A 144,179-nucleotide genomic window follows, 5' to 3' on the forward strand; every position below is an offset into this window, starting at 1 on the left:
AGACTGATGCCTGACATGGACTCTTGTTATGGCAAAAGCTGAAAACCGAAATCAATGGAAATCATTTGTTGGGGCACTATGCGCCCAGTGATCGTTGCTCAAAGAATTCATCATCACCATTCCTTACCTTATCTTTCACTTTTCAAGCAGTTATAGAGGGTGGTTAAGTTTCAAGGGCCGGTGTTGATTTAGAATAAAATACAATTTTTTAGAAAATTATGGTAATTTCTCTTTATTATGATAAGATTGGTATAGTTCAATTACGTATGGAACAAAATACCGGCCAAATGACCGCCGCGGCCTCGGCGGCACACCTCCATCCGATGGTCCAAATATTCGATGACGCTGAGGCATAATTGAGGTTCGATGCCGTTAATATGCCGAATTATCTCGTCCTTTAGCTCTTGAATTGTTGCTGGCTTATCGACGTACACTTTTCTTTTGAAATAACCCCAAAGAAAGAAGTCCAACGGTGTCAAATCACATGATCTTGGCGGCCAATTGACATCGCCGCGACGTGAGATTATTCGGCCATCGAAGTTTTCGCGCAAAAGGGCCATTGTTTCGTTAGCTGTGTGACAAGTGGCACCGTCGTGTTGAAACCACATATTGTCCACATTCATATCTTCCAATTCAGGCCATAAAAAGTTCGTTATCATCTCACAATAGCGAACACTATTCACAGTAACTGCCTGACATGCCTCATTTTGGAAAAAATACGGCCCAATGATGCCGCCGGCCCATAAACCGCACCAAACAGTCACTCTTTGTGGGTGCATTGGTTTTTCGGCAATCACACTTGGATTATCATTAGCCCAAATGGGACAATTCTGCTTATTGACGAATCCACTGAGGCGAAAATGTGCCTCAACAGTGAAGATGGTTTTCTTCGAAAATTGGTCATTCACTGTTGCCATTTCCTGCCACCATTCTGACCATTGACGACGCTTGAAATGGTCAAGAGGCTTTAGTTCTTGAGTCAATTGCACCTTATAAGCGTGGAATGCATAATCTTCATCAAGGACTAGCGTGAGAGGTGCCATTGTTGGGCACGACGACGAGTTGAGGTGGCCGGCTCTTCAATCACACTATCGCGAACAGCAGCAATATTTTTTGCAGTACGCGCTGTACGAGCATGCACTGGTATTTTCACATCTCCTACAGACCCGGTTTTCTCAAACTTTTGCACAATTTTTCCGATTGTTCGCATATTTGGACGATTAAATTGGCCGAAAAAATCACCAAGTGCGCGGTATGCATTTTGATTTGAACGCCTGTTTTCATAATAAGCCTGAATAACTTTAACGCGTTGCTTGATTGTACATCTTTCCATGGTTCAAATTGAGTTAGTCTGAAATTAAAAAATGTCACACGAAATGCAGAAAAAGCTTGACGTTTAGGTGTGATTTGAATTCAACATCGGCCCTTAAAATTTAACCACCCTTTATTTACTTTATATCTTTCTTTACCAGCCCCATAATACTGCACTTTTCCCTCTCTGTTAACCTACAACGATGCCCTCCCTGCTCTTGGGCTTGAAGTTATACTCGTAATGCTGGTATTTTCGTAGTTTTGAATTACTGTACGAACTGACGACCATGTCTTGGCTGTGGCTTTTCCTATTTGTCGCAAGTTTCAGTCTCCTTTCTAAAATTTTATGATGTTTTTCCTCTCGCCAATTTCAATTTCCTTTCTTTGTGCTTCCACATTCTATTGCTTGCAATTCTATTGAACTAAACCAAAAATTCGTCCACACAACGCAAAAAGCGAGTCCGCTAATGATGAGCGTCGTACACTTTTCACACTCGGCCCGCTTATTACCGAAAATAAGTACCGTCAGTGACGACGCATTGCGGTAATACTTTTTCGTCGCCAGCGTGACCACTACGATGGTAAGCAGCGAAGATGATGAAATTGAATTATGAAGAATTATGACACCTCTTCCTCAAAAAGCTCCCGGAATATAATAAAAAAATTCGAAATATCAACAAAAGTTCTATTATCACCTTAAACTGTAATGCACTTTTGGCAGGGTTTCCTTCAGCTCTCGGAACATTTCTGGAACTCTATTCTCAGTATAGCCATCAGAGCCGTCTTCGATATTTCCATTACTTCCTCTCGACTGTTAAAACGCGTTCCTCGTCGAAGTTTTCCGACACGATCACACGGAAAAATATCGCAGAGAGCCATATTAAGTGAAATCAATGGCCGTTGGATGGTATTCGTTTTATTCTTGATCAAAAATTCACGTTTTATGATGGGACTGTGCGACGGTGCGTTATAATCTATGAGTTGTTTTTCCATAAATCTCTTCTTTTTTGGTGAATTTTTTCACGTACACGTTTTATAGCGCCCAAGTAATAATCCAAATTGACTGTGTGACCTTCTGGCCAAAAAAAAAACAAATTGGTGGTGTACAATAACGTTGCAATCCATTAAAACCAGCAGAACTGTCTTTTTTGACTGAAAACGGTGCGGTGTTTTTCTTGGTTCATTCGAAGCTCTCCACTCACTCAAGAGATCTGATGTTCGGATTTCGTGTTGCACTCATAAACCTACGTCTCGTCTCCAATGACGCGTCTGATGAATGTTGAGTCAGATTTAGCCTTGATAATCATATCTTTAGCGATATCAAAGCGGTCCCTTTTTTGCCTGAAATTGAGGTACTTTGACACCAACTTTACAGCAACATGGTGAAGACTCAAATCAGCTGTCTGTTAGTTGTCTAAATGACAGTCCAGAGTATTGTTAACAAGCGCGCGGCGGCATTTTGCCGAGAGTAAACCCGAAAAAAGAAAATCGGTAATGGATTTCAAACGTAATTGATTTGTGATTGCATTATATTTGGCTGGAAAATCACAACCAGCGATTGTTCGTGAGCTCGAGCATTTTAAGGCAAATAAAGTTTGTGTTTATCGTACCATTACTCGTGATACTGGTAGCATCGCGAAATGTTATGGAGGTGGTCATCAAAAGTTAGCAACGTCACGTGAAATGGTTCAAAAAGTGAAGAAGCAATTTAAGCGAAATCCCCGACTAAGGGCGAATCAAATGGAACGAAAGAACTGAAAATAGCTGACCGTAACATCCGCCGCATACTGAAAAATGATCTCAAAGTCAAGTCTTACAAGATCTAAACGCCATATGATCCCACACCAAAGCAGGAACAAATCAGACTTGAGAGATCGAAGGAGTTGCTTCGCTTGGCCAATTTTCGAACATTGTGTTTTCTAAAGAGAAAATTTTTTAAATTGAGCAATTCGTAAACTTCCAAAACGATAGGGTTTATTTAACCGCTCATACGAAAATCTGAGTTATAGATTGGCCACCAGGAGGCAGCATCCGCAATAGTTAATGTTGTTGTTGTAGCAGCATAAACATTCCTCATATTTACATACGGGGATTGCTGCTGGAGGACAGTCCTTGGCCGGATATAAATCCGGGTCGTTTCGGTAACCTAGAACCGACTGTGGTGGAAACGCGCAATAGTTAATGGTTTGGGCCGCTGTAACTGCAGATGGGTGCTCCTCAATCGTTTTCATCGAGCCTGGCGTCAAGGTAAATGCGAAATATTATCGGGAAAGTATTCTGGAGGTAGCTTTGAAGCCGTGGACAGCCAAACATGCCGTGGCAGACCATGAACATTTTAACAGTACTCGGCACCGTCTTACAAAGCTCGAGTGAACCTCGAACCGAATGGCTAAAAACAACGTTCCGAACTTCATAACGTCCCCACAATGGCTCTCAAATTCACCAGACGCGAATCCGATTTACTATTCTCTTTGGACCAGTTTGAAGAGCAAGGTCCGAACTAAAAGATTCACCAGTCTCGAGCCGCTGAAAAAATCCTTGACCGCGAGTGGGCCAAAATATTGGGCAAGTCACATTCGGGCAGCTTGCGATTCGTTTCTGAACCATAGTCAAGCCAAAAGGTGGTCATATCGAGCAAAAGTAAATTAATTCCTAATTTTGTATTATTTTCACACATTTTTACTTTGAATTGAATAGAAGTAATTTTCTAAACTAAATTTATGGCCTTTTTATTTGGTTACACTTCGAGTGCCGAACCCTGTATAAGAAAAAAAATTCATTCCAACAATATTTCTGTTTCGTATTCTCAAGCTATTAAAAAACAGCCAGTATAATCGACTATATCGAGTCTATTCTATATGTTCCCTTTGTTAGGTCCAGGACTTTTCAGCCCCATAACAAAACAAAAACAATATTTTTTTTCATTTAATTTTCGCATAAGTTTTACTTTTTATTATTCACTTAAAAATGTTAATTCTTTTATATATATTTACAAGGTAAACTAATAGTTTTTCTTCACTTTTTCGTACAATTTTTCACTTTCAACGTAGTTTTTGTTTTTGTTTTTGTTTTTATTTTTCTTTTTTTTTCAATAACGCAACAAATTAAAGCAAATACAAATAATAAATTAGCTTAGGTGAAGTTGGTTTTAAGTTCTCATTTCGTTTCAATAGCTTTTTATACATACAAACATACTCACAGGTGAGTAAATATTACTACTACTTTATTTTACATACTTTTCTTATGCACATTTTTTGTTATCAGGTTATCATTTACTTTTGTTTTTGTTTTTGTTTTTATTTTGTATGCGATTTTTTTTTTAATTTACGCTTAAAACGCTTATTAATTTTCATTTTCATTTTAAGAGTTACATATTTGCATACAAATGTAGTTGTTGTTGTTCTTATTGTTTTTAAGCATGTTCATGTATTAAAAAATAGAAAAAAATATTCATTTATATGTACTATATATTGTATATCGTATATATGTATAACATATGTTAAATATGTGTGTATGTATGTATTATATGCTGGCTAAATGTGGTTGTATGTATATATATACACATACATATACATATGTACGCACATAACATGTATGCGTGCATATGCGTGTGTTTGTCTGTGAATGGGTGTGGTTTTTGTTGTTATAAATCTGTTAATATGGGCTGGCTTTAGGTATTGTTTGGGTGTGTGCGCTTCAAAATGTTCGCTACTTTTGAATTCGCGCTACTTTCGTTTTTTTGTTTTTTTGTTTTGTTTCTAATTTTATACGAAGTTACATATAGTTCGAGCGCTATGGACCTTTGCACAGTTCAAATAATCTGAAATATTTATAACTTTTATCAGTGGCTACAGATGCTTTTATTTCGGTATTTGCATTTAGTAAATTTTAATTGTTTCTGATTTCTATTTCTTGCTAATGTCTCAGTTTTCTGTTTTTACGGATTTTCACTCCCCATTTCTCTTCTTCGCTCTTCGTAAATGCTACTACTTAACTAATTAACTAAAAGTACTTTATGCACTTTCGCTAACATCACACCAATTTTCAAATGCTTGCCGCTTCCAGTTGCATTTGCATGCAATCTTTTCGACACTTTCCATTGGTTTACATACACATACAAATCTTTAAAGGTCTACACATATATATAATTATTATTGAACATTCATATACATATACGTATCTAACGACTTCCATATCTAGTTGCTACTTCTAGTGGTATGGTTTCAAGTGTTCAACATAGTTCTGTGGTATAAGTCCGGTTTTACCGTTAAGCGTGCCCTGCAGCCAGCCTGGCTCATGCGAATAGCGTACTGCAAGTTAGTGAGAGAGAGAGAGAGAGAAGGATATTTGTAACTCATTTTGATTAAAGAAGATATTTTCATGCTATATTTACCATTGGTGATGATCTGGTTTGGCTCAAACGACAGCTCACCCTCGCTTTCGCCCATACAAGCGTACAGTGTGCGCACACGGCTGTAAGAAATACGAAAAAAGCATTTTAAAAATATGTATTTCGTAAGATGACGTTTTTGAGAATCAATTAAAGAAAATAAATTTAAGTAAGGTTAGGTTGAGCAACTAAAGAAGGTACCGGAGGTCGTGTATTTAAACCGCGGCTAGACAAAGATACTCTCAAGGGGGGAGTCTGGTTATAAGGTGAAAAAAATCAATTTTTTTTTTTTTCGTTTTAAGCGATTCCTAATATATTTCAGAATATTCACACAAAGTTACAGAGCCTAATTCTCAATATTTCCGTAAACACAAAGCCAAAGGTAGGCGAGCGTTAGGTAGTTACGTTGTGACCGGACAGCTATAGTACAAACTTTATCTTCTTTTCTCGACTTTTCATTTTTATGATTTCTTTGAATTGGCGTACATGAATGAAAAAAAACTAATGAACCTTTTGAAATGAATCATAACTTGTTCCCTTCAGTATTGAATTCTCTTCTATTTGAACTAACAAAATAGATAAAAAAAACTTTTTCAAGATTTTTATACCAAGTTGAAGTGAATTTTTTTTTTATAGAAAGGCATTTTTTTCTTTAAAACCTTCAAAAAGTTGAAATTTTGGAATTTCTCTCAGTTTTCTTAGTTCATCTAGAATAAAAAATCATGATAATTAGAAATCCATTTGAATTTTTTGCTTTAGATAATAATTACGAGCTGTATCTTGTACGCCAGTTGGAAACTCCAGCGTTGCAGCGCTCTACTAATTTCTATGTTAAACATTTTTTTTAACTTATTTTAACCAGTACAAAAATTTTTTATACTTTTTAAATGTTCATTAAAAGATAGAAAGAACTTTGCAGTCCTAAATTAATTTTTTCCTTAAAAAAAAAACAATCGCAAAGAGGTGCAATTTTTAGACCTCATAAACCAGGCTCCCCCCTTAAGCCATGTAAAAACGGATGCCAAACTGTCGGGCATAAATATGAGCATATGACAGAAAAAAAAATAATGAAAAAAAATATAATAAAAAAAATATAATAAAAAAAAAGATAACAAAAAAAAAATAATAAAAATATAAATAATAAAAAATAATAAATAATAATAAAAAAATAAATAAATAAAGAAAAACAAATAATACATAAAAATAATCAAAAAAAATATATTAATAATAATAAAAAAAAAACAAATAATAATAAAAAAAAAAACAAATAATAATAAAAAAACACAAGTAATAATAATTTAAAAGGCGGCTTCACGCTGTCTGTAAAACCCAACTTAATGGGAAAAACCAAATCCACGTTATTAATTCATTTGTCGTCCCGGTGGTATCGTATAGCTTCGGAATTGTAAAATGGTCATCTACTGAAATAGAAAATCTACAACGAATAATACGTACAATTATGACTAAATACAAGTCACGTCATCCTAAAAGCTCTGTCGTTCGAATGATGCTACCTAGAAAAGCGGGCGGCAGAGGACAGATTGATGTTGGAGCACTGCATGACAAACTTATCTTGAACATAAGAGCATACTTCCAACATAAGTGCTCCCAATCCGATCTGCACAAGGCTGCAAGTGCTGCGGATGATAATTACACCCCGCTTCGGATGAATCAATCCTACGAAACCAGGAACGCAACCACAATAGATGAAAAAATCCAAAGATGGTCTGAAATGGCTGTCCACGGCGTATATCGAAAAGACTTGCTGAGCCCACATGTCGACCAAAAATTGTCGCACTTATGGCTTACCAACAGGTCGATATTTGCCGAAACGGAGGGTACCATTTTCGCCGTACAAGATGGTGTGATTCCAACGAGAAATTACATTAAATACGTAATGCGAGATCCAAATGCCGCTGCAGATAGATGTCGAAGATGCAATAGTCGAAGTGAGACATTAGACCACGTGTTAGCGGTATGCACCACACTGGCAAACTCTATGTACCCGAAGCGACATAATGACATCGCGAAAATAATCCATCTAAAACTGACGCAGATGTACAACTTCAATCCAAGCAAAAACCGTACTTCAGATACACCCCAGAACCTGTTCAAGAAGACTCCAACTACCTTCTATATTATGACCGAACAATTTTAACAAATGCCACAAGAGACCACAATAGGCCAGATATTTTCCTTATTGATAAATCTCAAGCGACTGGTTATATTGTTGATATTGCTGTTCCTCTAAACAGAAACATGCAAAAAACATATGCAGAAAAAATATCCAAATATTCTGACTTAGGCATTGATGTCAAACGCCAGTGGAAGCTAAGGAAGGTGCACATACTACCAATTATCATCTCAGCCCACGGACTAGTGCATGAAAACTTAGCAGACAACATAGGTGGCCACACTGCATTATAAATTTACTGCATTACAAATAGCAGTAATCAGTAAAATTTTACTGATAATGAAGTTTAATTTGCATTACCAGTAAACTTTTACTGATTACTGAAAAAAATTTGCAGTAAAAATATTTTTTTACTGATTACTGAAAAAAATTGCAGTAAAAATATTTTTTTACTGATTACTGAAAAAAATTGCAGTAAAATTACTGATAATATAATTTGATTTGCATTATCAGTATAATATTTACTGTTTATGAGAAGTCAAAATGTAATACACTTTCATCACGAAATTCAATCATTTATGTACTCAATAATTCTTTCTTTTTTTTTTGGTTTCTCTTATTTTCCTAAATAACAAAATAATAACCCCATAACTGTAACTGTCGTACAATCCAAACAAAAGATTTGGATGAAGATGCAAAGAAAAAAACAGGCCAATAAATATTTATTGCACCTACACATATCATTGAAAGAGTGGTCAAGTATGGAAAAGTAGCCTGTGCCAAAACTCGTATTCTACCTCAACCACCTCAAAAAACATTGTTTGACTTCGGGGATGAAAGTAATGGTAAACTTTTTACACTTGGTTTTCAATTAAATATTTGTTTTATGCATAATATATTTACTTAAATAGATATTAGCATACAATATGGTTCCACTGACTCGGAAAATTATCTTCAAGAAACGCTCTTATACCTGGCCGAACGAGAAGAAACAACAAGTTGCCTAAATAAATATCAGGCTATTAAAAACGTATTTTTAAAATATAATACCCCATTACCGTTATCTGCACCTGTAGAACGGTTGTTTTCATTCGCTGGAATTGTAAATCGGTCCAGAAGGCAAAAACTGCAATTTTTTTCAGTAATCAGTAAAAAAATATTTTTACTGCAATTTTTTTTCAGTAATCAGTAAAAAAATATTTTTACTGCAATTTTTTTCAGTAATCAGTAAAAAAATATTTTTACTGCAAATTTTTTTCAGTAATCAGTAAAAGTTTACTGGTAATGCAAATTAAATTGCAATATCAGTAAAATATTATATTTACTGCATTTTTACTGTTACTGCAAAGTGCCCACCTATGGCAGACAACATGAAAACTCTTCAACTCCCAGAATATTTAATTTTCGAGATGCAGAAAGCAGCTTTACTCAATTCTTGCCATATAGTCCGAAACTTTTTACAGTAAACGTTTTTCTTGTTTGTAAAATTGTTAACTATTTTATATAATATGTATAGACATTAATTTAATTGTAATCTTTGTACCTGTTATAAATTATTGGCTTGCAGCAAAGCTGTCGCCAATTAATGTAAATCACTCCTTTATTGGGATTCAAAAAAATAAAAAAAAAATAAAAAAAAATAAAAATAATAAAAAAAATAAAAATAAAAATAATAAAAAAAAAAAATAAAAAAAGGAAAAAAATAAACAATAAAAAATAAAAAGATATAAAAAAAGTAATAATAATAAAAAAGAATAAACAATAAAAAAAAAATAAATTAAGAAAAACAAATAATACATAAAAACAATCAAAAAAATATATTAATAATAATAAAAAAAACAAATAATAAAAAAAAAATAATAATAATAAAAAAAAAACAAATAATAATAAAAAAAACAAATAAAAAAAAATAAATAATAATAAAATTATATTAAAAAAGAATAAATAAATAAAAAATAAAAAACAAATAATAAAAAAAAGTAATAATAATAAAAAAATAAAAAAACACGCGTCGTAGAACGTCACCGGAACAACACGGATTTATTTCGGCCAAGGACTGTCACTTCAGCAGCTTTCCCCGTATTTGTATGGGGAATGTTTATGCTGCTACAACAACAACAGCGAACCACTTCCAAATCTAAGTGGGATTTTGAAAGTCTAACCCAACAATTATAACAACAGTTGACCCCAGAAGCATTCCAAAAAATGTTGGCAAGGGATCAAAGAAATCGATCACGATCAAACCGCGGTTTCCGCAGTGGTCACATTTGATAGTCTTTGGAATGGGATTTTGTTTGAATGCGGCAACGATCAAAGAATCAGCTGAGCAATCCTGCCGGTGCGTATTATCAATTTGATGTAGCTTTCGGAACAAAAATGATGCACAAAACCGATCAATATGGAATTGTCTGAACCAAGATTACTATGGCGCAATTTCGCTCGGGCAAATAAATTTCTTAAATTCCTTACCAGTTTAGGTTTCTACCGCTTCAATCGAGATTTTAAAGTATTTCATATCTAACTTGTTCTACAAGCCCTCTTCTGAGGCTTAGAGGCTTGGTTCAACACACCTGAAGGCAGGTTAAGATTGTGGCAAATAATGGAGAAAAATGCATTTCTTAGTTAAAACCGAAAATAAAATACTTTAAATAATCGAAAGATCTAACATTAGCCACCTCTATCCAAAAAGGACACAAAAAATCGTAGGCAGTCTCACAAGTGAGCCGGAGAGCTTTGAATGACAAATAGATCCCTTAGTAATGTTGCTTTTTCGCTGCAAATTTCTTAAACCTTAAAATATTTAATTGATTGCATGACGGTGACTTACACAACTCCAGTAGCCCAATCAGTATACATTCAAATCAATTCAGACGACGGTAACAAGTCAAGTTAAAAAAAAATCTAAATAATTGGTTCAGTAATTAAAAAAAGATCACTAAGTAATCCGAAGAAAGTAGTTTCAAAGGCGGAATGCAGTCTGCTCAATAATTTTTTTTTTTTTAGCACAAAAAGTTTCAATTCACTTACGCTGTGCCCGCATTTAGTTCGCGTTGTATCTCCTTGTTGCGATGCACCTTAGCCGGCACATACTCGCCATCCTTCGGCGAACTGCCGCCACCGCCAATCATAGAGGGTGCTGCCGTTGCCGTCACCACATCGTCGCAGGTGGAGCCCAATAGCGTCGACAGTGAAGAGGCTTGCGAGGAATGTGGCACATAGTCCAGTGAATTACCACCGCCTAACAAACGGTTACCACTATTGCTGACACCACCACCACCGCCTCCACAGCCGATGCCATTCGCCGACGATAAAGAATCACAGACACTCTCATTGGAACTAGAGGTGGATGCCGCTGCTGCCACAGGTGAATAGTGTTTCGCCTGCGCGTACATGTGACTGCGGGTAAGCTGCGATTGACCGCCACCGCCACCACTGCCGCCTCCCGCCAGTGCCGTCGAGCCATACAACGCTTCGGTGCGCATTGATATCGTTGGTGGGGAGACATTGTTCATATTCAGTCGGGTAGTGCTGCCCGCTGAGGCGGTGGAGTAAATACCACCGCTTCCGCCGATACCCGTAGACGCTGGTGTGGCTGTGGCCATTAGGTAATCTTGACGCAGTTGTGTTGCATTCGCGGGCGTGGCATGATGTGCTGTTAGACCGGAGCCGTTCGTACCACCACCAAGTATGCCATATACGGCATCAGCAGCGCTGCTGTTTACGGCGCCAGTGCCACCACCACTACCACCGCCGCCACTACCCCCACGTAGACTACGCACGCTGATGTCACTCTGTGACATGGAATGTAAATTTTTTACGCTGCCCATATTGACGCTCATGCCAAGACTTTTCGAGCCGCTGCCGCCACCGCCATTGGTGGTGTGGCCGCTTACAAGGCCGCCGTTTGTGCGGTTTGCTGGATTGCCACCACCTCCGCCGCCACCAACACCACCACCACCACCGCCGCCGACACCACTGCCATGCGAATAGATTAGACCATTTGGAATGTTTTGCAAGCTCGACGACATCGGTGGATCTGTGAAGTTGGACTTAGTCACAAGTCGATAGACTTGCTGTTGGGGTGAATACATTGACGTGCGTCCGCCGTTGCCCACACCACCACCCGCTGATGGCGATTTACCGGCTTGACTAGCACGTGGCACGCGCGTCGGCGGACTAGTGGGATTGGGTGCGCTTAACATTGGCGCGCTCGGGTCGCTCTTGAAGATGCGATCGTAGTTTTCAATTAAAATATTTATAACAATGTTGTTGAACTTGATGTCCAATATGGCAGCTACCGTCTCCTCCTGGGGGCGCAACAGTGTCGGGCCGAACACCACGCCCAAATTGAAGACCGACATTTTATTCTTTTCAAATTTGCGTGACACTCTGCAAAGAAAAGAGACATTAGGGTACACATAAAAAATAAGACTACACGAAGGCACGGCTGACTTACTCTGTCAAATGTCGAATGACAAGATCGAGCATCTCGAAGTTCGACTGTGGCAGCTTGTGTACCAATTTATGCACCTCGTGTACACGCTGATTCAAACTTTCTTGTTCTGCATGAAAATAGAGAGAGTGGCATTAAAATTTACTTATAAAAAACCAGACTACGAAACTACTAAAAAAACCAGACTGCACTTACTTGCCGCCTCGATGAAGCCGCTGTGATAGCGATATGTCATCAGGGGTTCATTTAGATTGCGCAAATACGTTTTCAATGCACTCGCTATGGTATTGCTCTCCATGAGATCACGATATTGTTCATCGTTAAAAACACACTCTGCCTTCTTGTGATCCATACCCAGTGACAGGAGTTTGGAAATTTTCGTGCCAACACCGCTCTTACGGTAGATACCCTCATCCTCAAGACCGCGCTTCTCCAGGATATCGATGCATCTGCGCACGAAAGCGAAGCCCATGTCATCCAACTGATATTCCTCGCCAGCCTTCACTTTGCCGGGAGCAAAGTAGGTCTACAAGTATTCGAAAGAGAAGTTCAATTAGATAAGAATTTTTCATAAAACTATTAAATAATATTTCGAGCACTCACCGATTCGGTGCCATCCATTGCTTTTACCCACGTCTGCCGATCGTCCTCGCTGAGCGCTTGAAATGTATACACAATGCCTGGTTTCTCTTTGAATGTCAAATCGAAGCAGAAACGTTTCTCGAATTCGGAATTGCGTGGATGACAAGAGTATAGCGTCAGTTTCTCCTCTTCACGCCCCTCAGGACGCGTTGAGCTGTGATTCATCTGATTGAATTGCAACATAGTGAACTCCTTCTTTTGCTTCTTGTAAGTGCAATAGTATTTTGTCCATGTTGCCTTGAAAGGCTCTAGAAGAGATATTTTCAAAAGGGAGCCTATTTTAAGTATTAATCAGGGGGGTCACACACATCGACAAAAACGAAGAAAATATAATAAAATTTATAAAATATGAAAGTGAAAATAAATTTGTATAAATGTGAAATAAATGTGAGAGAAATAATTTTAATATAAAAAAAAAAATATTAAAACAAAAAAGACTAAAAAATATACCTGAATGTGGAATTTTTTAAAGTTAAGTGAGGGTGCAAGTCGTGAAGGTGTAGGGAAAAACGGATACAGTATAGATACTTGAAGGAAGTGAATAAGCGGGTACAGACTCAAGATTAACTAACACTCTACAAGGATCTCATCATGCCCGTTGTTGTTGTTGTTGTAGCAGCATAAACATTCCCCATACATATATGGGGAATGCTGCTGAAGTGACGGTCCCGTCCTAACGTATGGCGCAGAAGCTTAGACGATGAAAACATTCGATGAGGCGTCACTTGAAGTGATCGAGAGAAAGATTCTGCGGGAAATGTTGGACCTTTGCACGTTGGCGACGGGGAATATCGCAGGCGATGGAACAATGAGCTGTATCAGCTTTACGGCGACATAAATATATCGCAACGAAAAAAGATCTAGCTGCTTCGTTGGTTGATTGATGTCGTCTGAATGGAAATAAACGTTACGACTCTGAAAGTACTCGATGCGGTACCCACTGGTGGCAGCAGAGGAAGAGTAAGGTCTCCTCTGCATTGGGAAGATCAGATGGAGAAGGACTTGGCTTCACTTGGTCTGTTCAACTGACGGCGGTTAGTACGAGAAATAAACAACTGGCGCGCTTTGTTAAACTCGGCCAAAATCGCGTAAGCAGTTATCGCGCCAATTAAGAAAAAGAAGAAGATACGCAAGATTAACGGAAGTTTAGTCAGAATACCATTTAGAACCATTTGCATAAGATTGGCCTCAATAAGAAGCTAATATGGGTAGCACCCGATTTGACGTGAAATAACCATTTGAAACGAATTGAATTTTGCGTTTCCTTACTAAAGCGAGACGGTTAGTAACTGGGCATGAAAAAGGGTCTCATACGAGAGCAACAGCCGAAAAGAATCGTAATCAAATCGCAGTGAAGGGGATCAAACGGTCGCCAAGCCTGATTTTTGGCCAAGAAGGTTTTTGCTGTGTGTGGGCTCATCCACAAAGATCTGCACACATTGAGCTAAGCATTCAAATCGGACCTCTACTGTCAACAATAGATTGAAACGGACGATCGATCAGAAATGACCAGGATTAGCGCAAAACAAGATGTGCTCAGCCGCATACATCTTTAGCGATGCGGTTTATCACATCTGATATATCTAGACTGTGTCTAGACCTGGCAACAAGGGATTATTTCCAAGCTAGTCCCTAATGAAGCTTCTGCAAATGAGCTGCACCAAAACGGTCGAGGGCTCTCTTACTGTTTCGACAATAGGTTTCTTTTAAGTTTAAATTGGGGAAAATGAAAGAATTCCTGAACTCTGCAATTACAACCTCTTTAATTCCTGAACTCTTTTTATGCTTGATTCGAGAAAACTAGTCTAGTCTAGTATTGCTAAAAATAAGATTATTCATCCAACACCGACCTACAAGAAATAAATATGTAATGGAGTAAGTAGGATGGGTGAGGGAAAGGTGAACATTGAATATTGAACATCAAACATTGAAACTCACTTTTTTCCATCAAAAACAAATAGCCACGTTTTGTGAATTTCTCCTCTGGTTTCTGTAATAAAAAAATGGAAAATTAGTATATGTAAATTCTAGTTGTTGTATAATAATAATTTTTGTGCAAAACAAAGGAGAAGCGACGAAATAATTTCAACTAAAATTTTACTAAATAAGATTTAAGATATTCTCCCGTTTCGAAACATTTTTGATTTTTATCTACATTTATGAAAAACAAGAGCTAAGTAAAGGGTGTTTTTTTTTAGAGGTTAGGTTTTCAAGTTGGCACTACTTTTTTCGTAGATGGTCTTTTTGACAGCTGTCACTTGATTTATGCTCAGTTTGGTTTGCCATTTCATAATGAATAGACTTACATCTGAACTACGTTTGCAAATCGTTCAAATTTATTACGAAAATAATGGTTCGGTTCGCGCGACGCATCACAAGAAAATTTTGTTCAGCGATGAAGCTCACTTTTGGTTGAATGGGTATGTCAATAAGCAAAATTGTCGCATTTGGAGTGAACATAATCCACAAGCCATTGCTGAGACGCCGTTACATCCTCAAAAAGTCACTGTTTGGTGTGCTCTATGGGCAGAGGGAATCATTGGTCCATATTTCTTTAAAAATGAAGCCGGCCATAATGTTACAGTCAATGGAGAGCGCTATAGAGCCATGATTAATGACTTTTTCGTGCCTGAATTGGACGATATTGATGTGGACGAGTTTTGGTTCCAACAAGACGGCGCTACATGCCATACAGCCAACGCAACAATCGATTTATTGAAGGAAACTTTTGGTGAGCGCATTATCTCGCGCCGTGGACCTGTGGCGTGGCCTCCAAGATCGTGCGATATAACACCGCTGGACTATTTCTTGTGGGGCTATGTGAAGTCGCTTGTCTACGCAGATAAGCCCGAGACGATTGACGTCTTGGAAGAGAATATTCGGCGCGTTATTGCTGACATACGGCCCCAATTGCTGCAAAAAGTGGTCGAAAATTGGGCCTCTCGGCTGGAATTTATTCGAGCCAGCCGCGGCGTCCACTTGCCCGAAATCATTTTTAAAACATAATGGCAAACCCTTATCTTTATAATAAAGCTGAATTCTTGGCCATAACATTAAATTATATACGTTTTATTTCATCTTGAAAACCTAACCTCTAAAAAAAACACCCTTTATTAAAAATATTCTCTACAGGATTCCAGTAGAAAAGAACTCAAAATTGAAACTTTATTGTTATTCTAGCAAGATAACTCCTAACCCAGCTAATAATCTTCTTGCAGGTATATCCGAACTGTCTCTTGTGGTAAAGCTATAAGAACATACCGAGCTCTATTAGTGCCCTCAGAACAGCATTTCTATGATGAGTTAGAAGGGCAATATGATGCTTTCGTGCAGTTTCCAGTACCAACAAGTTGATGATGCTACGATGTTGCACTAATATCACTGCACCTGCTATAAAAACGAGAAGTCTTCTAATGTAACCCGAACCCCATCTTTTCAACAGTTTTTGTTCGTTTGCTACCGCATGGCTCACTTTAACGGACATCTCCTTGGAGATGGTTCAGCACCGAAATGCACCTGTTTGAGATGCGTAAGACGAGGAATGCGGGCCGCTGGACAAAACGAGCAAATTAAAGGCATTTAGAAACTCGCGCCCCCCATAAATGTCATAACTTTAGTTCAGTCACCACCACTCGACCGTACTGTATACAATGTTCGACCATAAGCAACTGAGTACAAATTTGGCAGACTGGCATCAATTACAATTCAGATTTGCTCAAAAAGGATTATCAAGTCGAACCCACAGCTCAAACATTCCGAAGAAAGTAGCTAGAAGAGCCAAGACCGAAAACGGCAAGATGAATTCATCCAAATGAGAAGGCCTTCCTCACTGTTTTCTTCGATTGCAATAACGTAGTGTATTGTGTGTTTATGCCCGAAGACCATGCTAGCAATAATATTATATAATTTCGAAGTTATACGCCGGTTGCGTGAAGTAATACCAACCGACCGCGACGAAGGAGTCCATTTTCTGATCCTACCCTTCGGTTACATCTCTGACAACACTTTATGAAGCTCTGCATGGGCAAGGCTCTGTAATGGTTTTATAACAACTGCACGGTAGGAAGTTTCTGATGCGCGATATGCACGAGCTCTCTCAACACTCAAAAATGCGAATGGCGTTCTCTTAGACTGAACTAAAGTTGGCACGGGAAACTACCAGACTAGAATCTGAAACACAAAAATTTTGCTAGGAATTTTGAAAAAAGCCAGGTAATCACATTCAGCAAGTCAACTGCAGCAGGTATCCAATTTAGCTGACACCAAAAGCATTCTGAACGAAACCAATTATTGGAACTCAGGCTAAAGGAGGAAACGTAACTAAATGCTATTTTAACCTGCCATACTATCATTTCCAAGATATTTAGGCCTATGTTTTTGGTACGGCCCGGAATTTCAGCAGCCTTCATTAAAAATATATGGGATATATTTTAAGCTATTGCAACAACGATCCGGTGTCGAAACCCGTGTAACATTAAATTATAAAAAAAAAGTTGCTTCTAGTAGTGTTCCCCCCAAAAAGGTGGTAATGCTCGTACAGACAAAAACAAACCTCCTATAGGGCATTTCTGCCATGGTAATGCTTGTTAAAAGAAAACAGCTGCCCTTTGGGGTAGGTATGAACTAAAGTTTATTTTACGATGAGCTAAAGTACCTAAGTCTAGTGGCATGCCACGCAGAACAGTGATAAAGAAGATGTCTTCCTACTCCTCATTCTTGCAGCTTCTGCAATAGTCGAAATGAGGTATATTCAATATTTGAGCATGTCGACCTAGGAGACAGTGGCCTGTGATCTAAGCAACTAACATAGAAACGTTTTTTCTTGACGGATTAAGTAGCCCCTTTGAGCGCCTGACGCCCCGACTGGTAATGCCCTTTCTCGCTAATGTGTCTGTCTAACAATTTCCTGGTATATCACTATACCCTGGCACCCCATTGAAATGGATGCAAAAATATTCCGCCATCTCGTTAAGAAGCGCCCGGCATTTGCGAGCAATGACGGAATTAATGACAACCCCTCCAAGAGATTTAATCGCCGCTTGGTTATCGGAGTAAATATAGATTTCTCTGAAGGTAGTCACATTGTTGCCTAGCCAGACAGGTACTTCCATTAATTCGTTACGGCAAACCGAGCAGCAGTGTTACCTGCATTCTGTTTATCAACCATGTTTAGGGGAGATAAGAAGAAATGAGTATTCAGAGCATCAGGGGGTGTGGTTCTTAGAGAGCCACTGATACGTATAAGCCCCATACTTTGAACTCTCTGAAACCTGTTTCCAAGTGTGTATGTATCAGTTTAGAAAAAAATTTCCACAAATACATAGAGAAGTTTCGACATTTTTTTTTTTTAAATTTTCATAAAAATTTCAGTTTTCATAATCAGAATTTCCTCACACTTTTGTCCTTCATCCATTCTTTTTTCCTCTGCAAGGACAAAATTAATTTTTTTCGTCCAAGTGAGCACTCTCTTCAGACAACCATTTAACCTAACCTAACTTAGTCAGAAAAATTATGGGTATGCAGTTTTATAGTCCAATCAATTTTAGTATAACAAAGTGCAAGTTTAAAGTGGCTTTAATTTCGCTTTGAATTTTGACAATTTTTTTTTGCGCAGAAGTGTTGTGCATTTTCTCCATGCCATTAAGCCATTAAGCCCTCAAGAAAATTTCTTGTGTTAAATTTTCTTAAGAAAGCTCACAAACAAGGACTCAAAAAACAAACTTTTTTTTTCTGCAACCTTTTTTCTTTTAAAGTTAATTAAACTAGTCAACAAAGAAACTCTGATTTGATAAGGAATAAATGCATGATCCCTTATTTAGACAAGAAACTTTGGAAGCTACGAAGTAATGGCAGGTTTTTTGAGAGATTTCTAGCGATTAGTGTACTGAGCTTGAATAAAGAGCTTATAATTTTTTCCGTCATCGCTTCAACTTTTATAATAACAATAATTAGCATATCAGTCCTCACCGTTCTCTTTTCCATATATTTTGTCTTCAATTCGGTGACTTTTTCTCGAGTGCCTTCAAAATTCTCGCGTGTCTGTGAAAGGAAAATTAAATTAAATATAATATATGTATATATTTTTCTTTTTTTCAAATAAGAAGCGATTTAAATTATTTGAAGATTTTCTCTCACCTTTTGCACCTTGTGCCGCAAATCTTGCAGATAATCACGATTATCCTCGGCCTGTTCGTGCGCCGTATGATAGAATACCAACCAGCCGGAGATGAAGCCAAGCAGGATTTCCACAAATTCAAATTTGATGCGCTCCTGCACTTCCTGTATGCGTAGCACGTAACTCAAGGACTCCTGTACATATTCACGTTCGTGCATACCCAGACTGGCATCCGCCTGTAAAAACAAAAACAAGAAAAACAAAATGTAAACAATGAATGCGAATTCCAATGAAATTGTGACAATTTTTCGAAGAAGAAATGCAATTAATTGTGGAATATGTTTTCTTCAATTCTGCAGGTGCTAAAATTGTATAATTGTAGCGAAAGTTTCGCGCAAGTTTGGTTGAACTTGGCAAGAATGCAAAGAAAGGAATCATAAAAGCCAAAGCAAAAGAAATGCATTATTCGCGGTATCGCCTCCTCGCCAATGCAGTTAATTAACTTTTATATTTTTTGTGTGCACTTTTAGCAAAATTTTGGATTTTGCATGAAAGGATATCGCCAGCATGGACCTACCTCCCGCCCCCAGCAACTACCGCCATAACAAGAAAGGAAATATTACTTTCTTCTTCAATTAAATTTTTGTTGTAAGAGAGAGATAGAATTATGATGCTTGACAGCCTAGCAAAGATATTATCTGCGCAAATTTTAATTGGAAAATTTTGTGAAAATATTAAAAAGTTGCTTAGAAATTAAAATATAAAATAAATTAGCAGATAAATCCATCGATTTAGTTAGGCGCGATCCAAGCAATGTATTATTAGAACTCACCGAGGGTACTAAAATGTGGCTGCTAAATAACGAAACTGACGATAAATAATAATTATCTTAGCTTGATTTCACACCTAATACCATGAATGAGTCGCTTTGAGTGAAAAAGCCGCTTTCGCTTCAGCAGTTTTAATGAACTCTAATACACCTGCATGCCACGTAGAAGCCATGCATTGAACCGAGATGTATGGAGCGCAATAGTAAAGGTAGCATTGGCTCCCCCCGAGCTGTGGATATAATTATCAGATGATCTTGCTGTAATAAATACAGATTTCACCTTTGGAAACAGATAAAAGTCGCACGGCGCAAGATCCGCCGGGTAAGGCAGATGATCCGATTTAACACTGGCATGTTGCACTTGGTTGAAAACGGCTCGGTAGATAGGCAGACAATGCGGATTGAGTCGACGCATTATCTCTACCATTATACTTAAAATTTTTCTCTATTGAGGCGTCTCGACTCTGTATAATTTTTGGTTTTTTTGTTATAGGGAATTCACCTTTTTTAAGGGAAAATCACCTTTGTAAGGGATAAAAAAAAAAATGGTTTTTGCCGGACGTCGGAGTTGCTTTTTTGCATTTTTCGTTATATCTTCGAATCGAATCTTAAAGTATAATGCACAGTGAAACCTCTCTTGGGCGGGCAGTCACCCTCAGTCTACCTTTGGTTCGTTGAAGCGAGGTTTCCACTCAAAATAGAGAGTAACTTCTTCCGATACATAAGATTTGATATAGAGAAGAATGTTAGCTCAAAGAAGGTGTACGGCTAATAGAGGTGACCGTTAGAAGAGGTTACACTGGATCGATGTTTTCGTCTTAAGGAAGCAATTTTTTACTGCTTTTCAAATATTCAAATACAGGGTGGCTAGATGAATTTTGCTACATTAAGAAACTCAAATAACTTTTTTTTTTAGTGTATGGAATTCATTTATTTTTTTTTTCAAGTTGAAGGTCATTAAATTTGATTAAATGTAGCTTAACTAGTTTTAAAAATAATTGAATTTAAATGCTCGTTGACACAAGTGCGGCATCTTAATAAAAAGTTGTTCATTGCTGCTTTGAGAGTTGCGACAGGAATAGCCGCAATTGTTGCCCGAATGAATTGCTTTAGTTCATCCAAATTTGTTGGCTTTGTTTTATAAACTTCTTGTTTACATAAACCCCACAAGAAAAAGTCAGGTGCAGTAAGCTCAGGCGACCTGGGGGGCCAAAGAAATTCGGAGTTTCTTGAAATCAGTTTATTGGGAAATTTTCGTCGCAACTCTGTCATAACAGTCTGGGCTATGTGAGACGTTGCCCCACCTTGTTGAAACCACACAGAGTTGAAAGGAATTCTCTTTCGGCGTAGTTCTGGAGAGAAAAATTCTTTCAGCATTTTCAAATAACGGTCTCCAGTAACCGTAACGGTGTGACCATTTTCTTCAAAAAAATAAGGCCCGACAATACAGCGTGAAGAAACCGCACACCACACTGTCACGCGAAGAGGATGCAATTCCGTCTCGTGGAGTATCTGTGGGTTAGAAGTACTCCATATTCGACAATTTTGTTTGTTCACATTGCCGTTTAAATCGAAATGGGCCTCATCAGACATGAAAAGGCAGTTTAACATGTTTTGGTCTTCTTCCACCATTTGCAGGCTCTTCTGGCAAAATTCCAAGCGAATCGGCAAGTCTGCTGCATTCAGTTTGTTAACCATTTGAATTTTGTAGGGAAATAAGTCTAAATCTTTGCGCATTATTGTTTGCAAAGACTGTCGGCTGACACCAAGTTGAGCAGATAAGCTTCTTGTTGAAACCCTTGGATTGCTTTATATAGCTGCAGCTACAGCAGCGATCGTTTCCTCCGTCCGAACTGGTGGGTTTCGATGATAAGGCCTTCTTGCGACTGTTCCTTGCTCAGCAAAATTATTCACCAGTCTCATTATGGTCCATCTGCTCGGAGGATCGCCGCCAAACATCCGCCTGTACTCTCTCTGTACCAAAACTACGGACTCCAGTGCGTGATAGCGGCGGACTATCCAAATTCTTGTTTGCGTGTCCCAGTTATCCATTTTAATAAATTTTAAAGATCAATCTGCAAATTAAAACAAAAATGGAACAGATAACTTAAAAAGAAAAAAAGTTATTCAATTTTTTTTTGGTAGCGGCTTTCATCAGCCACCCTGTATGTATATTATCAAAAAACTGTTTCCAAAAACAGTAAAGAAAAAAATTAAAAATTTTCCCCAAAAATGAAATTATAATTTAGCTAAAACATTAAAAAAAATAAAAGAATCGAAGATACCATACTTCAGTTTAAAAACTCTATACGAAAATTTTCAACATTAATAAATATCAAAATTATTAAAAAAAATTTCAAAATTGTTTCAGTCGACTTCTTATTGTATCAATATTGAGAAGAATTGCCGACAATGTCTAAAAATACGTGGATCACTTGACAACGAATCACTCTATAGAAAATTGTATGCACATTGGCTTTCAAAATCTTGCAATTGGAAGACCCTGTATCAATTTTTTTAGAGAGCTATTCAAACGCGTTGGCGAAAAACTAATTTGACACCAACCGCGAGGTAATGAAGTTGCATAAAAAACTCTTGTAATTTCATTTAAATATGCGCATTCTTTTATTTTTGCTTTGAATACTTTTCAATCACTTCGAAACTCCAAATAGATCTCCCTTTACTTCAATTGATAGTCTCAAATCTATTAAAAGCACCATTTAGAAATAAACAAAAATTTCGCGCCTATTCCTCGGTACAAACGTGAGCATTTGGAAATCGCGCATTTACTTCCTTTAAAGATAATTTGACATGCCTGCTAGTACGTACATTAAATATTGGATACGAACAACAACTAAAAAGCTGGTCCTACCACACTTTCCTCATACCGAAACTGACGACGCGCATACTCAAGATTACATTTGAGGAGGCATAGAACACGCACAACTACACACTAGCGTGTAACAGTGAGTCAGTAGTGAATGATTAAAACCAGATAAATAAAAAAATGATAACTACACAAAAATAAAAAAAAATTTACAAAAAAAAAACAATTATATATATAAAATAATACAAAATAAAAATTAACGAAAAAAAACTAAATAAATAAAAAAAGATAAATAAAAAACTACAACTACAAAAACAAATATTACAAAAAAAAAAAATTATAATATAAAAAATTAAAAATAAATATAAAATATAAAAAAACAAAAAATTTTAAATTAAAACAAACTTAAAAAGCGCAATTTAAAAACAAAAAAATCATTTCAATTATGCAAAACAATAAAGAAATAAAAAAAAACTTTAAAAATAAAAATTAATAAAAAAATTTGAATTTAATTAAATAAAAATATATATGAAAATATTAATAACAAAGAAATATTAAATGCAAAAAATAAAAAAATGCAACATACAAATTAATAAAAAGAAGTTAATTGAAATTTAAAAAAATTAAATAAATAGAATAGAAAAAAAACTTCTTAATTTCTCACTTAATAGCAGATATATACGTGCATTAGGGCGGATCAGTTTGTACGGAACTTTAAAAATAAAAATTAAAAAAATTTTAAAAATAAAAATAAATAAAATAAAAGACAAGAACTGACGACGCACATACTCAAGAATACACAAATACACACTAGTGTGTAAAAGTATAACTGAATTAGTAGTGTCTGATTAAAAAAACAAATAAATAAATATACGGAAAAAAATTTAAAAATGAAAAACAAACTAAAAACAACTTTAAAAATAAAAATTAAAAAAAGTAATAAACAAAATTTTAAAAATAAAAATGAAAATAGAAATAAAAATTTTAAATAAATACAAAAATTAAAAAAAAATTACATTTTAAATAAATAAAAAAATTTCAAAGAAAATATATAATTAATAAAATAAAATAATAATATAAATAAAAAAATTAATAACACGAATTGTAAGAAAAAAAGCTTCTCACTTAATACTAGACATATATGTACATTAGAGCTAGTTAATTTGTATGGGATGATTTTGAAAAAAATTAAATTAAAAAAATTAAAAAACTAAAAATTTTAAATTAGTAAAAAAATTAAAAAACAAAAATTTCAAATAAATAATAAAAATATGAAAAAACAAGATTCAAAATGTCCCACTTAATAGCAGATATATATCTACATTAGGGCGGGTAAATTTGTATGCAACGACTTTTTTCAACATCGCTCCTAGCGTATTTGGGTTCTACAAACAAAAAATTTTTTAATTTAAATTTAAGGTACATAAAACCAAATAAATTTGTTTTTTTTTATCAAGAAAAACAATTAAAAAAACTTTTTGTAATAATAAAAAAGAATTATATGCAAAAAAATTTGAAATTTCTCACTTATTAACAGATACATATTCACATTAGGTGCAATTGGGCGGGTCAATTTGTACGGGTGGACTTTGAAGTTCCTAGTATATTCGGCTTCCTCACACAGTTCTAAGAAAAAATAATATTTCAGCATTAAAAATATAGTGTATGTACATTAGGGCGGGCCAATTGTTGTTCCACCATAGGAACGATGCATTTTTGGATTCTACATGAAGTTCCAAAAAAAGAAGAAGCTTTAAAATCAGTTTCGAGTGTAGAAATTTTAAAAGAAGCTATTTTTAATCAATACGAAAATAGGGAGGGAGTTATGGCTTTGCAGATAGAAAGTAGAAAAACAGACTTCCGTGTTGAGTAAAAATAATGTAAAACCAATATAATTGTAAATTTGTTAATTGCAAAAAAATTTGTGATTAGAAAAAATGTTGAAAATAAATTTTTGAAATTTTGTAAAATTTAATCGTTGTCGTCTTGTTTTTTGCAAGTTTTAGGTGGATTTACATATAAAAAATTACATGCAGTCACTTTAATTACTAAAATTTTAAGAAATTCCATTCATGTAATTTGCTTTGTAGCCATCAAGCATCTCAAAAATAAATTCTTCATACCAAAAAATGTATAAGTACAAATTTGTATTAAAAAAATTAACATTCATAATACTTAAGGAAATATAAAATATTCATATTAACTTTATTATAATTAACGATAGTCTCTTTTAAAGTTTGTGGGGCACGAATTTGACTTTAGAGTTATGATCTCTTGGACGTTTGTTCTTAGAATTTCATGTAGAATCCGACAATGCTAAGAACGGTGTGCTAGAAAAATTGATCCGTTCTAATGAACATGTTATGTTTTTAATTATGAAATACATTTTTTTATCGATTAACACTTTAATGCATTGAACGGCGCTTGTTGGCGCTTGTTGCCACGTGGCAACTAACAACAGCCAATCAGATGAGTGTGAAATTCGCAGTTGCATAGGATCATAAAAGTTGGCTAAATTTTTTAGATATGAATCCGCCATGCCTCGCCTTTATTCTTCTCACACACAGATGTATCAATAAACGTTGCAAATGCCAAATAGGAAGCGCGTAAGCAAGTCAAAGCGCCGGAAGAAGGCACTCAAAAAGGCGCAGCACTTATCCAGCGCGCATAAAAATTGATCTTTTGACCTTTGGCATTGGCATTGACGGCGGCGCCAACACTGTTGCCGTCGTCACTAAACGAGCAACCGCACCCCCATTCTAACTTTATAGCTGGACATACATACATACACACACAAGTCGGTAATTAATTTCATTTTCCTTGTTTAGTTGCTGAGGACGAAATTTCCGAAAGTACCGCAGGCAGTGTGGGGTGAAGTGGAAACTATGACGACACAAAATGACTTTAATTGCAGTGCAACATATGAGACAATGGCGCGTGTTGCCGTAGGGATAATTGTTATCGTTATTACGCGCTGCTGTTGTTGTTGCCGGGACAGCAGTGGTTATTACACAGGAGTGAAGTGGACACACGACAACAACTGTTGCTGCCACTGCTGCTGCTCTGGTGCGTTAACGTATGGAGTTGATGGCAACACTGACCAACGACTGCTAACTTTTGGACCTCAGTGAGCTTTTCATTGCAACAGCTGTACTTCAATTAGCCACTTTTGACATTGAATGTGAAATACTGCCATGCAAGAAAATCTTCTTTTGAGCTGATGATCTTCTAATGAGTAGACGCACCAGTTCAGTTTAACTTCCATCTTCCATGCAAGCTATCGTTTCCTTCTTGGAATGTAATGCCAGTTGCTTCAGTATAGTGCATTCCAGGTAATGTGAAATGACCAGCTCCTTTTCCGAAGAGTCGGAGCTTAACGATAACAATCGCTGGTTCCTTCCTTGGATCACTCATTTTACTAACATTTGTAAAACTAATAACCACGGACCTGAGCTTCGTTGGTTGCGGTATTCTAGAACCTAAGAACGCGGAAGCAAAATTCAACAGAAGTTTCTAGCATGTCGCGATGGCTGTCATGTCATCTCCTATAAAAGCGAGCAGCCTGAATGTACGTGCCAAACCCGTCGCCTTGGTGGCATAGATCCAATATGGTTGTGACTCCGAAATGCGAAAATCAAAAACACACCACGGAACGGATGCATACCTAAATTATCGTTTCCTGCTGAAAAATAGTACTAACAAGCACAGAAAAGACCAAACTGACTCACATGGCTTGGTCCATCTTGGTGAATGCTCCGAGTACGAGTAGAGCGACATAGGCACCCAAGTTGGCTGCACATATGGCAAGACAAATAATAACGTCATTTCAAGCGGTGAAGTAAAAACGGATTCCCGAAACAGTCTCTTTTATAGATCATGGAAAAGAGAAGCCAAGTAAAAATATTAGCATAGCTTGGGAATCTGCCAAATCCTTTTTTTTAAAAGGTTAGAGGGGTAGCTAACACCTTCTAAGAATTCTTACCTTGCATTCCAGAACCTTAGAAGGAGTTGTCCCAGAGCGCTCAGTTGCGCTAAAACGACATATTACTCGGGATACACAAAAGCTCTTTCGAACAATCATTTGGCCATCAAGATTCTGCAGTGCGAAGGTGCCCAGAAAGCTCATCAGGCATCTGAAAATCCATCTTAGATGAGATCGAATGGGCCGCCAGAGGGGCTCTAAACGGCACTGAGGAATGCAATCATGACTAAACAACATTCCGCGCAAAGTTTTTAAAGCTTTCAGTAAGGAGAAGCATCTAAATGTAGTAGATCCAAAGATCATGGGATGCCGAAATCGTTTATAAAAATTGGTAAACAAGCTAACTCCATCATCTTGGAACTCGTTGACTCTCGACACTTTGCGTGAAGTCAATATTAGATTTTTCGAAAATAGAGTGACTTCATTTTTTACCTTTCTCAAACACTTTCACCAGCGACACTCGGTACCAAAAGTGATCGACATTGTTTGACAAACCTAGGCAGTCCCTCAAATAAATAGCTGCTGACTAATCTGTCAGTTCTTCTTAGAAGAGGTTGACCAGAAGATATACGAAGTTCAGAATATTTGCACAGGAACAGTCATCATATGGGGTTCCGAATCTGTCTGTTCTATATCAAATTGCTCAGGGCTGAAAGTATTCGTGTACATTCATTTTGAGAATCTCAGTGAGTTCCGTGTCAACCGTTCGTCGAGTGCTAAGCAAAATGAAGGCGATACCGTACAGGTGATAAATTAGGTTTCTTGTTATTGATATCTGTTACAGCCTTGTGGATATTGAATTCCTCAAGTTTTACTTCAACATCGGAATGAAAGAACTCAATGCATCGAAGGCTCTTAATAGATCAAAGCTGCGCTACTGAAGAATGCATTTCCAGTTAGTCGTTATCACCTTAAAGACTCTGGTCGCATCTTGACTACCTACATTCAAGGCTGGTTTTGAAGGTGACTGATCTATCTTATTATCTATATTTATTTTGTTGTAACGTGGTCATCGGCTTAAAAATATGGTCTGGAAGTCCTTAAGAGTCAATAAAGAAATCAGTGTGAGTTGCCAAAAGATCACGAAGATGAGGCCACTTTGCATTTCCGGTCCCTTTATGAAGATTCTAAATGTTTATCTAGGGAAAGTGAACGTCGAAATTGAACCAAATTCGATCTCAGCGATCTTAACGCGGGTGAGTCAGTCAAGATGTTAAACTTTTTGATAGCAGAAACACATTTTTGATATGGGTGTGGCCACCAATTCGAAGAAGTGTGGTAGCTCCACTGGTGATAGCCACGATAACGGAATCTGATCAAGAACTTAATTTTGGTGGCACGCAGAGACATAAGCCTTTAGGCTTCGCTACAATCAATACTTGGAAGATGACCCGTTTTTCAGGGCGGTTGTGGTTTACTCAAATAACAAAGACAATAAGGCAGATATGGCAATCAGAGAACTTAAATATTCCAACACCTACGCTCAGTCCAACCTAGCTCTATCTTAAGTTTAATAAGGGACCTGGGTCTGGATGAGGTACTGTGATGAGTAGAGGGCACAAAAGACGATGAGTTCGAAGTGCAAACCTCCAATAAATCTAATCGAATCTATTTCAACTTTGTTTTTTTCCTGCTTATTCCTGCTTAGTGGAGCTCGACCCAGAGCGTGGATGCACAAAAACAGTAATATTTGAAAAATCATCCTCTTATTTTCAAAATTTTAATAGTAATATAAAATTATTGAAAAAAATTGAATAATGCGAAGTGGTCATAAACATTTCAGAGTTTCATACCAAAAAAAAAGGACTAAAATCGCTTGAGTCTCTTTTAATTTCATGTAGTTTGAAAATCAATTTTATGATTTCTTAACGCATTTTGTTTTATGGACACGCCTCTTTTTTAATTTTATGCAATTTATGTCAAAAAACACCTTCTAAGAGAGAACCCTGTCACGAGCTCATCGAAAAAATATAACAAAATCACATTCAAGTTGCTTCTCAGCATCTCGCCCGCCATCGAGCAAAACACAGTCATAAACAGCACTTTTTGTGCCGAATCGTCATGGGAGATGAGAAATGGTGCCTATACATCAATATTAAGCAAAAAATCAAGCCGGAGTCAAGCCGGATATTCATTCAAAGAAGGTCATGATATGTGTATGGTGGGGCTGGGAAATGCTCGAAAAGAATGTCACGGTAACAAGGAGCACTACATCGCCCAGCTACATCGCGTGAATGAGGCCATTCGACTGAAAAGACCTGATCGACATGGTCAAACCATACTCCTTCACGACAACGCCAGGCCCCATGTTGCACAAGTCCTCAAAGCCGCACTCCAAGAGCTCGAATGGGCGGTCCTTCGGCATCCGCTGTATTCTCCGGACTTTGCACCGACCAAATACCATCTTTTCCGCTCCCTGTCAAACCATATGAAGGGCGTTACCTTCGATAACAAAGAGGTCTTTAAAAACTGGCTCAACAACTTCTTTGTCACCAGACCAGACGATTTTTAGCGGAACGAGATTAACAAATTGGAGGTGGGAAGAGGTTATAAACAGCAACGGCGAAAATATTATATAATTGATTAGGTATATAAAGGTATATCGGCTCCAGTTGACCGCTGATGCGGAATTATGAAGCAGCCACGGCAGTCGATGCTACATTTAGCGGAACGGCCCCGATTTATGTATATCCGTCCAAGGACTGTCACTCAAGCAGCATTATCCGTGTATGTAAGGAGAATGTTTATGCTGCTATAAAAACAATAACAAATTATTATGGTATAAAACGAGTTAATAACATTTGGCCACTTTTCGATGAATGAAAATCTTGACACTTTGAAACTAGTTCGCATTTGCACCAGTTATGGACTAGAAGTCTATTATGCTAATTCAGCAAAATACTAGACATTTTTTCTTTCAATTATTTGTAAGGATTTTGTGCACAATATCACTTGCATGCCTTATGCATGGATGAAAATATTTGCTTGGCATTAGACATTTTATTCAATGAATGGGTGCCAAAAAGTTCAATTCCTATTCCACACAATCCGTAATACTATAAAACACACCTACACTTGCACAGTCCATTGAACAAATAAACAAGGCTTAAAGTGCATATAAACAAATGCGCTGAGAATCCTTTAAACATCCATTCAATGGGGAAAAAAGAAAACAAAACGTCTGCCAACAATGACTTACCAAGTGGCAATTGCAAGTGGCGACCACAAAATGCACACATGTTTACACACGTATGCATGGAAGTGTGTGTGTATTTAACCGCAGCAGAAAATCAGCTACAACAGATATCGTAGATAAGCAGCAGCGGTGGAAGCAGCAACAACAGCAAAATGGCAAAGTGAAAGGCGAGCATAAGGGCCAACAAACACACACGCCGAACACACGAAGGGACAACTGAACTGGCGGAAAAATTGTGGCACTTTTTCTTTTTTCCTTATTTTCCTCTTTTTTTCTTTGAAAAAAAAGTACTTATTATAGTAGAAGTTGTTTATACTTATTGGCATGCGAAAGAGTTAAGGGCACGTGATGAGATTCTTTGGATAAAGGAAACTGCTGCTTTATAGGAGTTGGGTTGTGTAGAAAATTAAAATACATTTTTTTTAAGAAATAGGAAGGCACATAACTAGACACCAGCAGGGCAGCGGGATATGCAGGAAATGCGTAGATGTGCTTGGTTTGTGTAAAAGGTCCTTGAAAAAATTGAGGCAGCTGGGTGCAAGGAACTACAAAAGAAGCGAATATCTGAAGGGGCATGTCAAGTGAAGTAGGAGGCTTATAGGGAAGAAACTTTGTTGTGCATATTGGCTAAATAGATAGAAATCTTCGCGGTTTTCCCGTTAAAATAAAATTTAAGTAGCATTTTATTTCATTCAAATTGCTTTTCCTCATTTTTTTCTTCTTCGTCACAATATCGTATACGCACTTTTCACACTCACTTCACTACACTTCGCTTATTACGTTGGTTTGATAAGTGTTTTTTGCTTGCGTTGCAGATGGTTTCCTCAGCGAGAACATACGCATACACTTTTCAACGCCTAAAAGCGCACTACACTTTGTGCAATCTGTTAGATTTTATATATTTTCCAAAATCTAGAGATTTAAATTAGAATATTTTGGAATTTGTATCAAATTATTTTACTAAATATCTAATAAATTGAAAAGCTAACTAATTTTCGTCGTCAACACGTCACGCTGCTTCGCGTACACACTGATTTTTCATCCCGTAGCGCATGGATGGATACGAACGAGAGAAGGTGCTCGTATCTGCTGAAGTATCGCGAAAATACGAGCGTATCCATATGTATGAATTTATAGTGTGTATGTGTGTGCAAGCGTGTGTAAATACAGCAAAGCGTTACACAATGAATGAATACATACGCATATGTATCAAAAATAAATATACAACATACACACATACATACGTACATCCGTACAATATATGTACATATATGATACAGTACCACTGAACACTTACCTCAACCGCCGGAGAGGCCGGAGAGAGTATGACGTGGAGAGACATCAATGCTAATACATATATGAAAAGCTCAAAGCGTATGACGAGAAGTGCGCAAAAACAGGAATAACAATCGCGCCGAAAGTGGAAAATTTTACATTTGTTTTACAAATGTCACCACTTTGTAAAAGTATTTCCATACACTGCCATTTTGCATACAATAGCAATAACAACAGCAACCAAACAACCACCGACCAGCACAACTCATTCGCTGGTGGCGGATGGCGGAAAGTCCGAAACTCGTCACGAATGGCCTAATCGTAATGTCCGCACGCAAATAGCAACAACATTAATATAAACAATTGAAACAAAACATTCATATGTGAACATAACAACAACAATAGTAACAATAGTAAATATAATGAGGATAAGAATAAAGGGATGAACGGAGAATAAATGCAAGGCGGCAAGCAACAAAATTAGGAAGCTCCAATGAAGACAAAAATCTGATGTGCTTTTTTGAGAGTGTGCAAAGACTTTAGTAGTAAAGGGAGAGCAACGTTGCGAACGTGTCGCTCGGAAGCATACTTTTCGGCGTGAAGCACTGGCATTAAAGCTTAGCGAGTAGTTTAAACGAAAAATCAGCAAAGTCTCGAAAAAGCTAATTAATGTGAAGTTTGCAAAAAGTTGGAGAAGTAAAGAATGCGAAAATGAAATGAAAAATTAAAATGGGAAAAAAACAAAATGAAATAAAAATAAAATTAAATAAAGATGAAATTAAATACAAAATACAAAAATAGAAATAAAAAAAACCTTGTGGAAAGTAATAAAGTAATAAATTAAAAAATTTAAATAAAATGAATTTAAAAATAAGTAAATTTAAAAATAAGTAAATTTAATAATAAATAAATTTAAAAATAAGTAAATTTAAAATTAAATAAATTTAAAAATAAGTAAATTTAATATTAAATAAATTTAAAAATAAATAAATTTAAAAATGAAAAAATGTACAATAGTAAAAATTTAAAAATAATAATAAATAAATCGACAAATAAATAAAACAAGTAAATAAAAGAAATAATTTACGTTGCTGTTTTTATGTTTTTTCCCCCTTTTTTTGAAGTCTAACTAAATTATTAGAGACCACTATAACAGTTTAAATCATAATAAAATAACATAAGATAAAATATGACCCAAAAATTAAATAAAATATAAAATAAACAAATTAAGGAAAAAATAAAAATAAATTTAAAAAATTAAAATAAAGTATTATGGAAAACAGTACATAAGAGCAAGTAAAATAAGAGAAGATGTTATAAAATATTCCAAATAAAACTAAATTATTCAAATATAAAATGAAATAAAATGAAACAAAAAACTTAAATTGAATTAAACAAACCAAAAATTAAATAAATGAGAAGATGCTATAAAATATTCCAAATAAAACTACATTAAGCAAAGAAATATTTAAATGCACAAAATGAAATAAAACAAAATAATCTAAGCAAAAAAACTGAAATAAAACAGAAAGTTACAAAAAGGATGTGATTCAACAAAAATGTACATAAAAAGAAAGAAACTGAAGAAAAATTAAATAAAATTAAATTAAATTGAGCTGTTACAGTATCGGCACCATTCACATTTTCAGCGGCCTGGCTTGCATTTTCGCCTTTTTCAAAATAAAAAACAAACTGTAAAATGTACCGAATTTTCTCTTTTTGACTTACATTGTTAACACTCTGTAACTAAATGGAACAAGCAAAAAACAGCAAAATGAATTTTTGTAGTGTGAAATGTCACCTTGACAACGAGCATAATAAACTTTAAATTGTTTGTTTGATACTTTACGAGATATCGATCACTACAGCCATCTACCGAGAAAATAATGGATCTACCGAGAAAATAATGGATTTATTTTTCCCCAAGCTAATATTTTCATTATTCTGAAATTACGTTTTCTTAACTTCTTGAAAAATAAGTAAATAAAGCCACACCATCTTCCAACACAGAAGCTCTCAAGTGCAGAAAGTCACTCAAGTTCTAAAAAACAAGAGACGTTTCGGATTAAAGCTCCTTAGCAAAAATTGTAAAAACAAAATCCATTGCAATAAAAAACAAAGTCTATTAAGTGCAAAAGCTTAGACATTAAGCTTAAAAGTCTCTTTAATAATAATTTCATATCTAAAGTTGCACCTGGTTACACCTTGCAACATATTTTTTTAAAGCTCCCAAGCACAGAAAGCCGTTAAGTTCTAAAGTATAACGGACGTTTGACGTTAAAGCTTCATTGGAAGCTTTTTAAAAAGTTGCTTTTCCAGTAAGTGCAAGAGTGAGCGAGACATTACGCTTACAAAGCTCTTCATTTGTGATTTGATTCTCAAGTAAATGCAAGAGCTGAGACATTAAGCTTGACATTAACTTGCTATAAAAATGTTAGTCATTGCATTTTAAAAATAATGCCACTAGATCTGGTTTTATAGCCATTCGATTTTAAATGTTTCAGTAACTGGAATGAAAAAAGCTTTCGCAAAATTAATTAAGTACTTGAGGCCACTTCAGTCCATAACTTGATGACACTTGAACTTTTTCACATAACCATAAACAACAGCATCAGCAGTTGTGCTGTAATAAATGATTTTCCACTAGTGCACGAGTACACACACACACCAACACTTATGCATATTTTGTACCTATGTTTGTTTGTTGTTAGATTTGCGCTCAGAAGTCAAGCACTGCATTTGTCAACTAATTGACAGCCTGAGTGCTTTCTACGCCCACTTGTAACAGACACCCACACGAGTGGCCGACCGGGCTGTGTTGTTTGATTGTTGCTGTGGTTAGAAACACCGGATGGAGGCTAACACAGACAATGCAAACAAAACGAAAGGATAATTTTATTTGCGGTTTGTACGGATAACAAAGATCCTTGTACCAGCGAAGAGCATTGGTTTGTATGTTTTATATTTAAATACATTTGCTTGCAAGCACACACACACATATATATACATATACATATAGTACAGAGAGTATTCTTGAGGTATTATTGCAGTTGCAGGGCGCACGTGTGCAATTTTGTGTCGGTCTGGTCTATATTTTGCCCACGAAACGCCACCTCCCACCCACCTACACATATATACATACATATGTGACTCCGACTATTGCATTTACGATAGCAATCAACCTATTTATGACCTCTTTAAAATCTACTCCCGACCACTACTGACTACATGGCCTGCCCTATACAATTCCCATTATCCCCAGCCGATACTGAATGCCATGAACTACAAATCCATTTCGGGTTAATAAATGTAATTGTGAATAGTGAATGAACAAAAATAGAAATTGGAACTGAATTGAGTGGCAGACAGCAGATACCGGTAATAGCATAGAATCGATAAAGGATATGTGCAATATGTAGATGCATAAGTGGAGGTAAAATGGCAGGAAACGGCAGCCAGCTATATTTTTAGACTGACTGGCGCTATGAGGTCGCACGATTGGCGGTTATTGACAGTTCTGGGCAACAAACCAATAAGTAATTTCCACAAAAGCTTTGTAGGCATTATTACTAAGAACAGATATGAATAAATCATCTATCAGTTGGATACATACGAGGCTCGTTTGAAAAGTCCGTGCAAAGTCAGAGAGATGACACTACTGGCGCGTTTCGAGGTTATGATTAGTTTATAGCATCTCTTGAAAGAACACACACCAAGCTTCAGCCAGATCGGTATATTTCTTTGTGTTTGGCATTTCTTTGAATAGAGGAAGTCGAGCGATTATCCTTTTCCATCACGACAACTCACCAGCTCACACTTCAGCAGAAGTGGTCGCAAAATTAATGAAAATTGATTTCTAATTTCACATCCCGTTTCAAAACTTGTTTGAATTGGTTTGCCTTGATGAGCGTCCACTGTATTTGCATTCATACAATGTGGTCCAAAATCAATCACTCTATCGGAAATTGGAGAGAACGTAGGTTCGAATCTCGGCGTAAGACCAAAATAAAGAAAAAGTTTTTTCTAATAGCGGTCGCCCCTCGGCAAGCAATGGCAAACCTCCGAGTGTATTTCTGCCATGAAAAAGCTGCTCATAAAAAAATATTCTGCCGTTCGGAGTCGGCTTGAAACTGTAGGTCCCTCCATTTGTAGAACAACATCAAGATGCACACCACAAATAGGAGGAGGAGCTCGCCAGACACCCAAAAAGGGTGTTTTATCTAGTAAAAAACAAAAAAATAATGAATTCAGTTCACAATAACAGCAGCTCGACATACCATCTTGACACCTCTGCGCGTGTTTTCGATTTTAACAGTTTAAAAAATGGGTTTGAATTTGAATTCAATGGTATGAAAACTTTAGAAATGTTCGGCAACTGTTTCGGTAACGATAACCTAAAGAAAACAGCCATCTACGAGTGGCAAAAGCACTTCCGAAGAGATCGTGAGTTCATCGAGGATGACGAACGTAGTGGCAAGCCATCGACATAGGAAAACTAATGAAAACATCAAAGAAGTGCAAGAAAAGTTGATCGATAACCGCAAATTAACCATCAGAGAGCTGGAATAGGACTTGAACATTGCTTATGGATTCGTTCAGAACATGGTAGTTAATGATTTGGGTTTGCGCCGCGTTACTGCAAAATTGGTCCCATCAGTTGGTTGAACCTAGATTTCATACAAGAAATAGGCCGCGCTTATATCGCCACATACGTGATTTTCAAGGCTAAATTCGACCCAATATTCATCAAACGCATCATTACTGGAGACGAGATTAAACATGGGTTTATAAGTACGATACGAATTTCAGACATCAGGAATGGAGAGCTCCGAATGAGCCAAGAAAAAACCACGTCGTTTTCAGTCAAAAAAACAAAGTGTTGCTCTAGATTTTTATGGATTACAATGGAATTGTACACCACGAATTTTTTCCAGAAGGTCAGACAGTTAATTTGGATTATCACTTGTGCTTTTTGAGACGTTTACGTGAAGTAGTTCGTTGAAAAACAAAATTATTTGTGGGAAAGTATCTCAGGAATTTTGTACCATTATAACGCAGCCTCGCTGTAATTTTGTCTGACAGATATTATATTAGTATGGGCGACCTTTAGACATCTTTATATAAGCATTTGTGAGATTGCGCAACCAAGTTTGTTGCTTAAGAATTTGGATGCCTAAATCTTATCCTGTGAGAGCGGGGCAGCTAAGCTCATCCTCTATACAGCTGACGTAAAAAGGACTCGAAGTAATTCCAAGCTTCACGACATGTATACCTCGCGGATACCCCCGTGAGGATATCTCTGTGAGGCCACCGACGAAGTTTGAGAGCTGAGGTTTTGCCATCCTCAGAATATACCTCAAAAGCCTTCGATCGACATGTGTCCAGAAGGATTTCGGGACCTTACAAGTTTGTGTACTTGCCCAGCGCTCGCTGAATTGACGCGAAGCCCACCCTTCGAGGAGTAGATCGCGGGTTGTCAAGAGGATCCTGATCCTCTCCTTTCGTTGAGAAACTACCTCACAGGTCCCTTGCCTGGCCAACTCGTCTGCTTCGGAGTTTCACGCAATGTCGTCAAGGAATTCGGATGCAATCGAAAGTGAAACCAGACATTCCCTGACCAGTTTCGAATGCACCGTAATTGCGCCCAATGCCCTCTTTACAGTTATTATGCAAGTGAGTAGCCAATGAATTGCTTCCGGTAACCTGAATTTGGGTCTGATGGAAAGCTCTTTGCAGAATACTTTTCCTTCAATCCTTCCGTCCGACTTCGAGCCATCTGACTTGCCGACAGTTCCGCTTGGACTAAGTGAGGGTACACACTGATCCGTTGTCAGGAGGATGAACCCAAAGTTTCTAAGGATACTTGAGGTCCGTAAGTGAGGTCGAGTCTAAAGCTCGAACCTGAGTGTCTTCATTGACCGTGAGATTTTGACCAAAAACGAAATGGATACGATCCAACAGCCATCGAATTAAACTCATATGGCTCCCTGTGAATATTTTCTGTTTGATCAAGTCAAAAAAACACTGCGGGGAACCACTTCGGCGTTTTAACAGCCGAAAAGAAGTAATGGAAAAATCGAAGACGACTCTGATGGGTTGTACCCAAAATAGAGTTCCAGATATGTTTCGAGAGTTAAATCAAACGCTGCCATAAGTGGGTTGCAGTTGATGGGGAGTACTTGGAAGGCGCTAATATCACTTGTGAGAAATAAATTTGTATTTTGAATTGTCTAAATATATTCTGAGAACTTTTTGATTCTGGTGATTATTAATTTATTTTTTATTTTTATTTTTTTTAATTGAATTTTTTTCTCTGTATTGAATTTTTTTCCATTGAATAGTTTTTTTTTTTTTGAATTTTTGTTTTTTTTTTTTTGCTTTTGTATTGAATAGTTTTTTCTTTCTTTTATTGATTTATTTATTTATTTAGAAAAAAATGTAACTCACGCTACAATAAAAGCCATATAATTTAAACTTTCAAACTTTGTAACACAATTTTACAATAAGAAATGCCCAAAGGTTTAACCAAAATTTCAAACTTCTTGATGATAATTTCGAAAACAGTTTACAGTATCCAGTTTTGTAGCCCATTACATTTTGATACAATATTATGCCAGACTAATAATACTCTATGATTCGCCAGTACGGTGGATGGCGTGCGATAAAGTGACTTGCGTTAAAAGACTGGAAAGCGTGCGAGGGATTATTGCAGGAATATGCACAACTCCAACAGCGGCAATAGAAAGAATTCTAAAGTGGCATCCAATCAAACTTGTAGTAAAAATCAGCCAAAAGATCTGCTCTAAGACGGAAGATCTCAGGAGAATTCTCACAGACGGTTTCTAGTCACAGCAAAATTTTGGATTCAAATGAAAGGTTAGACTACGTAATTCCACAAGTTAAATTTGGCAAAAAGCCTGGCCTCATTATAGAGCAAAATGGATGGCAGAAAGGTCTAGAATCCATATAGCATTCATCCTACAATTTCTTTACAGATGGGTTAAAAAGGCAGGAGGAGTAGGAGCGGCTGCCATTTGTTTGCAATTTGATCTCCAAAAGGCTTTCAGACTCCCTAATTACTGTAGTATATTTCAAGCTGAAATCTATACCGCCACAAAAGCAGCTGAATTGACTCTGAAATTAACTCCCCCTCAAACATTTTCATTGATAGTCAAGTGGCTATAAAAGCAATTATCGCTCCTTGCGCTAACTCGGAATGTGTTCAGCAATGCAGATCCAAAATGATTGCGGAATGGGCAGGTCAGTATTTGCTGGACACCAGAATAGGAGCAAATGAGAGAGCCAATGAGCTTGCTAAGGCACTTACTCACTCTCCTTTCTGAAAACGGAACTAAATGAGGAGACCAGCTCTGGAAACGGGAGTCTATGTGGAAACACTCAACCTCGTGCAAAACTGCTCAAATTATGCTAAGGCCTTGGAATACGAAAACTGCAAACTTTATTTTATCACTGTCTAGGAAAGACTGTAAAATATTGATTGGAGTACTGACGGGATACTGTCCCACCCCACATCACGACAGCCAAAAATGGAATTAGTCCAGAGCGATGCGTGCGACACGAGTGGAATACCTAATTTGCCACTGTTCTGCTCGACAAATGTGCCTCGGCGAACATATTTTTCATCCTTGAAGAATATTGCTGACGAAAGGCTGAAAGGCTTGTTAAAACTCGAGAAGACGTGCATTAAGATTTACATAAAATAATACTCGTATCATCTGCTCTTTGTAGAACTCGATAAATTTGCCTAGGATTAACATATTTTTCATCCTTGAAGAGGAAGACTGAACGGCTTGTTGTTAATTACAACTAAGCTAACCATGGCAATTTAAAGTAGCTCAAAATTTGCGTTGATTTGTAAGAATTTTTTTTTTTGTTAGCGGTGTTATGCATTTTCTTCCATCTATCGAATGCTCGACATTTTTTATACGGCAAAAAAATCAAAAATCAACGCGATTTTTGAGCAACTTCAAACCCACAAATTTTTAAAACAAGATTAATTTTCTAAAAAAATACTACAATTCTGATTAAAATGTTTGAAATTCTGATGAGAATTACTTGATTTTTTTTTTTTAATTTTTTTACATTTTTTCTACTTCCACACTTTATTAAACCAAACTTAATTTTCTAAAAAAAAATTTCGGAAATTTTCTAAAATTCTGATCAAAATTTAATTTTCTAAAAAAAATTTTCGAAAATGTTCTAAAATTCTGATTAAATTTTTTAAAATTGTAATGAGAATTAGATGATTTTTTTTATTAATTTTGTACAAATTTGCTGATTTTGTTTTTTAATTTTGTACAAATTTGCCGATTCTTTTCTACTTCCACACTTTATTAAACCAAATTTTATTTTTCAAAAAAAAAAAACTGTTCCAAAATTTTCTAAAATTCTAATTAAAATTTATTTTCTAAAAAAACAAATTCGAAAATTTTCTACAATTCTGATTAAAAGGCTTGAAATTCTGATGAGAATTTGTTGATTTTTTTAAATTTTGTATAAATTTGCTGACATTCTTCTTATTTTGTTTGAAACTTCAGAGGCTAAATTATTATTACCCTGCCTGCCGAGAGTGGAAAGAGCTGCTCTGCGATTAGTACTAAGAGACGGACAAAGCAGTAGCGAAAAATGATTTATTTTTTATTTTTTAAGTTTGCAAGTTTGCACGTCTGATGCGGCTCTAATGTTATTTCCAGCCGAACAAATTACCAAGTGACAATTTTCCACAAGGAATTCCCACAAGGGCCAAGACTTTTGCATTATTTCAGAAAATCTTATTTCGATGCAAATTTCAAAAAAAAAAATTGAACAATTTTCACCTGTGGGCAAAATTTACTTCATAGTTCGGGCCATTAATCTACAGCATCAATAAAAGCTATATGGATAATTTAGCAAAAACACCGAAGGCGCGATTGGCAATGAAACCAATTCCGCCCAAAAATGAACACTACATGCATATGCACCAACACACTCACAAAACGCTAGCAAATCTGCTCAACTTAGATTTCTTATGTATACCTTACCTCACATACATACATATATACAATACATATACAGTTGCACTGCCAATGCAGTCGACAGCCGAGCTGACAGCCTGCAAGACAATGATAGACATCGTCGGCGAATACAATTAAAGCCAAAGTGATTTGCGTTTTAAGCCTTGACAAAGAACGCCAGCACAAACTGGAAATGGGTAGTTGAAAGTTTGTCGCAGGATTTTAAGCGAATGATTGCAATGAAAAAGCAGAAAATCCAACGGCAGCGCATGTCGAACGAAGGAGTGAAGGAATGAATATAGAAAAAAGCTGAGAGTGAAAATCAGAAATGAATTGCAAGGTGTACTGGCACGGGGAGAAACGAGTGGAGTTGGAGATGGTGGTGCTGTAAGCGAATCAACCCCCATTAATGGGAGTACCTGAGTCATCAACGCAATAGCCGCGGGGCAAACACACACAAGTGCATATATGGGTGTGTATAGGGTGGTGCAAATGCAAGCTTCTTTATTTATCATACATCTGTTTGATACTTAATGATTTCTCTCACTAGAAATCTTTACTACCGGACGAAACAAACACAAGTATTCAAATACATACAAGTTTCCTCATACATCGAAGTTTTTTGTTGTGTGACACCGACTGCTTTCTTGCCCTCGAAGTCCTCATCAGCAGTGAGTATCATGTCATCGTTTGAACAATTTTGATATATATGGCATTTCTAGTAATGATGTTGAAGTTGAACGGAAGAACTGGTGGGGGTGTATTCTGCGAGGAGCTCCCCCATCAAGTTCAAATTTAGGCTTCCGTACCACTGCAGTGTTTTCCAAGCGGAGGTAGCCGCAATTAAAGAAGCAGTGGATTGGTCGCTCTACTCCGTCAGCCAAGCGGCAATTATGGTTTTGGGCTCGTTGTTTGTGTGTTCGAAATTGGTCGGGAAATGCCTCACTTCTCTCTCGACTGCATTCAAATATTTCGATATTAGGTTCATCTGTGTTTACGGTCATAGCGGCATAGAGGGAAACTGCTGGGCGGATGAGCTGGTTAGATCGGGAACGATTTCATTGCGAAATGTAAATATTTGACATAAAAGCCTGTGGTCTACTACTGGAAAAATGAAGCTGGCTACAAGCATGATGAATGCAGATGTGGGTGAATAGAACTGGTCCATTTTATGGACATCGTTCTGGGCCCTCCCGAAGTAATGCAGAAAGTAGTAGTTCCGGGAAGGGAATCTCCCCAGAAGAGGAGAAAGGATTGTTTTAGTGCCCACACCATACGACACAGTAGACGACGGTCACTATAAGTGCGAAAGCATTGCGAACCCTACTTCACCCACAAAACAAAAACCCACTGGAAATATGGGTCTCGCGCCAACTCAATAAGCGCTGAATTAGAGCGCAAACGTGTAAAGTCGCGAGATCCTTCTGGACACGGTAGATCGGGGCGCTCGACGCAACTGCTAAGACTAACAAAGTCGCAGCTCTCGAATTTCGTTGTTATCTTTACCGGACATTGTCTGTTAGGTGTCCATGCGGTGAGACTTGGGATTGCTTCAAGTCTTTTCTGCAGAAGCTGTCTGGAGTATTAGGTGGAATCATCTCTGCATCTTCTTCTGAGCTACCCTACTCTCATCGGGCAAATATTTAGACATCTGTACTCTAACTTTTTCGCTACAGCTGCGAATCTTGCGGGTTTAAATATCACACACCTGGTGAAATTCATCAGCAGCTTGCAGCGGTTAATATGAACGTAATTAGCCACTGTTGGTCGCCATCCTCTAATCCAACGCCCCTCTCTTCCTTTTTCCACCTTCTCGACCTGGTTCTTTTCCTTCTGCTTCATTCATGATTAACAACTTTTTGTGACTTGGGCTTATTTTTATACTTGATACAGCTAAAATCGTCAATTCAGTCATTGCAGACGTCATTGTGAGGCACACCCATTCTACTGGCTAGGAACAAATCTTTTAGAAAAAAATGCAAACAGCTGTCTTGGCGATGACGTCTGTTCCCTCAGAGCAGTGATTTACCTTGCTTGACCGTTTTTGTTTGGTGTAATATCCTGAAAGACCGATGTTATGCGGACACTACAGTAACGATCAAGGTGGTCGACCCACAAGATTAATATTCTACATGCCATTAGTGTACCGGCGACAAAAGTTTACTCCTTCGTGTAAAATCTTTATAGAACGGAAAATTTAATTTTAATTTTTTTTTTGTTTTGTATTTTGAAATAGCCTTTTGTTTGAACCACCCTTTCGATTGGATGCTGTTATTTACAAGCATGATTTTCATTCATTAGTAAATAAGAAAACAAGGATAGCATACTTTTAGGGGTGTGTGACTGAAGATCCACTGAAAAGCGAGTTTTTGATGGCAGCGCCAAAGAGAAGGAGAACGAAGAAGGGGAAGTTGAATATTGAAGTACATTTTTGCATTTTTCAATTGCTGCTGTGTAAATTTTTTAACATTCTTCTTACACTTTTCTGTTTTCCTTTTTCATTTGCAACATTCACACCTCTGGTTGCGGCAAAAAGGGGGTAATCGGTGAGCCCCACCACCCTTTTTTCGAATTAGGAATAGAAATGACAGTGACTTGGAGGCAAAAGTGATGCAATACTCAAACCAAGTTTCTAGGTTGGAACTCCAATTCGACGAAAGTAGAAGACTGAATACAAAAACCAACAACAAATACAAAAATATGCATGCAAATAAAGAGATAGAAGTAAGAACAGGGGTTGGCGGCAGCACGGCAAGCAGGATAAGCCAGAGGATACATTGAACATTAAAGCAGTTGGCACCGGTAAAATGGGGCCCACAACAATGAAACGAAAAACAAAAAATAAAAGCAATAACAAAAACTCGGCATGTATGAAGCAAATGCACAACAACAATGAAAATGAAAATGCCGGGTAAACAAAACCTTGAAGCAACAGCGGGCGTTCGTGACCGATAAGGAAGCCAGCGCGAAAATCAAGGCAAGAAGCAACAAAAAACACAAAAAACATAAAAAATTAAAAAAAAAATAAAAATAACGTAGAAGCAAACAAGCAAAGTAAAACAAAATGAAAATGTAAGGCAAAAACTTTACCGAGCTCACGAAAAAGGCTCACGTGCTACGGTGGATAGACAAACAACAAAAAAAGCAACTACAATACAAAATAGTTTAACAAAAATGGACAAACCAAACCACAAACACACGAATGACAAATATGCAAGGATAACCGAGACTCAAAGACAAACAAGAAACCTGACTAAGAGCCAAGGATGGAAGGGGGTTAGCTTAAGATGTAAGCAAAATGGATGTAGCAAAATGGAGTTGGAAGTGCAAAAGAAAATCACCATATCCACAAATATATGGACATAGAGTATATAAACACAGTGCAGAATAAAATCGATATGCCAAATGAGGAAAATACTCAGAGTGGAAGCAGCAGCTGCCGGCAAGTGTTGCACTCGCGCATATTAAATGATAAGAACGTACAGGTTAAGAAATGGGAAAATAACTGAAAATGTAGAAGGCGTATGCTACACGTCGTGCCGTCAGAGGGGTGTTATCGTCAGAAAGTCAAAGGGTATTTTTTTCTGCGGGTATGGGCAAGTGATTGGCGCGTGCGTTGCAAGCCAATTTTGTTATTAAACAAATAAATAGCGAATAATGCGGTAATCAGTAGGCAATGAATGGTTCAGAAATATAAATAGTTCAATTTTGAGAACTCCATGAACGGATGATCTAGCAGATAATGGAATTAGTTCAAAAAGTTATGTGTCAAGGGTTTAGGATAGGCAGACGAATCTTGCGCGGCTCTTTTACTTAAAGACCTTCCTTAGAATATATTTCCAAGCTTGCCGTGCCATTTGACCATCTTTCCAGGTGTTGTGAAAATTAATGTATTGTTACGGTCACTCAAACGGCCATACCAGTTCTGAACAGTCATTCACTAAGACCTTGCCACAAGTGGTTCGACTTCGACATAGCTCGACGTAGGCTTTTGATTCGGGACAGTCGAACATTTCCGCAAAAGGGGCCAGAATATGAAGGAAGAGACTATACAGCGCCTCATATACTAGGAACTAGTTGGATTGAAAGCTGGGTGGCACGTGAAAAATTCAAACCCACCGGAATTTATTTATCGAATACTTTCACAACCGGAGTGTTTGTATCCATTCGGTGACATGACCCAGCAAACAAAGCCGCTGGATCTTTATTCGCTGCGCTATGTCTATGCCGCCGTAAAGCTCATACAGCTCATTGTACCATCGCCTGCGATACTCACCCTAGCCAACGTGAAAAGTTCCAAAAAGCTACCGCAGAATCTTTCTCTCAAATATTCAAAGGGACGCCTTATCGGAGATAATCATCGCTGAGTGTTTTATGCGCCTTCAGGAATGTGATTTTATATTTTTTAATATAAATGGTGACGCAAAATTAATAACCCCATCATGGGAAGATTCATAATATTTTTGCAAATGAACGCTTAAAGGTCGAAATAAAGATTTTCATCACTCAAACCCCCTTTTTTTTTAGTAATAAAGTTATTTAAAAGCAAAATAGGATGATTAATTTTTAGTCACCTTTTAGAACTCGTTAACATGAAGAGATTACAGAGCAAACCGGAGCATCCGGATAGGTGGACTATGCACTCGCACTTACACTTGCCATTACCACGTTCACGACCCTCCTACCCTCGAGAAAAGAGTGGGAACAGGACATTATAAGACAGGGCGAGTACATAAGACAGGACAGGAGAGTCCTTCCATGTATACACACATGGTTCAAAGCTCGAGGTTAAGGTGGGCGGAGGTGTATATTCTGAATATCTGAGAATGTCATTCAGCTTTCGATTCAACGACTTTTGCAGTCTTTTTAGGCTGAACTGATGGCAATAATAAAAACAGTGACACTGGTACACTAGAGATGATATTTACAATTTCACTGATAGCCAGGCGGCGATAAAATCCCTCATAAAGCGGTGACAATCTTCAAAGTAGCCATGAGATGCCGCACATCTCTTAATGAGGTGCCTAAGTCGTTTCACCTAAAGGTAACATGAGTTCCTGGCCATTGAGACATTGAGAGTACCTGTAGAGCCGATGAACTAGCGAAACTCGGCACAAAATTTACGGATAAATACACAGACAATGTCAGGCCATATCCTTACAGACAGCTACTTATTTTTGAGGAAAATGGTAAGAGCAACGAATAAAAGATGGCTTAATGAAGCTACATGCAGCAGAATCGCCAGACAATTGTGACCGGCTCTCAATGCTAAACTCACAAAATCTCTGCTAAGCCCATATAAGCAAAGTCTCTACACACTAATCTCAGTTAAGCTGCACTAAGAGCCCTAACTAACCCATGTTGCTCTTCGAAATTAATCGGTAAATGTAAGACAAACCGGAATAGGGTAGTAGAACATTGTGGTATTACAAGGAAACTCTGAGTTGGTATTCTTCAAAATAGTTAAGTGCTTTGTGAAAGAACCAAGTAGAAAATTAGCGATCTTTCTCCTAAAACTTAGTAGGAAGAAAGTACTGGTGGGTGTAATTACAACGCACAACGCCTGTAGTCAGCATATGGCGACCATGAGAATCATTGACGATTCAATATGACTATTCCATCTTGAGAATGAGGGCACTGCAGAGCATTTCTTCTGCAGCTGTGCGGCGTTTTCTAAAATCAGACTTCGGCTGTTGGGGTGCGATGTACTGAGTATGGATAGAGTTCATACTCCTGCTCTACGGGACCTCTTAAGATTCATCAATGTTCTCATATAATCCATATTCTATCTATCCTGTCTCTCTATTCCTTCCACTGTAGTCTATTCGAGTGTAGTGCAGTAGTCTTCCTGACTGAGTGCTTGGGCTTTTCCAACCCCCCCACAAATCTAAACTAATCTAATCTCAGTATAACAGGCAGACACGTCCAGAGGATAGGTATGTAAATACATAACTTCTGCAGAAGTTGACTAGATGAGCAAGAGTAAGAGACGATCCCGCACCTTGTGTGCCATTGTCCTGTTCTATCCACACATAGGTTTACCATTTTAGGTAAACAATTCTTTAATAAATAGAAAGATCTTAGATCTGTGGAAATCAGGGATCTTCTAAAATTTTGAAATGTACACTCTGGTGAGAGGAGAGATAAGGAAAAGTTCTCCACGCGGCATCACAGTGAGCTATGAGCCTGATTGTGTCCAACAGTGGACAACCGCTTCAACCAAGCCTAACCGAAACGGCCAAAACTGCGTTGAGCTCTTTTGCGCCTTTTGGTAATAAATGCGATTCCAGATTATCGAGGCGTACTACAACTTTGAACTCAAAAGATAATTATAAACGTTTTCCTAGTGCATTAAAAGATTCTTAAAGTCTCGCGCATAGCGTCGCAGAAATCAGAAGCTAGAATAGGCCTTGGAATAACGAAGTGGCGCGAAGTGTGATTGTAAATCGCTTAACCTAAGGGTTGGAAGATTAAGATCATCGTATTACTTGAATGGTTAATAAAAACATTAAATACCAATTAACGTGAATGTTGTGCTCTGTGAGAAGGTAATTAGACTAACCATCTTGCAATTTATAGTAAAAAAAAGCTATCAACTTAGAGTAATACTTAAAACTTATGTTCGACCATTAGTGCCTCCTCAGTGTCTAAAAGAGTTAATAATTTCGCCGATCGAGTTCAATGTGCCGTGTTCGAGTAGACATTCGAGTTGAAGAACGTCAGCATTTTTGCGGCAAATGACGCCAAACAGTCATTCGATTTTAATTGCCAGTTCAATGTTTTTGTATTTAATTTCGTATGCACTTTTTTCATTTGTTTTGAATGTTTTAGAATGCACTTTTGTTATATTGTAGCATATTGCGTTCGTATTTTAATTTATGCTGACAGGTTGTTGATTTCTTTTTACACATACACATACATATGCACATAAAACATACATACAACCGCTTCGAATTGATTGTTACTTGAAATGTTAGACGATGTATGTCAAAACAATTGAGGACTATAAAAATAAAATTGCAAAATTACAGCAAAAAAAAAAACAAACATGACAATTAAACATTAATATAACAAAGTGCAGTCTGCAAATTAGAAAATGAATGGGTTTCGTTTTGTTACGTAACTGAAGAAGTTGAAGAGCGCAACTTTAAATTAACCAATAAAATTTTTGAAGAGTTAAATATCAGGCTAATAGGTTGGTGCGTGACCACCATTCGGAATTCAGAAAGAACGTAGGTTCGAATCTCCGTAAAACACTAAAATGAAGAAACAGTTTTTCTAATAGCGGTCGGCCCTCGGCAGGCAATGGTAAGCCTCCGAGTATATTTCTGCCAAGAAAAAGCTCCTCACAAAAAACCATTTGCCGTTCATCCTGAAACACACCACAAATAGGAGGGGGATCACGGCCAAATACCTAATAAAGGGTGTAAGCGCCAATTATATTATATATCCAAATACACATATAAATATATATATATATATGTATATACCTGTATATATATATATATATTTTGTATATATATACATATATTAGGCCGGATCGATTTGTGGGGAGGCAAAAAAATCGCCCATTGCTCTGTGAAAATCATATTCTAGGGATCAAAATAAGAAACTTTGCCGAAGGAACCATATTTCTAAAACGAATTCTGATGTCCCCCAATTTGGGTCGAACTTTTGGGTAGAAGCTAATTTTGAAAAATCTGAGAATACGATTTTCACAGAGCAATGAGCGATTTTTAAATCGACCCGCCCTAATATATATATATTATATAAAGGATAATAAATTTAGAGGTACCGAATTTTGAATTGAAATAGAACAACGAAAATTCAAATTGACTGAGCAATCTTTACTATTTTTGTGTGAACCATTCATGACATTTATTTTTTAAAGAGAATCCCTTTCAAATGTTGGTCGCAACTGCGTCGTAATTCGGCGCTCCGTAAACACCTATTTTGAATGAATCGTTGGAAGACTTCGGTCGGTATCTCGTGAATAACTTTAGTAATGTAGGCTTCCATTGCCTGTGTCAAATCCGGTTTATCCACAAAGCATTTAGACTTAACAAACCCTAAAAGTCCAACGGTGTGATATCACACGATCTTGGTGGTCAATCCGGTCGACCGAGACGAGAGATAAATTGCTCACCGAAACGCCGACCTAGTAAATCCATTGTTTCACGGGCTGTATAGCAAGTAGCGCCGTCTTGTTGGAACAAAGTTGTGTGGAGATCACGAGCTTCAATTTCCGGCATCAAAAAGTCGTTTATTATGGCGCGATAGCGTTCGCCATTCACTGTTACATTGGCGCCAGCCTTGTTTTTGAAGAAAAATGGATCGATGATTCCTCCAGTCCATAGGCCGGACAAAACGGTTGTTTTCAATGGATGCAATGGCTTTTCTTGAAAAGCTTTGGATTGCTCTTCAGCCCAAATACGACAATTTTGCTTATTGTCATAGCCATTAAGCAAAAAATGGGTATCATCGCTGAACAAAATCAAAGTCCTCAAATGCGGACATTCGGCATTCAATAGCCCAACCATTGAAATTCTGACGCTTTGGAAGATCAACCGGCAATATTCTCTTCTATGGTCTAATCGGTCGAGTATCATTCAATAATGTAGAATTAATCTCAATTTTGCCGAGGATTTGCCGAATAGTGCGTTGGATAGGACGGTTATGGACTTTAATTGCACTCTAAGTTGACCTGAGCGCGTGATGAACACTTTTCACAGAGCGCACGATTTGTAAACCTTGTTGAGGCGTAAGTCTTTTCATGGTGAAATGTCACTCACAAAGTGCCCAGAATAATGTTACACTTTTTCATCCTTCACGGAAATAATTCTTATAATATAAAGAGAAAATATAAATTAGCTAATAGACTAGAGGCTTGTGCCATTCTACTGAGCAAAAATCATCGGATCGTACTTCCGTTTGTACTTGTCTAGCTATTAGTATAGATTGGATTAGGTATATCTGGCCCATCCGAATAGATCTCACATAGACCACAAGGGACCGTAGGGTTGCCATTGTTGTTGGAAACGTGTTAAACATAGTTGGTGACACTTATTTAGGCGGGTTTTAGTTTTAATAAGCAGTTCAAACTTTTATCAGCAATATACTTGAGATATGACAAATATACCGATACCAGGCAGTTGTAACGAGTTCTGCTTAGTGCAGCGCAGTGGCAAAGGAGGTGGTGTTCTAACGTAGGTACACCTTTCTGTCATAGTTACATGCGTCTGTCTGCATAAGTTACATGCATCGGTCTAGACCAATCCAATTTTAACTGTGTGATATGGAGTGAGGCAATGTTCCGTCAGTACTCTAACCAATATTCTACATTCCTTCCTTAGGAGTGATAAAATAAAGTTGGTTGATTTCATATTGCAAGTTCGCAGCATTATTTTGGCAATCCTGTGGGCGGTTCAGACTTCCCATGTAGACTGTGCTTTGAAAGCTAGTTCGTAGTCTAGTTCCGTCTTCAATATTAGTCAAATAATTCTGGTATGTTTTAGGTGCACATCGATATCAGCAGACGAGAATCAGTAGATAAAGGAAGTTCTAAACATCGTTACGACGCCGGGGAAGCCAGGGCTAAGGCAACATGCATGGACGAAGCAGATCGAAAGCGACATTAAACATGCAAATTTAAACGTCAAAACGAGCCAAGATCCAAAATTAGACGATTACGAATTAGGAGCGCTGACCCCAAGTACAACTGGACAAAAACAAGGAAGAAGAAGAAATGGATCACAGAAACTGGTCTGAAAAATAACTGCTAAAAAATAACTCTAACGACAAAAACTCTTCACAGAGCAAACTACTCTTGAGAGAAAAACTGCTGTTCCGCCATGAGACATTCTTCTTCATGACGACTAGAGAAGAAAGTTTGGAACCTCATAAAACCTACTTTAGAAACGGAAAAATCTTTGTGGGCACGACATACAAGTAGGGTTCTATATAAGTCGAACTTTATAAGCGAATATACAGCTCATCCTAAGCCACAAATTTGCATATTTCAAGACCATTTCAGGCTGGCACTATTTGGAAGGATGAGTTTGCCTAATTTTATTTACGGTCATGCCCATCATTCACATCATCATCACAGCATCATCACAGCATCACAGTTCGGAGAACGTCACACGGTCTTCAGCTTTTCTTTTGGCAGTTTTTCTATGGGCATCATAGTTCTTATGTCCTTTTCTTTGCCATCTGTCCATCTCTTCCTCAGCCGAACTCTTCTTCTGATGCCTTGTGGATTAGTTTCGAAGGCGGCCACACCGCCACTCGGTCTTCAACTTTTCTTTTGACGTCAGAATTGCCAATAGTTTTTACATCGTCTTCTATGCCACCTCTCCATCTTTTCCTCGGCCGACCTCTTCTTCTGTCGACTTGTGGATTTGTTTGGAAGATCTTTTGGTCATCGTATCCTAATAACTTTGGTTTTGTAAATGAGTAATTGAAAATTAGTACAGCGCAGTACTCTCGGTCAAAGATGAAGATATTGGGGGTGGACGATTCTAACAAAAATAATAAACATTTTTATGGAGTTTTAAAAGTGTTTATTGAGCTCTTAACTCAGCACTTGATATGATTTTCGTTTGAAGAAGCAAATGAATTATTTAGTGTGCTTTTATCTCAGCCGCTGCCAGCAAAGAGAACGCTTTGGAATCTCTTTGATTTTTTGTAAGTACAAACATATGCCGTTATAAATCTTTCAACATCCTTTAGGCATCATTTTCTATTTTCTTTGCAGCATTGGCAGACGAAAGCCTTAAGTCGCAAGCTGCAAGTCTCAAGTGCGCGTAAAGATGCAATTTATCTACTGAGCTCGCTTTTCGCTGACAGTGCAGCAAATGGGGTGTGTAAGGGCAGCAAAGAAGGGACAAAAAGAGCAAGAAAAGTACAACTCAAGAGGATAAAGAGTACAGTACAGGAAGTGGGAAAAACTAAAATTAAAGTGCCGCAAGTGACTTATGGTGTGGGTGCGGAGGTGCAGAGCTGGCGGCGTGGGACCTGAGTGTTTTTATCTTTTCGCACTTTGAGCGCATTACAAGTGGTTTCAGTCAAATTTAATTCTTTTTATTACATTTTCCGCATCTTCCACTTTTTTACTCCATCACTTGACTGATTAACTTTTATAATTAAATGAATGAGTTGATATTTTGAAAATTTTCCACAACCACAATTCAACGTTTTGTGGCCTAATAACCGCATTTCCCCGTAAAAAACAACACAAATGATATCATCGCACACAGACAACTGGGAAATGCGGGCTTCAGGTGACGTAGAAGGAGATGCGAAAAGTCATTAGAGGAGACAGCGCAGCGGAGCTATCAAACAGCAATAGCCACTAATCACGCAACAATAACAACAACAAGCGGGCGTGAAGAATGTTAAAATGTAAAAGACACACAAATACATAACTGCGGATATGCATATGTGCATACACACGCATACATGGCTACTTATCTGCATGTGCATTCGCTCCAAACAAGCATCACAGCAATTCCACTTAACTATTTGTGTGTTGCAAGCGCAAATAACTCTGGTCGCTAAGCATCTTTTGCTGTTTTTATTTTTATTTTATTTTGAATTCTTATCTTTATTTTTATATTTTTTTTAACTTTTTTTATTTCGTTTTCGTTACTTTTAACAACCTGCAACATCATCATTGCTTGCGGCAAGTGTTCGAGTGCTATTGGGATTCACTTACTGGGAACTGGGTGCAATGGGAGCAACTACCACTGCAACAGCATTTATGCATTTTCATGTGAAACTCATTTCTTCACAAATTTGTGTGTAAGAAAACTAACAAAACAATGTCGGCTAATAGCAGGAATTTCCTTAACAAACAACAAGAAATAGATAAGCGAGAAATGTGGCAAGTAGGCTAACAAAGTTGCCACTGCATTTCAGGGGCATTCTATGTCCAAACCGTTGAGGAAAAATTTCAAAGCACTAAATTTACGAGAAGTTCATGAATCGGTATGATCTAATGGAAAACAACTTTTTTTTTATAATTTCATTTGACACCATTAGAAGCTTTGTATGTTGTCCTATTAAAGATCGATGTTACAACGGCAATCCCGAAAGAACTCAAAAGGTTAAACAGGTACCCAAACCATCGAAAAAGTGCTAAAAAATTAGACCATATAGCCAACCATGGCAGCTAAGAGCAGTGCAGTAAAATTCACAAATAATCGAAAGGATAATTCCTTCTATTTGGGCTACTGTATCCTTACAATCCCATAAATTTCTGATCTGGGGCCTTTATATAGTAGCTATGCTTCAAAGAGCAACAGCTAATGCCGTTTCTTGGTTAACACCAACACACAAAATCCTTCTCTCCCTCTTACCCCATACCAAAACTATGAAGCGCAGCAAGAGTGGTCTTCATACTCAAAGCAGGTAAGACGAGCCACTAAACTGCGATAGATTTTTGACTGTTTAGCCACTCATCGTTTCAGCTTAAGATGATGGAGAGACATATACGCAGGTCATCTTCTTCTTGATTGGCGCGATAACCGCTTACGAGATTTTGACCGAGTTTAACAAAGCGCGTCAGTCATTTCATTCTCGTGATAACTGCCGAAACTTGGACACACCAAGTGAGCCCTAGTCTTTCTCGACCTGATCTCTCCAATGCAGAAGAGGCCTTCCTCCTGAGGTGTGAGTTGGTGCGTTGACGTTATGGACTTCCTCGATTGAAATGAATGATAAACACAAAGAAATGGACCGATCTGGCTAAACCAAAGATAGCCTTGATATGCACCATTAGTTCCATCTCTCTGACTTTGCGCGGACTTTTCAGACGATTCTTGTATTTTGAATGCACAAAATACATTCCCATTCAAACTGCTAAGAGGAGTAACGAATTCCCATCCTACCTGTCTCTCTCTATTCGTTAAATCCCAGCTCTTGGCCTTAAGTACAATGGGCAACATTGCTAGAGTACTTGGAAAAAAGTTTGGACCATCCATAATTCCATTCCATCCCAACCTATCCTTACTTTTCCTAAAAGGGTAAAAATCAATGTAGTTTAAATACCAAGGGGTACTTTTTATAGCATTTTAAAAGATGCCCAACCGATGGCCCACCCTTTACACCACTCATAACTCATTAAAAACTAAAAATTGTTTTCGAAAAGCGTCTACTTCATTGAACTTAATGAATTCTAAATTAAAAAAGTTTGCGTATTTAAATTTTAATGAAACTAAGGGAATATTCGAACTCAACCATTTCGACATGGACCTCCCCATTTGTGTTTCCGCTGTGGCTGGCACTGCTGCTGGCGTGCCATTTTTACTGAGATACTGGCACTTACCCATTTCTTACACAGCCACGCTTCCGCTACTGCCACAGCGTATTTTTCTCATTCTAATTTTGAGCAAAATAAGCAAAATGGCAAGTAGCTGCCAAGTGGCGAATAAAGGCAGCGAAACCAACGCCCAATTTCAGCAACTGTTTCTTGTAAGCTCAAGTGTTGCTCTCTGCTTATGTGGCGATACGAGCAATATTGGGCGGCTGTAGCGTTTGCGAGGAGTATTAACCTCTTTAGCGTCAAAACAATAGGCAGCAAGTAGAGCAGAGTACAACAACAGCACAACAAATGTTGCTACTGAATGTCGTTGTGGTTGTTGTTGTTGTACCAGCGCCACTTGTAAACAAATAAATATTAGCAGTAAGAAACTAAACCAAAAAAAAATTGAAACGGAAAATATTGCAATGCAAAATAACATACAGTATGAGCGAAAAATATGTGTACAATAGATAATTGTGAATGTTACGAATTCCACGAATATGACGAAAAATGTATAACTACAAGCGAGTGTGCACATATTTACAAGTGCTCTATGCTTGTTCTGCCATATCAACGCCACGCCAGGAATGCCAGAACCAAGAGCAGTAAAAAACTAATTTCGTTGGACAGACACACAGACAGACTGACAGAATGACCAGCAACTAAGCAAGCGGGCAAAAGACCAAACGGTGAAATGTGCATACATGCGTACATTTATATGTATGCACACATGCACTAGAGTGTGGGCCACATTTGAGGCGCGCATAGGCCCGCTCATCGCACATTTGGGGCGGTATGCCGCATGCTGCATGCCACATTACGCCAAACAACAGTTCATTGTAATTTAAATGTAATCAGAAATCAATTGAACTAACGCAAATACAACAACAATAACCAGAATAGAACAGAACTGCTTTATTTGTTAACATAACAACAACTTATGACATTAACAACAGCAGCTACGGCCCACAACTGATAGGCGGTGGATGCAGCGAATCAAGTGATTTGGTTTTTTGTTGTATTTTGTATTTTGTATTTGTATTTTGTATTTGTATTTTTTTAATTTGTATTTTTTTTTTTGTTCAGGTTGTTATGCATATCCAACGGGTAGTTAGTGGCTTCATAGCTGCACTGTGAGAAATTAATGTTGCTGATACAGTTGCTGAGAAACACATACAGGCAGAAAAAGAAGAGTCCCAGCAACTTGAAAATCAATAGCAACTTCCATTTCCACATTAGGGGTGTCTCCGAATTGTCGATGCGCAGTGTCCCATGTGGACAAAATTTGGTGCACAATTTTTAATGGACTGTTTTCATTTACACCTTTTAAAACACAATCTAAGCTAGAACTTAATAAAAAGCACACAATAAATAAACAACAACAACACACACACACACACAAATTTAAAACTTTAAAAATTATAAAATTATTTTTTTTTTTTATTAAAAAGTTGAAGTGTTTTTTCTTTATTTTTATAATTTTTTTTATTAAAATAGTTGAAAGGGTGTCATAACGAACAAATAAAAATACAATACAAGCAAAAAAACATTTTATGAGTTGTGTAATAAATCGAAAGGGTTGCCTTAAATAAATGATTAAAATAATTAAATAAAAATAAAAATATTTTTATAAAACTAAATAAAAATAGTATAAATATTTTTATAAAACAAAAAAACAAAAATATTTAACAATTTAAAAACAAAAAACGCAAAAAAAGAAAATAAAAATTGTTTTATTAAAAAAAAAAGAGAATTGCATGCAAAAAAAAAAAATAATTAAAATTACGAAAAAAGACAAAGAAGTCGGAAGTAATACAAAAAAAAATTTTTTTTTAACAAATTTAAGGAGTTTTTTATCTTTAAAAAACAAAAATTGAAGGATTCCGCGTGGAAAAGTTATCTCAAAAAAATTATTCAATGAACTATTTTTGTATTCTTCATATAATAATGGATAAAAAAAATAAAATAATATTTAAATATTAAAAACCACTGAGTTTAAAAATAACAACACAAACAGGGGAATGGAAAATCAAATACTTAAAAATATTAGGTGCGCAACTAAGTTCCCGCTGTTTGTCAATGCATAGATGCCGCCAGCAGTGTGTGCTACGAGTATTCGATTCTAACATAACCTAAACGTCATAAACCAAGCTTAGACCTATGGTAAACAAACTGCTTCGACACATTATTGATTTTATTTTGGTGTCATATACTTTTGGTTTTGTGAAAATGTCTGATTTTGTGCCAAATAATCGCCATTTGCGGAAAGTGTTGATTTTCCTCTTTCATTCGAAAAAAAACAAAAAACGGCGGCTGAAGCGAATCGAGAGCTACAAAAAGTTTATAGAGATGCTGTTTTAAGTGAAACAACGTGCCGAGATTGGTTCCGTCGCTTCAAGGACGGTGATTTTAATGTTGATGGCCGTCCGCGTCAAGGAAGGCCAAAAACCTTCGAAGACGCTGAGGATCCATGTCAAACGCGAGAAGAGCTTGCTTTAGCATTAGGAGTTACCCGCCAATCCATTTGCAAGCGATTGCATGCTTTGGGAATGATTCAGAAACAGGGAACTGGGGTTCCTTATGAGTTAAAACCAAGGGATGTTGAACGTCGTTTTTTCGCCTGCGAACAACTGCTCCAGCGGCAAAAAGGAGGGATTTTCTTCATCGCATCGTGACGGGTGATGAAAAAGGGATTCATTACAGCAATCTAAAGAAAAGGAAGTCATGGGGACTGCCTAGTTATGCTTCTAAGTTCAACCAAGCGAAACCATCAGTGGGGATCGCTATCGACTTCAATTGATGCGATTGAGCCGAGCACTGCACGAGAAGCGGCCGCAATACGCGGAGAGGCATGAAAAGGTGATTCTACAGCTTGACAACGCTCGGCCACACGTTGCCAAACCCGTTAAAACCTACCCGGAAACACTAAAATAGGAAATCCTACCCCATCCGCCATATTCTCCAGATATTGCGCCGTGCGATTATCACCTGTTGCGATTGATGGCACATGGTCTAGCTGACCAGCAGTTCCATTCATATGAAGACATCAAAAATGGCTTGATCCGTGGATAGCCTCAAAAGATGCACAGTTTTACCGCGAGGGTATACGTGATCTACCAGAAAGATGGGAAAAAGTAGTTGTCAGCGATGGGCAATACTTTCAATGATTCACTTGTAACCATTGCTTCAGAATAAAATTGTATTTTCATAAAAAAAACAGCGAGAACTTATTGTATTTAATAAAAAACGTAATAAAACGAGCAAAACGTAATAAAAGAAGCAAAAGAAATTGAAGGAGTTTTTTGTTTTTGTACAGCAAAAAACCAAACCCAAAAATAACTGAGGGTTTTTTTTTAATTAAGGAATTTCATTTTATTTTATTTCATTAAAAATTTATTTATTAAAAAAATAAAGGGAATAGAAAGATGATGAAATACCTACAAACAAAAAACAACAGATTTATATCAAAAACACAATCAAAAAACTAATTGAAGAATTTTTTTTGTTTTTGTACAGCAAACAAAAAATCCAAAAAAATCAACATTTTTTTTTTTTTTTTTTTTTTAAATTAACGAATAGCAAGCAAACAAATCTCTTTAATTATTTATATATATATACCTATATTATATATAATTGGCGCGTACACCCTTTTTGGGTATTTGGCCGAGCTCCTCCTCCTATTTGTGGTGGGCGTCTTGATGTTGTTTCACAAATGGAGGGACCTACAGTTTTAAACCGACTCCGAACGGCAGATATTTTTATGAGAAGCTTTTTCATGGCAGAAATACACTCGGAGGCTTGCCATTGCCTGCCAAGGGGCGACCGCTATTAGAAAAATGTTTTTATTAAATTTGGTGTTTTCACCGAGATTCGAACCGACGTGCTCTCTGTGAATTCCGAATGGTAGTCACGCACCAACCCATTCGGCTACGGCGGCCGCTTATTTACTTTCATTAAAAATTCATGTATTATATTAAAAAAATATTTCTATAACAAAAATAAAACAATTAAAGCTATAAAGCAAAGGAATTTTCTTCCATCTACCATTCTTACTTTAGAGGTGTCCCACAATTACATGATGAACAGTATTCCGCGTAGCAAAATTAGCAGAAAAAAATTATTGTATAAAATTACAAAATTATGAAATGGGCCTTTTTGCATTCTTTATATAATATTTAAAAAAAATGAACATTTAAATATAAAAAAACCCGAAAGAGCTGCATAACAAAAACAAAATTAAAACATGTACATCTACAAATAAAAAAAATTACAAGTTGCATAGTAAATTCAAAAAAATTAAAAGATCAAATAAAAAAAAAATTAGAAACATAAACTAAAAAAATGTATTAAATACTAAAAAAATGTATTAAATACAAGCAAATGTATTAAACAAATCGAAGGAGTTGCATAACAAAAAAATTACTTTAAATACCTGAAAAAAACAAAACTTGCATAATAAAATTAAAAATATAAAATAAGATGAAATAAAAAAATTAAAGCATATAACAAACAAAAAATTAATAAAAAAAAATTAATTAATAAAAAAGTTAAATAAAAATAAAATGAAAATTTAAACCAAAATACGAAGGAGTTACATGACAAATAAATAAAAAAATACAAAATTTTAAAAATAATCGAAAGAGTTGCATAACATAAAAATAAAAAATAAATTATTTTCTGTGACAACTTTCAAATTTTTTATACTAAAGATGAAAGCAATACAAAATTACCTTTATTTACGAACAATCAGTCTGATTTAATGGCTTGAGAACCGAGGCTTGCGAATAACTACAAAAATTCTACTAAAAGGATTAGGTGCTCAAAATATACCAACTGTGTGATGGTTTGAAGGCAACAAAAGAGCTGACGGGCTCGCGCCGTGAGACTATTAATAACGAATTGTCAAGTCAGCCTAAAAAGCCGTATCAAAAATAGCATTGTCAATTAAAGGCAAACAGCACTCTAAGCAAAACATTCTTGAGAATTAGAGTGGATTTGCTTGATTTCGAAGGCTCCATATAAGACGTATCTTTTGTCTGAAACGCGCTGTAGGCAAGCGAAAGTAGAATTTCATAAAACGGTTATGCCTGTTTTGCAAAGTTTAACCAAATCTACTGGAACTCTGATACAATTCCTAAAAAATTTAAGAGCTTTATTTTGCTATCTTCGCAAAAAATGTTAAGACCTTTATTTAGCTATCTTCACAAAATGAAAAATTTAGCATTCCAACACTTAAGAGAATTTTTTCCAGTGCGTGGTTTTTCTTCAAAGCACCGAATAATGTTTGCAGCTTGTTGCTTAATGTAAGCAACAACAATCCACACTGCTGGCATTTACTACTGCTACTAGTAACTTACTACTATGCAACTCTAATAGCAGCAACCATTAAAAAAGACAAAACAAAACCAACACAAGTATTTTAGTAAAACAAATTTTCCAATCAATCAAATGCCAGCCAAGTACGCCAAAGAGTAGTGCAATCGATTTATTTTGGGGCGTGTTGCAGCATAACAAATAACAAAAAAACACACATAAAAACACATTCCAGCAGCTAATAGCAATAAAATTTAAGCTGTTGAAAGCAGTTCGCTGAGGAGTAAAAAAGCTGCATATATCGAAATGGACAACGTTGGGAACTCCAGGTGGTAGTATTGCACTTGCCACGGCGATTGGTTTCGGACATTAACGAAACAAATGCGGGCAACAACATAGCAAACGAATACAATTGTACAGCAGTGGTCACTAAAATGCGGACAGGTAGTCGGGATGCATTTCTCGCACAACAGCTGTGTTCAGCAATTAGAATCATAATAGCAGCTGAGAACTACTTACTCTAAGAGAATCAGTTCAGAATATAACTAATACTGAAATTACCATGAGTCTCATAGGTCGAATACCTCATTCCGTACGCTGGTTCGAAAGCGTGATTAAACGCAAAAACTTCACTTTGGAGTACAAAAATACCCAAAAATCATATGGATTTTGCAAAAGAAGATCAAAACTGGACCAAATTTTGTTTTTCAAGAAGTCAGTTGGTCGGAAGAGACAAAATTTGATATTTTGAAGACTTTTTGTAGCGATGGGATTTCGTACATAAGAAGAACAGTCCGTGAGTGCATCCGGGAGAAGCCTGTTCGAAGATGGTTATATCAGAATTAATAGGGTCGTTTGAAAAGTCCATGCAAAGTCAGAGAGATGGCGCTAGCATCGAATTTATGATTAATTAGCAAAGTCTCATGGACGAACACACACCAAGTTTCAGCCATATCTGTCTACTTTTTATGCTTGGTATTCCTTTGAAACGAGGAAGTCAAATCATTTTGAAACAAGTCATTTTGCATCGCGACAACGCAAAAGTTCACATCGTAAAACAACTGGGAATAGGGTTCCAACTCGTTTCACATCCCACCTATTATCCAGACTTGGTTCCTTCGGATCTCCTGTACTACTATTTGTTCCCCAATTTGAAGAAATGGCTAGCGGAAAAAGATTTGATTCAAACGAGGAGGTGATTGCAAAAACGAATGGAAATTTTTCAGACTTGGACAAATTCTATTATTCGGAAAGGATCAAAAAACAAGAACAGCGTTGGATGAAGTATAAGTCTGAAAGGAGACTATGTCCACATATAAAAAAGATCAACCCCCAACAATTATGTATTTTTTGTTTTCGTGCACGTATTTTCAAACGACTCTCGTAACTAAGGGTGCTTTTCATACCACAATCTAGGAAGTCTGACTCCAGATAGAACAGAAAATGCACTAAAGCGCCAAGAAAAACTTAAGAAGATATAAAATTTTATATAATAGTCCTTGTTGTTACGAGTATTGTTGTTGTAGCAGCAATATTCCCATATATGTAACAGGAATGCTGCTGGAGTGACAGTCTTTTGCGGGATATAAATCCGAATAATAAATTTCGGGATAATAAATTGCGGTAACATAGTACCGACTGCCTAGAGAACGAGTCCTTTGGGATTATTAATTACGATTCTGCTGCTATCTATTCTATCCCTATTCTATTCTTGTTCTATCCCTAATTAAGGATATTTCCAACTTCTTACTGAAAGACTTTGACATTTCATGAAGACCTAAGTAATGAAGAAGAGACCCAAAACTTGAGCTGAATTCGATCAGAAACTCAAACTTTATTTAATAAATTCAACGCAATAGCTTAGACATAACAAAATATCTTTAGACATAAAATTTCGGTGAGTAAGTGTTTGTAACCCTACTTCTTCTAAATGCCAAGGCTGATTTTTATGTTTTTTTTTTACTGTTTTTGTTTTAGCTAATATTTAGCCAATATATGTTGGCTCCATAAGGTTACATAAGAAAAATATTTAAAAGAAAAGTGGGCACTCCACTGCAACGGTCTTTGATATTTCATGCCCAAAGCAGGTCTCGAACTCGGATCAACCCAGGGGCAGTCATACAGAAAATATTAATGAAAATTTTTGGAATGTCTTGTTTTAAATCAAATTATTGAAAACCTATTGTTAAAATGCATCCCAAACTTTCCGCTCAAAAATAGTAAAAACCGTAATTTTTAAGGTGTCCCAATTTTTATGCACACAACTGTATATATACGTGGGGGCAAGCAAGCGAGCAATGATGAAAAATCTCAAGTGTACAAGTGTTGTAGATTAAAGCTAAAGGCGGCATGGTACGGAAGAGAGTTACGGCCTAAAGCATAATTCAAGTGGAAGTTAACAAATCGATGCAATAAAGTCAGCCAACAGCCGAAGAAGGGAGTTGCAGCAATGCATTTGTGTACGTATGTATGGACAACAATTTGTATGTAAAAATAAACGCAGCAGGGCACTTATGTAGTTCAAGATGAAGAGTGAAGGCGCACGTGCTGTGGAAAACTCTGAAAATGTTAAGGAATTTTGTAATATAGTAAAAACATATTTTAGTCTGGCAATTTCAAGCTCACTTAGCCTTTGCAAACACATATTGATATTATATTTTCATGCAATTTTCATATTGCAACAGCCGACAAATGCAATTCAATTATCCATGCAAACATTCATTCTTAACAAAATTTTCACAAACAATTTTCAGCTTCAGTAAATTTGCATTCTAACTGAGATTCAAATATTGGCGCAGGTAGGCTTCTCGAAGCTCTATTCAAAATGAATATAATGGGTGAGTGGCTGCCCTCAGCTGAAACCACGTAAACACACTATTTCCTCTTTTTTATTCCATTCATTTTTCCAAAGGCTTTCGCTGCAAAGTCCAGCCATATGTCTGCTTTGCATGCAAAATCAACAGGATTAAACCGAAGGAGAAGGCAAAGTAAACTTTAGACAGCAAAGTTTTGGTATAAAGAAAGTAATAGACTGTAAACTTTTACAGGTGAGAAGCAAAAAAAAATAAAAAGAAATAATATAAATATTTAAAACGACAAGTAGCGACGAAGGACAGTGGATGGGTGATATGTAAACTGAAAGTAAAAATATCTTTAAGAGAAATAATTTATAAAATTAAAATATTTCAGAAGTCAGAACCAAGCAAAAAACCTTAGTCAATACACAATCGTTGAAAAATACTTAGAGCGATACCCAGTACTCTCTATTTGAGACTTCTTTAAATAAAATCACTTAAGGGGTTACATGGGTTTCGTGGGTTCAAAAAGTCGATTTCTTTTTGGCTTATTAATTTCTACAACATCTTAAGAATATTATCCTAAATTTTGAAGTCGATCCGAATAAAAGTTTCGGAGACACAGCCTTCGGAATGTGTGCGCTCCAAGCCACTTTTATTGTTACTCAAAACTTTAAACGCGTTTTTCTCGGAACCGTGTTTTCAAAGTCGGTTCTCAAATGTTCTCGAAAACTACTCAACCGATCTTAATGAAATTTTACACAGGTGTTCGAGATACAACTTACTCGTGCTTGAACGCAAAATTATTTTTTCTTTTTTCAATTACAACTATTTAAAAAAAAAAACAAAATGTCAAGCAAATTTGACCGAAATTTTCATTTTTTTGGAAAAATGTCTGCCAAAATTCCAATTTTTCTTTTTTTTTCTTTCCTTCGTTCAAGCACGAGTTTATGGTCTTAACTAAAGCACTTATTTTTGTTTTTTCATTTTTAATGATCCCGTCAGGAGTTATGCTGACAACGCGGACGCACCTTTTTTTCGAGGGTTCATGGTAAATGACGTCACAATGGAGGAGTTTTAAGTTGTTTTTTTTTTTTCAAAATTTCAGAAATTATTCTTTAAATATGTATCTATAAGAGAGAAAAAAGTTTGAATTAAATAAATAATTTTTTATATAGAAAAATAAATATTGAAAATAGGCGTTTTTTTACCCGACGAAACCCATGTAAACCCTTAAATGTTTTGTATATAAGATTTTATTTTATATATTTAAAATGTTTTCAATCAATCAATCAATCTTTTTGTCTAAAAAAAGGGATAAAAATCGATTTTTTTTTTTTTTTGCATGTTATTGTAGTAAAACATTTCAAAAATACCGTGTTAAAATTTTAAGTCAATCCGAGCAAAACTTTTTAAGTTATAGAGCATAAAGCCGAGCCGCCTCAAACATCTGCCGAGACGCAGCAGTTGCGCGCGTAGTCCGTTACAAACTTTAAACGCGGTTTTCTCGAACCTTTTTTTTTAAAGTGCGTAGTCATTGGCATTTGAAAACTACTCAACCGATCCTTTTAAAATTTTGCACACATATTTTACATATAAAAAACCTCCCCCCAAAGTTTTTTTTCGCCCTTTTTTTTATATTATTTATATTACACCTACAAAATGGCGGCATTTTTTCGTCAAAAATCACTTTTTACTTCAAACGACTACCAAATGGCTGAAAATGAAAATAAATCGTCAAAATAAACGTTGGGGGGAAGTTTAACTCATACTTTAACTAAATTATTCGATTTTTTTGATTTCAGATGATTCTACGCTGAGATATGCTGACTACTGCAAAATGTATTTTTGAAAAGACGTCTACGTAAATGTGCTCTCATTCGCTCATTTTGCAATATTTTTACATGAAAATTTTATCATCAGTTTATATTCTTGAAATGTTACTTTATAATATGCAACAACTTTTAATAAACTGACTTGAACCGTTTCGCTACAATAAATTCATGAAAAAAGTGTTTTTTTTTAGCGTTTATCCCTTGTGGTTGGACTCCGATAACCAGTTTCGCGAAGCGAGAGTTCATGAAGGTGATGGACGATTCTCGGTAAAAATCATTGAACGACCGGACGTTTAGCAGTAAAGTCTAGTGGTTCCGGTGTGTGCGTCCAGATCTCTTCAGTAAGTTGATGGAGATGTCTTCTGACCTGTCTAGGAGATGGCTCAGCTCCTAACTTATGCCTAATGAGGTGGTTCTTACGCATGGAATCTTTTAAATGCTTAATTAGGATATTTTTCAAAGACGAAGAACCAAGGCGATTCTATACAAGGTGAAGTGGTTTCATTAGGTGATTAATGCCTGATTGTCCAAGTAGAAATATTTGTATTTTCTTTCCCTCTTATTTTTGATGAAACTTTGTCTTGCACAGTTTCGCCTTGCGAGGAACCCTAAATTGGTCACATTGCTCTGCGTGACAGCTAATTTAGCAGTCCTCGGTTGTTTTGAGAATACTTTGGCTTAGTACTTCATCTTGAATAGGCTCACATATGTCCGCAAATGATTCAACTTTATTTTACAAAATACCGTTCAATTCGCGATGATAATCCAAAAGCTTTTGTTGAAACATCTCCAAATTACGAAATTACATAGTTTAACCTGTATTACTTTAGATTACAGCACGACAGGTCACACCTTGTTAAGCCAAATTAAAGTCCTTTGTAATAAATATACGGATATATTCTTAAAAGATTGACACACTCAAAGAACAGTGACTGCCTACTGGATCATACAGTTACCCGTGCGAGAGCGTTTTCGTCTTCTGTATAGCCAATTTTCGCTGAGTCCAATACATTTTTAGTTAGACGAGATATTTTTTGCCCTTGGTGCTAATCGACATCAATACATATAAAATTGAAGCCAAACCCTCCACCAATTGGCCTTTCCAATACAGAAGGACTTTCCTTTTAATCTATCACGACCAGCAGGCACTGCATTGAATACTAATCAGGCTGGGCTGGGTAACTTCGTTACGTACGACTTGAACTAGAAAGCGGAAAAGATGTTTATGTCACTGCAAAGCTCATTGACCGGCGCTTATGCGTAAAGGTTCATATATTTTTCTTTCGATCACTCCAAGAGCCACCTTTACTGCAAACGGGGCCTTACTACTCAATTACCTATTTAGCGGCTAAGGTCTTGCTAATGACCTAGGACCTCTACATTCGAGCTTGTACGACTAGAAAGTCATTGAAGGTATATTTGTATGCATTAAATGTGCTTATTTTAGAAGCCCTTAGTTGAAAAATATGGAAGTGCCTTAATGAGCGCTCCTGCCATAAGATCAAAAATTCCTCCCGATGGTCTACTCCCGTATCAATGTACAACTTAGCAATGTATGTAAAGGAAATGTTTAAACGGTTAGGAAGCCGCTTTCTTCGTCTAACCCTTTAGAGATAAGAAAATGAAGTACCCGTGTAACTGGGAGGTTTGCTGGCACGAAACTATGGGGATACGCTAGGTGAAATCCTTATTGGGAGGGAACAACCGAAAGAGGTTTAAAAGACTTATAACCCTCTCCAAGGATAAATGGAGAATATAATCTCACAGACCACTACAGACTGCGTCGTCATCTACACGTGATTAGAATATGGTTCACTGACTCTTGTCGTTACTGCGACCAACACCAGGAGACTCCAATCCATATTTTCCATGAATGTAACGCTATAGCACAGAGAGCTTCAGATATCTCGGCTAATTGCAGCCAGTAGAAAGGCACATACGCTCAATCCAGCTACATCATGAGTTTAATAAGGGAAGTGGGTCTGGATGAGACGGCACGGCATGAGGTCGAAGTGCGAACCTCGTAGAAAAATCTAATCTAACTAGAATAATCAGAGGATCCAGGTGCGATGACGTAAAGACCAAAAGAAAGAAGTTGATACAGATGTAAAGCATGGGACTCTCCCGTTAAAATTGTAGAAGTTATAGAAGAGAATGGTCAAAGCTTTGGCGATTTTTTCTGTTCTGAGAGGAAAAGAACAATGTAATGGTCGGAAGGTTTGAATTTTCTACCATTTTCTTATCTTATGCCTCAAGTAACTTCAATCGCATCCAAGGTCGCTAGTGTGGTTCGTATATTCTGGAGTCGATTGCAAGAAACCGTTAGAGAAAAAGCACTACTTTATAATTTTGAACTATTCGTGTGCGTTGTGAAGAAGTCCCATTTTTCTGTCGTTAAGGTTATCAAACTAAAACTTTTTCAAAGAAATTATCATTCGACTTTTGAGTCGAAATGGCAGGAATAGCTGAGCTACGGATGGGACGAACATACTCTACTCACATTAGAGTTTACTACATATGAATGGAGCTGTATCCAAAGGTAATTCTTCGAATCGTTGTTCTCTACAATCAGTGTAATTCTCGCCAAAGCTCTGGGAGGAAGTGATTAAGTTTCAAGAAAACTTAGGCACATGAAAGCTTGCCACCACAGTAACATCATTTAGTCTATGTGGTACCGAGGTCTAGCTTTGGTAAAAAGTACAATGTTAAAAAAAATTGTAGTATGCGAAGAGCAGGACGTTCAGATAAAACCATTGCACTTTCTACCCATCCAGTACACTAAATCCTATTCTGAGCCCGATACCTTTTCCTTCTCTTTCTATATCTAGGCGCCCCTCTTTGGGATATAACTCTAGCGTAATAAAAGATTTAGATGCGCGATCGATGCAAAATAGGATTCTGCTCAGTGTCTCAATCTATGATCACCTCTTAAGAGGATCTAACAATTATAAGAGCAGACACGATAATTGAGACAATACAGCAGCACTGCTTTGTGGGGACTAAGAACTTGACTGGGCAACTAAAAATGATTTTTGCCTTAATTTTTGTAAAACGAGGGCAGCAGATTGTCTGCATAAATGTCGACAAAAGCTCCGAGGAATAGCAAAAATACAAAAATTCGAGTTATCCACAATAGAACCTACTATACGCAGCTGTCGTTGAGTAAGATCAAAAAAACGATTCAGCATCCATAGGGCGTTAAATACTGAAGAGCTTTCTGGTGTAAAAACTACGCGACTAATCGGGCAATGCAATAGGATGCATCTGTATTGTGGCTTATCTACAATTATTTGATGATATTTAAGGGCCAGACAATGACATGAAATACAATGAGAGACGGAAAGCTTCAAGCTGGCTCCAAGTGGGAAATTATGAAGTCATATCAGAAGCATTTTCGGTTGGTAATTTGAAATTCCGCTTTATTTGATTTCTTTTTTTTTATTTTTTATTTTAGGTCTCGAGGTGGTACCTTTTTAGACCTCTTATTTCAAGCAAAACCAGTTTCTGCGTAAAAGCTTTATGCCCTTCATTATACCAAAATTGTCCCACTGTTGCTCAGTGTCAAGTCCGCAATAAAAGTATTAACAGCAGGCCACCTTTCAGTTGCAGCAACATTGTAACTATCAGGCAACTATGCAGCCAGCCAGTGAGCCAGTCGGTGAGACGTATGCAGCCCCTAAAATTATGCAACTACCTGTAGTTTTTTGCAGCTGTTGCTAGGCGCATAGCCGAGTAAAGCTCTAAGTTGAGCGTGTGGACGGTGTAAGAATGGGTGAGAGGTTCTAACGACAGAAGACTAGTCTAATATTTGCAATTTAACGGTTTTAGACAGTGTTGCTACACATTTACGCAACGTAAAATGTAATAGCTGTTGCCGGCAACAGATACACAACGACAACTGCAAAATCAAAAATACCCTGCAAGAAAAACTTGGACTAATGAGGTAACATTTTCTAAAACACAGCTAGAACTAATCATACTATTTACTTAAGTAAATGTAAGCCAGTGCACTAGTGGCATCTTCATTAGGTTTCATTGGGTTTTAATTCAGGGTCCTTCTCATTTTTAAGAAAAATATATTTTAAATAAGATTTTTTTTATAGTCATGTAAAGAATTCCTTATTTCTGAATTTTATGTGAAGACCAGGCCAAAGCGTAGTGTGTACAAATAAATTTCCTTATGCGGAAAGAGTTCTCCGTAGAAAAAACGGGGACTTGCAGGAAGGTCTATGGCATAGATTTTTGTAATGAGGAAGAAGGAACGCCACTCTGAAGTAATGCAAAAGCAGTTCCAGAGTTGGGAATTTTTTAGTCCCCAGACATACCATTGCTGCAACGCAGCTTCGATGATGCATTAGGCATTTTAAATTCCCTCACCCGCAAAAAAATTCTTATGTAAAAGTTTATGGAACGAGTGCAAGTTTTTGGCAAGCGGTGACTACTATACAGCTTTCAAGCTTGTGTTAACTGATTTGAATCCAGAATACCCTAACCCTCATTAATGAAAGCTCTCTATCCATATTTTGAATTTCTTCGAGAACTATAAGCCTGCCATCATTGCAGGTGCGGTAAGAGCGTGAGTCAATAAGTCAGTGGAAAAACTGACTTGTAAGACTTGGTATCGTGAATTAGTGAAGAACGAAGATAAATAAGTACCTCTTGGTAGTATACAAATAGTCACCCTATACTGGAAAATAGGCCACAGCTGACATTTACTTATAACCTCAAAGATAGGAAGAATCCTATCCATCCCGGAGCCAAGTGATATTTCGGACACCACAAGCAAAGAAACATCAGAGCCCTCTCATGACGAACAAGGAGCTCACTTAAGGTTAGGTTTTTGTTGTTTTGCAAACATGAACATTTCTCATACATGTGCGAGGAATACTGCTGGAGTTAAAATTCTTGGCCGGATATACATAAGTCCGGCTCACTCTGGCAACGTAGAACCGACCGTCGTGAGAACACGTACGGTTATGTGATGATGGTTACCCCTATCCAAGAGGCTGTAGAGGGGAGTCACTTAGTCCTGAAGGACCATTGTGACACAACTTGATTGGACTTAAGTCCTCCCCTGTAATTTCCAATGAAGTGAAACCACATCGTCTCACGAACGATGAAATGTTGTGAGAAGCCACGGATTCTAAGGCTACAAAAGTCTTCCAAGGAAATAAAAGTTTAGACAGCGATCCACTCTCTGCTTCTGGCTCGCTCTTGCAGTAGTTACTTAAGTCATTAAAGTGAACTCCATGCGCTTCCCGTGTGCTGTCATTATTAGGCGTTGAGCGTTCATGATTCCCGACTACTGTACTATTGGCTACCCTCCGTTGATTAGAGACCTAGTTCTGTTTTCATCAGTTTTAAGTCAAACCTGTCTAGCTACCTCACAGCTGGACTCCGTGACCCTTCTACAGTTAGCCCCAGCACGTTTCCACGACAGTCGGTTCTACGTTACCGAAATGACCCGGATTTATATCCGGCCAAGGACTGTCACTCCAGCAGCACTCACCGTATGTAAGTATGGGGAATGTTTATGCTGCTACAAGAACAAGAAGCCCCAGCGCGATCTTGGACCTCATTTTACAAGTCTCTGATTATGATTTTCCGTAGGCGCACAATGAACGAAAGGCGTCCACGAGCCAATCGAAAAACACCATTGGTATGCATAACTGATTTAACTTTAGAAGCAACGGTAGGAAGAGGGAAAGAACCGCTAGCCCTGTCTAGTGAGCCGTTTATCATCATCGTTTTATCAAAGAACCATTCAAGGTTGTCCTTACCTCCGGTCTTTTTTTCTTTTTTCACTAAGTCGGAGAAACCGGGAATTATATCTAATTTATTTAAACCAACACTATGTAGATCAGAAAAATCGAGGATTTGATACGGCTGTGGAACTATTGACCGCCACTTAAAATTTACCAGCCCATGACATCAAAACGGGGTTTCTCCGTTCCCACTGTTTCTCCCACGAAAGCCGTTTCTACATTACCGAACGATCCGACTTCAGCAGCATTCCCGAAAAATATCAGACCAAAAAGGCATAATATGTAACCATTGGATTTTCCTACTTAGTCACTTCACATATACAACTACATGTACATACATACACGTACATGCAAATTAGAATACAATCTCATATAAACGAAGCTGGTGAGTGGCTGCAGCAAAGCGATTTGGTGTTGCAACACCCAACGGGGGGCATTTGTGGGTGTTTGAGGCTGGCAGAATAGTTGTTAGTCGGTATGCTGAGTGGATAATAGTGTAAAATTCACCGGGTAGTTACACACACAGTTGCATATATTTGCCTTCGTGTGGCATTTACAGCAAATATGTGCAGAGTGTATTTATTTTGGTATACACATTTGGTTGGCTCGCCCCATAGGGTAGTCGATGACGTTGCAATGTGTACACTGACACGGTGTATGTGCTTTTGACTGTGTGCGCTTTCCAGTAGTGGGTTGAGTGGGTTGTGCAATGCTTACTATGCGTCGCATATGTACATACAGACAATAGTTTCAGCAGCAGGGCAGTAATGCAATTCTTTGTTGGCACAGGTCATGGAACTCTGGCGGTAGCAAAAACTATTTACTATTTTCTGTCTGCCACAAATATACGAATATACGAGTATTTGTGTGCTTGTATGCGTTTTTATGCATGTATAGCAAATATTGTACATACATCCATATTTGTTGAAATTGAAAAATGGAAAAAGTTCAAGTGAGTAGCAATGGAAAGTCCGTGCGGCGGAAAATCGGAAATCTACTGCGAGGATACGGTCGCGGGTGATTTGATGGAAGCAGCCGGCGGCTAACATGCCGAATGAATTTTCTATTTATTGCATTTTCCGTTTCAACTCTTTCATAGAAATTGCTTTTCCGAACATTTTTGGCACTGAAAACAACTTTTGCCGGGAGTTAGAAACTATAATTATTAAATTGAAATTATGAAAAAAGGATAGAACTAAAAAGGTAAGAATAAATAAAATCGAACAGAAGGAAGAATATTTAATTGAAATTACGAAATAAATCAAAGGTAGTGAAAAAAGTAAAATAAAATAATATAAAATAGGATAAAATTGAAATAAATTGAACTGACAAATAAAATAAAAAATTATAATAAAAACTAATAAGCCCCAATTTCAAATAAATAGAAAAATGTTAATAAAAAATAAAAGAAAATATTTTAAATTAAAACATTAAACTGCAATTAAAAAAATAAAACAAAAAATACAGGAAAAATTTAATACTAATAGAGAATTAAAAAAAAAAATAAATAATAATAATAAAAAAAATTATGATAATAAAAAAATATTAAAACAAATTAAAAGAATTAAAAAATATAAAAATAATAATAATAATAAAAAATATTAAAACAAATTAAAAGAATTAAAAAATAAAAAAATATATTAATAATAATAAATAAATAAACACATACAAAATACAAGAATATATTTGAAAAAAAAAATAAACAAAAATTAACAAAAAACAATTAATCAATTTAGATAAAATAAAACACTAAACAAAAATTTAAATAGAGCAAGATAGCTTAAATTAGAAAATAAAGAACAAAACTAAGTTGGAATAAGAAAAAAATTATAAAAAACATTATACATTAAGAACCAAAGAATACAAAAAACAAAACAAGGCAATAATTAAAAAAAATTAATAATAAAAAAGAAAGGAAAATAATTTAAAACAAAAAGTTTAATAATAAAAAATAAAAGAAAAAAATTAATAAATAAAATAAAATATTAATAATCATAAAAAAAAGTAAGTAAAATAAAGGCAGATAACTCAAATACAAAATAGAAGAAAAAATTAAGTTGAAATAAAGTAAATTAACTTTGATTCAATAAAATAAAAAATAAAAAATAAATAAAAATAAAGGATGATAACGCAAAATAAAAAATAGGAGAAAAAATGGAGTTCAAATAAAGTAAATTAACTTAGATAAAATAAAAAAATAAAATAAAATAAAATAAAAAATAAAGAAAAATAACTTCAAATACAACATAAAAATAAAGGATGACAACTCAAAATAATAAAGTTAATTAACAAAATAAAATAAAAAGTAAAGAAAAGTAATTCAAATACAACATGAAAAAATTAAGTTAAAAAAATGAATTAATTTAGATAAAATAATATAAGGCATTTACAATGAAAACCAAAAGCATAAAATAACCATTTAATCACAAAAAAAAATATATAAAAACATAAAAATATAATAAAATAAAATTAAAATAAGGTATAACAAAATTTAAGTAAATCAAAATAAAGAAGATAGCATAAATAAAATACAATGAAAAGCAAAAAAGGAAGATAACTTAAAATAAAAAAATAAAAACTTAACGAAAAAATAGTAAAAATGGAGTAAATTTATTCCTATAAAATAAAATAAAAGAAACTAAAAAATTAAAATAAAAACTAAGAATCAACTAAGAAATAAAAACTAAGCAAATAGAATTTATTAACTAAATTTATATAATTAAATAAATTAATTTAGTTAAAATAAAAAGCACAAAAATTATGGGGAAAAATAAATACATAAAAAACTAAAAATATATAAAATATAAAATAAAATTAAAATATATAAAATATAATAAACAAAAATTTACAAAAGAAAATAAAATAAAACAATAAAAATGAGGTTGGTAAGGAAAATAAATTTTAGGTTAATAAAATAAGAAGTAAAAAAATGTGAATAAGATTTTTTTATGCGGATGAGGAGGCTCCCTGAGGATGGATGTCTAATGCAACATCAAAGCTGATGTCCCAACATTGCTATGCCCGGATAATATAAAAAACTACCCCTCGTTGAGCTGAAACTCATTTGATCTTTTTTTCAAGCAGAGCTTCCGATTCCCAATTTTAATTTGAAAATTAAAAAAAAAACTTAAATACAAAATAAAAAAGTTAAATGAAATTAAATAAATAGTCACAACTTTGCAGTTTGTCGCGCGAGTCAGAATTGCATTTATTATGTAATTAAGTGTAAGATGACTTAAGTAGCCCTTAAAATCCCCAAAGTTTTCTCGGTTCACTCATATTTTCTCGCAGTACACCCACAAAACTATTTAATTTCGAAAATGGGAAAAGCATTCACAGCATATCCGGTCTGCATACAACAAAAGTTTGCACAATTTCACAAATTTATCTAAAACTGCAATTTTTATTATACTCCGCCACTCCCTTTCACACGCTCCACCCAACTCTGCACTAACTTTCCGGCTAACCTTAAACGCCTTAAACATATTTCCGCATTTACACTCACCTCCTGTATCGTGTTCTCTGGCTTTTTCGTCGACATATTCAGGAAACGTTCTTGTGTCTGGCAAAATTTTTCCGTTTTCTTGTCGAACTTTTTCTTATTCTCTTTAACGCCGCCAATATGTTTCTTTCGAAACTCCTCCAGCGGCATGATGATGTGTTGATCCGCCAGCGTCAGCTGTGAAATTGTGCAGAAATGCCATTAGTTAGAGACATTTAGTAAATGCAAACATGCGCACATATTTTTGCAAGCATAGTTTGGTAAAAAGTTTCAATAAATACGCCACATCTTTGGCTGCGCCAATAAATACAAATTTTATGGTTTGTCGCTTGGCTGGAGGCTTATGAAACTATTCCATATACATAAATGTTTTGTTGGCGTTTACTCACCATTTTTTCTCGCTCATCTTCAATAGTTCCAATTATGGCGGCGAAATGTTTCAGACTTTCGCAAATGACATTCTCGTCATCTGTTTGCGCTGTGCCAATGCATTCGAAATTGAAATCGTCCAGCAAGTGGGCCAATTGTTTCATGCGGGTTGACAACACTGTAAATAAAGGGAAAGAGAGAGAGAGAGAATAATAGAAGACTTATAATTTAAGTTATAGATATTAAAATATAATGTTTTTATAAATTTAAAGTGGGTTGTGCGGTCGTCTATGTCGTGCTTTTCCATTTGGAAGACAACAAGTTGGTTAGGATGGCGTGCTAGAAATCGCCGTTGAATGTAAAGGCTGCTTCTCGTTCATTTTCGCAAAAAAAAAACAAAAAACTAATGGTCCAATGATATCGCCCGATTCAAATGTGCACCCAACGGTTTCGTCAAGACGGCGAGTGGATTGCGTGGTCATCGAAGGCCACAATTCTGTTTTTTATCATAACCGCCGAGGTGGAAAAGGGCTTCATTAGAAAATTTCTTTACATTAATATAACTCTTATCATAGTTCCTAGCTTTCTTCCAGCGAAAATACGAAATGTTTGATGGACCACCCTGTATTATGCGGAAAATTAAAAAAAAGTTACTGGCTATCCTGAACGATAAATACTATATTAGCCGTCTTCGATTTGTCACGCGTTAAGAGTGAAGCAACTGGTATAAATCAACATACGTTGGCAGCACTTGTAAAAGACCTGTCAAATGACATTTGTTTGGAAGCCATTAATTAGTATTAGTTATGAAACTTGCCTTATATCAAAAAAGACAATTGGCAATATTGAATACAAGCCGTCTTCGGTTCGCAATGCATTAGCGAGAGGCAAATAGATGAATCCAATGGCAGCCCTGGTCAAGACTTGCCAAAAATTGCATTTATTTGGAAGTATTTAAGCGATTTGATTGCATTTTTTTGTTTGTGTTTAGTCAACATCTAACATTCAACAACCACATTAGGAAGAACGAGTACCCAAAGCGTACTGTCCGAGCAGGAACAACACTGTGTCCCCTCTCTTTTCCCCGTCGACTTCTCTACCAAAAGTTGCGAGCTGCCACAACAAAAGTTAACACATCTGAACACAGTCTAATGATGCTTGCTAATATCAGAAATAGTGTTGGCATCATTGAAAAAAACGAGTTATATTCTGTCAAAAAAGTACCGGGAATTCTTAAAAAAAATGCAAAATAATTGTTTAATCATCAAAATTTATTTTGTCGCCTTCAAAAAAAGCCCAATCGAAGCAATATAAAGGGTGGCGCAAAATTAATCGGGTGGCGCAAAATTAACCATTCAACTTTTTTCTAAAAAAAAAAATTATTTTGAATGACGGAAATCTTTATTTTGACCCTTACGTGCTCCATTGCTTGTCTGTTTGTATGCTGCAGCTTTCTAGCTCACAAGTGTCAAATATGATTGCCGTAGGACGATATTTGCAAATATTATAAATCTTTCCACAATTGATTAATTTTGCGCCACCTGTTACATATGCCAACGATTAGTCCAGTCACCAAACGCGTATGAAGAGATCTTCTTCAGCTCCTTCAGCGAATTCTCCTGAATGGTCTCTATCGATTCAAAGCGACGTCCACGGAGTGGCAATTTCAGTTTTGCGAAAAGGAAAAAGTCACAGGGGCCTAAATCCGGCGAATACGGTGGTTGTTTGTATTTGTCGAGTTTTTGGTAAAAAAACTGTTCACAATATGAGCCTTGTGAGACGGTGCGTTATCATCCATGAGTTAAATGTTAAGCTATAGCTCGGACTATCATGGAATGAATCTAGCGTCATTCTTATCTGGCCACCCTATAGCAACCAGATGCGAAGAATATGCGAAGAAAGCTTTTCGACTCTAACTGCCAGTAATAAAAAGCGTCAGCGGAGAGACATGCACAGTAGAATCTACTTACGAAGTTATATATGTATGAATGTAACCACAAACTTCTTCTTATAAACATAGGCACATATACACAACCATGCATATGCATATACATATGTATGTACAAAGCCACGTATCACACAATCCGCCGTGTCATGAACGGCTTAGTGGCGGCGTGGCGACGCAGCGGGCCAGGTGAGATTGTGATGTTGACCTAATTAGGAACATTGCTGGTTGAAGCTGCTCTTGATTGTGTTTTGCTTTTCTTTTCGTTTTTTTTTTCATAACCTTTTTTTCTTTTTATTAGTTTTATCTTTCCTCTGCTTTATGCCGTGATTCTGTTCTTGTGAAATCGCCAATAAAACGCTTAAACAAAAACCTTTCTTGATTTCTAGATGCTGTGTTACGCCGAGTGTTGTTGGTAGGCGCTGATCTTTTCTGCTGATCTCGTATCGCGTATGTGTACACAGAAGCCTACTTCGGAAATAGTAGAGAGCAGCTGCTGGTGAGTAAGATGCGCAAGAAACATCTAAAAGCATACATCTGTAAACAAAAAAAAACGAATGAAATTGAAGAAAGAAAAAAAACAAAGCTCAGAGTCACGCCATTGCTTTGACCCCTGGGTAAAATTGTAGCTAATTAAATGAACGGTGCTCACTCTTGACTCACTTTGCTGGCAGCTGCTGCTTCTGCGCTTTTCAATTTGCCCAAAAGACTTCTTCTTAATCGCCACACACACACGACGCACACATACTCACATGCATGAAACTTTCTTTTGATTGCTTTTTTTTTTTTTGATTCGTTTTCTGCGTCCACGCAATTACGTCTGACACTTCTAAAGCGATTATGTCCGCGCAGAATAATAAGCTTTTAAGTGAAAGTTTCACTTCATTTGGCAGTATCGAATTTATCACAATGAAAGTCTTATATTTCTACTCGTAATAGCAGCCATAAAAGCTTTGTTCCGCCCCGCTAATGGAAAGATAAGCGTCCACAATCCGTCCAACGCATATGCAAAAATTGATGAGTGTCAATAAAATTCTTTAAGAATTCAAATGCAAATCAATGTGAACTTACAAAGTATTTATAGTAAAATATGTAGATATGTATTTGAGCAGTTGTGTAAGTAGTTACTACGTAGGTGTGCGTGTCGTTCCGCACAGTTGTGGCCATATATCTGACTGTTCGATCTCTTAATTTGATTTGCTTTGTTGTAAATTTGTACGTGTTTTTTCTTCAATCTATGCATACCAGCTTCTCACTTACAATTCTCCGCCGCAAATGTATTCAAGGTCACTTTTTACAACCACTACAGCAATTAAATAGACAAAAAGCCACAATATCAACACGAACAATACAAACAAATAAATTACTTCCTCAAGTCAGATGGCGTCGTGCCCAGCTAATGTACCTCACCCTCGCTTTCATTGACGTCTATCTATACGAGGGTGGTATGCTAAGTAGTCGAGCTCAAGGCTTAGTATTTTTCTGTATTCCAAACAGCTATACCTTCTTCTTCTTCTACGCGATAACCGCTTACGGCCGCTAGGCCGAGTTTAGCAAAGCGCGCCAGGCTTATGAGATCAACTTTAAAAAAAAAGCTCATTGCTCCAATAAGACTTTGAAACAAAAATAAGTGTTGGAAGGGTTGATTTCGTTAATGTGAGTGGAAAAAATGTTTTTGTAAAATTTGAATTTATGTAAGTTACAGAAATCTTTTTTTATTTGTGACAGATGGCTCTCGGAAAGAGCCACGAGGACAGCTGGAAGGCGGTAAAGAGATACATAGAGGACGTGCTACGAAAAAAATGATAGACCTCGACACAGTGCAACAAAGCGAAACTTCACAAACAGAGATACAATAAGATGAGGCTAGAGCATAAAAGCTGGCTACAAATACAGTGGACCCAGACGTATTTGAATAGAGTTGATCTTTTAAGGATGTCGTTCTGGGACCTCTTGAAGTAATGCAGAAAATAGTCGCGGGAAGCGAGTCCCCCCAGAAGGAGAGGAGGGTTTGTTTTAATGGCCACACCACTCAACGCAGTCGACGACGCACATAGGTAGATTTGAGCTATTTAGGCGGCCATAATTGGATTTCAGAAAGTTGTCACAACTACAAAAAAAAGCACTCCCACAACTTGAAAATAGACCGAGGAACAATAATGCAACCTCCTACGGTCAATCCCATACTTTGCATTAGCTGTCAGTTAATCAAAACATAGCTATTTCTGAAACGCACGTTATCGTTTTTGTTTAACCGCTGTAAAATCGTATGTTTTAACGTGAATATTTACGGATTTAAGTTACCGAGCTTAGTATTCGCGATGGATTCTGATATTTCAGGTGAATATTATCATTTGTTAATGGTGTTTGTGATTTTAATAGTTATAAATGGATAAGTGGTGCCTATTTCATTTAGGGTATAATTTATTTTTGTTTTTTTGTGTTTTTTGGTTTTGAAAACCCGGTTTGGTATATTTCCAAGTCCGTCCAAGTGAAAGTTAGTGTTGAACATGATACCTGGTGCAATTAGCTCGCCACGTGCATAAAAGTGAGCTGCAGATACGTGCAGATAGAGGGTCATATAAAGGGTTTTATACACGCTTGTCTTAAGTCAATATAAAAATTATTACATTTGTTTTGATTTCTAAGCCAATTTTGCTTATCTTAGGTATTGCCAGCTCATCAGGCACTAGACAAGTAACTCGTCAATATCTCTACAATCAAATGCAAGGGCAGAATTTGACATCTTTGGAGGAAAAATTAGATTTCTTAGAAGATAACCTGCTGTCTTGTCATGCATATACAGCTGAATATGTGCAAACATTTAAGAAAAGCTTTTCTTATTTTAAAGCACAGATTAAGGAAAAGTGGACTAAAGCCAGAAGAAAGGAGGACGCTTTTCTAAAAGCTAACCAGGCTTGGTTAAATGGAACAATCGAAATTCCAAATAAGTCACATTTTCGCCCTGGCCGTCCATTGAAATCATTCGAAAAGTGTAGTGAGCGAAGTAAACGTAGGAAAACGGAAGAAGTCCGTTCCATGGTAGAAGATACAGTTATTATACATGCTGCGCAATCCACTCTAATAGCAAAAGGGCAGAGGGACGCCTCGCGAATTCTGAAAGAAATCGCAGAATCACCATCACGCGCAGCAAAATACAAAAGTGCATACAAAGAATCAACAAGCCCGGGGAGAGGTAATATATTGACACCGCATGCAGCCTTAGCTATGTTTGTAGAAGCAGACTTAACAAGAGAGCAATATGAAATAATTCGTAATACAAACTTTTATCTTTATCCCTGTTACGATCGCTTATTAGAAGCTAGAAAAGAATGTTACCAAACGCAAATACGGGTAACTAGTTCTTACGCAGAAACTGACTTGCAAAGCCTCATCGATAAGACAATTATGCGCTTATCAATGTATTTAGAGGAGGTGCTCCTCACTCTAAGCGAGGACGAAAGAAATTCTCTTACAATAATATGCAAGTGGGGATGCGATGGTTCCCAGCAAGCTAAATATAAACAAAAAATTGAGGATACTTCTGCTTCGGATGCCAACATTTTTCTTAGCTCTTTTGTGCCACTACAAATCACCTGCGGAAACGAAAACAGAAAAATTGTTTGGCAAAACCCTTCTCCGTCATCTCCTAGATTCTGTAGACCGATAAGATTTAGGTTTATCAAAGAAAGTATAGACGTCACGAAAGAAGAAATAAATTTTGTTGAATCCTCAGTAAACAACTTAGTTGCTTCTGAAATAGAGCTGCAAGGAAATAAATTTGTTTTCCGGCATATTTTTAAGATGACGATGATTGATGGTAAGGTTTGCAATGCTGCCACCGATACCAGGTCAACTAGCCAATGTTATTTGTGTAAAGCAACATCGAAAGACTTTAACAATCTAGACAAAAAGAATGAAGTTAGCCTAGATTCCCTTGACTTTGGACTATCCGTTCCGCACGCTAGAATAAGATTATTCGAAAGTATTTTGCATTTGGCTTACAAATTGCCAGTGAAAAAGTATAGAGCAAAGAGAACAGCTTAGGAAGAACTGTTGGAAAAAACCACAAAAGAAACCATTCAAAAAAGATTTCGGGATGAGTTAGGCTTACTTATAGACATGCCCAAAGCAAATTATGGTAACACCAATGATGGCAATACAAGCCGGCGATTTTTCGAAAACCCAAAATTGGCTGCAGATATCACAGGTGTTGATTATAATTTCATTTACAGGCTTAAAATAATACTGGAAGCCATATCTAGTGGCTATGAAATTGATCCTGCTAAATATGATGAATATGCATTGGATACCGCTAAATTATATATAAAGCTTTACGCGTGGCATCCGATGACACCCACAATGCACAAGATACTAGTCCATGGCGCTGCTATAATTGAAAACTCATTATTACCAATAGGACAACTGTCAGAGGAGGCTCAAGAGGCGCGCAACAAGCACTTCCGGATGTATCGAGAAAATTATGCACGGAAGTTTTCTCGTGAAGAGTGCAATCGCGACATATACCACCGATTGTTGTTAAGCTCGGACCCCTTTTTGAGCAGTATTTCAGTTCATCGCAGAAGAAAGAAAAAAACATCAAAGTCTTTTAGCCCAGACACAATTAAGCTGCTCGTACCCTTTAAATATGTGGACAAAGATGTGACAGAACACCTTAATTCAGAAGGCGAAAACTAATAAATTAATCAATTTCTGTATATACATATCTATTGTGCTTTTGGTGTATTTTTAACAAATATATCTGTAAATATTTTTCTATTATATATAAAACATTTTTTTTTAAATCGATTAAGGTAACTTTTATGCAAATACTAGAGAAATATGGGCCCTATTTTTACTTTGGGAAAGGTCAAGATTTGTTGTATAAAGTCAATGTGTAGCCCACAATAAGATACAAACAAGTGATGACAGTTCTTGTCATACTACAAGAAAAGGAGCTTTACTGCTAAGGTATTTTTCAGTGTTACACAGTGTAATATATATACTTTTTTAATTTAACCGATTAGTAAAAAAAAATAATATATTATAAATTTCTAATATAGTTATTCAACAGTTTTAAGACGATATATGCAGTTAAATATTTTTGGCCGCCTAAATCTTCAAAATCTACCTATGTGCGACGATCGCTGTAGGTGCGAAAGCATTTGAGCCCTACCTCATCCACTAAAAAATTAAAAATAAAAATGAAAAAAATACAATATATATAAAAAATATATAATATATATAAAAAATATATATATAAAAAATAATAGGACTATGAATAAGTTCGTGCGGTTTTACAACAGATGGCGTAACTTGATTATTATTCCATCGATCCACATTTCCAAACATTCATTGGAGAGCTACTGTCGTAAGGCACAAACGTCAGTATAAGTTTTTTATTTGAAGCGTAAACAACAATATTTTTACCACACTTGAAAATGTCGAATTTCGTGCCAAATAATGTGTTTTTGCGGGGAATTCTTCTTCATTATTTTAATATGAAGAAAAAAGCAGCCGAAAGTCATCGTATCTTGGTGGAAGTTTATGGTGAGCATGCTCTAGCTGAGCGAACGTGCCAGAAGTGGTTTGCACGCTTTAAAAGTGGTGATTTTGGCTTGGAAGACGAAGAACGCGAGGGTGCGCCGCCAAAGTTCATGGATACCGAATTGGAGGAATTGCTCGATCAAGATCCGGCTCAAACGCAAGAAGAGGTTGCAAAAACTTTGGGAGTTGATCAATCAACCATTTCCAAACGTTTAAAAGCCATGGGAATGATCCGAAAGGTAGGCCATTGGGTGCCGTATGAATTGAAGCCAAGACGTTGAACGCCGTTTTATGGCATGCGAACAACTGCTTCAACGGCACAAAAGAAAGGGTTTTTTGCATCGAATTGTGACTGGCGATGAAAAGTGGGTCCATTACGACAATCCAAAACGTCGGGCAACGTATGGATACCCTGGCCATGCTTCAACATCGACGTCGGCGCAGAATATTCATGGCCTGAAGGTTAAGCTGTGTATCTGGTGGGACCAGCTGGGTGTTGTGTATTATGAGCTACTGAAACCGAATGAAACGATTACGGGGGATGTCTACCGACGACAATTGATGCGTTTGAGCCGAGCACTGCGAGAAAAACGGCCGCAATACGCCGATAGACACGACAAAGTTATTTTGCAACATGACAATGCTCGGCCACATGTTGCACAAGTGGTCAAAACATACTTAGAAACGCTCAAATGGGATGTCCTACCCCACCCGCCGTATAGTCCAGACCTTGCGCCATCCGATTACTATCTCTTCCGATCGATGCAACATGGCCTGGCTGACCAGCACTTCCGTAATTACGATGAAGTCAAAAAATGGATCGATTCGTGGATTGCGGCAAAACCGACAGAATTTTTCACATAGGGAATCCGTGAATTGCCAGAAAGATGGGAAAAAGTAGTAGTAAGCGATGGACAATACTTTGAATATTAAATTTGTAACCATTTTACGTCAATAAAGTTTCCAATTTCGAAAAAAACCGCACGAACTTATTCATAGTCCTATTACATAAAACAAAATATAAAAAAAATTAATAAAACAATAAAAAAAAAAAATTAAAAAATTAAAAAAGAAATGAAAAAAATCAAAAAAGTAAAAATAAAATAAAAAAATAAATAGAAATAAAATAAAAATAAAAAAACTTCGGTTAAATGTTGGGTTTTGGTGTTTTAAGAGGCTTGTAGTAGAATCTAATGTCAACTACTTGTGTGCTACATTTTAAAGCGTAAAGCTCTCTGTAGTGAGTATTTTTCCTCTTTTCCCACAAAAGAGACAAAAAGACCCATCAATTGAGGAGCTAAAGGGTTAAGGGGCTCAACCAGTGTGAAACTTTGGAAAATTGAAAAAAAATTTTTTCATATTTTTCAGCAATCAAGCAGCAACTTTTTGAAGAAGAAGAAGGTGAATTATATGGGAATGGAATAGCAGATTAGGATTAGATATGATATTTATCGTTTTATAAATGTGAGATCAGTATTTTTTTCTTTAAAAACGTTTTTCTCAAAATAGCGTTTTCTTAATTTGCTGCCACTGTAACTTAAAAACTAATTTTACGATCGACTTGAATCTTGTTTCCTCATTTTAAGTATTCATTTTTACATTGAATGACCCTCCGATATTTCAATCTAATAAAAATTGTAAATTTGCGATGTGAAATACTATCACATTTTCAAGCTAAATTTTTATACTTTTTTCAAAACTGCGGGATTTTTTTGGATTTCGTTTTTTCACCACAATCCTGCGTTAATCAACGCGTGATACCATCATCTTTAATGACTTTTTTGTTTTTTTTTATTTGAGGCACTCTGAAGACCGTAACAAAGGCAGCAGTGGGGAAACTTTTTTTTTTGGACCTTCGAGAGATGCCCTATTATTAGAAGAAAAGTCCAGATTTTCCTTTGAAAAAATTTGTACTTGAAGTTTAATTATATATTAATATACTTACAAAGTTTTAAAACAATCAATGTAAAACTTTTTTAAAAATAAATTTTCAAAAACCACCTGTTTTTTTGTCAGTCACACTGGTTGAGCCCCTTAAAACTTCATGCAGAGAACTGCTGAGCACGTCATGTCTCTAAAAGGAGTGCCAGGTGTTTACGATTATGATTATAAGGATCACTTGGTACTCTATGCCGGTTTACCAAACGAAAGAGCAAAGACTGAAAACTTTGACCCTTTGCTTAATACGAGTATAAGCAGCATGGAGAGTGGTGGGTTTTACGGTCGAATTGGGATCCTCTAACCATTCTTCAGCGATTCCGTAATCGAGTACTGGGATATCTTGCCACTAAAATTATACTTTAATAACCCCTAAACTAAAGCTCATAATTATTGAAAGTGACCGCTTTGAACTTTTATATCAATTCTTGATGAAATATTCAAATTTTGCTTTGCTAACAGATCCAAAACTAGAATATATGAATCAGCATTCCAGTAAAACCAGAGCTTTTACAATTTATTTCAGCAGAAGGTTTTACAAACGAACTCTGTGTTCCCATATATCCGCGTAGAAGCGGAAATTGGGCCAGAATGCATATTTTTATTTTGTCAGACATCACACACGCTGATGGCATTGGATTCCCTTAAAAGGATATCAAAGCTTGCGAACGACTACCCAACTCTTCTGAAGGCCTTCAAGGCAACGAAAGGTAGCTGCAGAGCTTTTTGCAGAACATCCAAAAGTTATACTGCAAACCTGTTAAAAAGATGGCAGAAATCTGAAAAGATAATCAGAAAGGTTCATGGCTCCTAATCGGATGATCTCTGAGCGACTTCTGAAGTTAATCGGGAGAATCTATGCCCTCTTACTGATTACCTGACATGGGACTTAAGATTAAAATGGCATCTTCATAAGTTTGAATTTGCCGACGAAATCGGCTGCAGGTTTTGGATATAATATGTATATATATATATATATATATATACAACGAGGTGTAGTGTACTGCTGAACAGTAAACTTCTATTCTTCTCAAGGACAACAACTAGTTTTGGTATGCAAGTTGAATTTAAACGTTTTAGAGACGATCTCTCACAAGTTAAATGTGCCAGGTGTTTATGACTTCAAGTATTTGGCGCTATTCCACAATTCACATACTTTACAGAGGCAGTACTAAAACCGCACTGAGGCTCCACAAGCCGGTCATATGGTGGATTATCACAGAATTTACAGACTTCAGAGGTAAGACCAAGCGCCAAACTCCTACTTTATCGACAAGCGCTCAATAAGTGAGCTTCTGCATAAGATCGTGGAGCCTTAAACACCTTCCTTCATTGCTTTAAGGACCTTCATGATGTCGTTGTCCCAATGGGCTCATATTTCTTCCTTCTTCAAACCCCGAATTGGTTGGGCGACAGGAGATGAAGTTTCTAGATTGAAATCTTCGCACCAAAACGGGGGACTATTTCACGGGACACAATTTTCGAGAGCTATTGAAATAGTACATATAGGCCCTCTAGACTACTTTCAAGGAACCAGAACTCTATTCGAAAAAACAAAACAAATAATAATTTCTTATGCAAATATCACAAACTCATCGGTCTACCCCAGCAACACGGATACACTCTCCCTTACTCTCGCCAGTTGGAACCTTCGCCAATCCACGATTTTGTGTAAAACATAGAAAGGGCAGCTGCTGATGATACGAGTATTTTCACTATTAGTTTTCATGTTTATTCATCTCTCATCACTGAAGCATTCATTTGCGTTGAATGAAATGAAATGAGATACAAAGTGTGGCCGGCCGACTGACACACTACGAGCACAGAAAATGAGTGATCCGTACTAGAACATAGAAACAACGTTTCCAGGGATCAACTAAAAGGGCAAGCTGTGGGTTTAGTATCTCGACGTCAATGTCTTAATGAGAAAACAAAGAGTATTTGCATACACGGGCGATCATACAAACAAGCACCAGCACACAGCTGGCTTTACCTGATCGCTCAACGGCAACTGACTGTTAGATTTACTGAGCTGTCTATGAGTTAGTCGTTCAAGCTGTTTAATTACAAATCAACTGTGGAGTTTATTTTGAGATGAGTGAAAAAAAAATATACACATACAGATACACTTATATAAGTATTTCCCCCTGCATGGATTGGCGTTGTTCATAGCGTAAATATTAAATAATTTGCACGTGCATTTTGATTCATTCGTAATGAGTTGGCAGTTCGTGCTTTTTAAAAAAATTTTATCTGTTGCATCTTTCACGAATTACCGTTGAAGTACATACAATAATTCACATACAGTTTATTCTGTTTAAACAAAAACTTCTAAATTCTTCTTCCGGATTTTAGTGCATCATTGTAAAAATACAGTAAAGCCTCGAAATAACGAACTTTGATCAAATAAAAAACTTAACATAGCAAAATTTTTGCTAAGCCCCTGAAAAAGTCTCGTTGTTGCGAAAAATTCAACATGAAAACCTCCGGAAAATGTTGATAGTTAGAGTCGCATTAGCAAAAGCCTCTACACTACGACGTGTAGTGTGTCGATTGCACATTGTCAGTCTCGCTAACTGAGTTACACAGTGAGGTACAAGCCATTTTGTCTATGCGACAAAACTGCAATCAAACTGCTTCAAAGATTTTTCGAGGCGAAGCATTCTACACTGCAACATATACCAGGTCGTTCAAAAGGATTTGCGATTCGATAAGGAAAACACAATTTTATGGTTTGAAATACACTTTATTATTCAATATAGTCTCGCTGAACAATACACTTGTGCCAACGAGATTCTCATTTATGAACTCCATCCCTGGAGTGGGAATCTGGAAGGGCTGCAAAATAGACTTCCACAGCTGGTATCATCATTGACCGAATCCTTTGATGAAATGAAACAGATGGAAGCCGCCAGGGGCCAAATCTGGTGAGTTCAATGGATGCTATAACAATTCGAACTTTCATTCGTAAATTTTAGCCATTGACAAAATCCGCCACAGTGCATTGTTCTGATGAAAAAGAATGTTTTTTCTCTTACAAACTTACCGAAGAGCCAGGTGAACCACTCTTTAGCCTCTTTTTGAGATTTAGGATCCTGGTGATAGATCCAAGTCTTATCCATAGTGATAAATCGATGCATAACATCCACTTTATTTTTTCAAAAACGCTCTAAATATCGCAATTGAAAACTTTTAATGAAGTGTTCGTTATTGGAAAAAATCAAACTCGTGTATGTTTAATTTTTTTATTGTTTGATCTGGAAATAAAAACTCCAAAAAAACTATACTTGTAACGAATCTTTTTTGATATTTGATATTTTATAAATATAACGAGCATTTGTCCAACCTCTTCAACTACGTTGTACGCAGGTTTTACTGTACTTATTATATGCGAAACAAGACTTTTAACAATTGGCGGGCATTTTAGCTCAGAGTAAACCATAAAAAAATTTTATTAGTTGTGAGAAATCTTTCATGAAAATGAATAACGCAGCTTCCCAAAAAAAAAAACACAAAATCGGCTTCGTGGTATGACTATGGTTACCGCATGTTTTTAGGGCTGCTGATTCCGAATTCGAGGTCGGTTTACTTCCAGAACTTCACGGTTTGATCATAACCTCAAAACCACTCCAAATCAACTAAAACCCGGTTAATTCCAAACGACTTTAAACCTAAAACCTGGTAACCAATTTTATGACTATATAATTTGTTGCAAGAAAGCTTTGCAAAAAAAAAACTGTTGAATTATTCAGCTGATCGCGGTCAAGAAATCCTGAATGGTGTATCAAAATAATATAGATCTCAGAAGTTCCAGAAGAAGATTTACAGAAATTATATACGACATGCGGCTATAGAATAACAAAACTGTTGCTGCTATTGAAGTGCACATGTGCCAAAAGCTTTCTTTATAATGCAAACAATTCGGTATAGCCATACCTTGGTTCGCATTGGAGTGGTTATTTTATATCGCCAGAGAAATGTGATAACGCCCAGAATAAAATGGACCAAAAAAGAGATATTTGAAATATTTCTGCCCTCTACTTATGACAATATCTTTTGTGCCTTAGCTCCTTCAATAAACCTAGAATGTAATATAGCTGGGTTGGGTGATGCGTATGTGCCTTTCTACTCAAGTGTGATAGATCACCAGGTTTAGCCATCAGCTATGGTGAAACATGCAATTGAGTGAGTAATTTCGGCTGCCACGCTAACGGGAATACCCGCAGCAGAATTCACAATCGTATTCAAACACTCGTCCAATCTGTTGTTGTTCAGTCGGCAAAGAAGCAGCTTAAGCGGAGGCTATGTTGAGTTTTTTCGTTCTTTCAAATCCGCGTAGAGCCGATTAACGATCTGATCTTGACCCAACCTCTGAAATCTTTGCACTATGTTTCTACAGGCCATATCAGGCCGAGATGTTCGCTTCTGGCATTGCATTCAAAAATCAAATATAGTGATGTTTCTGGGAAAAAGTGACTGACGGTTGAAGATGACTGTAAGCATTCCCAGTGTCACTAGGAGGGATATCTTTTACTCCTACCTTGGGGTAGCCACATATACGAAAAATAATATTTTTGAATTTTTTTTACAGTAATCGACTTCATTTCAAAAATTTAGTGATACATTTACTCATTACAAAATGTTCAAATGTCCGCCTTCAAAAAATGTTAAAAAAAATTCTTTTGTTGGAAGGTATAGCCCATTTCTGTTCGAGCTTCTCTCACAAATAATACTTTGGGGAGACCATCCTAATTTTTTTCTGTTTCATATAAAATTCATCAAACAAAGACAATCCTCGAATTTAACAAGGCCACTTACTTCAAATAATTCTACGGCTTGCACTCAAATTTTCAAGGAAAGTCTCATAATTTATTATACAAAAAAGCATAAATTCCAGAAAAAACAGATGAAACCAAACAAAAAAAAAACAATAAAATCTTCGCACTTCATTCAAATCAATTGATTGGCTCTGAATTTACAGCGGCCACCAACTTTCAAAACATATTTGTGGTTCCGCGAAAAACGCTTTTAAAGTTTTCTGCGTTTTGGTTTGTCCATTGCGGGTTCGAGTGTCCGGTTGCATCTCCTTTGACTACCCCCACCCAATCGACTTCATAGTTCAGCAGAAACTAAAGGAAGGACCTCTCTGTTCATTCCCTGAATGACGCAATGCGGTCAATTTTCAAGTTTAACCAAATGATTTTAAACTGCCACACTTCATAGTTTGTAGTTTTGGTTAGATTTTCTATTATGTGATTTTAAATTAACTAGTACCGAATCAGTTACTAGTGGATTTCTTTGGATGGTATATTTGAAGGTATTTTCCTACCATCTACCCCCACATTTGCCACTCACGCCACGTGCCTTCCTAACTGCATATGTACGTGTTTATTAAAAAACAATTTGGCATGCGTGCGAGCTCATCCTCTTCCACTATCCACGTCGGAATCATCTGTTTGTTCGCCTGTCAATGGCTACCGCATTGGTGTCCGTTCGCGAAACTCCATTTACGGTGAAATTAATTTGGCAAATTTGTTTCCTTCAACGAGCAAACGAAATTTATTTGTACGCAAATGGACAGACAACCGCTGTAACTACCGCGCTGATGTTGCCATATTTCATTTTTCTTTTTCCAACGTTGGCAATATAATTGAGCGGCATTTATCATGTTGTAAGCAAAATGAAAATAAACAAATATGTGTACAAGCAGCGTAATGCAACAGCAGCTGCAACAACAACACAACAATAGCTGCAACAAAAACATTTGTCGAAAAGTAATTGAGGGCGTCCCGAAAATGCGCGACATGCATCCGCGAAGCCGTTGCTTGCAGCATCAAATGGACGGACGGAAGAACAGCCGAACAGGCACTCGGGCGGATAAGTCTACGAACATTAAGCATTTTATGTATTTTTAGATTGTTTTATTTTGGCTTTGACATTCCATATGAGCGCAAGCTGAAGGTACGCCAGCCGTGAGCGTAGTCAATTTTGTTGTCTTTGTTGTTGCTTAATGCAATTTTACTGTAACATTTTTTGCGGAACAGTTTATTTGTTTATTATGACTTTCCGTTTGTTTTGTTTAGCTCGTTGTTGTATTTGTGTTTTTTTCTTCTTTTTGTGTTATGCTGCATGACGCCATCATTGACACGAAATGATAAACCGTTTGATTATATATGGCGGCGGTACGATCATTTGTCAGTTGTCGAGCGAGAAGATGCGGAAAGCACACATTCGTACATTCGTGGTGTTCATGGTGAAATTTACGGCGAAACGGCATAATAAAAACAATAAAGCCCGTAAAAACACACAGCAACTGCACGATTACGCCTGGCAATTAGGTTGAACATTCATTTAGACGGCGAAAAAAAACCATAAATGGGTAAAAGTATTGCGTAAAGCGAAGAACGAAAAGAGAAACGTAATAAATAAAAATCAACAATTAAATAATGCGAATTAATGTCAAATAAAATGGAATGAAATATGCAGGAAAAATTAAAATAAATTTAAAAAATTAAATAATGTGGAATTGAATAAAAAAGAAGATTAAAAAAAAACCGAAACAAAATTTTAACTAAAATAAAATAAACGAACCAAAAAATAATATAAAATAAATTAAATGGAATATAATAAATTAAATGAAGTAAAATTAAATAAAGCCAAATAAAATAATGTAAGGGAATAAGAAGTAAGCCAAGAATGAAACAAAATAAACTAAAATAAAATATCAATAAAATCAATCAAAGTAAAATAAAATTATTGTTTTTGCTATATAATAATAATACTTAAAATAAAACGAAATTAAAAGACAAGGAAATAAAAACAGAGTAAAATAAAAAGTTTAAGTAAAATGTTAAATAAATACAAAAAACAAACATAAAATGGAAAAAGAAAATACGAAATAAAATAAAAGAAATGAGAATATAATAAAATAAATGAGAATATAATAAAATAAAATAGAATAAAAGAATTGATATAAAATAAAATTTAATATTTAAAATAACTGAAATAAAAACTTTTATTTAATTAGTAAAAATAAAAAATCAGAAAAGAAGATATAAAAAGAGGTTGTCTGCAAAGTCGTTTAACTGACGATAGTTTAACGTGACAACGTCATAAAAAAATACTAAAGGAATGGTTACATTTTTCAAAACAAAATTTTAATTTTATTTGTTTGATAGATATTTTGTATGGATATAGAGAAGGAGGTAAATGGAATTGCAATGGAATAGGTCAAGTTACACAAAAGTGAAAAATGACGAAACATTCATGTTCATGAAAGATATGTTCAATTTCGATTGTGCATCAGACGTTAATAAGTCAACAACACTAAGAGGCACTATCATCGATTGGACTTTTTCAAGACACATTACACTCGAAACACTTCCTTTCATTTCTTACTTTTTCTATCATCATCCTATTCTATCCTATAAATTAATAATAAAAACATTAAAACAATAGGTATTATTAACAACTAGTCGTCACTAATTATAAATTCGCTAAGGATGATGATGATACAATTGGTTTTATTTTAAATTCTTCAAGTAAATCAAATTAATAATCCTCATAGAGGAATGGTTCATTACCATACACACAGGAAGAAGGCATATGCAAATACAAATATGTCAATTTATATATGTACATATGCGCATATACATACATATATATGCTCACTCAAGTAAGAGAGAGCCAGATGTCGAACGTTGCCGAACGCGTGTGCCGATTGTGCCTCTTTGTCGTTCGTTCCGCGCTCTCGCTTGCAGTTCAAGCAAGGTAAATCCGCATGAGCAAGATAACGCCGCATGAGCAATGAAAGGCCGCATATTTTGGTGCGTGCAGCCGGCTACATTGAATTTTAAGACGTTATCACGTCAATAAATAGCTTCTCTAAAATATATAAAAAATAAGACAAAAATATAAATAAAATAGAATAAAAATAAAATAAAAGAATTGGAATAAAATGAAATTTAACTTTCTTAATTCTTAAACTCTTTAAATAAAATAAAATAAAATAAAATAGAGTAAAACGAAAAAATAATTAAATAGAAGGAAGTAATTATAATAAATATTTTATTTAAAATGTAGAAAAAATAACACAAAAATATAAATAAAATAGAATTGAATTATAATGAAATAATTGGAATGATATAAAGTTTTAAGTAATAAAATCCCTTTAAATGGTATAAATAAAATGGAGTAAAATGAAAAAATAAATAAAATAAAATTAAATTAAATAAAATTGAATAAAATAAAATTAAATTAAATTAAATAATGTAAAATAGAACAAATGAGAACAAAATAAACTACTTGAATTGAAATAAAATAAAATATATTATTATATAAATAAAATGAAATATATTTAAAGATTTATAATGAAGCGAAGTAAAAAAAATTCAAAAACACACGATAAAGAGAAAAGAATAAAGTTGAATACAATTTATTTAATTAATTAACATAAAATGGAATAAAAAATACGAAATCCAATAAAATAAAATAAAACAAAATAAAATACAATGAAAAACAAACATATTAAAAAAATGAAATAAAACCAGTTTTGGTCTAATTAACACAAAAATGGAATAAAATATAATAAAATAGAGTAAAATGAGAAATTGAAATTAAAACCTAAGACAAAATAAAAAAAATTAATTAAATAAATAAAAGCACAATTAAATATATAAAAACTCAGATAAAAACTAAATAAAATATAAATTAAATTAAATTAAATTAAAATATAATAAAAGAATTGAAATAAAACGGAAAACAAATTAAACTTACAAAAATAAAGTCTAATAAAAAAAACAACGAAAAATAAAACTAAAAATATAATGAAATGAAAGTAAATAAAATTACATGAATAAAATAAAAATCAAAGAAAAAAAATTAAAGAGAATAAAATAAATGAAATAAAATTAACAAAACAAAAAAAAAAAACAAAAAAACAAACAAACTAACAAACAATAAAGCAAAATAAATAAAATTAAATAAACTGAAATACAACAACATAAAGCAACCGTGGCAGCCGAAGTTACTCGCTCACCATAGCTGAAGGTCATACCATTTAATCTATCATCCTAATATTAGAGCATATTTTAAGCAAACCAAAAAAACATTTGGGTTTATAGAAATTTCTTCGCACTATTTCTTAGTGTTTGGTATTCGTTTGAATCGAGGGAGCCAAGTGATTTTTCTCTTCCATCAAGACAACGCACCAGTTCACGCCTCATCAGTTATGGTCGCAAAACTCATGGAAATCCGGTTCCAAGTCGTTTCACATCCCGAGGGCTACTATTTGTTCGGAAAAAGATTTTATTTAAACGAGGCAGTTATTGCAGACAGTTTTTCAGACTTGGACTAATCCTATTATTCCGAAGGAATCAACGAACTAGAACAGCGTTGGACGAAGCGTATAAGCCTAAAAGCAGAAAAATGGTTTACCCCAAAAACTTAAGTAGTTTTTATTTTTGCACGGATTTTTCAAACAACCCTCGTACGCCAGCAAATTAGTTGATTCCTTCAAATTTGCTGAGAGCCGATTTACCTTTGTATTCTGTACATCACCGAAAATGTTGTACACCCAAGCATTGGAACTAAATAAAAACTGCCATAATTACGGTATGGATATTGTCGCAGATTAAACTCCTACTAAGTCAGAATTGGCCCAGACATACTCAACTTATGGCCGGCATGTGAAGGTACATCGCACGACACTAAACATCTCCACATATGGCCTATTAAACCTACTCATCTAGCAGCCTTTTCCCGTTGGACCAACCATATCCAAACAACCTGTTTGCTGGGCTTTCCGCTAGATGAGATTGACGATGAGAACCAAGAACTTCACTGCGCTGGGCAGGATTTTTGTGAACAACAACAACAAGCACTACGACGCAAAATCAGAATCTTTACCTTTAAATTTTTGTCTAAGGCAAGGACAGCCATTTAACCTAACCTAACCTACCTTAACATTTTGTTCTTTTCATTTCAATAGAAAGTGAGTAATAGAGAAGAAATATAAACAGCACAGCTAAGTTTTTCAGTAAGTTCTCGCTAGCGCAGTTCGAATTGCGCTACTGTTCAAGAATCTGACTGAGCTTTAAATGTCATCGAAAAAAACACAAAACCTAAAAGCACTCATAAAAAATGTGTCCCTTTCAAAGCCATCAACGTTAAATGCATTTTCGCCCTTCAAAATTGTCATTTAAAGCAATTAACACGAGTAATTATCGGCAACCAAGCAACAAAAAAGAAAGAACAAAAATGAAAGAACAAAAAAAAAGTAAAAAAAAAAAAAATAATGTAAGCCACAATAAATCGGCTGAATCCGAGTTTTAATTTGATTTAATCAACCCCAAGTGCGCGTTCAATTAGCTCACAACAAAAACAAAAACAAAAAAAACGGCGGCATGGCACCCGATTCGACAGCTCAAAGCCAATTAAAACAAAATGCGAGCAATGGTGTGTGGCTGGCTCAAGTATAGTAAGTCATCGAGTGGTGCTCGCATGTTTGGGCGCACCAAAATTTGGCACATGAGCAGCAACAAAAACAAAAGAAAAAAAGCACGAACAACAATTACAACTACAAAATTAATACACATGCGAGAAAACATAGAATTTTCAGCGCTAAAACAAAGCACCGCTACAGTAAGCAGATTAAAAATCGGAGCAATTAAGCCATTACGAGCTGGAAAAAAAATATAAAAAAATCTAAATTTTTTTCTTAATCGAAAAATATGCCTGCTGCAAAAAAAAGCAGCAATACAAAAGTGTTTAAGGCGGAAAACAAGTAGCTGAAAAAACCAACTATCAGAGTTTTGGAAATTTTTACCAGCGAGTACAGAGCGCTTGATTTGGGCTTACAACAGCTTGAATTGGTGTCAGTCAATTAACGCACGCGTAATAAATGGACTCAGTAGTTGATTTTTTCGATCGAAGATAAGAAAAAGTGTATAGAAGTACAGAGAGAAAGAGAGGAAAGAAAGAATTAAATATCCCAAAAGTGTTTATTGACTTTATGTATTTTGAGTTAAGTATTTATGAAAATATAAAGAAGCTGCATTCTGTGGCACAATTACAGGCAGTAAACAATATTTTAAGGAATATTGAGCCGACAAAAACGCTTGTCAAAATTGATGAAAGCCGCCAAACTGAAGGCGCTGTATCAGATGGAGATAATTACGCACATAGAATTTTTTTTAAATACAAAGCAAAAAATAAAAAGAAACATATTTTACAACGTCTTTTGTTAAGAAATTAATGATTTATTACACGTACAGCGGTCGCTCGATATGAAAAACTTTATAAAATGTGAAATAAATAAAAAAAGAAATAAAATATTTCACTAAACCAAATGATTTTTTTACCTATAATATCGCAATTAAAGTGTGCTAAAAATAGCCTGGTTCATTTTGGGATTTTTTTTTTAATAATGAAGCCCTTTCCACGCCCAATTGATATATATCCCCAGCGGAATTATTATTGCATTGGAGCCGGTTCAAGAATGGTCTGCCCTTGTTAAGATTCGGGATCTAAACTACTCAGCTACAGAAAAATCGAATAGCTAAATAAAAATATAGAGGCGCTCGTACATCACTGCCAATCCCTCCTTAAAAAAGAATACATAGTATCGCTTTCTTAGTAAAGAGTGAGTCCGATACATCAGAAGTGCTGTAATGAGTATTAAATACTTGGCACAAGAAGTGAAAATTATTCCATTAGTGCGTACTTACAATATATACCCTATGCTCAAAAAGTACCGGGAAAGTGATGTTGACTGTTTTCTTCGATTGCCAAGGCGTAGTGCACCATGAATACCTTCCATCGGGGTAGACAGGCCATAAAGAATATTATTTATCCGCTGGATTATTTGACCAAACACCAAGTAAATACCATCGTGCAAGCACCGTATTCATCTGATATGGCCCCATGCGACTTTCTTTTGTTTCCCAAGTTGAAGTTACCACTTCGGGGAAGGAGATTTCAGTCGATAGATGAGATCAAAGAGAATGCGACGAAGGAGCTGAAGGCCATCCCTTCGTCGGCCTACCAGGGGTGCATGGTCGACTGGGTTAAACGTTGTGCACATGTTGCTTCAGACGGGTCATATTTTGAACATAAATTCGCCTGATATTTAACTCTGTTCTGTTTTATTTAAACATTCCCGGTACTTACATCCTTTTTTTAGATGTTTGGCCGAGCTCCTCCTACAAATTGTGGTGTGCATCTTGATGTTGTTCTAAAAATATAGAGGGACCTACAGTTTCAACCAGACTCCAAACAGCGGAGAGTTTCTCATGATGAGATTTTCATGGCACAAACACACTCGGAGGTTTGCCATTGACCACCGATGTGCGACCGCTATTAGATAAAACCTTTTCTATCATTTGACGTTTCCTGCCCACAATGAGTTTTAGTCCTGGGCCCAATCCTAATTAATTCCCAATGCAGAAATGAACTCTAAATCGACTCTGTGAGCTGGACGGCATTAAGTAACCATATACGAGTATACGGCCATTCACAAGCTTTTAACTGTAAAAAGTGTAGAAAACTGGGTTGCCAGGTTGAGCTACCGCGATATTAAGAACTGTGGACGAAGCCAAGCCCTTCTCTACCTGATCTTTCCAGCGTAAAGGAGGTCTTCTTCAAAATCAATGACGACCCATGCGAATGAGCTTAATGTTTTTGTGGATCTTATCCGTCGTGGTGTCCATGAAGATCTCCAGTAAGAACGCAGCGAGTTATCCAATCAAAACCCCATCTAAAGAAAAGTAAACACCCATACATCTTTCAGCAAGACTATGTGCTGCCAGTTTTGGTCTTTGAGTCAACTCTGATACAACGGAGTTGACGCTATTCACCAGAAATTACAAACCCCCACCTTTTAAACTTCCTAGATTAAACAACCAGTTCCTCATGCTCTCGTCGGAAGTCAAGTATCTTGGTGTAATACTTGACCCCAAGCTTTAATAGAATTTGCAAATCAAAAATCGAGTTGCACTCTAGATGTACAACTTAGTGGTTCTGCCAATTTTAACATTTGGGTGCCTAGTTTGGTGAGGAGCTCTTCGGAAAGGCTATAACACTACTAGAGAGAGTGCAGATGACTGCATATATTGGCGGCAGTGGGGCGTGTTCCACCCGTCATTCTGCACTTACTTTCCGTTGATCTTCAAGTTGAATACATTGTCGCTCCGAGCGCTATTAGGTTGAAGAAGGTTGACCTCTGGAGGCAATATCCTGTAGGACATGGTAGCATTTTGCAGATTTCTCCTTCCGACTCTATACTTCGTACCTAGCGTTCCATTCGCAAAGTAAGCTTTGAGGGTTGTGCTAAGGCTATCTTTCCGAGCAGGCTGGATTGTACGTTCACCGGGGAGTACGTTTACACCGAGAGATCCAAGACGAAATCTGGATTGGAGCGGGGGTTTTCTCTAAATCAACCAATATTTCAGTCTCCTTTAAACTGCTGAAAACTGCTCTCATCTGGTCAATTTCTGCAAGCAAGAGATCAAACGTCTCGAACATGCAGGAAACATGTCTCTTATCTGGGATCCCGGTTAGAGGGAAAAGAAATTTCCAATGAGCTTGCCAGGAAGAGGTCGACAGAACTGGTTTTAGTTATCCCCTTTCAGGCAGTGCTGTCCCCTTGACCGTTGTTAAAGGGAATCTGCACAATTTCTTTCTTAAAAAGTGCACGCCAGATGGAGCTCCATCTCATCGTCTATTATCTCTAAAACACTTTGGCCTGAGTACGCCAAAAGTAGGACGCTTAAAGTACTGGGGATCCCACGCCCCTCGGAATCACTCGGGTGATCGAAACTCATCTGGAGAAGCTTGGACAACCTGGAAGCTCCGTACTACTCCCATTGAAGATACTGTAGGGATCCAGCAGAGAAAGAGATTGTTGAAAACTTTCTTTGCGGATTACCGGCGGCTAGGCGCTTAAGTAAGGAGCCTCTTGGAGATGCGCCTTTCGGATATAGCCTGAAGTAGTTCTCCAGTCTAGATCCGGTTTCTCTCCTTCACTACATCAACAGCACTGGATGGCTGTAGACGGGTTTTCTTCCTATAAGTTTTGTAACTTTTCGCAGGTCGTGGTCTATATTATGTTATCAAATCACAAATCGATGGCGACACAAGATTGGATAGCTCAAAATGTCCATGTCCACATAACACCGAAGTAATGGCCGCCTAAATCCACACACCTTAATCCCCTGCATTACTCCGTATGGGGCATAGTTGAGTGGGAAAGCAAACAGCCACCATAACACCATTTCTTTTCGGAAGGTTTTAATTTTAAAATATTCCTTCTATGTAGAATACACCTGTACCAAAATATATCTGCAAGCAAGTTTCCCCCGAATATTTCGTGCAGAGCCACCAAATTCAATTTGGGGTATGCAAATAAAGCAAACTGTTTTATTGACTTTTCGTGTTTACTGTAGCGGAATAAACTGGGCTCATCTGCTGATAATCGGAAGAGTTCAATGAAACTGATACAACAACAAATTGATTTTACATGACGGTGAGTAAACAAAAAGCAAAAACATGCTAATGGTAATGTAAAGCTACCTCGATGCGAACCGGCTGAGTGAAAAAAGAAGAAACTACTGCTTTAAAATAGCGCCGAAAATGATGATGCCACGAGAATATGATCAGCAACATTATTGTTGCATGTCTCGCCTGCTTCTTCTGCCCACAACCATTTGCAAATAAGAAACACACGCATTGACAAAAACGGCATAAATAAATGATAAGTAAGTAGTTGCTGTTGCTCTTGCACACATTCGCCCGCGCACTGTACCCGCTCGCTCCCCTTTTTCGCTTAATGTTGACAGTTAAAAATTGCTTGAAAATTAGGTTATTGGAAAACGCTGAAATGGCGTTTTAATAAATTGATGCTTCTTTTTTAATTATATTATATTTCTTCGTAGTTGTTTTGATTCTCGCTCACTCACTACATAAATCTAATCAAGTGGGCGTTCTCTTATTAATTTTTATTTTTATATTTAAATTGATATTTAGGCGGAGATTTTATTTTGCCCTTTCTTATTTTGGAAATTCACCAATTTATCTGCTGTCAGCTGGAGTTGAAACAAGGCGACACAGTTTCGGGAAGGCTAATCATTATTTAAGAGGGGCGTTTTAAATGAAATTTCAAATAAAACTGAAAATAAAAATAAGCTTACGAAATCTATGGATTATGACTAGTTGGTGCCAGCTCCGTTTTGGGCGATCAGCCTTCACTTTCCTTAGGTTGACTTGCCATAGTTACACTTACGAGGGACATTAAAACGAAATTAAAACGAACGAATAAACGATATATTATAGGATATTTATTTCTTCAATTAAAATTATTTTTCTATATGATCTCCTGAAACATATCGATATTATATTATTTTAAAAGTTCTTAAACTTAAAAAAAAATTCGACTTATTGGGCCTCAAAAAGCGCTTCTACGGGTTTTTTGACTCTGAGCTGTTCCTTAAAGCGAGAAAAGACATAAAAGTCGCTGGGAGTTAGATCTGGAGATTAAGGCGCACGTTCGAGCAATTCGAATCTTTCCACAACAGTCGATTCTACGTTACCGAAATGACCCGGATTTAATTCCAACCAAGGACTGTCACCGCATTAGCATTCCCTCTGCACACATGGGGAATATTTATGATGCTACAACAACAACAACAGTTCGAAGCCCAATTTTTGTATGGTAGCAGCGATCACAACTTTAGCTTTCTCCATTTTTTTGATGAATTTCTTCAACCTGCTCATTAGAATTGCGTAGTTTGAGCCTGTTAATGTAATAGTAGTAGCTCCCTTATGGAAACAATCCTCTCCATCCTGGTAGAGTCAAGCATACGCCTCTTTTAAACGGATGAACTATTGGCTAGTCGAAAAAGTATTTTCGTATTTTGTCAATAGATGTCGTTGGAGTCATCTATCTCCAGTGCTACCAATCACATTGTGTCATATCATATGGTGTTAGAAAGGTGACATTTTAAGCTTCATTTAACCAAAAAAAAAATTAAATTCGGAGAAGTTGAAAAAAAGTTATAGCTGTTCAAAAATGAGTGAAAATAATGAAGAAATTCGCTATATTTTGAAATTTTTGTATAAAAAAAGGAAGAATGCCACGCAAGCCACCAATGAAATTTGTGAAGTTTACAGAGACGATGCTGTATCAGTGCGTGTAGCACAACAATGGTTCGCTCGCTTCCGTTCTGGAAATTTCGATGTAAAAGATACACCTCGCTCCGGTCGACCTATCGTTGAAAAAGTCGATGAAATTATGGAAAAGATTGACCAGGACCGTCACAAAAGCTGCCATGACATCGCCAAGGCACTAAACATTCATCATCAAACGGTTTTGAACCATTTAAAAAAGGCTGGTTACAAAAAGAAGCTCGATGTTTGGGTACCACATGAATTGTCTGTGAAAAATTTAATGGACCGAATTAACATCTACGATTCTTTGCTGAAACGAAATGAAATCGAACCATTTCTGAAACGAATGGTAACAAGAGACGAAAAGTGGATCAAATACGTCACTAATGTACGAAAAAGATCATGGTGCAAGGGTGGTGAAGCTCAACAAATGGTCGCAAAGCCAGGATTGACGCCTGGAAAGGTTATGCTGTGTGTTTGGTGGGATTGGAAAGGAATCATCCACTATGAGCTGCTCCAGCCTGCTCGAACTATTGATTCTACACTTTACTGTCAACAACTGATGAGATTGAAGCAAGCAATCGAAAAAAAAACGGCCGGAACTGATCAGCAGAAAGGGCGTCGTCTTCCATCAGGACAACGCTAGGCCACACACATCGTTGATGACTCGGCAAAAACTGGGAGAGCTTGGCTGGGAAGTTTTGATGCATCCACCATATAGCCCTGACCTTGCACCATCGGACTACCATTTGTTTCGGTCAATGCAGAACTCCCTTAATAGAGTAAAGTTGGCGTCAAGAGAAGCCTATGAAAATTACTTGTCGCAGTTTTTCGCCGAGAAACCACAAAAGTTTTACACTGATGGAGTAATGTCTCTAGAAGACAAATGGCAAAAGGTGGTCGACCAAAATGGTACATATTTGGTTTTATAAAGTTCATTATAAATATAAAAAAATGAGTTGAAGTTTGATTAGAAATACGAAAAGACTTTTTCGACTACCCAATATTTTGCTTCCTTTATCCTGAACTTTCCATCCATTTTCGTCTGAATTGTATTTTGCAGTCGTTAAGGCACTAAGGCTCCAGAGACGTGAAAATTGAAGGCGTTGAAAATTGAAGAAAAACAATCGGCATCAATTGAAAATCGTTTTTATTCATGAGATCAATTCTTTATTTACAAAAAAAAATATTTTTTCAATAACAATAATAAAAAAATTGTTTCTCCTGCCACTGGCGTAACTGATTGGGCTGCTCAGGTACGTCTGAAAAAACAAAAAAAAAAAGGTCGCTTATTCATCAGGAGATATGTCTCTACGGTTGGTAGCAGATTTACAAAAAAAAAAAATTTTTCTAAATATTTTATCTGTTTATTGGAAAAACAAAAAAAAGGACTTTTTTCACGTTCCCGCTTTTAAAAAAATAGAAAAGTTGATTATAAAATTATAATTCTGCTACGCGAGAGCCACAAGTCTACTCAATAACATATTAAAATTTCAAATCAATCGGTTCAGTACTTTTTGAGAAATTACCAACGTCAACTCGGAAAAAATAGTTTCGGGAAAAACGAGGTCAACGCGCTTATACCTGGGCGTCGTACTCCAAACCGGTCTCGTTCTAAGGAGACAGATACCTGTAAACGGCCATATTTTCCCTGATTTTCATAAAAATTATTAAAAATGTAGAAGTCAATATTTTTTTTTTTTTAATTGGCATACAGTTTATTTATACATTAAAATAATATATAATTTTTTTCTTAATCATTTAAAATGGCGGATGTACACTCAATTCTTCCAGGAAGATCGCAGCGGGGCTTCTCAATCGGCGGGTATTGTAGGATCGGCATCAGTGATCCGAATGCAAAAAAAACAATTTTTTTTTGTTTATTAATGTCATAATTTGTCGGCCGCCGTAGCCGAATGGGTTGGTGCGTGACTACCATTCGGAATTCACAGAGATAACGTCGGTTCGAATCTCGGTGAAAGGTCAAAAATTAAGAAAGAGTTTTTTCTAATAGCGGTCGCCCCGCGGCAGGCAATGGCAAACCTCCGAGTGTATTTCTGCCATAGAAAAGCTCCTCATTAAAAATATCAGTCCCTGCATTTGTGGAACAACATCAAGACGCACACCACAAATAGGAGGAGGAGCTCGGTCAAACACCTAAAAAGGCTGTACGCGCCAAAAAAAAAAAAAATAAATAATTGGCGCGTACACTTCTGTTAGGTGTTTGGCCGAGCTCCTCCTCCTATTTGTGGTGTGCGTCTTGATGTTGTTCCACAAATGGAGGGACCTACAGTTTCAAGCCGACTCCGAACGGCAGATATTTTTATGAGGAGCTTTTTCATGGCAGAAATACACTCGGAGGTTTGCCATTGCCTGCCGAGGGGCGACCGCTATTAGAAAAATGTTTTTATTAATTTTGCTTTCACCGAGATTCGAACTAACGACCTCTCTGTGAATTCCGAATGGTAATCACGCACCAATCCATTCGGCTACGGCTGCCGCCAATAATATATATAAATATATAATGTCATAATTTCTATATGAATTAACAATAAATGAAAAAAAAAATCGCGGAATAAAATGGATAAAAAAAATGAATTTTGGGGCGAGGTTTCCTACTATTTTTGCATCGAAAAAACTATTTCTTCGAAAAATTTTCGAAAAATTGTAAATTCACATAGAAACTAATATCATAAAAAATATGTGTGCAAAATTTCAGGGAGATCGGTCAATAACTTTTCGAGTTATTGTGTACGCCAATTCGAAAAATATAGTTTTGAGAAAAACGCGTCTAAAGTTTGAATACAACGTAGCTATACCTCTCGCAGCGCTCGAGCGCAAAGAATAGAGTCGTCACGGTTGACGATCTATACCATAAGAAATATTTATATTTACGTTCTAAAATTTTTTTGACATATTCTTAAAGAATTATATTAACATTTTGTTTTGTATCATCAAAGGAACTTAGCTAAACAATTTCCTTTTTTTCGACTCATTTTAAAAATTTGTAATTTTCTTTAAAAAAAAATTATTAATCTTGCAAAAAAAAAAATTTGTAAGTTTTTAAAATTTCTTATTTAATTATTTTTTGCCATCAAAGGAACTTAACTAAATAATTTCGTTTTTTCCAACTCATTTCCAATATTTCTAATTTTCTTTCAAAAAAAAATTATTACTCTTGCAAAAAAAATGTTTTCTCTTCTTCGAATTTTTCTTTAAACCAAATTTATTAATCTTGCAAACAAATTTTTTTTTTAATTTGTAAAATTTTTTATTTATTATTTTTCGTCATCAAAGGAACTTAACTAAAAAACAAAAATTTCGGACCCAGTTTACTTCGCGAATTGAAAAGTATATACGAATGCATTTTTAATATGAATTTTATTCAACTTAATTCACTCTACTTTAAATTCTAGTTAAATATCTCCTATCCCATCAATGTGTATTCCCACACGCTCTATAAATTCCCATTTATGTAAGCATAAATGTAATTAATTTCAAATTGTCATGTGACACTTTTCCCATTCTATATTTACAAAGTGCTATAAATGTAATGAGCAAAAAAAAAACTGCAAAAACAACAACTAAATACATTGCACATGCATACGCCCACTGAACTTCTGCTCCAAACCCGTATCTGCACATGCATACATATATTTATTCGTCGGACTACCTCCGGAATGACCTAATAACCAATTACCATGTCGTCACGCCATTTACCGTACGACAGTTCGGTCTCTTGGCTTCAAACACAGCTCCCACTCGATGGCAATGAAGAAGAGCAGTAGGGAGAAGAGCCGTTGCCGTTGCCGCATGCGACCGCAGTATGTTCATCATTTGTGCTGTCATTGCCGTCACAGTTGCTTTCATTTCAACGGCAAATCAGCGTACTCAGCAAAGCACTCGGGCAGACAGCCAGTTACTTCAACTGTCGCTCCGGCAGTCAGTAAACTCTTTGAGCCAGCCAACCAACAACCAACAACCAACGAACCGCACCATCAGTGACCCAACTCAGCTTCGAGCTGAATACGTCATTCATATAAACATCCAGATATATTCCACCAGCCTACTAACGTACACGACCGATATTCATTCATTCATTCAGTCGGTTAAGCAACCAACCAGCCATCCAACAAAAAATCATGCGCGTCCCAACCGTTCATTTAGTCAGTCAGCCACTCACTATGGTGCTTCCACCAGAACGTGTTCCACCAGCGCACCATCATCCGACAAAGCCAACAACAAATCTAACAACAACAATAACAACCAACAATGTGTCATTCACGCCCAAATACAGCGCAAACTCTCGTAAGCTCATAAGTTATTTAGAGATACGAGTGAAAAATGTTCAAAAATGGTTTGTTGCTTTTGTGTTGCAACAACAACACACTGACAAAGCTGCGGGAATGGCTTACAGTTCCCCCTGGATTGTCAGTCTGTCAACTGCGTCATTGCATCAGCCTATTTGAATATAGCTCCAATTCTCAGTCAGTCTGCTATATTCTGCAGAACCCTTTCCTCTCCCTTTACTATTCCTGATTTTCCGCGCTTCCTCTGTCATCCAGTTGCCATTTCAACTGTTTGCCTGTCACCGCTTGTGTTTTTGACGATTTGCTTAGCATAGCGCAATAAGCGACTTTCCGATTAGATGTCTTGCAGCTGCTTAGATCAACAGTAGGAGCTGTGGGCACAGATGTTTTGTTGGCACATTCATTCGATTCGTAAATTATGCAACAAATTTTTAGAGTTTTCTTTCGACTTGAGTCATGCAAACGAAAGATCGGAAAGAACTTACAACAACAAATAATATAAAGTTGAGTACTCATAAGCCCGAAGTTTTTCAATAGATGGCCTTAGTAGTCTGTATTCGTCTTGTTTCAGTGCGATTGGGTTATGACAGATGGCGTTAGAAAATTAAGACTTCGCACTAAAAAACCTTTGAGGCAATTCGGTGATTTCGTGACTCGGTATTGTTTGAGCGCGCATCAAAGATGGGCACGAGAAAATTGTATAATTTGCTTTCGATGAAGGCAAAAACCCAAGCCGAGTGGTCGGAACTGTAAGTATTCATGGCTCCATGACGTTAATCAGGAAAAATGTTGTGAAATTTTTGTTTCGTCGATTCCATTCCTCTAACCGTTTTGTCAAAGATGCACCACACTTCGGAATCGTCAAAAATGTTGATAAAGCCAGGGAAATCGTCGAGTCCGGTCGTTATATACTATACATAAGTACTTTTCCGATTGCCTATGAGCTAAAGATTATCATAAAAACCATTTAGAACAACTTGAATAAGGCTGGATAAAAATATGCTCAAATTAACGCAAAAAATCCTGTGTAATTGTGTCTAACTCAGTTTCACTGGTTCCAAAGTTTTATCTAATCTTAGCTACTTATAAGAGAGAGACTTATAAAATTAAAAAAGCGCGCCGCTTGCTTGTCGGATACCCTGACTCACGTTTAACCCAATTCCAAATGTGGCAAAATGTCCCAACTACCATATACGATATTTGAGCGTATGACAAGTTCATCGATGAGGCATCTACTTCGAGGATCTTAACAAATTAAAATTTCTTGAAGAACATCGAAAAATTTGAGAAACGAGGGATGAAGTGCCTCGAACTAAAAGGAGTCTATGTAGGAAAATAAAACGTTTTTTCAACGAATGGAGTGAACCTTACTTCAACTGTCTGGGACTTATTGATGCGCTCTCGTAAGTTAAGTTGAAAGTTATTAAAAGTGCAGATACTCTCGACAATTCTGCTTCCTTTTAATATAACAATTCGGTATCCGTTATCTGGACAGTAGCCAAGCCTTGCAAAACAATTCGCCATACCAGTGACCAGTGAAGGTGTGAATGGAGCTCATCTTGTGTAAGTCTGAATGGTTCATTTCGATGAATAGTTGACTGCTGCACTCTTCTACGAACCATTACAAGCCAAAGTCAGCTATGTTGTAAACATACAACAACAACAATTCTATCTGAAGCGCAAACGTCAGTGAAAATCTGCTTTAGGATGCGACTATTGAGCATTTTCATGAATGAAATCACGGCATATTGACGTCCGTCAGCTTTGTGCTGAAACTAACAACAATAGCAACAACAAAAACAACAACAACAACAACTACACTTGCACCTTCCATATTTTCCATGCGCATAACAAATCGTGTTGTTGCCATTAAAGTGCATACAACTTTTAAAAATAACTAACTGTTCACATAACTTGTGGTTGTGGCTGTTGTGCCTTGTTGTATTAGTTGATCCGGCCAGAAACACAACTTGCACCAGAGCGCCAGAGCCGACTAGCACAACCCATACCAGCTGATCTCCATTGCTGGCTACTGACTGCTGACGTTGAATGGCGGGAAATGGTCAAACCGGTGCAGCAGAGGCGACCACCAGCAGAACAACAACAGCGACACTGACTGTAGTCACAGCGCTGCAGTTTCCACTGTGGCGTGGGCGCAACAAATGCCACTGCCTGCCCGTGACAGAGCCGGCGATTGCTGCTGAGTGCTGGTGGTGTTGAATGTGAGTCGTCTAAATATATTTATGTTTTTTTATATTTTTATTTGATTGTTGTTGCCTTATTTATTTGCCTCTGTGCGACAAAGCCAAGTTGGGGCGAGCGAAAACCTGCTTTTGTTATTTTGTTTTCTTCCGCTTTAAAGTTTTATTTCAGTAACATTTATTTCTGTTACACTAATATGGCCTTTTGTGGTTGTTCTTGTTGTTGTTTTTTAAGATTTTTTCCGCTTTAACGCGAAACACTTTTGTGCAATTGACTGCCATTTCATTTCATCCATGGCTTTGACATTCACTTTGGTGTAAATGCCAAGTAGCTGGTAGCTTGCTGATATTTGTACCTGAGTGAATACATACAGTAGATAAAGAAAATATGTATCTAAGCAATTTTAGCACTTAAAAAATTTATATACATATATAAAAAAGTTTTTTGTTTTTGTATTTGAAAATTCTATTTAAGTTGATTGCAATAAGTTACGATTCCTTAAAGAATTTTTTTTCTGTCTAAACTAAGAAATTTAAACAAATATGCATATAATCAACTTGTGCAACATACTCAGATCTGTCCATTTCGAAGAGACATTGCTGTGAGCGCGCAACCTCAATCGGAGGTACTCAAGTCATCAAATTGATTAGTGAATTCCAAATTTTTATTTAATTTTTATTTTTTTTACTATTTATGGTAATATTTTTATTTATTATTCATTTTTTTATTATTAGTTTTTGAAGAGGAACTAAAGTGATCAAATTAATAAGAAAATTCCACATCTTTATTTAATTTTTACTATTTAATATTTATTTTTTACTTTTTTGCTATTCAATATTTTTATTTATTTAAATTTTTTTTTTGCTATTTAATTTTTTTTATTATATTATTTAAATTTCTTACATTATTTAATATCTTTCTATTATTTAAATTTTTGTCTAATTATTTAGGTTTTTTTTATTTCTTAATGCTTTTTATTATTTCATGTTTTTTGATTTGATTATTTAGTTTTTTCCGTCATTAAATATTTTTTCTTTTATTTAATATTTTTGTTAATATATATTGTTTTCTTTATTATTTAATTATTTAAATTTTTTATTGCCTAACATTTCTTGTTTCTATTATTTCATGTTTTTTTATTATTTAATTTTTTTTATTAAACTTTTTTTGTTATTTAATTTTTTTGGCACTATATAATTTCCTTTTATTATTTAATTTTTATTTACTATTAATTTTTTTGTGAGTTATTAATTTTTCTATTATTTAATATTTTTAATATTTTGGGTGTCTCCCCAGAAGGAGAGGGAGGGATTGTTTCAGTGGTCACACGCAGTAGACGACGGTCGCTGTAAGTACGGAGACACTATGAAACCTACCTCACCCACAAAAAAATATATATTACTTATTGTTTTATTATTAGTTTTTATTTAGTATTGATTTTCATAGTTTTTTAATATTTTTTTATTGTTTTTTTTATTATTTAATTTTTTCCTTTTATTAATTTTTTAATTTAAATTCTATCTTTGAGGAGGTGGTTTGTGTGAAGTTTGATTGAAATTGGTGCAGCCGTTCCTGAGTTATGACATTTTATGTGAGTAATGGTTTCCTTTCATACGAAATGCCTGTATGGGAAAAACAACAACAAATACACAGCCGCTTATGAGCGTTTCTGTTGTACTGTTGTGGTTGTAAGTGTATTATGTTAATATTAATTTTGGACGAAAATATAATAAAAACTGGATCATTCAAGGAACTGGAAAAACATTTTTAAGTTTATTTATTTTAGCATAATTTATTTAGCGTAAAAAATTGAAATGGAAATTAAAGAACCAAAGTTTAATTACAAGTTTTTATCAGCTCTTTTACCTTACCTGTATATAGGTGACCACCACAATCAAATTTTAAAAAAGTACAGAAAAGGCTATTGTGACATCTTTAGAAAGTACGTTGAATGAAAAAAATCAACTAACTCAACTGTTTAAACATTTTACGAGTTCTATAAAGAAAACTTAATATGAAAAATTTCTTGCGATATAAAAAAAACATTTTATGTATGGTGGTGCGAAGCCCACTGGGAAATGCTAGTATATATATATATTTACATTATTTTATATTTTTGTTTTCTTATTTAGCTTGTTTTTTATTACCTAATTTTTTTTTATTGATAAATTTTTTTAATATTAATAATAGTATTTATTTAAGAAATTTATAATATTTTTTTTATTATTTAATATTTGTTTGCGTTTTTATTATTTAATATTTTCTCTGTTCTTCTTCTCTATTATTTCTTTTTTTTATTATTTAATTTTTTGCTTTTATTATGTAACATTTACATATTTATTTAAAATTTTCTCTATTATTTCATTTTTTTTTTAATTATTTCATGTTTTTTATTTTATTACAATATTTAATATTTTTTCAATTATTTAGTATTTTGATTTTAATTATTAATAGTTTTTGTTATTATTTAATCTAAATTTATTTCGTTCCTTTGAAAATTGGCCCGCTCCGACAAAATACCCTTATACCAAAGTGTTTTCCAATTCTCGAAACATTTATTAAATTATATTTACTAAAATGCCTTCAGTTCACACTGCGATTCACATCGATTCTCTTCTAAATGCTTGTTTAATGCTCTCGGACTCGGTTTTTAGTTTTATTCAGTAATCAAATATCATCAGGCAAATTTGGTGGTTGTGGAATAATATGGGACGACCTCTCGTATTTAAAGAGAGAGAGTCTCAATTTGGCGAATGTGAAACATAGATGGCAAGGAAGGAGTTTATGACACTGAAGAAACTTCGAGGTGAATTTAAGGTATTGACCAACCTTCCAACCGGTGTATGTGAGATATCAGGTCAGTCCATAAGTTCGTGCGTATTTTACCCATAATTTCAAATTTGTACGTTTGTACATTTGCATACAAAAAATTATTCACGCAATATAACGGAACTATTTATGTTTTCTTTGATATATTTTGCATTCAACAAGTGATTTAATTTTAATCGCGGATAGAAGCACGTGTTGTTAAAACGCGTATAAGAACATATTTTGTATTTTTTTTTACAAAAGTGGTAAAAATGCTACAACTGCTGCTGCAGAAATAAACACTGTTCACGCAGAGGATACCGTGAGCGTAAAGACTGCACAAAAGTGGTTTTCAAAATTCTGAAGTGGTAACTGCGACGTGGAGGATGCCCCGCGCGCTGGTCGTCCTGAAGTCTTTAACTCCGACGCCTTGCTCGAACTCGTGGAAGCTGAGCCACACTTGACAGTCGATATGATAGCTCTGAGGTTAAGTTCATCGCATGGAACAGTTCACAGGCACCTGGTTCAGTTGAGAAAGGTTTCAAAGCTGGGAAAATGGGTTCCGCATAGACTTTTCGTCGCCAACCTTCAGCAGAGAGTGAATGTGTGTTCCCAGCTGCTGCAACGGCTTGAAAATGAAAGCTTTTTGAAGCGTTTCGTTACTGGTGATGAGAAATGGGTCCTTTACAATAATCCTGTTCGCAAACGCCAATGGTTAGATAAAGATGAAACACCAGAACCGACCTATAGAGATGGCCTTCGCCACAAGAAGATTCTCCTGTTCATTTGGTGGGGTATGGCCGGTATTGTTTATTATGAACTTCTGGAACCAAACCAGACGATAACTGCTGATTGGCATCAGCTATCAAAGCTGAATGAGGCACTTAACAAAAATCGACAGTCTTTAGTGAATAGTCACAAAGTTTTGTTTCACCACGACAACGCAAGACCTCATACCGCAAGACAAACTGAACAAGCTCGGATGGGAGCTAATGCCGCATCCACCATACTCTCCGGATATTGCACCTTGTGATTATCACCTTTTCCGTGGACTTAAATCCCTTAAGTAACAAGAACTACTCTTCACTCCTAGGACCGCTACCAGCGGTGTATTGACGCTCAAGGGTCCTATTTTGAAGAATATTAGTTGTACAAGCCAAAAGGTTTAATAAAACTGCTTAAAAAAAATAAGGCTCATTACTTTTCAATCAAACCCCGTATTTCATAAAATCAAACATAGCCAGAAATTGTGTTTTTACATTTCATTCAACGCGACAAGAACCTTCATCAGAATGGTTTTTGGATTAGAAAGTCAGTGAAATTTTAAGCAGATTGAGTTCCAACTTTCAGCTATAGACAATATTTTCTCCGGTCAACGGTCATCTCATTTCCAGTCAACGTATTTGTTTCAATGTTCCAGTATAGAAATAGCACTTTTTTGCGTAGCACGCAAATGAGCTTTTTTCGCATACTCTTCATGCCGGTATAGGAAAATATTTCGCTATATCCATTTAACCTTAATTGTATGTATTGACCAGTCGTCAATATAATCATCTGAAATGCTGCGGAAGCGCATCGCACGACACAACTAACAACAAATAAATAAAACTTAATTAAATGTTTACACAAAGCAAAGAAATCCATTAACACTTTCGCCTTCGTAAACATTCCAAGCGGCGAGTCATGTCATCATTCAATGCACTATTCCATACGACGACGATGGAGTGAGTGCAGCACACAAACGCCATAGACCAACCGACCGACCGACCGTCTGGCGACTTTTCACGCCAGCCATTTCTCCAACGCACCAACAAATGGCTGAGTGCATTTTGTAGCTGCATAAATGCATGATGCATTCAAGCGTCAGTTCGTCTAAAAAACAACCAGTGTGGAATTTTCAACCTTTACGCCATGTCACACCTCTCACATAAAAATTAACGTCATGTACGGGTATTATTACCTGTAAATAAAAAGAGAAGAAAAGAAAAGAAAAAGAAAGTGTTAATTTGCATATTCGCAATGAGCTATGAGCTAAGTAAGAATTTTCATTCATTACAATAAGTACTAATTTTAAAAAGGTAGACAGTAAGCAAGTAACTTTATCTTCACAGCTGAGCAAACAGCCATCCTTCATTTGTGTCCCGAACAACCAAACGACCAAACAAGAAAGGCGGCGCAGCAGTCGTTCAATCAATTAAAATGTAAAATTAAAATTCCCTACTGATCGACGACAGTGTTAGTGGCAGTGGCATCCTCAACCACCGACTACCAGCCGCCGACCGCAATTATGCCACATATTTCATTGTGCAAATGCATTTGAGCGCTACAAAGAAAAGGTGTGGCATTGGCACTGACAATGCATTTAATCGCGCCACCGAGCGATAGAAGTCTCTGGATTCCTCTGGAATACGGCGCATCGCCGTCCATCACCTACGCTACGCTACAGCTGTGTTGCATAACACGCGGCATACTTTGTGAGCATGCAACACATATAGAAATGCCAATAGAATCGAAATGACAAACGCCACATCATTTGTAATTTGCAATAAATGGCGGAAATTAATGTTGTTACTCAAATGCCAAATGTAATGAATTGATGGGGAGAGCGCTAGGAACCAATTAGATGGTAGTGAGTGAGCAGTAAATGAAATGAAAAAATGTCAAATTAAAGGAAATTGAAAGAAAAAATTATATGGAGTGGATCAGTATTGAGTGGCAAGAAAATAGAAAAGAATGTTGGAGCGAGGTTTTTTTCCTCTCCTTTTTCTAATACAAATAATTTTCGAAATAAATGTTTCCTTTAGGATTTTTTGTTACTTTACAATAAAAAAAGTGTTTAAAATTTTTTATTTTTATTTTTATATAATATATAAATAAATGTTTCCTTTAGGAATTTTTGTTACTTTACAATAAAAAAAGTGTTTACAAATTTTTTTCTATTTTTATATATAAAAATGTGTTTTATTACTAATTATGATGGTCACGAGAAAAATTGGATTTTTTGCTTTAGAAAGAAACCTTATTTTTAATGGAGAGGGGCCCAACAGATTTTTTTTGTTTGTGTAAGTAGGTTTCGTTTGAGTTGCAGGTCAAACCATCCTTACTCGGTCTAAAAGAAAACACAATCAATTTTTTTTTTTTAATTTTTTGCGTACTTTCTTAAAAAAGAAAACAAAAAAATAAAAAATTACAATTTTCTGTTTTATGATAATGCTTTTGATTTTGTTTTTTTTTTTTTTTTGTAAACTGCGAAGTTTTTAATTATACTCAAATGAAAACAAAATAAATGTTTTCTTTAACTTTTTTGCGTACTTTCCACAAAAACAAAGCAGATTGCAAAACACAAAAAACAAATTTAAATTCGAATATTTTTTTTTGTGATTATATTTTTTTAAGTTCGAAAACTTAAATTTTCTTTTTTAAATACGAGTATACTCAAATGAAAGCTTGGAATTTTCGATTTAAAATGAAACCTCATTTTTTTATGGAGAGGCTTCAAAATTAAATTTTTTTTTTTGTACGTGTATTTTTTCTTTGATGTGCAAATCAAATTATAGAACTCTTTGAGTACGATTTTTCGATTTAAACCTTTGTTTTGTTTAAAACGACATTCTCAGGCATTGTTGAAAAAGTCGAAACATTTTGTTTGGAAGATACACAGAAGCAGAAATAAATCGCAGCAATCATTGAAATGTCGCCTAACTTAAAATATCCTCTGGAACTTCTCCGGCAGTCAGTCCTACGTTATCGAAAGGACCTGGATTTACATCCGATCAAAGACTGCCACTTCAGCAGCGTTGCCCAAAAATGTATGGGAAATGTTTTATACTGGTACATAAACAACAACAAAAGGATATTGATATTTCTACAACAAAAAAGAACAACAATAACAATAAAAACAACAATAACGACGACAGATACAACAACCATATGACACTCTAGGAACTACTAATGCTGTCCAAATCAACAACAACAATAACAACAACAACACATTCTCACAACAACAACATATTCTTACAACAGCAAGAACAACAACAACAGCGCCAGCGACAACAACAGCAATAACAACAACAACCGCAACAACTTATTGCTACAAAAACAACAAGTGCATATTTTTGCAACAGCAACAACAACATATTACTACAAAAAAAACAATATATTGTTATAACAACCACAAATACTACTACACTACACAACCATATGATACTCTAGGAACTGTCAATGCTGTTCCTACAACAACAACAACCGTATGACACAAGGAACTGCTAATGCTGTCAACTGCCAAATGGGGAAAGAACACGAACCACGAAGTAATATGCGCCAAGTTCTCCACACTACTTAGATGTCGCTTCATATTACAGAGAACATCGAAATTCATGAAGGATTAGTGAACTAAGTTGTATTGTGTTAATTTATTTTCTACAAACTGACATATCCCAGGCGCAGCTGGTATCAACGTGCAACAGCCACAGCAAAAATGGAAATGAAGTATACGCAATGGATGTTCGAAAAAATTAATGCTAGTCCTAGCGAAAAGTAAATAAAAACTTTTTTTTAGTAACTGACTAATTATATACTCCTTCGCTTGAAATCCACATAAATATCACAGAGTGGGTATAAATATTTCATGCAATTCTTACAAAATTTAGTTCTTTGACATTTTTAAGTTTTGAAAAAATGTTAACTGATGAACAATTGAAAAACTTAAATCTATAGTTTTACATGCATATGAAATTTTTCATAAATAACAAAAACAAATTGATTTTTGTCGCACGCTGTAATCATTTGACATGAAAAAAAAGTATTTTAGCTTATGTCATTTGCGGCGTCTGAAATTTAGATATAAAAATTTACTTTAAAAACATAAAATCGATGCCTTGACCTGCGTACCCACACGACCAATTTACGATTTACCATGCACAAGACCACTTGTTTTCGCAACAGACAATGACTGATAAAGTACTTAGAAAACTATAAAATAATTTACTATTTCTTTAGAAGAAATATATCTACTGTTTCCCTATTTAAACAACAATATAAAGAATTCTGACTCCATTAAAACTCCTATTCGTTTCTCGCGCGCACAATGCAATTCTTCCCTAGTCAAAGAATTTATTGCATCATAAAATGCAAACATTAGCTGCATTATTATTTACTTATACATATGCACAAATGTATGTATGTATCTGTGGATGGTGATATATATTTACTGCAATTAAACGCCTTTTATCGCATTAACAGTGCGCCGCTGCCAGACGCGGAAAAACGAAATGCACAACAAGTGGTTCTTTAATGCCTTCTAAAGATTCGAAATAAAGATAAATAAATAGATACCAGGAAAGATATACTTATGTATGCTTGTAGATGAATAAATGAGTAACCATTAGTTATTCAAGAAAAAAGTCTGCACTTTGTGCCCTCTACTTTATTATGTAGTTTATTGTATAATTGTAAAAATGACTTAACAAGCAAAATAGCCAAGACTTGGGCGCCATAGAAAAGAATAAAAGAACAACAAATTCACTTTCCTCAGCCAACTTAGATTTCTTGCAATTCGTTTGCGTGGTATTTTTGCCACCGTTTAAGAAAATATATAGTAAAAACATGCTGTATTTACAGGTTGGTTGAAAAGTTTTGCAAGCGACACCTCATAACCCATTCCCATGGTAACCGATTCTACGTACTGGAGTGAATCGGATTTTTCCCAATCAAAGGCTGCCGCCTCACTATATTGGACCTGTCTAGAGCGCTGAACCTCACAACAACACCTAGTAACTAGTAGAGAAATGCAAATTTACACGCTATTTTAACATTTCATCTTTCATTTGAGCATCTAAAAAAAATTATTTTGACTTGTCACAATTTATACTTTGCATACAAGCAATTCTAAGTTTAAGTGTAAGTGCATTTTTTCACAATGAAAAGCATCGGATATTGTGCCGTATCATAATTCTTTGTTCTGTAAAGTTTATCAGCTACACATGAAACTTATAAAGAATTGAGGAAAACTGTAAAGCTATTTGCTCCTTCAATTAAAAATGTCCACATATAGATTTTCGAATTGAAAATGAACCAAAAGCCATTGAGCAAGTGCACGGTGAAGAGAATTAACATCAGACCGTTGAACGGCTATCAGCGATTTCGAAAGAAACAGCTGATTAGCTGACGTAACAAGGAATGTGACAGCAGTTTTTTCACGACAAAGCTGAGATTGTGTTGGCGACATAAGAAAAAATCAACTCATGTCACCTCGTTGCCGTCTAAACAACGACTACTTGGAAAAGTGCAAGAAAACGTGTGAAATGAGCGAAATTACTTTCACAATTCTGCTTCGGATTGTCAAAACTTGTAATCTATCAATTGGAGAAGGTGTACGATATTTTTTATGAAGACCTAAGTTTAACTAATTATTAATACCACGGGCATCCAAGATGCACATGAAGAATTATATATGGAAAAGCTATTAAGAAAAAATTGTACATCCAGAACATCAATGGAACGATTTAATTTCAAGTGATTCAAGTATTTTAGACATTATAGACGAGTTTTCTGAAAATTGGCTTATTTGTAGGTTTGAATATAAAAAGAAGTAAACTGAAAAAATTGTGAAAATAATTTAAAAAATATACAGTTTCTGAAAGTGAAATATCTTCGGCACTCTTCTACATTCTTATAATTTTTTTGAAAATATTATATACATTTTTTTTTTTTTTTTTTTGATAAAATTACTTAAAAAATTAAAATTTAAACAAACAAACCAAAATTGCAAAAAAAAACGATTCCCAAAATAGTGTTAAAAATTGTTTTTCCCCCGTAAAAAATGTTTGAAATATAGTTTTTTCAAACCAAATTATAAAAAAATGTATAAAAATTCAGTAATTTTGAAATTTCTTCAGTGTAGAAAATTTGGGTATAGAGTTTTTTAAAGCGAAAAAGTTTCGGTACTTTTCTACATTCTTATACATTTGTGTTGTTTTCTTTTGTGATAAAATATACTTGAAAAATACTGTTTTTTGTGTTTGGAACAAATTTTTTTATTTAATTTAATTTTTTTTTTTTAATTCAAATGAATACTGGAATCACAAAAAACAAAATAAAAATTTAAATGTTTTCAAAGTTTTCTAATCTATTCGAAATTATAAAAAAATACTTCAAAATTATGAAAACAATAAAAAAATTGGCAATTATAAAAATATTTTCAAAATTTTTTCAATGTTTTCAAAATTCAATATATTCCAAAAAATTTCAAATAGTTTTTTCCCAACAAAATTTTTTTTAGTAGCTTTAACCAAAAAATTATAAAAATATTAAAAATTCATAATATTCAAAATTTAACATATTCAAAAAATTTTCATATAGTTCTTTCCCACAAAAAAAAGTTTACATATTTTTTACAAAAAAATTATAAATATATTATAAAGAAAAGAAGATATTTCACACTAAACACTAACTGGATACCCGAATACATAATTTTTTTAAAATTTTGAATTGAATAAACTATAAAAAAAATTCTAAATTATAAAAAAATTCAATATTATTAAATAGAAGTGGTAGTTTTTTTTCAAAATTTTAAGAAAAATTATATAAAAATGTTTTCAATAAATTCAAAATCCAATTTACTCAAAATTTCAATTTGTTTTATCCCAAAAAACATTTTTTTTAATACTTTTAGCCTAAAAAATTATACATGTATATATTAAAAAGAATAGAATATAGTTCACTCTAAAAACTACGTAAATACCCGAATACCTAAATTTTTTATTCAGGTGAAAATTATAAAAAAATTCAATATTATGAAAATTTTTTCAAAATTATAAAAAAAAAATTTGTAATTACAAAAACAATTTCACAATTTTTTAAATATATTCATAAAACAAAACTTTCAAATAAAAATACACACTCATATTCAAATGAATATGACTTTTTTGAAAAATAATTTTTGCCCAACAAATTTTTTTTTTTTAACATTTTTAGCTTATAACTTTTTTCACTTTAAAAGCTAACTATATCTAAATTCTCTATTAATCTCAAAATTATAAAAGAAATAGAAACATTTTTATTTATTATAAAAAAAATTTTGCGATTATAGAAATGTTTTCAATATATTCAAAATTCAAATTATTAAAAACAAATAGGTTTTTTCCAAACAAAATTTTTTTAATATTTTTATAATTTTTTTTAACATTTTTAACTAAAACTAAACAAGTATTAAAAAAGGTATTTCACCCTAATATCTACATTTTTTATTCAAATTATAAAAAAAATTCAAAATTATAAAATTTTTTTCAAAATTATAAAAAAAATTTTAAAATTATAAAAACATTTTCAAAATTTTTTCAATATATTCAAAATGCAATGTATTCAAACAAATTTCTAATAGTTTTTCGCTAAAAGACTTTTTTAACCTAAAAAGTTATAAAAACAATAAAAAAATAAAAGGTATTTCATCCTAAAAACTACCTAAATACATAATTACCTAAAATTCTTTTCAACTCAAAATTTGAAAACTATGAAAAAACTGTATAAATAATTAAAAAAAAAAAATTTTGCAATTATAAAAATAAAAAGTTATAAAAAAAGTTTCAAAATTTATTCAGTTTACTTCTACAATTCGCTGCCCGTGCTTACAAATTAACTAATTTTTAGAAAAATTTGTGACCATGCCCAAAATACTTGGAATCATTCAACATGGAATCGCTCATTACAGAATTGGTACAAAATTAGTGGCAGATCCTTGAAATAAGTGTATTGAAGTGGAGGTAGATTGTATTGGAAAAAAATAAATTCATTTAAAAATTCACATTATCTAATTTTTACTTTGAATACTTTTCCACCAATCTGTATAAACAGAAAATTCCATCACAGCCTTTATGAAAGACAAACAATTAATGCTAATCGATTTATGGAGAGCTATTTATTAATGTTTGCGTTATCAACTGAAAAATGTCTTGGGAATGAATGAAAAACGAATGTAAATCAAGAAATAATGGCACTAAAAAAGATATAAAAAACCCAGAGGCTGCGCCACAATTTTTTAAAATGCACTAGACTTTTTGAAAGGTCGCGCAATAAATGTCGCAGACTTCTGCTTCCCTGTTGCTGCATATTCTATTTTGTATCCTATGACAGATGCTCGAATCTTTAGCTTAATTAGGTTAAGAGATCGGTGCTTTGAGCTATAGACGCAAAAGAATATAATAACACCAATTTAAAAAAAACATTGTTTGTCTGTTTGTAATCGCTAATCTCCGACACGGATGAGCCAAATTTGATATAATTCTCGCTGATAAATAGAAGAATTTCCTGAACTGGCGCTAGCGTAAAAATATTTTTAAAAGTCCTATTTATACTGTGACTCGGTATATATAATTTGGGTGCGCCAAAGAGCTTCAAGTAATGTCACGTTTATTTGGATGTAAGTAAACACTCCGAGGAAAAAGAGATAAATCAAATCAAAAAAAGTATTGGCCTTCAAACAACCATGAATCGAGCCCTTCGGGGATTTTGATATACTCATCCGACTCCAACAAATAAATTTCCCACCCCGCACCAACAACAATTTATCTTCAATTTTATAATCAGCCGAAATGCTGAGCCAAATTTGACAGTCGATATGATAGCTCAGAGGTTAAATTTATCGCATGGAACAGTTCACAGGCCCTGGTGGTTCAGTTGGGAAAGGTTTCAAGGCTGGAAAAATGGTTCCGCATAGACTTTCCGTCGCCAACCTTCAGCAGAGAGTGAATGTGTGTTCTCAGCTGCTGCAACGGCTTGAAAATGAAAGTTTTTTGAAGCGTTTCGTTACTGGTGATGAAAAATGGGTCCTTTACAATAATCCTGTTCGCAAACGCTAATGATTAGATAAAGATGAAACACCAGAACCGACCCCTAGAGATGGCCTTCACCCCAAAAAGATTCTCCAGTCTATTTGGTGGGATATGGCCGGTATTGTTTAATATGAACTTCTGGAACCCAACCATACAATAACTGCTGATTATTATTCCCATCAGCTATCAAATGAATGAGGCACTTAAAAAAATCGACCGTCTTTAGTGAATAGTCGCAAAGTTTTGTTTCACCACGACAACGCAAGACTTTATACCGCAAAGCAAACATTAGGCAAGCTGAACGAGTTCGGATGGGAGCTAATGCCGCATCCACCAAACTCTCCGGATATTGCACCTTGTGATTATCACCTTTTCCGTGGACTTCAAGCCCATATGAGTAGCAAGAACTACTCCTCAAAAGAAGCTATAAAAAGGGATATCGAAGCGTATTTTAGCTCCAAGGACAAACAATTTTTTGAGCAAAGAATTAAAAATTTGCCTAAACGTTGGGAAAACATTGTAAATAATGAAGGAAAATATATTATTGATTAATAAATACTTTAAACATCTTTTTTATTAATTTTAAAACTACCTTTCAAAAACGCACGAACTTATGCCAGATGGCGCTATATCAATTAATTATTATTATTATTCAAAACTTGGTAAATTGTACGGCTCTTGTTATTTTTAAGCCAGGTGTACGCCATGCCAACCATTCAAAAGAAATGATTCAAGAGTTGTCATTGGTGAGATATGTAAGTGCCGAAACTGTAGTGAAAAATTGGGCTGACAGAATTGGAAGTAATTTGCAAGATTTACTCTTTCTAATAAAAAAAAAAATTAATAAGTAATATTCATGCAACTTTTTTTTATAAACGAATTTAATTAAATTCCAAATGTTATAAGGATTAACCTCTGTAATACCAGCTGAATACAAATGGTAGTCTCCAGTATCGTCTCAGCAACCTACATACACGCCACTCCCTTTGATAAACAGTAACTCACTACCGGCGGCCCAACCCACGGCTGGTAAGAACAGCGGCATCTGCACCACCACCAGCAACACCACTTCCTTTATTGGCGAATTATCTGGAGGATTATAATTGCATGGGACAGACTATTTGCTATTGTTTATCAGTCGATTAGTTATGATTGGATCAAGCCATTATCATTGCCAACGCGAATGACAAACAAATAAAAACCGAAGCGGGGTGCGGAAGGCTGGCTGGATGAACAATTGTAATTGCAAAAACTTGTATAATTGTAATAAGTTTCCATTTGCAATTAAGCACGCGCTAAAACAAGGAGCGCAAGGTAAGAGGAACAACAAAAAAGAGTAATAACAAGAATAATAATTGCTTGGGAAGCAGTCGGTGGCAAGACAATGATAAAAGTGGCAATGGAATAGTGTGCAGAGATGTCGTGCTTTGGGCCAATTACCAAAGGCCGGCTAATTGGCGAGAGCGAAGATGCGGCAAAGAATTAGTTTTAGTTGGCTAGCAATGAAAAACACACAACAAAAAACAAAACAAAAAAAAAACAGAAATGCAAAAACCTTGCTGGTGGGAGGGGTGGTGGATATCCAAGCCAATCAAGAGGAAAAATTCACATTAACAATGGCGTCTTGAGGCAGCATTGCTTGGGTGCTGCGCGACCAGGTGAGGCCAGTCAACAGCTGCAAAAGCAGCGACTGCTTCAAGGTCTTGCAGATAGTCAAGCCATAGCGAATGTGTCTCTGCATCCTACAAGGCAAGTGTGGCGTGGCGCCTTTTAAAGTCAAGCGGCGCATGTGTGCTATGCAATAGAGGTGCCTCATAAGTTCACATGCATAAGTAGGTATGCACACACATACATACAAACAAACACATACATACATAAAGATCATTTATGAGGTGCGCCAACAACTCAGTGTAATTACAGCCACTTGCCTTGCATTTTTTATTTGGCTGTGGCTTTGTCTTTATTTTGCACTTCAAATTTATTTTTTTTTTTTCAATTTTTTATTTGTTTTGTTTTGGGTATTTAAATCATGACATTCAGTCAAAAGTCAGTGCAGCGCGCGCGTTTTCACTTTTCTTCAACTCAGTGAGCTATTCAAGCCTGCCACAAGTAGTGGCACCTCGTGCATGGGACAGGCCAGCCGGTCATGCCACGCGTTCGTCTCAAATCTGGCCCAAAGTTAGCTGCACAGTGGTGCGTGAGCGGAGAAAGGGCAGAAAAAATTCGATAATAGAGAAAATATAAAAAAAATATTTTTACTAATGGCAACTACTTCGTTTCTCCCAAAAAATGTCGTATTTTCACTGCCCTCTACTTTTTTCGTGTTCGATTCTAAAACAGGCATAAGCCGGCGAGAAAATTTTGTGTTCTATTCTAAAAATACCACACTCAATGAAGGCAAAGGGGCAAATTTTCTCACATGAGAAGCTGTGTTCAGTGAGTTGGTTGCCCAGAAAATCAGCTGACTACTTAAGACTTTGGTATTAGGAAATGTGAGTGCCAGACAAAAATAGATACATATTCGCAAGTATTTTCTGTTCTTTTTTTAAGCAGACAAAAAATACTCCTTTTTTTACAAGATTGAGTGCAGCATTAAATCATTTGTTCATAGAGAAAGGGCAACATTTTGAGGCAGAAACAAAAAAACATCATAAATCCTGTGTTTCCAGAGCCGTCGTCCCACAGTGGTTTTTGAACGGAAAAAATTTAAAAATAAAGAATATATGAAATTTTTTAATATATTTTTCCTGATCAGCCAGAATACAGAAAATATTCAAAAATAAAGATAATCTAAAATGTTTTAATATATTTTTCCTGATCAGCTAATTGTATGGAGGTTCTGAAAAAATAAATCCAACTTCTTTATGTGTAATATATTGTTCAGGAAAAATCGGAGATTTTTTTTTTTGCTGAGAGTAGATATTTCTGTATGATTTTCAGAAAAGTAAAATTTATATATATATATACTTATATAATTGGCGCGTACACCCTTTTTGGGTGTTTGACCGAGCTCCTCCTCCTATTTGTGGTGTGCTTGATGTTGTTTCACAAATGGAGGGACCTACAGTTTCAAGCCGACTCCGAACGGCAGATATTTTTATGAGGAGCTTTTTCATGGCAGAAATACACTCTGAGGTATGCCATTGCCTGCCGAGGGGCGACCGGTATTAGGAAAAATGTTTTTTTGTTTTATTAATTTTGGTTTCACCGAGATTCGAACCAACGTTCTCTCTGTGAATTCCGAATGGTAATCACGCACCAACCCATTCAGCTACGGCGGCCGCCAAAGTAGATATTTAGTATTCAAAAAATTGACAAATAAATTAAATTTCGTCGAGCAGCTTTTAATAAAGTTAAATGTACTTGCTGCACGTAGATCTTTATTTACTGCAATATTTTTTCCTTTTTTGGTATTTTTTCTCACACATGTATGCTAAGAACCATAAGATTAAGAAGCTATGATATTTTCTACTAGTTTAAGGCGTGTTTTTTAAGCCTTATAGTGAGTGGAAGTGCCATTTTTTGGTTAAAAATTAGAAAGGTTGGTCCAATGTAAATGAAATTTTAGAATTTTGATATTTTCTAAATATGCCATAAAATGTATAGACAGTTGTCAAATCTACAGTCACTTTCTCCAAAAATGGAAAGAAACTCCGCTAAAGTGACACTTCTTAAATTTAAGACACCGATGAATACGAATGGTAAGTCAAATTTAAATTTTGACAGTGGGCAGCTATCAATTCAATTGCCATTTGTCTAAAAATTAACAAATAGGTTCCAAAATAAATAAATAAATTTTTAAATATTTTTCTAATATTCATTTTAAAGCACCATAAAGCCTACTTGAATTTTCATTGCACCAGTTTGCTTGGGGTAACCGTCTACGAGACATTGCATTTTTTGCGTATTTCGCCAATTTGGGCCACTGTGGCCGCGGCCAGCGCCTATGTCGCGCCAAACATCAAGGCCTAGCAATCTGTGCGCCGGCACGCAGTAGCCAGCCGCTTCTCCGGTCATGCACTATTGTTGACAAAATTTTTCACTTTTTCCACATTGTTATTACCAGCATAAAAGCGACAAACGTGGGTTGTTACTGTTTTTGTTGTTGCTTTTAATAACAATGTGACGGTAATGCGGCTATCGGTTATATTTTCTTTTTTTCACGCCCTTCCCTTTGTCAGGCTATTGTTGTTTATTTTCTGTTATTCATTTCATTTTTTCCAAAGTCGTTTTTTTCTCAGTTTTTTGTTTTTTATTTTTGTTTCTTTTTATTTCTTTTATTTGCATTTTAGTGTGTTCATTGTTCACTGTTTGTAATTTCACTTTTTTCTCGTCGCCATCCTCATTGTCTTGCTAGCTGTTTGACATAATTTACATAATTTTATTGCCGCGATATTTTTATTGAAATATGTTTGCATGTATGAACGCTCGCCAGGCGCGGCGGCATTTCGCTTTCTCAGGAAAGGTCAGGGATGGTTATATGAATACGCGAAATTCTGGTTGTGGATAGGTTTTTTTTTCTTTGTTTTTATCCAACTTACCTCTACCGCCACTTCTCTGCACCCACTACTCGTGCCATCCATTCTACTCAGCCCACACGATATACCAACAACTTTAGCGGAATCCACTCTGTCATATTGGTCAGTTTACGAAATCAATTGGTAGTTTTATGAAATCCACGTCCATCGCTTGGCACGCTCCGCTGCAGGTAACAAACAGAACTCGCTGCCGCACAGCGCCCCACCATAAATTCCCAATTCGCTATTTATTAATTACGCTCTTAAAAGTCAGTAAAGTAGTTGAGCAACACGTCTCACCGCATGTCTCCCGCTCTCTCTCTTTCTCTTGGCAACAACTGCCCGCTTTGCCTTTGCTCAATTACACTAACGAAACAAAAAACTATAGCCAATAAAAATTGCAATAGAAGTGCTGCCGTTGAAAACCATAAATATTGTATTCAATTACGCCACTTTTTCGAGTGAATGCCGATTGCTACGAGGAGTGAAGTACTGGTTGTAATTTGCTTTGAGAAAATATCTCGAAAGTGTGTGTGTATGTGTGTGTGTGTGAGAATAGAGAAAGTAAATGATTTGGAGAAATGCACTTTGGTCATACGAAATCGTTTGTTGTTGTCAAAGACCATTAGAAACCAAATGGTTAAAAAAAAGCATATACGGGCGTTTGAAAAGTTCAAGCAACGTCAGAGGGATGGCACTACTGGCACTTATCGAGGTTATGTTTAGTTAGTAGCATCTCTGATCGGTATATTTCTTTGTGTTTGGCATTCGTTTGAATCGCAAAAGTCGAGTGATTCTCATTTTCCATCACGACAACGCGCCAGCTCGCGGCTCAGCTATTGTGGTCACAAAATTAATAGGAATGGGTTCCAACTTAGCTATTTTCCAGACTTGGCTCCCTCGGACTAATATTTGTTCTCTAATGTGAAGAAATGGCTGGCGGGAAAACGATTTTATTGAAACGAGGAGGTGATTACAGAAACGATTGGCTATTTTTAAGACTTGGGCAAATCTTATTATTCGGAAAGGATCAACAAACTAGAGCAGTGTTGGTAGAAGTATTTTATAATAATAAAGTTTACTCCAAACAATTCTCTTTTTCTTCTTAATTGGCGCGATAACCGCTTACGCGTTTTTGGCCGAGTTTAACAAAGCGCGCCAATCGTTTCTTTCTCGTGCTAACCGGCGCCAATTGGACACACCAAGTGAAGACAAGTCCTCCTCCACCTGATCTTTCCAACACAGAGGAGGCCTTCCTCTTCCTCTGCTACCACCAGCTGCTACCGCATCGAATACTTTCAAAGCCGGAGCGTTTATATCCATTCGGACGACATGACCCAGCCAACGTAGCCGCTGGATCTTTATTCGCTGCGTTTTGTCTATGTCGTCGTAAAGCTCATACAGCTCATCGTTCCATCCGCTGCGATATTCGCCGTTGTCAACGTGCAAAGGTCCAAAAATCTTACGTAGAATCTTTCTCTCAAACACTCCAGCAGAGTTGCAAAGGGTACCTAACCAGGCTCAGAGAAGAGTAGGAGTTTAGATCCATGTGGTGTCACAGAGGGCTGAACTCAGAACTATGTTTGCTATGTAAGCAGACAACTCAGCCTATCTGAGTAGAAATAGACACAAAAGCAGAGTTGCAAAGGGTACTCATTCAGGCTCAAAGAAGAGTAGGAATTTAGATCCATGTGGTGTCACAGAGGGCTGAACTTAGAACTATGTTTGCTATGTAAGCAGACAACTCAGCCTATCTGAGTAGAAATAGACACAAATGCAGAGTTACAAAGGGTACCTAACCAGGCTCAGAGAAGAGTAGGAGTTTAAATGCATGTGGTGTCACAGAGAGCTGAACTCAGAACTATGTTTGCTATGTAAGCAGCCAACTCAGCCTATCTGAGTAGAAATAGACACAAAAGCAGAGTTACAAAGGGTACCTAACCAGGCTCAGAGAAGAGTAGGAGTTTAGATCCATGTGGTGTCACAGAGGGCTGAACTCAGAACTATGTTTGCTATGTAAGCAGACAACTCAGCCTATCTGAGTAGAAATAGACATAAAAGCAGAGTTGCAAAGGGTACCCATTCAGGCTCAAAGAAGAGTAGGAATTTATATCCATGTGGTATCACAGAGGGCAGAACTATGTTTGCTGGCGAAATTGTAAGCAGCCAACACAGCCTATCTGAGTAGAAATAGACACAAAAGCAGAGTTACAAAGGGTACCTAACCAGGCTCAGAGAAGAGTAGGAGTTTAGATCCGTGTGGTATCAACAAGGGATGAACTCAGAACTACGTTTGTTGGCGAAATTGTACGCCTATCAGAGTAGAACTGCTTCGAAGAAACCAAAAACTAAGGTTCAATAATCATTAAATGTTATGCCCACAGTCAAACGCGAAGTGTTGCCACGCCCATGCTGAATAAACTCTTGAGAAAGATGTCTGAATTAGAAAATATACTTTGAGCATAAGCAAACTATTTATTAAGGAATTTATTTCCAAATACAAAAATTATAAAAGATGACTTTTCAACACAATCGATCTCATTTATAAGAAATTCGCTACGACCAAACCTCATATTCTTTAATATATTCCTCACTTAAAAGCGAAAATATGGAAAAGAGCTGAAATTTAGATGATGTTGGCTCTTAAGCAACACTTTTGTTTCTGTATTGATTTTGAAAAAATGGAAAGAATTGTTAGGAAACTCTGTAAAAACTATTCTAAGTAGAATGTAAGAGCATCGTAAAGGATAATCGTTCTGGATATCGTAGCAGCTTAAATTCCCACTTATCCAGAATCGACCACGACATACTCAATATATGTAAGTATATCAACATGAGAAGGTAACGATACTAACCACCTATCCACATGCCCTCTTTAACCTACTCCTTTGCATCCAACCCAACGAAACAGCATGTTTCCTGGGCCTACCGGCATATGAGATAGGTGATGACGATCAGTGACTACACCGTACTGGCAGGGTTTGATGAAGTCCAGCAACAACAACAACAACAACAATATCGGAAGAGAATGCAGGAAATATTTCTTTCATCTGGAAAGGAACTAAGGGGGAATGTATTGCCGAAGAACTTGTCAGGAAAGGATTGACAAAACCGGTTTCAGTTGTCCCATCTCAGACATCGGCGTCCCCTTAAAAAACGCACGACGGATGGAGTTCTATCTTATTGGGTACTAACTCAAAATCACTTTGGCCTCAGTACGACAGAAGTAGGACGTTTGAACTGCTGGGGATCCTACCCCACTCAAATTCCATTACAGAAGCTGTGGGGATCCGGCAGGGAAAGAGACTGTTGAACATTTTCTTTGCTGTTGCCCGTGCCTCGCAGCTAGGCGCTTGAGGTTCCTTAGTGTGCCTCTCGGGATCCCTATTGTCGTGTACTCCTTGTACTCTTGCCATCTAACCTACCTGCCTGTCGTAAACGAATAGATGAGCAATCAGGAGTTGTAGCTCATGAAATGCCCAGTGCAACTGTAGATTTAAATTCGATTAAAACTGTTTGGGCTTAATTCATAAATCATCTCTACAAGCAACGAAATACTATAACCCACACAAACATTTTAAACTTTTTTTTAAATAAAATTCACCTTTCAATTATAAATTTTCTTTCCCTCAGTGTGACATTGACTGGTTTTAACACCACACTGTAAATACCTTAACCCGAATCAGATCAATCGCCTAACTGAACTCATTCCACTTGTTAGCATTTAAATGAAAAACAAACTACAAATAAAACTAAAAAAAAAAATATAAAAAAACTTTTACTGCGAATTATTTTATTTTTTTGTAAATGAATAATAAAAAATCGCCTTCACTCTAATACAATTGAAGTGGCATTCAAACTTCGCTGCATCTCAATTGAATTTCAGTTTCAATATTTGTACGCGAACATGTCAATTCCAACATCGATTGTCACATCGAGTGGCATTACACTTGGCAAGTGGCAAATGGCGAGGGGCAAGTGGGGATCATGGCAGCACAACGGCGCAGCTCTAGTAAATAGAATCTAGAAATGTATATGGTTACCCGGCAAAAAACCACAAACTCATAGACTATGTATGTGTAGACTATATATACAGAGAGTATTCTGGATAGAAAATAAAACGAAACGTTGCACATACCTCAGATGCGATTGTTAGTTTACAGGGTGAGATAGAGAGCAAAAATGTTGAGGTTTGGAAAGATAGAAGTAAGTATGGAAGGAAGTTCATTTCTGGTAGGGAGTTGACATTGGAGAGGGTTTTGTAGAGGAAAATGGAAAATATTACTAAAATTTTAGAAGGAATTGAAAACACTGAACTGCCAAGCGGAAATTGTAAAATTGCACGGGCCGACAAAATGTGATACCACTTTCTGGACCGAGAACTAAACTAAAATTTTTGAAAGGTTTGTGACGAACTAATTCCGAATTTGACACGAAGATATTTCATGCTAAAAAGGCAAAAAACCAAATAATGCCTCATATGTCAAGTGTCGAATTTAGTACCAGTTGCATACTATTGAAAATGGAATGCAGGGCGACTAGATCAAATTTTAGTACTAAGGACAAAACCCATATTTCGATAGGGCGACTAGATGAAATTTTAGTCCTAATGACAAAACACCTATTTCGATAGGGCAACTAGATCAAGTACTAATGAGAAAACCCCTATTTCGATCGACTAGATCAAATTTTAGTGCTAATGACAAATTATCGAAATAAGGGTTCAGAGTGTGCTAGATCTCATCCATTGAACTAAGTAGAAGTGCCGAATACTCGAAATAGGTTGCGAAGCATATTAGATCACATCTGTCAAATTTAGTACTAGACTCAAACAATCTAGGAAAGATAAAGAAGATACTAGATCTCATTTGCGTTTTTCAGTACTAATCGCTAACTATCTAAAAAGGATGCAGAATACTCTAAATTTCATCTGTCGTATTTAGTACTAGCTTCGAATTACTGGAAAAGGGATGCAAAGCATTCTTTATCCTTAAGACGGATTTAGTAATAACTCCAAATTACGAAAATGTGGCACTTAGTACCAGTACATGTACAATTTAGAACTGCTCCTGAACTGTCAAAAAGAAGGGACAAAGAAAACAAAGGGACTAGATCTCATCTGTTGAATTTAGTACAAGTGCCGAACAATCGGAATAGGTTGCAAAGCATATTAGATCACATCTGTCAAATTTAGTACTAATCTCAAACAAATTAGAAAAGATAAAGAAGATACTTCAGGTAGATCTCATTTGCGTTTTTTTGTACTAATCGCGAATCACTATCTAAAAAGGATGCAGAATACTCTAAATTTCATCTGCCGTATTTAGTACTAGCTCCGAATTGCTGGAAAAGGGATGCAAAGCATTCTTTATCTCTTCTGACGGATTTAGTACTAACTCCAAACTAACGAAAATGTGGCACTTAGTATCAGTTCCGTGCTGTATCGTAAATGTACAATTTAGTACTAGTTCCAAACTATAAAAAAAAGAATGTCAATTTCTACTAGATATCATTAGTCGAATTTAGTACTAATACCGAACTATCTAAAAGGGATGAAGAATACACTAAATTTAATTTGTCATATTTAGTACTAGCTGCGAACTCCTAGAAAAGGGATGCAGAGCATGCTATACCTATATCTTATATTGGATTTAGTACTAGTTCCAAACTAATGAAAATGTGATACTAAGTACTAGTTCCGTTTTAAATCGTAAATGTCTAATTTAGTACTAATACTAACTACATTATCAAAAAACTAATCAATTTACAAGTAGATCTAATCCATAGAATTTAGTACAAATCGCGAACTATCTAAAAAGGATTAAGAACAACTGCATATCTCATCCGTCCTATTTAGCACTAGCTCCGAACTACTGGAAAAGGGAGTATAGTACCAACTACAAACTAACGAAAATGGGGTATTAATCTAGTTCCGTTCTATATCATAAATGTACAATTTAGTACTAATGCTGAACTAACAAAATAGGAACGCAAATCGACTAGATATCATCTGTCGAATTTAGTACTAACATCGAACTATCTAAAAACGATGTAGGATACACAAAATCTCATCTGTCGAATTTAGTACTAACCTCCAAACTAATACTTGCGAACTAATGAAAAAGGTTGCCGAGAGACTCCGTGTCTCAAATTTAGTACTGGTTTCGAGCCATTGAATTACGGATACAGCGAGTGACAACTGACAAATTCAGCACTCGCTTATATGGAAAGAATATGTAAATTTAACTAGTCATTGTACTTAATTCACTAGAAGTGAACCAATTCGGTACCAGTGGTTTCGCCTGCAGGCTTACTGCGTTGACAGTATTCAGCACAAAACACATTCGAAGCGAGAAGTCTATACGCTTTCCATGTCATTTCAGTACTTCTTTGAGCGACACCCTGTTTTTATTGCACAAAAATACACAATCGACGAAAGCAAATACGACTGAAATTCTGTTGCGTTTGTGTCGTATCTAAAGTATTGCCATACTTTGTAAATAAATACAAATAAATGCAATGAAAGCGATTTCCAATAAAGCGAGCAACCGAGAAAAAATTCATATGACAGTGCACTTGTGCAGATAAAAAGCGCAGTCCGCAGGAAAGCCTTGGAAAAGTAGCGATAAAGTGCAAGCGGAAAAAAGTGCGGAAATCTATGCTACTAAAATAGAAAATGTGAACTTAAATTGTACAAAATGCGAGTAGAGCCGAGCTGTTGGTGGCTTCTGATATGCGAAAATACGATAAAAAGTAATGAAAGTGAAACAAAATAAAAAAAATACAAAAGAATACTCGGCTTGAAATATAATGGATGATTATTATTAGCACTGATGAGATTTGTTTGCAATTTTGCCACGACAGCTTGTTTTTGTGATATTTCTGATTCTGTATTTTTCATTTTATTTATTTGTATGTTTGTTTTGCCATTTATCTCTCTTGTTGCATTGCACTTGATGAAAACCACAATATGTTCCAGCTCAAAGCCGATTAAACAGACTACAAATAATAAACACACATTTAGTTAGTGCACAACGTGACCATGAGCGGCGCGTTGTACGCCCGTAAGCTCGAGATATCAGTTTTCCATAATGTGGCTATTTCTGTGTGTGCGTTTTGTTTTTTAAGTGCATTAGGGTCACTTATGTTCACACGAATAATTTACTGAATTTTTACGCCCTTCAAGCGTTCGCTTGTTTTATATGAATCATATTTAATGATCTCAAACAAATTGTCAAGATATTTTTGGAGCTTCATTACTGATGCAGCCACGGAATGAGCCTATAGTTTTAGTGAGTAAAAACACAAAACAAAATTATGTGACGTTACAATTTAGTGCCGTTCCTAACCGGAACAGAGGGTGGAGTCTCCGTTTCTTGGGTATTTTAGTTTTAGGGCTGGACTACTAACCCTGCGCAACCCACATAGATTGGTGGGGAACGCACTCGAGCATTAATTTTAAAGCAACTAGTACCACACTTTTTTATTTCGAACCGCTTGCTCCAACTGCAGATACCCCTTTTCGACCGCATGATGAATCAGACGTCGCGGAGGGTTAGTTTACATCTCCGACCTATGTAGTTCTTTCCTATCACCCATATCTGGGAGGCATTTCCCTATCCGTCACCTGGGAATGCACCCTCTAGGAATAGCAGGAGCCTTGGATGAAATTAAAATAGAACAGCTTAAACGGCAGCACAGATTCCGCGAGGTCGGATGATATCTAAGCTGCATATATCCGTAAGCATATCAAGCAAGTGGAAGCCAAGAAGCCTTGCTCTGAGCTCTCCGACATCAGAACAGCTTAAAAGAAGGCGCATAGATGATTCCACCTCATTCTCCAGAAAACTGCGGCAAAAAAGATCTCGAAATAATGCCAAGTGCCAACGCGTGGATGCTTAATGGGCGCTAGGACGGTTAGCACACCCTCAATATTCGAGGGTTGCAGCTTTGCTAATATTCGAAGATGATTTAAGCGCCTCCGATCCACCCTTTGACGGATCTCACGATGCATGCTGGTGAACTCACCCAGCGTACTCTGAGTTGACACGAACCCCACCTTTTTCAGGAGCATTTAGACAGCAGGTAGTTAAGTGAGCACCAATTCTCCCATTTCGCGAGGAAACCACCTCAAGTGTAATTTTTTTTCTAGCTGATTCTTTCATCCAGAAGTTTCTTATAACATCCCTGTGACTAAGTACCCATATGAGCTCAATTTCAAAGTACTCGTGCAGTAGAAAGTGAAGTCAAGTAATTCTTGCCGACTGGTTTCGAGCGCAAAGCTCGTAGCACGTTCCTACGACAATCGTTTCTACATTACCGGAACGACCCTGATTTATATCCGGCCGAGGACTGTCACTTCAGCAGCATCAGCGAGCTCAGTGCCCTACTTTGTCCGAATAAAAATGTGATTCCTTAAGAGTTGTTAAACAAGTGAGAATCAATCAATTGCTGCTTTGACACCGATTGTCTGCGCCTTAATTTGAACTTGAGGGAGAGCTCCTTGCGCAATACTCCTTCACCAATATTTTCATCCCACTTCAAGCAATTCATAAGCACTTTAACCAGATTCGGTCTGCAAATGCTGCATTCCGCTCGGCACCAACGGAGCACTACCTATTGAGGTGCCTTGAGCACTGGTTATCTTATATCTCCCCGTGAATAAGACGGGCTCAAAAATTTAAGAATTAAAAACAAATTGAATGAATTGCTTTTTTGGACTTTCGTACTCTTTAACGTCTCCAAAGTGACTTACTACTCGTACTTAAAATATTTTTGAGAAATTTGAAATTAAAAAACAATTTGGGCTATAAATCATGGTCATCACAGTTCCTTGAACTACGTTGCGGAGCATGGGGCCAAAGCAGAATTTTTCCACTCCGTCCTGTTCCCTGCTTTTGCTTTTACTTGTTGCTCCTAAGTCAGGCTTTTGTTCATATATTTTATTTTACTTTCGATGCAACGGCGCCATGAGCCGCTAGGTTTGTCTCAGTTCCGCTAACCCTGGACATTCCAGTCTAGTGCTTGCCTGCTGGTCTCCGTAACTCCCTTGCGTAATGTACCGCCGAGCCACCTCCACTTGCGATATCTGATTTCGCGACTGGTTTTTGTTAACTTCATCGGTGTAAAGCCACCAATGGCGCAGGATGTACCTCAGGCTGTGGTTTACAAACACTTGCAGCTTTTGAGCGGTTTCTGCTGACACGACACCATGTTTTATAAGGATAGGGAAGGACATACTTAACATTTGAATGAAAGATTCAAAATTTGGTATCCGACACTGGTCGAAGATTAGCAAATGCGTTTCTTGCTTTCTGCAGCCTTATGAAAATATCAGACCAGGAGAATGTCTTAGAAGGCGTGGTGAAGCAGTTGAGCCCTACTTCTTCAATGGAGAGCGTTGGACCTTCCAGGAAGACTTCGTTCCAGCCAGCAGGGAAAAACCACCCAGCAACTATATTCCTGGGATCATAGCCCTAGAAGATTGGCCGTCTGGAAGCCCAAATCTGAATCCATTGGATTAGAATTTGTGGTCAGAATGGGAAAGCATAGCCTGTTGAAGGCCTCACAGAAATTTGGAGAGTCTGAAACAATTCTTGCTTCAAGCAGCGGCGTCAGTATCCATGAAAACCATGCGTGCTGCAATAGCTGAATGGCCTAATCGTTTGAAGGCTCGTGTAAAAGCAATTGGTGACCGTCTCGAATGAAAATTGAAAATGTTTTTCTCTAATGTATACATAATTAAATAAAACTAACTTCATGAAAAAAAGTATTACAATTTCATATTTATCAGGTCAGTCCATAAGTTCGTGCCTTTTTGAAAGGTGGTTTTAAAATTAATGAAAAAAGATGTTTAAAGTATTTATTAATCAATAATATATTTTCCTTCATTATTTACAATGTCTTCCCAACGTTTAGGCAAATTTTTAATTCCCTGCTCAAAAAATTGTTTGCCCTTGGAGCCAAAATACGCTTCGATATCACTTTTTATAGCTTCTTTTGAGGAGCAGTTCTTGTTACTTAAGGGATTGAAGTCCACGGAAAAGGTGATAACCACACAGTGCAATATCCGCATAGTATGGTGGATGCAGCATTAGCTCCCATCCGAACTCGTTCAGCTTGCCTAATGTTTCCCTTGCGGTATGAGGTCTTGCGTTGTCGTAGTGAAACAAAACTGTGTGACTATTCACTAAAGACGGTCGATTTTTTTAAGTGCCTCATTCAGGTTTGATAGCTGATGGGAATAATAATCAGCAGTTATTGTCTGGTTTGGTTCCAGAAGTTCATAATAAACAATACCGGCGATATCCCACCAAATAGACTGGAGAATCTTCTTGGGGTGAAGGCCATCTCTAGGGTTCGGTTCTGATGTTTCATCTTTATCTAACCAAAAAACTTTCATTTTCAAGCTGTTGCAGCAGCTGAGAACACACATTCACTCTCTGCTGAAGGTTGGCGACGGAAAGTCTATGCGGAACCCATTTTCCCAGCTTTAAAACCTTTCCCAACTGAACAAGGTGCCTGTGAACTGTTCCATGCGATGCATTTAACCTCTGAGCTATCATATCGACTGTCAAATGTGGCTCAGCTTCCACGAGTTCGAGCAAGGCGTTGGAGTTAAAGACTTCAGGACGACCAACGCGCGGAGCATCCTCCACGTCGCAGTTACCACTTCGGAATTTTGAAAACCACTTTTGCGTAGTCCTTACACTCGTGGTATCCTCTCCGTGAACAGTGTTTATTTCTGCAGCAGCAGTTGTTGCATTTTTACCACTTTTATAAAAAATATCCAAATAAGCCTCTTATACGCGTTCGAAGATTCCATTTTATTTTTTAACAACACGTGCTTCTTTCCGCGATTAAAATCACTTGTTGAATGCACAATATATTATTAAAGAAAATATAAATAGTTCCGTTATATTCCGCGAATAATTTTTTGTATGCAAAAATCGTACAAAAGTGAAATTATGGGTAAAATACGCACGAACTTATGGACTGGCCTGATATAACGGACTCAACTTGTAACAGAAGTTATGGCAGGACTAAATACATCCGGGTCGTTCCGCTAACGTAGAACCGACTGCCGTGGGAACGTTGTTTGGGTGTTGTGGGCGCTGAGCTTCCATAGTTAGAGACTGTCTAGAATCTAGACTGTAGATAAACCTCAGCCGATGTTGAGCAGCGTTATCTGATATCACGCATACAACAATCAAATGGAATTTTCAGTTCTCAATTTATCCTGTACGCATATCTACACAGAATGTCTGTGCCTTTGTCTGCGTCGAAGAATAATAATAACGAAATTTCCGCAATTTGAGTTGCCTTAACTAACTTACTAAGAAGCAAATTTCGTATCAAGTTTTCTCAAGTCCATGTACAAGTGCATATGTCGAGTGCCAAAAATAATAATTGAAACCATTCTCTAATCAAAGTGAACAGTAATTTGGCAAGCGACGACGCGACAGCTTGAAATCAAAAGTAATTTCAGAAGAGTGCAATACAAAAATTTCGAATGCCAGCCAATAAAAGCAAAAATGAATAGAAGCGAAATGACCGAAAAGAAAGTAATAATCAGCACCTTGCCAAGCTATTTATTTTGCGTCCGCCTCTTTCTTGGGTAAACAACGCAACGACAGCGAGATGAAAGAAAAACAACTACTTAAGTGAATGGGATTTTCCTCTATTTTGTTTTTGTCTGCCACTTTGTGTTTTGGGATACTTTGGTGTCTGTGGTCATGGACGCCATATGGCAGCGAATGTTAGGAAGTACGCCAAGTAGATGGAAAGCAAAAGGGAAAAGGAAATTGATATACATATTTTTATGCATAACACACAATACTTATGGATGCTAAGGGAAGGAAGTAAAAGCAGAAGTGTTTTCCAAGCATACACAATCTTATGGCGACATGCATACATACATAATTTCATACTCAAAAATATATATTTACATAATTCATTCAATGCTTGGCTTTTTTTTAGTCGTTAGTGCTCTGAAAGCAACCATATTATTATCCTCTTCAAGAGGCACAACCACTTCAAACAGAAGGACATCCCCATTTGTATCGCAATATATGTAAGTAAGTAATAAGCAAAGGGTATTTCAAAGAGAGATTCTATTTTGAATTTCTGAATTTTTTCAATAGCGTTTTTTTATTATTTTAATTTACAGTTAAGACCAAGGCTCTGAGCCCAAGAAACTGCGAAAAGCAAACTTCTTTTGCCTTTCAAAATCTCTAAATGGTAAGACCCTGGACAGCATGAAAATTATATGATTACAAATAATTAAAATTTTTTTTTTACTAACCTATTAGACGTAGAACGTTTATTTACATTTCCTACATGGCATGAACTTCAAAACCCATTTAGAGGGTCTTTCAAAAGACGCGTCTGGTGTTGTTTTAAGATAAAACATGTAAAATCTTATTTAGATTCTTTCAGGTCTCACTATTTTTATCAAAATGCGACTCTTAACAGTTACGTTAGGTTAGGTGAAGTGGTTGTCTTTCGACGCACCTATGCCAGTTAGAGCCTCCTTGTGATACCACCGGAACCATTCCACCGGAACATATCCTTACTCTACTTGGTCCTTTCTAAACCATTGTGTGACCTTCTAGCCTTCCAAAGCTGGCTGCACTAACTAGTTTGAGGTTAGCAACATCCGCAATGTTGTCCAGAAAAGCGATACCGAGCAATCTCAACTGTTTTCTACACAGAGACATGTACCCGCATAGAAGGTGTTTGACTATCTCTTCCTCTTCCTCTATATCCTGACAGCTTCTACGATAGTCATTGGATGGTTCTCCTAATCTACTGGCATGTCTTCCTATTATCCTTCCTGCTATCTGGGCAGCACACCTACTACGATTCTTAGATCCTTCCTACTTAATTTGAGTAGACTCTTAGTGCTCTTAGGCTCTTAACAGTTTATTATGTGAAAAAACACATAATTTAAATGTCCATCTTGAGGACGTCTAAAGTTAAAATCCGCCAAAACGTCAATTTCTGAATGTCTGATTGTTGAGCATCGAGATATCGATGCTACAGGTCGTTCAGCCACACTTTGTGCTACAGCACCAATATTTTCAACTCTGAACATACAGTTATTGGTCTGACAGTCATTTCTCAATACTCGACACAACAAGTTTCTTGACATTTTTCACCAAGCTATATATTGTCCACTCATTCGGACGTTTAGTTCGACCAAAAAAACCACGAATTTTGCGAAATGTTGTTTTTAAAGATCGATCATTTTCATAATAATATCAATAGTTTTCATGAATTTTGCAAAATTCTGCATCTGTCTACTTGGCAAATGTCAAAGACAACATGAGAAAAATGACTCGTCTAGGAATTATTCATTACTGGCATCTAGACGCCACTTCTGAAAGATCCTTAAGTAATTAAAAGACATATTTTTAAATAACGAAGATACGAGGCTCTGCGTCAGTAAGTTTTCCCCGAACACTAACTGTAAATAACTCTACCTGATCCTCTTAACGGTCTTGTGAAATGAAATTATGAGGCTTTTCTCAGTAAGAGTTAAAAATCTTCGCATGATGTTCCGAAACCCAATTTATAATCTGTATAGAGGCCAGTCGACTCTCATCTCTCCACTTCTCATATCAGTCTTATAAAACTCCGAGCTACACCGAAGCTGGTACTTCTGCCTTCACTGACACTTACATATCATCATGACGGCTCCGAGATGGAATCGGGAGTCGGAGCAGGGGTTATCTTTTAATTAGTCCATTTAGCTAATCCTTAAAATTTCCGAATACTGCTAATGTTTTTCAGGCAGAAGTCTTTGCGACACTGCAAGCATGCAAAATGCTTCGGGAACTTGCGAGCGAGGGAGATATCAACATTTTTTCTCATAGTCAAGTTGCAATCAAGACTCCGACGACGCCGTGTTGCCGATACAAACTAGTAGTCAACACCTGTAAGGAGGAGATCAAATATCTTGGGAGTGCTGGTAACATTTCTCTGATTTGGATTCCAGGACATAGGAACTGGAGGGAATAAAATCGCTGGTTTCAGAGGTCCCGCACCCAATCATCGGCATCCCCCAGACTCTTGTTAAAGGGGAATTGTACAACTTATTTCTCAGGAAAGCGCAGATGAGATGGATCTCCATTTCTTCATGTGCTATTTCGAAAAACCCTTTGGCCCCAGTAGAGTAGACGAAGGGCTCTGAAAATGCTGGAAACTTCACTCCATTCAATTTCCAAACCAGTCATTGATCGTTCGACACACATACGGAAAAGCTAGATTTACCATGTAGCCCCCATTGCAGAAACTGTAGGACGTTTCGGAGAAGGAAACTGTTTGGCACTTTCTCTGTAAATGTTCGAGTTTGGCAGCTAGACGCTTAAGTAAACTGGGCGCTCCGTCTTCGACAGCCTGGGGTAGTGCGCCAACCGAAATCCCATCAATCTTCTCCATTGCATCAACAGCTATGGCGGGCTGTAGATATCTGCCAATTGGAGGTCTCATAATGGTATCAAAACCGCACTTTAATGCTACTTAGGAAGTGCCTAAGTGGTAGTTCTACCATTTTACCTACCTACCTACTGTCACTTGTGCCTGATTCCACGTGTGCCTACAAATCAGATGTACTCATTTCTGAGCTCACTCTCTTCCCTATTTTAGCCACCCTCTCTGCCAAGGCTAAACTCTCTGAAAGCTATTCACGAGCTTCTACAATTCCGATGCGCTAAGCGCTCCAGCAGAGTTTTCATACCTCATAGGTTAGAAAAATCAAACTTCTAGTGGAGACACCCGTTATGCGAGTGTGTGTGTGTGTGTAAAATAAATCATTTGTGGCATATTTCATTTTTCAAGTGACTGTGGTTTGATGGTTACTTTGTTTAAAGCAGCGGAAGTATTTGACAGTGAACTTGAAAGAGTGTACGACGTTATGCACAGTGGGGCAGTAAAGCTCAAAAGTAATACCAATAAGTACATGGCATGAAATTATTATCTTTTATTTATTTAGTCTAATGAACATGCCGAATGAGTAGGTGCGTGGCTTTTATTGGGTTCGATATATACGTTGTTCTAATAACAGTCGCCCCGAACCTCCGAGTGTATTTCCGCTGTGAAAAGAAGTTCCTCATAAAAACCATCCGCCGGTCGGAAAGGGCATAAAACTGTATGTCCCTCCATTTGTGGAACAATATCAAGGCGCACACCATAAATAGGAGCTCTGGGTCGATTGGTTCATACTCGGCAAAAATGTTAATTGGTAACAAGGAATGTGGTTGAAAACATTCATTCGAGCTTGTTTGGACCCACTAGGATTAGCTGAAGTCGAGAGATAGGAGTACCTAATAGTCCGGATGAGCAAAACTCAGTTTTTATTTTATTATATTTCCAACAGACTTTCCAAAATCTGCGACACTTTGCCAATTTTTTTCTTACTTGGACATAATAAGTGTTATGAGAAAAAAAGGCTTAAAGGCTAGTCTGGAAACTCGGGCTGGAGCATTAAAAGCTGAACGATTCATAATTTGGTCAATGTTACTCGCATCGATGAGAAATGTTGGCAGAATATACTGATAAAACTACTGGGTCAACTACGAGAAGAAAATGGTCTCGCATCAGATATAATAACGAGCTAAAGGAGTTGCTACAAAGTGCAAACTTCGTGAGGTTTGTTAAATCGCAGGCATTCGATGGATGGCCAGGACACGTTTGCAGAAAGGCAGATGAGAGAATACCTCGCAAAGTTTTGGATGCACGCATGTATTGGTGAAAAGCGAAGCGGACGACCGCGGAAAAGATAATTAGATAACGTTAAGGACTGAACTAAGAAGCATTGGAGCGACCAACTCTCGTAGTCTGCCTATGGACTGAGATTGGACGGAAATTGTGGAGGAAGCTAAGGCTCACACCGAGCTGTGGTGCTATGCAAGATGATGATGATAATGATTCTTGATATAAAAATAGAAATAAAACAAATTATATGTATATAAAAAAAAAATACCAGTCTAACGGTTAGACGCGATAGAAGTGAAACCTTCCGTAAAACAAACTGAGAGAGAATAAGACGAAAGCAGCATTAGGAGCGGGATAATTATAGGTTCATTATAATATTGCTATAAAGTTCATATTTTATTTTCTTCATTTTATTATTATTCATCTTCAATGTTTTCAATTTCAACAAATGATACGAGTGGCTTATGATAGCTAAAATATGATACAAATGCTTTGGTTTCGATGTTGTCAACATATCTTTGAAATACCGCGTCAATTGTTGTTTTTGATCGTGTTGTCGATTCAGTGCGATTGTTACACATTTTTAAATTGAATGTTGTATTGAGAACGTCAATTAAAGGAATCGCTGTGTCCAATGCAAAATTTACGTTAAAATCGCCACTTAAAATCATTGGAACTTTATTGTAATCTTTTCTAAGTATCCGCGATACTTCTGATGTATACTTTATTAAATTTTCGTGAATGAATTCCGTGATGCTATTTATTGATTTTTTTTTCTGTCGATATTCACGACACTTTTCTGCATTATTTTTCGGCATAATTGCGGTAAATATTTAAAAATGAAAATATTTACGAATATAAAAATACACACGCGGTTGCTATTACGAGCGTCCCCAGCAAAACCTGCGTGACCAAAACTCTAACACAATTACATTTTTTTGAATGTTACAAACACATATGCACGCAGGTTTTGCTTGGGCGTGACCGAAACTCTAACACAATTACACATATGCACTCGTATTTGTTTGAAAATCGACTTTTTTTTTTGGTTTTCCGTCACCTTTGGAAAATGTGTAAACAGTAAGCAAACTTTATTCATATATTTTTCCTCATTTTTGCATCAGTAAAATTAAACAAACGCCGTAGCCGAATGGGTTGGTGCGTGACTACTATTCAGAATTCACAGAGAGAACTTCAGTTCGAATCTCGGTGAAAACACCAAAATTAAGGAAAACTATTTTTCTAATAGCGCTCACCCCTCAGCAGGCAATGGCAAAACACCGAGTGTATTTCTGCCATGAAAAAAAGCTCCTCATAAACATATCATAAAATAAAATAAAATAACTGTATAAAAAAATTTTTTTTCTTGTGATTCGAACCAAGGATTTTGGGTCGGAAGCTCACATTGCTAGCCGCTCGGCTATCGCGCCATGCTGTCGGCGCTGGCCTATAAGTTATTTAGTTCGTCGCTACGTGTATATGTAATATTCGTAGCCAAGAGTGTCGCTTTTTTCGTTTCACTTTTTCTCAAATCACTCCCAACGATTCTAAAGAAGTTTTCACTTCAAAAAAAAATTTGTATCAAAAAAAATTCAATCATCCTCAAATATTATTCAATCTTGCCTCAGTGTGCATCGCAGGGGTACTCAAAGTCGGTTGACTCGCCTGCTGGCTGTCTGCTCAACGGATCCTACAAACAAGCATACCAAGATTTACAACTACAAAAGCAAACACAAATAGGAAGGAAGAAATTATTAGACTTAACGTTTTTTTCTTTTTGTTTTGTGTAGATTCTCAACAGATGTGGCGCTGAGCAACACCCAGCGTCTGAGCAAATGAATGAAATTTTAAAGAATGTGCGCTGTGATTACAATCTGCCGGCTGTTGTTGGTCCTGATTTCTTGTACTGCGTACTTTACAACACTTACGTATATACATGCATACTCATGCGTCTTTTATATAAAAGTAAATAATTTTGCGCTTTTTGCCCTCATTCAGCGCTTCACTCATCATTTCGAGGAGCAGCAAAAACAAAAATAGAAAAATAATGAAAATTACTTTTATTATTACGCTTGCTTGTAATTATAATTGGCGTAATTATCTCGATATGACGCACGGCAAAACGCAAAAAGGGCAACTACGTGCTGTCAAAAAGAAATAAAAACAAAAAAAAACAGAAATATGTAAGTATTTATAAATATGTAAAATTTTTTTGTTTTTATAAAGTATATAAATACTTACAATGTGCCACAGCATACACACACACATATAATATACGAGCTCCAACAAATTTACTCATTTGCTCGCTGATTTGTCGCCACTTATACCAGTTGTTTATCAGCCAAGCTGGCTACCTACGTCAGGTGTTTCGCTAAAATTAAGTTAACCTTACATGGTTTTGTGTGCGAGTGTGTGTTGGTTTTACATGCATAAGTAACACTTTGACAGTGACTGCCTGACTATCAAATGATTGGCAGCAAAATCTGTCACAGAAAGGTTGGAAAGGTAGTAACAACAATATATAAGTAGTTACAAATTATCCAGCTAATAAATGCTGTGTGCACTAAATGTATGTATGTGCATATGTATGTATACACCCAGCAATAGAAGTCTGCGTAAAATCATTATTTTTGCAATACGAGTATTCACAATGGTTTTTATGTTAAATATAATATTTTTCAGTTATTTTTTTTATACAAATACTAACATTTTTCTGGTATTTTTAACAATATTTTTTTTATTTTAATTTTTTTTTTTTATTTTAATGTTTTTTTTAATTTTTTTTTTTTTTATTTTAATTTTAAAATATTATTATAGTCTCACGATGTTTCATTTAAAATTTCAGAAAAATCGGTTGGAATGGAGACGCAAAAAAATCTAGTAATAGATGCGTTGTCAGTAGAAATTCCGTCAGCGACGCCGCAAAAAATTCGTTACTCCCTACTTTACGGCTTTCGACGTCAACTCAAGCCTGTGGAAATTTTCAGTGAGTTCCAAGCTGCATAAAAAACGGGCACTCGATCTCTTAAGACTACTTGTAAGTGGAGTCAAAGATTTCAGACTGAACATTTTTCTGTGGATTACGAGCCTCGCGAAGGTCGGCCAAAATCGTCGACCGACGAGATATGTAAATGTGGCTCTGGTACGAGTAAAGCGAAAAATTGATGAGGAACTACAAGTGACACAGGAAATGATATGTAGTGAATTGGGATTGAATGCTATGGCAGTAGCGCGAATACACAAAATATATCTGCTCGATGGGTTCCACGAATTTTGAATGAGAGTCAAAAACAAGCTAGAGTAAATTGTCTCAATATTTTTGAAGAAAATTCAAAAATGCAGAGTCTAGCAACTTTTATATGATCGTAACAAGTGACGAAGCTTGGTGTTTTTAGTATTATTTGGAAACCTAACAGCAGCCCATGATATGGAGCTCGAAAGGAGCGAATCCACCTGTGAAAACCAGGCAGCAAAAGTGAGCAACAAAAGCCATGATCTGAGTTTACTTCAACAGAGCAAATATTGTTGCTGCTATTCCGTTAGATTCTCATCATACAGTAACTGTCCAATGGTATACTGAAAACTGCTTACAAAAAAAAATTTCCAAATTTTACTTGAAAATACGTAAAACGAGGAACTACGCTGTAAGGGATAAAAATCGATTTTTTTTTTGCATGTTATTGTAGTAAAACATTTCAAAAATACCGTGTTAAAATTTTAAGTCAATCCGAGCAAAACTTTTTAAGTTATAGAGCATAAAGCCGAGCCGCCTCAAACATCCGCCGAGACGCAGCAGTTGCGCGCGTAGTCCGTTACAAACTTTAAACGCGGTTTTCTCGAACCTTTTTCTTTAAAGTGCGTAGTCATTGGCATCTGAAAACTACTCAACCGATCCTTTTGAAATTTTGCACACATATTTTACATATAAAAAACCTCCCGCCAACGTTTTTTTTCGCCATTTTTTTTTATATTAAGGTGGTTTAACACCTACAAAATGGCGGCATTTTTTCGTCAAAAATGACTTTTTACTTCAAACGACTACCAAATGGCTGAAAATGAAAATAAATCGTCAAAATAAACGTTGGGGGAAAGTTTAACTCATACTTTAACTAAATTATTCAATTTTTTTGATTTCAGATCATTCTACGCTGAGATATGCTGACTACTGCAAAATGTATTTTTGAAAAGACGTCTACGTAAATGTGCTCTCATTCGCTCATTTTGCAATATTTTTACATGAAAATTTTATCAAATATTCTTGAAATGTTACTTTATGATATGCAACAACTTTTAATAAACCGACTTGAACCGTTTCGCTACAATAAATTCATGAAAAAAGTGTTTTTTTTTAGCGTTTATCCCTTACCCCCCCTTAATGACAAACACAATAAAATGGAAAAATACGGACCCAACAACCAGACCTTCACTTCCAAAATTAATTTTTAAAGAATATACGAACACATATATATGTTATATTATATAAATCGATACCTAACGGACAACCAAACATATTTAGAAGAAACACAGAACCTGGAAGAATACCAAACATTGATATACACAGTCGCAACAACAGTAATAGAACTAAATCAACAAAAAATATCCAACAATAAATACACAATAACCAGAAAACGAGCCCCAAAATGGCAAACTCGCTTAAATACAAAAATTAATAAATTAAGAAAAGACATAGCAATAATCACACAACACAATAGAGGAAATACAAGTACATCGAAGAAAGTCACCAAACACCTGAAGCGGTTGACAGGGAAGAGCGAATACCTTCCAATCACGCTGGATGCCTTGAAACAAAAATTAAAAGTATACGCATAGAGGTTACGTAAATATAAAGAATCAAATGAACGCAAGAAACAAAATAGAATAGTTAAGTACAACGAAAAAACCTTTTATAAAACTCTAACAGAAAACAATCATCAATTAAACATAAGTCCTCCAACAAAACAGCAAATACAAACATACGGGCAAGATATACATATGGTCAAAATATGAAGAACATAATAACAATAACACATGGATAAAACAGGAAGAAGAAACACACAGTACTATACCAACACAAGAAAACATCACAATAACCCTACCAGAACTTACAACAACTATCAAAAACACACACAATTGGAAATATCCCGGAATAGACCACATCCACAACTATTGGTACAAAACAATAACATCGACACACAATAGACTACTAAAATTAATAAACGATACAATAAACCAATCAAACACTTGACCAGCTTTTCTTACCCAAGGAATAACATTTATTAAACCAAAGAATGATCAAACCAATAATCCAGCAAATTACAGACCAATCACATGCTTACCCACGCTTTACAAAATTATCACATCATTAATGTCCCAAAAAATATACACGCACCTAATAAACAATAACATGTTAACAGATGAACAAAAAGGATGTAGAAAACAAAGTCAAGGCTATAAAGAACAAATAATAATAGACCAAACAATCACACAACAAGCCATTAAAGAACAACGAAATCTACATACATGTTATATTGACTACAAAAAAGCGTTCGACAAAATACCACATAGCTGGCTGTTACAAGTTCTAAAACTATATAAAATACACCCAAAATATATACAATTCCTTAAAATAAATATGGAAAACTGGACAACAAAAATACTTTTACAAACTCCATCCATAAATATAACAACAGATGCAATTAAAATGAAAACCGGAATATTTCAAGGAGATGCACTAAGTGCGCTACTCAATAAAACAAAATATGGATTTGATATAAAAAGTCAAAAACAAAATATTCACAAAATAAATCACCTATTATACATGGATGATATAAAGTTATATGCGAAAAATCAACAAGAACTACAAATATTAATAAACTAAAAATAGCTGAGAAATTTACTATAGACATAAAAATGGAACTTGGAATAGATAAATGCAAAACCCAACATATAGAACGCGGACAATGGACGAACAGAAACACAATAGCAACACTAAATAATGAAACTCTCCTAAACATGGAAGAAAATGAGTTTTATAAATACCTATAATAATAAATAATAATAAATACTACCCGCTGCGTATCTAGCGCGTATAAATAAGATCCTGAAAAGTTACTTGAGCTCGAAAAACCTTTTTAAAGCCATGAATACATATGCGACA

General features: G+C 36.1%; 1 protein-coding gene across 2 annotated transcripts; it reads right to left on the minus strand.

The window, feature by feature from the left end:
- Nucleotides 1–5,434: 5,434 nt before the first annotated feature.
- LOC129237032 (rho GTPase-activating protein Graf) lies at nt 5,435–73,227 on the minus strand. Of its 2 annotated transcripts, none has more exons than XM_054871401.1 (11): nt 73,071–73,227; nt 72,685–72,858; nt 19,066–19,281; nt 18,898–18,969; nt 14,869–14,920; nt 12,892–13,178; nt 12,484–12,814; nt 12,292–12,397; nt 10,863–12,224; nt 5,705–5,784; nt 5,435–5,621 (listed from the first exon to the last, which is right to left on the minus strand). In XM_054871401.1, exons 1-11 carry the CDS (start codon nt 73,212–73,214, stop codon nt 5,521–5,523), a joined length of 2,925 nt encoding a protein of 974 aa, XP_054727376.1. In that variant the 5' UTR covers nt 73,215–73,227; the 3' UTR covers nt 5,435–5,520. The 2 variants fall into 2 exon arrangements, with proteins under 2 accessions (XP_054727376.1, XP_054727375.1); XM_054871400.1 differs by having other exon boundaries at nt 12,892–13,205.
- Nucleotides 73,228–144,179: the final 70,952 nt, after the last annotated feature.

The sequence above is a fragment of the Anastrepha obliqua genome, chromosome 2 (genome assembly GCF_027943255.1).
Source record: "Anastrepha obliqua isolate idAnaObli1 chromosome 2, idAnaObli1_1.0, whole genome shotgun sequence".
Classification (NCBI taxonomy): domain Eukaryota; kingdom Metazoa; phylum Arthropoda; class Insecta; order Diptera; family Tephritidae; genus Anastrepha; species Anastrepha obliqua.

What these genes read in the sequence shown, in the direction of transcription:
- LOC129237032 (XM_054871400.1), bottom strand. Translation starts at nt 73,214, where the DNA reads ATGAAACAATTGGCCCACTTGCTGGACGATTTCAATTTCGAATGCATT. An exon ending in CAATGGATGGCACCGAATCG is followed by an intron (nt 12,815 to 12,891) that starts GTGAGTGCTCGA and finishes GAATACTTGTAG; the next exon opens with ACCTACTTTGCTCCCGGCAA. An exon ending in GAACTAAATGCGGGCACAGC is followed by an intron (nt 5,785 to 10,862) that starts GTAAGTGAATTG and finishes TATTTCTTACAG; the next exon opens with CCGTGTGCGCACACTGTACG.